Here is a 141,729-nt window from a genome sequence, read left to right as displayed (position 1 = left end):
TATGGGTAGAGGTAAGCATACATGTATAAACATAGACACAAAATGAGTGTATCCTATAAATGGTTACTTACAGAAAAGGATACATGCCTTCACACAATTCCCTCTGCATTAAATATGGAGTATTTATAGCAGCTACTCTATGTTAATTAACTAATATATATCAAGATATACTTAATGAATAACACTAAATAACTGCAAATTTTTCTGCTGCCAGGATGATTTATCTTTTTGACTGTTTCCTGATTCTTTACAAGTAAAAAAATAATGATTAAAAATATGTGCTTTCTTGTATACCACTAACAGTTGTCATCTCTGCTCATGGATGTACTTGTTCAGTCCATGTATCTTAGAGTGGTCCAGCCCTATCCCATTGCATTCCATGCTTCATCCCCTGGGTTTTGTGTAGTAGACATAACTATGGGCTATAGCTAAGACGTTAAAGAATTCCCCCTCTGGAGCTATTCTACATATGTGTATGTGTACACACATATATGCATGTATAAACACACACGTGCTCTCCATCTGTGTAGGGGGAATCAACCTAATTTTTAAATTTTTGAAACAGAAGAGAAGTGGAAATCTACAAGGCCTTCTGGTTTTCATTATAAGCTCTTAAAACTAATTAAACAAAAAAAAATTGACCTTATTTTTATTCCTTTCTTTAAATTAGTGCACATGCAATGGTGAAAGTACATCCCTGCTTGAAGATTTTGGGGAGAATCTCAAGCAGTAAAAGGTATAAAACTCATCCTGTTCCTCTGACATCACTGACATATCTCTCTATACTAACAAGAACTCGTGCCTCTAGAGGAAGCCCCCTTTGATTTTCCCTGCTGATTATGAAATGTTGTTGCCCTTGATGCCATCCCATTCCTTAAGTCTGCTCAGAAGATGCTACTGAAATTGTTGCTAAGTAGCTGTGGTCTAAAACCCATGAGGTTTTCCAGGCTTATTCCTGGAAGGTAAGTGAATAATTAAAAAACCAAATCACTGCATCTTCTGGGCTGGGGGGAGTACACAACTATCAACTCAGGGCTAGGTGCAAATCACAGGGCATAGCCTCAAAGCATGATACCAATGTACTATGCAAGTACACAGGAAGGCCCTCAGCAGCCTGCCTGGCGATCTCTCCTGTTTTACAGGGTTGCACATGGGAATTGTGAGTCCTTGTTCCTTTTTGTTTGTTCTCTTCTGTTTGGACCATGTGAAGCCTTCTAGCCATGGAAAGAATATGCAACATAAAGCTTACACTTAAAAAATTAAAGGACTCAGATATAGGAAGTTTAGTCTCCGATGAAATGGTTTAGTCAAGAACACGGTACGAGAAATAATGTCCTGGGTATAATGCCTTGCTGAAAGCAGAGAGGTTTAGTAATGCCAGGATACTTAGAAGAAGAGGTTAGCAGATGTCTTGGTTGAAGCTTTTCTAGACAGACTCGTTAGTAAGCAGACAGGCCCAGTGTACCTGGGGCAGACAACATCTGCGCTGCTCTTGGGGAAAAATATAATGATATCCACTTCTATTTCTAGATTTGCTGGTTGCGTATGAGACAGTTGTTATGGAAGAAATGAGCATGGGTGGTTATTTGAACTGCGGAGAGGTAAGAACTCAAAGGGGTTTTTATTTGAAAGCTTCCATACAGAAGCAGGGAAAGAAGAGGGCTGATTTTGTTGATCAAGGAATAGTAGAGCTCTCAGTTTTTTCCTCCCTCAGTGGTTATTGGGTGGAGGGTCCAAGGAATGCCTGTTGGGTGAATCTGCTTGCAAATTCGTAGCTGCAAGGGAGCCAGAAGTCAATAAGACATCAGAACCCTCTTAGACTGGTTTCTACTGGTTTGAAATGCGAGGCAGGTTTATAGTGCTGCTCCGCCTCGCTATCCTTTTCAACTGCATCAAGCTGATTTCAGCTCATTTCAAACCTGACATAAGCTGATACTATTCTTATAGCCCATTACACTGATTGCACGTGTCTTTAGTAACTCAGGAAAAAAAACTTGACAGACAACTCTGGAAACTATGCAGCAAACAGCATCAGTCATGCAAACTTCTCCTCCAGAAGGGCTCTTTTTAGCCTGGCAGGAAGGGAAGATTTCAGGATGGCTGCTCCCAGTGCAGAGCAGTCTCTTCTGTCCCAGGACTGAAGCACTAGTTCAGGGCTTAGGCAATCACATCCAGAAGCACCCTCCCCCCCGCCCAACTTGCTTCCAGTTTGCCAGCTACAGCACTGGACAGTGTTGCACTGTAGAAAAACAGGCACACTTACAGTGCTGTCTGGCTGCATGTGCATCTGGAGTAAGTCTCCATTTTTTTTGTCAAACAAGTGACGTCTCCTCAACGATAACTCTGTAGCTCGCTTTACCCATGTGCTGTGAAAATTGGTAAACCTTTCCCTTTCACACCTTTCCTTCTAACCCTCCTGTAACACTCCTCTGCTACCCTCTTCTTCATGCCCAGTTCTTAAGCATGGAAAGAGCAAGACCGGGATGTGGGTAGCGAATCTCACAGCTGTGCCACTGAACCGGGTCCTGTGAGAGCAGATTTCATTTCTCAGCTTTGCTGCAGTTCCCTGGGCCATCTTGAGCACATCAGGGATTTTCCTGGGTCTTAGCTGACCATCTCTAGACTGGGAGTGGGATACTATAGCTTATGAACACTCCTATATTTCTCCCACAGTATTTTTTCTTCTGAGTTACTTGAGCTGGAACTCAGTGTAAGTACAAGAGCATGACATGAGAGAGCCTGACAGGTTCAAAAGAGCTCTGGACAATGTATTTAAAGAAAAAATGAACCAGTTTGGGTATTTTCTCTCTCTTTTTTTTTTTTTTTTAATTTTTCATTTGATATTTCCTACATTTCTGTCCCCAAGTGAAAAGCAGGCATTTTGTCTAGATTTCTAGTTTCTCAGTGTCCCTGTTGCTCTTCCTAAGTTTTATTTGAGCTGGCTGCAATTTCTCTTAAAGAAGGGGGTCATTGTTTCAGGAATTGCTCCCTTTTGGACCAGCAAAATCCAAGTTTTGCAGACTGAGTAACCTGCTAGACCTGTTTTTTCATAGACATCTATTTCAAAGATGATTTTGCCTAGGAAAGAGAAAGGAGGGAGGAGACAAGGTTTCTAGATTGTTTTAGGTTTTACTGAGTCTTGTCAGTTTTTCCTATTTTACATCTAATGGGGCTGCTTCCATGGGGTACTGCTTGGAAACATGAAATATTGTCTCCAGGCACTATCGTGGTAAAAATGATGCTATAATTGCCTATAGAAATCATAGAACAAGCGACTTCCAGAAGGAGAATTTGAGTGAAAACCCCAGGCATTGGCCACATAGTCAGGGACAGGTAATGGTAATTATATAGTTAAAGCATTTTACATTGTCTTGCAAATGTCCTCTCCAAATTATGGCAGTGTGAGACAATGGGGTTTTTGTCTCTGGGCTCTTCTTTTCTGGCAATTACTGTGGCATTTCACACATACTCCTATATTTACAGTTGGTCTTAAAGTGGATTGGATTTATCAGTCCCAATTGGAGTCTGGAGAAAATCAGACCTGAATAAAATTTCTATCCATCTCTTAAAATGAATGTCAGCCAATTAGTCCTTTTTGCAAGTTCAGCAAAATGTTTTAAAATCTTTTTGTTATTTTAGTGCAATTTCCTACTTTCAACTAGATCTAGTAGTGGCAGCTCCACTATAACGATTGAATCTGTCGATAGTTTAGTATCTCAAGAGCTACCTTGTTCTTATGATATTTGAGTCCCTGTTTACTTTGCTTATTTAAAAATATACCTAATTGCTGGGATGGAGTTCACAGCTACACTGGATACACAGCAATTGGTCTCCTGAGAGTGAAAGGAAAGATCAGTTAAGGGGAGGGATCAGCCTGGCGTTAGGAGGAAAACAGGCTGGTTTTCATATTATTTCCTGTCTTTATTTATATATATTTTTTAAAGCAAGATCACACACAAACATTTGCCAGGAAAAATCACAACTTGTCCTGCCCCTGGAAAAAAGACACACAAGTTTGGTTGGTTGGTTTTGGGGATGTTTGCTGTTTAGTTTGTCACATTAACGCTCATTCTGTGCAGGCTGGGTCTCCTCTCTGACTAGGCTTCCTCCCTGCAGTGGTTTTCATGCCTGTCCAGCTGTGCCAATGGTGTCTCTCCTCTCCATCAGCCAGTATTTCAACAGCGTCACGGCTGTGCTCTGTCTGGGCTGCACAGACCTCCTTCAGTGTGACTTTGCTTGTAGAGCAAAGTCAGTTCTTTCTCGGGCACTGGATTTGTGCCTTTGCTTGTGGCCTGAGGTTTCTTCCTCAGACTGATCCTCTTCCAGCATCCCCCCAGCATAGGGTTTTACTCACCTGACAGTCTGGGGCTGAACCAGTTGCATTTGCCATCAGGATGAGGTATGTCCAACAAGTCTGGACTAAACTCCCACAAGTTGTTCGAGATTTGCAATTCAGTGTGAATCCTGAGGCAGGTATGCCCTACAGAAGATCTCTGTCCTTCAGTCCTTGTACCTTCTGTCAGTTCTGCTTGAGAGTGAAGTTTCCCTCAGACTTTGTTTGCTCAGTTTCCAGAGTCACAGCAAACATAATTTAAAGGAACAGCTTTCCCTTTACCCAGATAAGTTAGTACAAACATGCCCTGAATGTCCTTTGCACTGCTTGTGCCAAAGACTTAATGACAGAGCATTGTTAAACCTCTTGTATAAATCTTTAACAACTGGGTGAAACTTTGGGCCAAATCTGCAAACTCAAAGAAGTGGAAATAGTAAATGGTATTTGCTTACCACTTTTAAGGCCCGCTGGCTGAGAAACTGCTCTTGCTTACATTATTTACAGCCATTTGAGATGAAAAGACCTAAATGTTTATGAGTAGGTTTTTAGGTTGCCATTTTTTAATTTCAGGGGTGTTCACATACCTGGGCGCTGGGATGGATATAGCACAGACAACCTGGTTTTATTTTAAGGCTTTTTGTATCTGTTCCTCCAAATGCTGGTTATAATTTTCACCCTTGAAATACTTCGATTTCTTATTCAGGTTGTGCTTACATTTACCGTTCTCTCCGCTGGGCTTGCTTGCTATTATTTGAATGTCCCTTTTCTGCAGGCAGCTTAGGGCCCAATGCTTGAAAGGAAGACAAATAAGCCTGTAACTCCTGTAGGTACCTATGCACTGCTATACTTAGGAGAGAAGTTTTCCCTCATCCTTGGATAACTCACTTGGTATTTTTAAGCCTGTAATTTGAATGACTCTTGTAAAAAGCATCATATCGCCTGCTGAAGTTGATGCTAGTTTTTCCCTTGATTTTTTTCTTTTTGAAGTTTGCTGAACTTGCCAAGTGCCTTGTTCATCTCAAAATATTTTAATTGGCCACAACATTACCCTATTCCTTTTAAAATGCAGCTGTATGCCCAGCCTACTCTATGGAAGGCCAAATGTTCTTTGAGTAAAACTGGTTAATATGAGGTCGGTCATCATAGCTTCCTGGCTGCCAGCGTCAGTGTCTCTCTACATCAGCTGAGGGCCTGGCCTGGGCATAAAGAGCTGTCAGCAATTAATCCTGTAATGATTAATCAAGGTCACCATCAGACCTGTGCGCTCCTGGTCTGTGGGCTAGCAGGACACAGGAATGAGGGATGTACTGGAATTTGGGCTCCTCTATGTCACAAGAGTGGCTCCAAGGGTGAATCTAGCTAGCCTTGTGCTTCACTTTCATATCTGAGTGTCCCAGCACTGGCAGAGTACGTGAAGCAAGGGACTCTGGTTTTATTCCATTTTCCAGTCATTAAATTGCTCCAGTGACTCCTTCCTACTGTTGCTATTTTGAGGGCTAAATAAATCCTGCTTCTACAGTCCCCTTTTTGTATGTAAATCTCACCACCTCTCTTCCTTTACTTCCCATAGGTTGTGCCATTCATTTTGTTACAAAAATAAAGTATATTTATTTTTTTCTGTTCCAAATGGGCAAAGTAAATGGAAAAATGGTGTAATGTGTATCATAGGTAGGCTGCTTATTGGACGTTGTCTCTCTCAGAGTAAGGAAGCTTCCCTGTGACAAACCCACAACTCAGCGTGGAGTGTCAGAAGGCTTACAGGTCCATTATGGGGTGATGTTGTTGCCCTTTGGGTCAAGGGAGTATTTTTTGGATTTTGCTCAATTCTTTCCATGAGGAAAGGAAATAAGTTGTAAAAGGCTATTATTTACTGGGAAAGAAACACTGGCAGCACAATTCTTTGCTTACTCCTCCTGATGGAAATCAAAAGTAACGTAACTGGAGTCAATGGGCTGTGAAATGGTACAAACCCAAAGAGTACCTGCTCCTCATACCTCTTGCTCTTACAGCTGATAAGGATAATGAGGTGCTGTTTTCAAATCTGCACAAAGGCTCATTTCCTTAACCAGAACTGGAATTAAAAGAAACCAGCAGGTATTTCCTTGTCCAGTGACCCCTGTTTCCCAAAGAGCTCTGCCATTAGCATTTGCATGTCACTTTCATTATTACTATTACTTTGGCTTTTTCTTGTTAGTTCCCCTCCCCTTCCCCGACAGAGCAGACTTTCAGTCAGACCCCAGGTCTATAGGATTTATGTTCTGCACAAACGATACCATATTCCCTAATGTCTGGAGAGCAGCCCATAGTGTTTTAACTGAAAATTTGCAAAATGGTGTAGTTGCTCTCTCGCATGGCCTGACTCCATAGAAGACCTCCTGATTTTAACTATAGCTGCCTGATGACAACTGCTGCACTGTATAGCATAGCAAAATTACTGAATTACCTGAGCCGGGCTTGCCTTTCTAATAATGTAAGGAATTAATGGATTCATGTTTGAACATTTTGCGAAGGAAATATGCATTGATAATTTTTAATGGACTGGGTATCACTCATTAAATGTAACGCCTCTTGTTTTCCTACTGATTTCTTTTCACATATGCTCACAAGCATTATCTTCTGAATTCTTTTTCTTAGCCTTCATTTCCAGCTATTTGCTATATCTTTCCTAAGAGGTGGCACCCGAAATTGAACATGGTCCTCCAAATGCAAATGTTCCATTGTTCAGTATTCTGTCATTATATTATCTTCTGCATTATTTTTATATCCTCTTATTAATGCACCCACACACCCCATTTGCATTTTTTAACCTTTTTAAAAACGTTTTCATTACAACAATCAGATAGAAGGGCAATGAAGTAAGCGTGGAACAATAGAAGTGAAGAGCTTGATTCTCCTCAGACCTGTACCCATTTTAGACTTCACCGGTGACACCGATTCTGATTTACACCAAAATGAAAGAGGGGGGATCACACCTAGGATGTCTACACTGAGACATCCATTTTTTATAGTTAGCAAGGAATGGTTTTGTAAAATAGTTGCAGCACACAACATGTTGTTTGGAGAAAGCACTTTTTCTTTTATCAGGAAGGAGGCTTTTTTGCAGATAGAGGACTGCGGTATGGGCTAGCGTCTGAAGAGCAGTGCTGGAGGCCTGGATGCTGGCAATGCTTGGCAGTGGCCGTGCAGGGGAAGCACAGCAGGGTGCCCATGTGTTGACTGCGTGGCTGTCCCGCACAGGCACTGGGATTCACCCAGGTTAACCTCACAACAGGACTAGGCAGTGCGTTCTTCATTTTGGGAGTGTTTTAGCCATTCTAGGCTGTTACCCTCTGCACAGCCGTGTCTGATCCCTGTTCTGGAGTGGGCTGAAGGCAGGGCAACCTAGCTGGCTGTGGAGGAAGGTGGGAGCTTTGCTTGGGGAGGAAGAGATGATAAGGGGAGATGGGAGGTGACCAGAGGCATGGCCACTCTGCCATGTGCGTGCTGCCAACATAGAGCAGGGAACCATTCCTATGACAGCACACTGCATTTGGGACTTCCCACTCTTAAGAGATGGACAACCAGTTCTAAGCTGCAGCTGGGCAAGGTGATTTCTATTAAACAAATGAGCATTTATGGGTTGTCTGGCTGCAGAAGCAAAGTGAGTGACTCAGAACACCACCTGAGTAACACTGCTGTTAGCCAGGGAGCAGAAAAAAGGTAAAAAAATCCACAAAGCAATCGTTCATGTCTGGCTTTCTGGCAGACTGTGCCTTAGCAGCCTCTTCAGTGTCTCTCTTCCTTTCTTAATAGCTTCTGTTTTACTTGACTTTGGATTTTCTCCAGGAGTCACTGTTAAAAGTTATCATCTGGTGGATATCAATGCTATTGTCTCTGGAGGGACTTTTCCTCACATTGACTATTGTTTGATTCCAGGTAAAGCAGTGAGATACAAATGCCCTCAGGTTTCTCTTGTGTGTCTCAGTTAAGGCAATACTTTACTTGCCCACTTAGGCAAGGTAGGTAAAAATGGGGTGTGGTTTTACCATACAGGTAATCTGATCTAATGGCTAGCTGCCAGCCAGGCAAGTGAGTCTGCTCCTCCTGTCAACAGCTTCATGCTCCTACTCCCTCTCCTGCTGCTTGTCTGACTTCTGCTGACGCTGTCCAGGACTTTGACCTAGCAGAAAACTGTTCACTTTTTTTTTTTTCCCTGGATTAGTTTTCTGCCAGACTGGCATCCTCTGATAGCTTGCCAAGGTAAGATGAGCATCAGTGCTGGCACAAGAAGGCATACAGGGTTGCTCAAGAGAGAGGAAAGATAGTAATAAGAAGCATTACATTAATTTGGTTGGTTGGTTGTATAGTCACGCCTTTGCAACTCCTAATTTGGCTTGCACAGATCAACCACAACTGCTATCAAATGAGGACGCTTTTCTTCCTCCTTTTTCATTACTAGCAAGATCTGATTGCAGGGTTGTTACTTTCATTTTTTCAGATCACTTCAAAGACAAGAAGCATTAATGGCAGCAATGGAAACACAGTAGAGAAGAGGGGAAAGCAAGAGAAGCAGCAAGGAATGGGATAGGAGCGGTCATCTCTGACAGCAGCAGCACAATATTAGATCACTAGCACAAGATAGTCATGAAATTATTTGCTTGGGTACTCCCAGCAGCTGCAGGTGCTGCCTCTAAGCCAGCCAGGGCACAGCTGAGAGAAGGGGTGATGCCATCCTCTTCTTCCTCAGCTGGGACCCTAGGCTCATACTCTCCCCTCTGTTCCTCTGCCTGACTCCCTATTAGTTCCTTGACTGCAGCCGCTGGGATGGTTTGGCCCTTGTAACACCTCCACAGAGGCTGCTGGGAGCTGCATCTGCATGCACCAGCACGTCATTCCTCCGCCACTGCCTGGGGACTCCTGTGCTAACCCATTTCTTCACCCAGAAACAGCACACTGATGGATGGGAGGTGGGTGGAGCCAGCAGACAAATATGTCAGATTATCACAGCACCGTCACCTGCTGGTTATAACTATTTTCTGGGTTCTTTTGGCAAACTTTCCCAGAGCTCAGGAGCACTCTGAGAGGAAGTGCTGGGAGTCCATGTGCTGGGACCAGAGGAACTTTCCCCTCTTCAGCACAAGGGGACAAGAGGACCAAGAAATAGGACAGCATGCTGACCTGTATAGCCATTAGCAACAACAGCTGTTCCACAGTGCTGTCAATCCATGCAGGTAAAAATATGCTGTTTAATTACTATGATAATGTAAAAGTCTTTCCCTAGTGCTTGTCCAGCTCATGTGGAACCGCCCCTTATATGCAAAACAGGTTTGCTATTTAAATGTCAGCTTGTGTATACATGCCAGCTGCTAGCTTTTCTTGGGGATCCAAGACATCTGACATTGCTGCCAATATAAATAATTTTGTAAGTTGGAGACTAGTTGGTAAGAGTGTGGTGAGCCTCCCTTTTACCTAATCCAATAGGAGTGCTTTTTGGTTTGTTGGGTTTTTTTTTTCCCTTTGACGTGACTTCCAGGAGACACAGAGTGAAAAGAGGTATTTATTTTTCCTTTTTTTTTCTTCTTTTTTTTTTTTTAAAAAAAAAAAACTTTTTCATAACAGTGGACATTGCTAGGAACTAAAAAGGTAAATACAACATTTTGTAGGTTCAAGTAGGAGTGCAGTTTGTGTATTCTTCTACCAAACATATACGAAGAATAATACTGCTGCTTCATGTAATTCCTCTCTAGTGCTAAGACAACCTGCACTTTAAGGCATGGGAGCTACTGCCAGGCTGAGCCACAACATTTTAAAAGCAGAACTTGATTGATTGTTTAGGAAAGCATGTACTGGGGAGGCTGAAAATCCCCTTGTAAGTGTGGTATGAAGTTTTTACCACAAGAAAAACTTTCTGTTTCTAGTGTCATTAAAAATTCTAATCCAATTGGCTGCTGGATTAAAGTAATTCCAGTTTTGTGCCTTTTCAGTTTTGAATTCTGAATGGTTTAGTTTGTTTAAAGTTTGTTGTTTGACAGGTCTTGCTGATAACTCTCCTTTCTGACTTTACATTGAGGATGATATATTGGACTAAATAAATGTGTGCTGTCTGGCTTGTTAAGAAATCCCATAGCCTAGATTTATTGTAGGAACTCATCTAGGGGCATAGGAAGGCTGGAGATGGAGAGCTCTGATGCTGGGCTTTGGCAGAAATAGGCACAGTCACGCTGTTTACCTAGGAAGAAGGGCTTGCACACAGGAATATGCTGTGTAGCAAGTATTCTGTAAGCAAACTGGGTCTCCTATTTCTTAGCCTGGAACGTGGCTATTCCTGGCCCCCCTCTATGCAGTATCCCAATGGAAGTGTCTTCTTAAGTGAAACAAGAAATGTATTTCAGCATAGCGCTTAGCTGACCTTTCTAAGTTTGGAAAGCACTGTAAGTCCAGGTCTGATGTTGAGTAGAGAATGACTGGACCTGGATTCTTGTGCTTGCCTTGAAAAGCAGAATTTTAGTTGGGTTTTGCGTGTGACTCTCTTGAGTTTTTTTGTTTGTTTTTTCCCTCCAAAACCTCCCTGAATGAGTTAGATCCCAAACAATCAATCAATCTGAATTCCTTCAAGAACAAGCTGCCTCCTGCACAGAGTGCAAGGCACTCTGATGGGGACCAAGGGATAGAGTTCAGCGTATTACCTAATTTCTGCTGGTTTGTTTTTGAAGACATACTGGCATTTCAGCTTGGATCTGAACATGTTAAGGATAGGTTTTTACAGAAGCTGAGGCCAGTGGAAATGTTACCCTTTTTAGTCACTTTTTTGGAGAGGGTTAAAGCAAATAAACATGCAAGTGCTCATCCTGCTCTACAGACAAGTCCATGTGAGCTGCCTGGAAAGACAGAAGTGGAAGGAACAAGTACCCTATCCTGGTGTCTACCAGCACCGATCCCTGACTGCAACTTGGGGTCCTTCCAGGCATCAGATCCATCATAGATTTGTTTGTTGAAAACTGTTATTTCTTTTGACTCTTCTGGTGTGCTGGAAACAGTCTCTGCTTTGGAAATCATTACAGCTGTATATTGCAAACTATGAGTAATGGTTTCCTCCAATTTAACTCGCCCCTTCTCTTATGTGTTTTCACTGTGCCTGTCTTTATTCCTGTCCAGCCAGTTCTGTCTGGAGGTGAGGTACTGGATCTCAGTGCAGCAGCTTCCCTGGTGCCTCAGAGAGGAATTGCAGGTAAATGTCAGTCTCCCTGAACAGGACACTTCTTAAGAATAAGCCTGGGAAATAAATTCAAAACTCCAGTAAATACCAAAATGCAGAAGGGAATACTGGCTTAATGGCTACATGATAAATTTCCCTTCTCCTCACTAGCGTCTCTGTCATCTGGAAAGAGGTTACCAGCTACCTCTTTTTCTCCTAGGAAGAAATTACCATATCAACTCCGCTTCCCCTTTCTCACCCCTTTACCTCACAAAACTACAGCTAACTTTTCTCTCCAGGGTGACGGAATTGAGAGAGGTCTGAGCAATTGTTGTCGGTTTGACTGCTCTCCAGTCTCCTGCTTGTATTTCAGGCCTTTGTGTTCCCAGAAGTTTGTCTTTTTTCCCAGTTATAGTTCTTGGTCTTTCAAAACATATTGCCATGGTCTACAAACTTTGTCTTGCCAATGTCCTTAGATCATGCTGGCTGCAACATTGCCACCTTCTTCCTTGCAGGCCAGCCAGAGCTATTTCAGTAGGGTGTAGGAACAAAGTAGCATCATGGACGCATGCATCCTTTGGCAATTTAAACTCAGAGGGACTGGCGTGTATGATTTTAATTTCTGCAGCGCCAGAGTATGAGCTTTTGAACACTCTTTACGTGGCTGTCCTGTTGATCATTTGCTGTCCTGTCAATGATTTACTAATTATACTTCTCTTTTATTCAGGCGAGTGTAGCTAATGGTTTTGCCTTTGAAAATGAGTAGAGGCCAGGAGAAAAATTAATTCCTTGCAATTGGCTGGAGAAGTAACTAAAGCAGCGCTATTTTTTATTTTTATATACATACATATATATATATATAAAGAACTTCAAGCTTATTTAAAGAATCTGCATTTTCAATTCTGTGTGAAACTCAAACTGTTGTGACTCAGTCTCTGCTTGAGCATCCACTAGGGAGAAGGTAGAAGCAACTGAATACTGACTTCAAGTGTGTTTAAAAAAAGGATGGAAGAGTTTCTCCGCAGATGGATACATAGTGTGTACGTGTGTATATATATGCATACAGACATAATACCCACACTGTGTGTAGGGAGTATATATACAAATGTGTGTGTATGTGTATACACACACACTCACACATATCCCTGTTTAGTCTCTGAATAGATGGAAGAGTCACTTGGTTCTAGTATTTTCCTTGATTATAGTTCCAGGTGCTGTGTCCAGGACCCTCAGGCTTGTTTCTATGGCAGCTATTCCCAGCCTTTTAACATCCCACCTTCCCTCAATCCCCATGTGGCAATAAGAGGAAAAGAAGAGTGTTGTGACACCCACACTGAGCATCTCATGGAGGGGCCAAGAGCATGGGTAAAGATGTCTGCAGATGACAGGCTCAAACAGGAGGGACTTGGGTACAGTAGGCTAGAGCATGGCCTCCTGTGGCACTGGTCTCTTGGCTTTGCATTGGGGACTTTGTGAGGTAGCCCAGGTCTCTCTCTCTTCCCCCCCCCCCCCTCCCCCGCCTTTTTTTTTTTTTGGGCATCCTTCTTGCCCTGCCCTGAAGCAGGATTGCAATATCAGAATGGCATCATGAGCAGGAATGCTAGGGAACCTGTGCTGCACTAGACAGGCTGACTAATCTCCCTTTAAATAATCTCGCTTTAAATAGTCTGGAAGCACTCTAGTGAGCTTCTGTTCAGGAGCCATGAGAACACAGCCACGACTGTGGTCTATATAAATAGCCAGATCCATGCTGGTAAGTAGTGAACAGCACAGTTATTTGTTCTGGGAAGGTCTTCCTATTTTCTTCATGTTGTTGCATGCATAGCTGTGATCAAATTCTGGTAACATTTCTGCAGAGTAGCAGTGCTGCTGCCTTTTCTCAGACTGCCATATCATTAGTGACAGTGAGGAGCAAGCAGCTACCCCTTGGAGATAGACTTCTATCTCCAGTGGCTTTGCATCTGAGTGGAAATGGGGCTGTGGCTTGCTGGGGTCTGTACAGCTAGCTTTAGCTATAAAACAGTGCAGTTCAGACCCTTTTGATCAGTGCTGTGAGTTAAAAAATCTCACTGATAGCATCTTATAGCATCTGCAAGGTGAAAGCAAGGAATATTTGAATACTCACTGCCTAGCTATGGATCTGGATAGAGCATAATGTGATGGTCCTGTCTGAGGAGGATGAACTTAGCTTATCTGTGCCGTCCTAACTTAGTAATCAGCACTGTTTAAAAAAAAAAAAAAAAGAGTTAACCAAGTCTATGCTAGTTATGCTGGCTAATATAATCTTTTCTCTTGTAATATGGAAGAGTGGAAACTATTTTCCAGGTAGGTACATGCAGCAGCATAAGCAATCTTCAGTTTGCCTCCATCTGGTCCTAAGTTATCAAGACAGCCTTCAAAAAACATGAGGATCTGATACATGGCCAATAGCCACTCTAGTGCGTTCCAAGATTTAGGTAAATAGGAGAATCCTCAACGAAGAGCGCAGCAAGTCTTGTCTCAGCTGAGGTAGGAGGCATTTGAATTTCTTACTCATAGTGTATTGTCATCTTCTCCCTGTCATCCTACCCACTCGATGTGTCAGAGATCTAAGCCTTGATTTTTCTTTTTTTCTTTTTAAATCCTCCCCCCCCAGCAGAGGATATTCAGGCCTTCAATTTCTGGTGCATCATGTCAGAGATCACTCCCCGCCCCGCTCAGTCATAATTCCCGTGAGCCAGTGGGTTTTTACCTGGGTAAACGAGTTCACAGGAGAGACTTGGTGCAAGAGCACAGAGGGCTGAGTGGGTCTGAGGAAGAGAGACTATGTGGGGGCATAGCACAAACCAGTTACATAGAGGCAGCTTCCCTAAGTGCCCCCTCATGTTTGCCTTGCTAATGTTGCTTTTAAGTCATTGTACAGATGACAAGATTTTTGCCCAGCCAGAAGTCCTACCCAAAGCAGTGGGACACCATTCAGACTGTTCTTTAATCTTACAGGGGGAGGGATGTTCCCTTTCTTTCTCTTTTCACACTCAGTGCTTACCATCCTCAAACAGGGACACAGCTGGCATCAGGGATTGCCTCAATGTGTCGTTTATATAGGATTTTAAGCTCATATTTGGCAAAGCAGAAGTTCTGCACTGGGTTTTGGAAACACCATCAACAAAGACAGTAATGGTCTTCTGAGGGAAAACACTGTAATATTTGATTACCAACAGTCTTCTGAATTACAAAGCAAACCCACAAAAATCCCAGCCTGTGACTTTAATTAAAAAGAAAAAACAAACCACAGACAGCTTTTTCATTAACTGTATTTAGTGTACTCACCTTGCGTCACTCCAGTAAGATCAACCAGGGTTGATCCTGGGGTAAGTCTGGTCTGTGTTGCCAGCTACTACGCAACACGTGGGTTCTCTCTGGAAAAGCACATGAAGAAGACAAAGCTGAAAGTAACAGAAATGATGTTTCAATGCAGGACAGGTTCCACTGAGCAGGAAGGGCAAAAAGAAGTGGAATCTGCCCTGCCACCTTTTGCAGGGCTAAGGGTGGGTCAAAATGCAATATGTTTTGTCATCTTCCCCCTAGCACGATGGCTTCATTTCCTGTCTTGAAGCAAGAGACGTTGTTCCAGAACAGTACCTGGAGCTATCGAATTCCAGCCCTGCTCTACCTGCCGCGTTTCAGCATCATCCTGGCGTTTGCTGAGGAACGAGAGGATGTGGTGGATGAACATGCCAAGCTAATAGCAATGCGCAGAGGCGTGTATGACCCCTCCACGCACCATGTTCAGGTACTAGTGTGGGGAGAAAATGAGGGAGACTGCCCACCTGTACCGCTCCCCTGTCCCCAAATGAGTTGAATGTTTTTGCCCCCTTGCTGCAGGGAGAGGGCTGCTTCTCCTTATCTCCAGTTATAGGAGACAAATCTGCTTATAAGTAACGCATGTGCCATTATAACTGCTGGGATTCAACCCCATGACTGGGCAGCTGTCGGGGGACTAAAGCAGGCAGGTGCAGCAGATTTTCTGGGGATGGCTTTGACCCATCATCACAGAGCTGGGGAAGCAGATGGAGAGATGGGGCAGAAGTCCTGTTGTGACAGCAAAGATGTGGAGGAGAGGCAGAAATGGGGAGTGCCGCAGAGACAGGGAGGAGTGAATTAGCAATCGGTGACTATTTTTTTTAATTCATCGTCTTAGGACTAATTTCTGGTTTTAAAAAACAATTGAGAACAGCTAGTCTCCCCACGCAAAAGAGTGTCGTCTGGTTTGTCTGTGCCAGCAAATTGGCTACCTTATTAATCTACCAGTTATTATTAATAGTTATCTTGCTGGGTGACTGGGGGTGGTGGATACTCTATTTATAATAATTTTTTGCATTTGCATTAATGTCTTGGGGAAACAAAAAGTCATTATATTTTTCTATTCCAATGCTTAATTGGTGACTGGTTGTCTTAGATTATGGACTCTTAAGAGCTGGAGTCTGCCTAGCAGAAGCAGCCTCTGAGTGCCCCTGCAGTGTCATACCATTCAGGTAACATCTTGTGTAACCCCCTGTAGTTCAGTTAAGTAGGGCTCAGTTGGTCATAAACTTATTAATTTGTGTTCACATGCTAGAGTTTCTTAAAATGGAAGTCTTAAATATTCAAAAAAAGCTAATACTGGTTGAATAGACAAAGATAAGACATGATCAAAAAGGGTAATCAGCAAGTCAGGGTAAAAAAGCTAATTAGTATAATCTTACTGGAGAATACTGCTGCTTTTACCAAGCCAATAACACTATGTAGGAATAATTTTCTAATCGCAATGTTAGTGTATAGAAATGTGATTGTGCTATGTGCTATTCATTTACAGAAAGACAGGGCTTGGAGGGCAGTTATACCTGCTCTGTGACCTGTTCTCTGTGTCAGACAACTCAAGTTCCAAATTTCCACACCAGAGTGTGTAAAGCAATGCAATTAGCTCTAGCAAGGTGCCTCAGTGCAGGCTGGGATGCCCATTCACACACGGATCAAAATGGAGAAGTAGGAGTCTGAATGGAAAGGAATTTGTCAGCATCCAGCATACTTGAAAAGGCCTCAGCTATCTAGCTGACTTCCTAAGAAACACTGACACAGCACAGTGTCTGTACCAGCATGCTTTGACCACTGGACATGTCTGTGTGTCATATATACATATTTTTGTGAGAATTTCTGAAAATTCAGCTACTGTAGTTTTTTAAATGATGTCATCAGATACTAGCTGCATTGAGATACAGAGTTTTCAGCTTCTCGGTGAGTAGTAATTAAAAAGGACATAATCCACCATTTGGTGAAGTGCATGTGCATTGTGTCATCCAAATAATTTTCACTTATGTTTGGTGATGCCAGTATATTGTCTTCCCGTTTCTTGCTCTATCCACTAACTTGCTTCTCTTCTGTTCTTCTCATGCTCTTCTGTAACTTTTATCCAGGCATCCTTACACTGTAACGTGGATCTATTTGTAATGGTGTGTTTCATTCTTGTCTCTTTCACACGGGCCCGGGCAGTGGAATAGCATAGAGACCATTGTCAGTGCACAGCTGAAAAACCACCGATCTATGAACCCCTGTCCTGTTTACGATGAGGTTTCAGGGAAACTGATCCTGTTCTTCATAGCTGTCCCAGGAAAGGTCTCTGAGCAGCATCAGCTCAGGACAAAGATCAACCTGGTACGTCTCTGCTACGTCACTAGCATGGACCAAGGATACACCTGGAGCGCTGCCCAGGATGTCACCAATGGCACCATTAGTACTGAGTACAAGAACTGGGCCACTTTTGCAGTGGGGCCGGGTCATGGATTACAGTTGCTCAACGAGGCCCGGAGCCTTGTGATTCCTGCCTATGCCTATCGTATCTTGGACCCTAAGCAACACCCCACCCCTCATGCCTTCTGCTTCATCAGCTCTGACCATGGGACAACGTGGGAGATGGGGAACTTCATGGGGGAGGAGAGCGCGGTGGAGTGTCAGGTAGCGGAGGTGCACACCTGTGGCAGGAAGGTCCTCTACTGCAATGCAAGGAGCAGCAGGGGAGCCAGAATCCAGGCTGTCAGCTACAACCATGGGGTGGACTTTGAGGGAAGCCAGAGGGTTGAAATGCTAGTAGAACCTCCCTCTGGATGTCATGGAAGCATTACTGCCTTCCCACCTCCCCCTGATGCCAGATGCCAAGATAGTTGGTTGCTCTATGCTCATCCTACAGACCCAAAGGGTCGAAGAGATTTAGGAATTTACCTCAACAAAAGCCCTTTAAATCCAGCACACTGGACGAAACCAAGCATCCTCTTCAAGGGCCTGTGTGCTTATTCGGATCTGCAGTACATGGGGGTTGGGCCAGATGGCTCACCCTTGTTCTCGTGCCTTTTTGAATATGGGACCCACCAACAATGTGAAGAGATAATCTTTGTAATGTTCACTTTGAAGCAAGCCTTTCCCTCAGAGCTCTGAGTCTCGAGCCTTTCCATCAGCATGCCTCTGAAAAAATCTTTGCTGATACTTCTTTTCACTGTCACTTCTCATCTTTCAGCAAAAGACTTTTTTGTAATACTCCTGCGCCCTTAGTTTGGTGTTGACTTGTGGCGTCTGTAGATTATGAAGTCTATTAAACACACTAAAAATGAACATGTGTTTGGTTTTGCTTTCTGTTGCCTGTTCTCCCTTCTTGCCTTTCTCTTCGGCTGCCATCTTAAACATCACGTGCTCAAAACAAGCATGACCTTTGCATAGGGCCTCTCACCTTGAGGCCTCTGATAGACTTGATTAGGGATGAGCACGCTGACAGTGTAGGGACTGTGTGGGAACAGAGGCCAGCGATTTTATGCTGAGCTGTATTTAGTAAGTTGTGGAGGAAGTGCTAGAGGGGACACTGGGCTTACTGCCCTATATCTGCAGTTACCTTCGTCAGAAAACTGCTTTGGCTTTGGTTAGGTGTGCTGCTTCTTGCAGTCAGCGTAGGACTTCCTGGCAACTCGAGCTTTCAGGGCTTGCTGTCTTCTCATTTCAGCAAGGACATGGGATGCCTTGCTCTTGGGATATTTCTTGCCCACTTCTGCAGTGGATTTGGGGTTGCCTTGCTGAGTTCCCAGGCCCCCCAGGGGCTTCAACTTAGCCGCCACCTTACTTCCCATGCTGTATATTATTTGCCCTTTTGCTTACACTGCCCTGAGAAGCTGCAGTTTCTCACGTGTACGAAAACTGCAGCCTCATGTGCTCCAGCTGTTCCCTCTCCCTTGGCAGTGACAGCAGGACCCATGCAGGACACCAAGACGCCCCCATGTTTGGGGACATGGCAAGTGGCAGAAATGGCATTTTGTCTGTATGGAAATTGCAGGATCGGGACAGGTCTGCAGAGGGAGCTCCCAATTTATAGTCAGGAGGGGAAATACTTGCTGGTCTTTCTAACACAAGTGCTAAGCTATGATCCATGCAGCAACTGCGCTTATTGCTGACAACCCAATGTCTTGCAAGCATGGCTGTTGTTATTACAGAATATTATTGGCATATGAGGCAGTGTGTCAAACAAATAACATTGCCCCACTTCCAGCAAATTGCAAAGGCACAGGTGTCAGGGGAAGGGGACCTGACCGAGCCCAGAGCAGCCTGAGAGTGCTCAAGCTGGAAGGCTTTCCAACATAGAAAGATTTTCAGCAGGTTTCTGAAGGAAACAGCTCCTGTTTTGGTGAGAGAGAGAATATTCTGAGGCTACGGTGTGATTTGAAAGGAGACATTATGCAGCGAGTAGACAAGGGGAGTGACCAGAAATGAATGGGTGCAAGGGAGAGACGTCAGAGCAGATGGAGCTAGGAAAGCTTTACCCATGCCTCTGGACAAAATTCTGCTTTATGAACCAGTCTGTGCTTGTGTGCTGTATTCTGTGTGTGTGTACGTGTGGAATGGCTCCAAGGAAAATATGGTTGGTTGCTTTATTGGTGAAGAAAAATACCTGCTTTCCAGAGCGTGCTCCGAATGCATCCCCTTTAGGGAATGCTAGCAGGTCCTATAGGATACTTTGCACTGTCACTGCTCAGGTGTGTGAGTCTCTGTTTGGTCAGTGTCCACACCCTTGCCTTTTATTGTTGATAGCTTTCAGGGGTAGTAGGAGAAGGGATCCTGATTTTTCTCACTATATAGGTTTGTTTCAGGGCACCTGGAGGCTGCAGGTACCAAGGGATCTCATGGCCTTCACAAATACACCTGTAATTCGCCGAGCCTTTCCCAAGCAGCAGGTCAGTAACATGCTGGGCTGGAGTAGCACAGAGTGGTTCAGCTAACCAGTACTTTGGGTATTACTCATGTGCTCTTTAGATGTAGGCCAGAGTCTAAATACACGTTTGTGGCCAATAGCCTGTTACTGATGCCTAATGAGGGAATGTTATATTTAGACTTCAGCAAAGCCAACTGCTGTCCTATAGACTTAATCTCCTTTGTTAGGCATACTATGAAATGCTTTTGTTTCATGACATGAAAATGCGTATTTGAGAACTTTTCATCTGACCAAGCCTGGCAGTGCCCGTGCTGATACAGTCCACAGGCTGGATATATGTGGGGGTTTTGGGTGACCACTGTGCATCTTAAATGATGCTGGACAGTATTTATCCACCGGTTCTGGACAGGCTGGTAAGTTCACAGCCAGCTGGTACAATACTACCTGGACATCTGTAGCAAACCCAGTTTAGATAAAGTGTTTATTGCGATGTCTGAGAGACAGCTTGGAATAATATCATAACATGGGGAAAAATAACGCTTCCTTTGTCCATAGACTGCCAGGGCTGCAATTTTTGATTATCCAACATGAAAATGTGTCCCAGTTCTTTGTCTGTGGCCTCATTCTCTCAAGTAAGTTTAAATGAAATGCTGCTGCTGCAGTTATCTAAAAGCTTCTGCTGAGTCTGGGTTGGATTTGTCTGACAGATGTACCCATTATTGTTTTACAAGGGTAGCTCTTAAACGGTGCTTTGTCCCGACTGTGGGATGACAGTGTAGACTATTCAAAGCACATCCTATTTCTTGTGGGAACCTTAGGGCTGTGCTGGCTACATTTGTAGTATCACCTGGCATGTAACTGGTGCAAGCTGATCGCTGCATTCCCCCTCTATGTCAAACACTCTAGCTCCCTTCTAGATAACTTCTCTAATCTCTTCTTCCTCAGATCTGCTCACTAGCCTTCTCTGACACAGTCATGAATGGAAAGAAAATGAATGGTTTAAGTATCTCCTGCAGAACAGCCTCTTGTCTCTGTGCAGGACAGAAGAAATTACCGGTGTCCTTTGGGAATCAGGTAGTTCAGGATATGCACACACTTGTGTGCTGACCACACAGGGATCGGTCTTTCTCCAGCACTGCAGAGTTCACATGCCAGTGCCATGAGAAGTAAAACAGACGCCATTTCCTCTTCAGGCAGTGCTGCGAATGAGCTGTTAGGGATCACAAAGCTGTTTATGTTAGGGGATTGGGATTCCCCTTTCGAGCAGCTGGAGCTGTACTGTGCTTTCTTTTAGGACCAAGAAATACTCACAGAAACCAGCCTGCTCATCTTACTGCCACAATCATCACTTGTGTTTGGATCCCATCCCCTTGTTTATGTCTCCAAGTCAAGGAGTTGTGTGTAGTTGGACAGGGGATTCACATATTTGAAGGAAATAGCAGCAGCTTGCTAAAAACTGAAGTTGGTGATGGGATGGATAGGAGTTAAGTGTTAAGTATACAGCTAATCAGTCTCAGATGTCTAACCAGGGCTTGTACCTCTCTGTTACCTTGTGTTAACTTGCAGTAGATCAGGAGAAGCTCTCCAAACACAGTGTCATTCCAGCAAAACTCATGTTGTGCAGCAGCTCTGTCTGCTCTGCATCCACATATGGGTCCGTTGCATGGAAAGCACTGTGAGGTCAAGCAGTGGTTTGACATGGAGAGCTGTTCTGCTGCAGCTATGCTCTGGAGAAGCTACTGTAAGTATCAGACGTCCCAAGGAGCTGGTACAGGTGAGGCTAGCAGCACGCTGTGGTCAGGCAGGACTGTCAAAGGAGGTGCACAGTCCCTTTGCCACATGCAGATGTTCCTCTGCATGTGCAGACACTGGGGAGAATAGGGTTTGTAACCACTCTGTAGCTTACAAGAGCTTACGGCTACTGTCCATGCAGAGCCACTTCATGGCATTCAGCATCTGACTCCATTTAGGCACCTGAATCCACGGGAGTTTGGCTCACAAAGCCCTATGTGGATTTGAGTGAAGCTGAAGGGCAGGTCCAGCTGAGCTAATTTTGGTCTGTAGACAGTGCTTGCTCAGTGTGGACAGGAAGCCCTGCACATTGCAGTTCTGCCCATTTAGCAGGGTCCTGTGCTGGCCACACAATTTTGAATTGCTGGTGCCCGCAGTTTAATCTCAATGGCAGAGATTAAGCTGGGCACTGCAGAGCAGATGTCCGGATAACTGAAAGCACCAGGAAGGCTGCCAGGAATGAATGCTGGGCTGTACTGGTTCGCTGTCCCTCTCCATACCCACAAATTCTAGTCTCTCCCAATTTGGTGATAGGCTGCTCTCTCCTGCCTTGCTGTCCATGCTGTGTACAGGGGCAGCACTCTGGTACCCTGTACATGATCAAGGTATTGTGGCCCCGGCACTTCTCCTGGCTCTGGGAGGTGAGTGTTGCATAGGGCTAGCAGTGTCTGTGCCTTTCCTGAGAACTCTCCCTCTGTACTCTGAGTCCCAGGCAGAGTCCCAGCTCAGCTGCTGCTTTTAGGTATAGCTCAAACATGGTTGTGCAGAAGTGCTGCCTTCAAAAGCAGAGTGGTTGGAGGTACAGGATAGGCAGCCAAATTTGCTATGCAGGCAGTGTCCCTGTAGCAATGTCCTTGCTTGCTGCAAAAGTGCCCCTCGTTGCTTTGCCTTGGAGATGCAGCACTGAGCATACCACAAAGCACAGACAAGGGGCAGATGCACAAAGAAAAGGGAAGTGAAAGCTCCAGTTCTCCCCTCTCTGATGCAGGTTGCCAGACATGGCTTTGCTCCATCCCACCTTTGGGTGTTTAGAGTAGGAAAGATCTTTGAATCCATCTCACAGTAGCTGACAGTGAGCTTTGGTCACAAATCCCTAGAGCAAATCAGCCTCTAAGTCTGCTTCTGTGCATGGAAATGTGCAGGGTTTTGGTTTTTTGGGGTTTGGTTTTTTTTTTTTTTTTTCAGTTCTTTGAAGTCCCCTCCTCACACCTAGCTACATGTGAGAACTATACAAGGCAGGAATGGGGCAGTCAGTGCTAAGTATCCTGATGCACAGTATGTTTCTGATCAGTCTGAGATTTATTTATTCCCCATGGAGACCTGTAGTGGGTAGGACAGACAGACAGGAAAAAGATGGAAACTCAAAGGGTTTGGCAAGAGATCGTAAATGGGACAGCAGGCCGCCAAAGCCTGGGGGACTGAATTGCTGGGGGAGCAGAAAAGATCCTCAGCTGGGACTTTTTGATACGGAGTATTAGGACATTGAAGGGGGAAGGAAAGGCAGGGAACATGGGCTTGCTAGTCGCTTCAGCTGCAGCATGAAGAGGGAGAGCGGGGGCTGCAGGAACATGTCACGCTCACTCTCTGAGCTGTTTGAGTTGAGGAAGTTGTCCGCGGCTGAGTTTCCTTTCCCTCTCTGTACTATTGAAACAGGAAGCTGGTGAGCTGAAGCTGCCTGATTGTTACACACAGACACACAGGCAGCTCTGGCAGCTCCTGCATTGGCATTCAGGTTTCCTCCAGCTCCAGCGATGGATCAGTGCTGGTACCACGGCAACATCACTCGCTCCAGAGCCGAAGACCTGCTCTCCAAAATAGGCAAGGATGGCAGCTTCCTTGTGCGGGCCAGTGAGTCAATTGCTTCGGCATATGCGCTCTGCGTGCTGTAAGTACAGCTTTCAACCTCGCGCTTCACGCAGACACTTTTGTCCCCGTTTGTGCAGGGTGTTACCCCCTGCACCCTCTCCAGCAGAGAGGCAAGCAGCCACTGTACCCACTGGGAAGGTGCAGCCCACATCAGAGCGTGGCTGGTTTCACCTGACTGGGCCACAGAGTAGGGCAGGGTTGGGAGCAGGGCCAGGCTGAACAAACCCCATATTCTTTTACTGCTGTACTGCTCACGCTACTCTTGCCCCTGATTCAAAAGGAGAGAATAATCAAAGATACTGCGGCTGTTCTCTGAGAGAAAATAACCCCTTGACCTCTTTGAGCCCGTTAACAACTTGGGTCAGGTATTTACATTTAACAACTCAAGTACTGAGCTTGGTACCCTCCCAGGTACTTTTCTTGCTCTGGTTCAGTGTGTCTTTGACCCACCTGCTTGTGCAATGCTGTGTCCCATTCAGCAAAAGGCTTGAAATAGTTCCTGGAGCTGTGCATGATACACCTGGCAGAGTGGTGATTCTACCTGCATTGTTGATGTGGCTCGTGTGGTAAATATTTCATGTGGGATATAGGGAGAGGAGAGAAGTGCTGGCAGCCCTGACCCTCCTGTTCTGGGTTGGGGCTGGGGACAAGAGAGCAAGGCCTCCTGCCCTGGGTTTGTGAGGGGCAGGTGTTATTCCTGGAGGCAGGAGTGCAGGGGCAAGAGGAGATTGAAGTCAGTAGGTGAAGTCTGAGGCATTTGACTTCATTATAGAGAGATAAGACAGTCACTCTCTGCTTAGGAGAGGTCAGGAGAGCCTCTGTGGGACCCTGTTCTGCCTGTCAGATCCTCTTTGCTGCCATTGTGCAGCAAATTAATAAAACTTATTTCATCCTTACCCCACATTAAATTACAAACAGGTTTCTCGGTGTAGTTTCTTTCTGAAAGTATATTTCTGGCATTGGTAAAGGTGATGCTGCTGTTTGTAATTCTGGTCTAACTGCTCATCTCTGAGGTCAGACTTCTGGTGACAGCACAGTCTGCTGCAGAGGATTCATCTGCAGAAAAGCGTGGGGCTGGGTGACTGCCCTATAAGCGTAGGTGTTGGACTGTCAGAGATCGGTGGCTGGGTAATGGGGGTGTTCACAAAGTGCAGAGAGCCTCTGTGCCTGCCTGTTAAGATGTTTGTAATAACATGGGGAAGAGTTTTGTCTTTCTAGAGGGAGCAGAGAAAGACGGGTGGCTGCAGATGAATAGCCAGGACAAGCAGGAGGAAGGAGGGGCAATCATGTAGCATAGGCTGAGGGCCCAAGTTGCAAGTCAGGGAACATTTTACTAGAAGACTGTTGCTTCCATTGAGTGTTTTTAGTATGACCCCTTTGATTTGCCTTGTAACCAGTATGTACACAAAATATTTTTACAGAGTGATGGTGGGGATTATAGAAAGGGAAGGTGCTGTAAAAATGTCTACTAACATGCATTTGCATAAGTTTTTCCATTGTAAATGTTTATGCAGCCAACTTTGAAAGCCTTTTGTGACTTGAGAGACATGGGATCAGGAAATAGAAACAATATCATGACCAGGTTTTTCTGAACCGGGAGCCAAAAGTTATGTTCTTAAATCCATTCTGAGATGGCTAACATGAATGGCTTGATTAAAGAAATGGGGAGCACCCAGCCTTGTCAGCCAAGAGCAGCCGGATCTGTGGTGCAAAGGGCTGGCTTAATTGCAGTCTGAAAAATGTCACACAAACTTTTGTCAAAGTATCTAACAAGCTTTCAGCTTATGCTGGTTTGCAGTTAGTTTGTGAAGAGAAACGGTTAAAGGTGGTGAACAAGTCTTTCCCTCTGAATGTCATCTTGACAAAATGGGCAGCTTTGCTGAAGGTGAAGACTTCCTCAGAGATGTATCAGTGTCAGCTGTGTTATTCACTGGAAGGTGTTTGAAGTTTGAGCTCTTCAGTTACTTCTTTTTAAAAACTAGAGAGGCTGGAGACAAAGAATGAGAGAGGGGAATTGAAAGCCTGACTGCAAAAGGTTTTCACAAAAAGAGAATTATGTTGAAAGGGAGAAAGTGTCAACTGTGTATAGATAAGGAAAACAAAACACCGTGAAATTTGCTCTGAAAAAGAAGTGTCATATTCTACAAAGCTCTAATATTTATTGGGCAGATCAGTCAAAATCCAGCAAAAGCACTTATTATTATATCATAGAATGAAATAGTGATTTTCTTGAAGAGCTGCTTTAGGAAAATAAGGTTTGTATAAATACAGACAAGTAAGGGAGGTGTATTTGCAGGGCCTTTTAAGAGTGCCTCCACCCCTTTTCTGAAACTTAGAGCAGCAGCATTTAACTTAGCAGAGAGCTGAAACAGTCAGCAAATGCAGAGGGAACGCTCCTCCCCCTGCACTGCTGTCCTCTGCTCTACTGGTCCCACTGCCCCATAAAAGGCAAGAAGCAAAACCATTTTCCTCCTCCTTTCTCTGTGCCTGGATCATTTGATCTGCCAGTTTATTGACAAGAAATGGGCTCTTTAACTTAGCTGGAGGGGAATGCCTGGATCCTGGGGTCAAAAAGAGCCTGCTTAGCATTCACAGCGTGCTGCACCTGAACTGGTATTCCTCCAGGGGATCTTCTGTTGATGGTTCATGTGTGAATTGCTGCAGGATTAACAACACTTCTAGAAATGACCCTCAAAGGCTAGCTGGAGCTTTGGGATCCCTCTCGGAGGACACTGCCTGTGAGATGCCATTTCCAACCCTCTGGGGGGATGGCCTCTCTCATGGTGCAGTTAGCACCATGCCTAGCATGGCAGCCCTGTTTAGGATTTCCAGGCGCTCCCAATATGCACATCACCACCTGTGCATAAAAACGTGTGCAGAACAGCAGGACAGAAAACAGAAAATACAAGCCTTGTCCCCTTTCCTCCTCTGGTTGGTTGAGAGGGCAGAGAGATGACAAAGTACTTGGAGACCGGTTTAAGCTGAGGTTGATGTTATATTTACCCCACACACAGACAGCCTGAACAGTGGTTGGGCAATTCTGAACTCAACCCAGTTTTTAGAGAGGACCTGGAATGTGACAGTAATTGGGACCACGTAACTTGACAGTCAGGATGCTGAGGAGAGGAAGCCTAAGGGTAGAAATGGAGTAAGTCTTCTCCATCCACATGCACTAAATTAGGGGACTACTAAAGAGGATTCCTGCTTTTGATCCTAGGAAGTGCTCCTCCCTGCTCCTGTCTCATCCAACAGCCCTTCTTTCCTTGCTCTTCCACTGATCTTACCTGTCCTCAGCTTAAACCTCTTTGTAAGTATTATGACAGCAGCCTCGTAAGGCCTGTGTGATGGGGCACTTGTTACCTCCTTGGTCACAAGGAGGGTCGTCTTGTGACGCAAGAGCCATTGAGATGGTTTCTTTATCAGTTTCATAATCTCCACACGCACAAATTTTCTCTCATCAGCTGCATGAGCAGTTCTGCTTAGCCCTGTTTGCATATCAGCAGGAGGAAATGGTGTAAGAGAACTGCATTGACAGATAAAACCCATACCCTTCCTTGGGGCATATCCTCATCTGGCGTTGATTGCCCTGGGCTTGGTGAAATTAGCAGTGTTGTGGCAATCCAGAGCAGTTGGGGATCATGTCTGTGACTTCCAGCTCTGTACCAGATCCTCAGATGTGTGAATGAATAGGTGCCTGTGAAATGGTCTTACATTGCTTAGTGAAGTGGTACTGAGCTCTGGGAGCAGTTCTGATTCTTCTGTGTCCTTTGCATTAATGCCATCAAAAGATACAGGTTCATGTGGATACATGATAAAATCCTCCAAATGCCCTGGAAAAACTCAGCTATGATTTATGAGTAATTTCTTTTAATTTCCAATTGCTCTTTGTGACTCCTTCTATAAGGCTGCCTAAAATCCTGGGGATCGATCTCTCCTGCATGGAGTGGTGCTGAATAGACTCACAGCATAATTGTAAACGAGATGAGGATGTTTTATTGATCTGCCTGATCTCCCCAGCTGGGTAAGCTGGGGGGCTTACCTCAGCCCAGATTTCATGATGATTGCACAGGTAATGCAGTGTTTCTGTTACAGCCACTCTGATAGTGGATTCCATTTTTTCCTCTGAGAGGAAGGGGTTGAAACCAGCATTGTTTGCTGGCTTAAAGCCATATTGTATATTTTAACAGAGTGCTTTGCAGGTGACTTAAAAGATTTGAGCAATCTGTTGTTCACCTGGAAGAAATGTAAAAATACAGTTTTTTAGTCAACAGTTCTTGGGCAAGCTCCACAAAGCTCAGCAGCTGCTGAGGAAGGTCATGCTTGCCATGTTACAGCACTGTTCAGGCTTCCCTTGGGCTTTTGTGCATTAATGTGGCCCTCCGCTGGGCAAAAGACTCCTCCATCCCCCCTTAAATAAGAATCTAATTGAATTTAGCTGGGACAAAATGTTCGTTATGGCTGATCTACAGATGCACACGTACAGTGTGCATCCACACCAGGATAGCGAGATGGGTTTTCATTTAGGCTGTTATTTAGGATTTGTGCATGAAAGTGTGCCTAGCAATCAGCTGTTTACTGTGATTTAGCTGAAATCTGTTATTTGTTTTTTCCAATACAAGTCAATGCACATACTAGCCTTTCAATTTACTCATTCATGGATGATTTTGGCCCTGTGTCTTTTGGATTTCTGCTTTTTCATTCCTTCCTGAGACGCCCACTCTACTGACAGCTAGAGCCATTTGGTGTTTTCTTTCTTTCCGGCCAGAAGAAGAGTTGAACAACTCACTCCGAGGCTGATGCTGATATCACTTTCTGCAGTGACATCTGCAAACATGTCTCAGTGACCAGGAACACTTCAGGTTTGTGTTAGTTCACAGACTCCAGGGAAAGAAATAAAGAGAAATGTTTAAAACCCTTGTGCATGAAGCCATCTATGTGTCTTAGGATCTCCCAGTACCTTTTCTCACAGGGAAGGGTGCCACAGTGTGATTCCCTTCTGGAGGTGGTCTAACTATATCTCCTCTGATCTCTTCCAGGTTTCGGAATTGTGTTTATACATACCGAATTCTGCCCGATAAAGAAAATAAGCTAATTGTCCAGGTAAGCCATGCTGTGTACCATTTGGTCCCACAAAGATGCACCTAAGACTGCTCACTGCTTTTTTTCAAAGTAGTTGAGAAAAAGGATATAAGGAGTTAAACTAATGCCCCCAGCCAGCACAGTGCTAGTCTCCCGTCCACTGCTATAGAATCATAGAATCGTTTAGGTTGGAAAAGACCTTTAAGATCATCCACTCCAACCATTAACCTAACACTACCAAGTCCACCACTAAACCAATTAAGGGTAGAGTAGCAATTTCATGTTTCCTGGCTTGGTGGCTGGATTATTTTTAATGAAAGTAAAAACTAGGAATCATTAAGATTGGAAAGGACCTCTAAGATCATCATTCCAATCATTAACCCAACACCACCGTGCCCACTAAACCATGTCCCAAAGTGCCACGTCTACCTGTTTTTTGAACACTTCCAGGGATGGTGACACCTCTCTGGGCAGCCTGTTCCAATGCTTGACTACCCCTTCCGTGAAGAAATTTCTCCTAATATCTAATCTAAACCTCCCCTGGTACACCTTGAGCCCATTTCCTCTTGTCCTATTGCTAGCTACTTGGGAGATTTTAGTCTCCAGTCCACTGTGATGGCTGTTGGCACACTTTAACATGTGTGCCTTCAATTCAGTGGCACTGCCATGTTTTATATAACTGAGAACCTCAGCCTGTGGAATACCTTTTTCTCTGAAGCCAGCTTCTTATCAATACATCGTGGATCTTTTCAATCCAACATTGCAGCACAATTTACCTATACCCAGAGAATGAAAATTGAGTTGTGGTCTCAGGATCCAGAAAGCACCAGGATTGAGGGCATTAGTTTCAGACTTTCTGTTTATTCCTATTCTGCTTTAGGATCCTGAACAAGCCACTTCCCCTTCCTGTACCACCTCTCAGCCCTTGTTTTCTCAGTCATGAAACGTGGAGTGGGGAGGGAGGCATGGTCTGTTACAGCCCCAAGAAGTGGGCATGGGTTTACTAGGAGGCAGTGAGGGCTGTAGCCTACCCATACTCTTAGCACAGCCAGTGCTGCATGGGCATTCCCTGTAAAATGAGATGGAAATGCCCATGCTACCCATGTGCCCCAGTGTGCCCTGCTATTCAGAGTGGGTCTACATTCATTCCTTCCAGTCTCAGATGACAATGAGCTTCCCACACTAGAAATACAGATTTCTACAAATTCCATGTGCAGCTCACATGCACATACTTACATATTTTAGTCTCCAGTACTTACATATTTCCTGATGTGCTTCAGGGGCATCAGTTTTTTCCTTTGAGATCTGCGCCAAAGAGGCAGCATATCTGAAACGAGAGTGATCAGGTTAGTGAGAACAGTTGAGTGCTGGCACCCTTCTTTCAGCTGTGGGCTGTTGATAAGAACTGTGGATTGTGTGTCCTGGGTGCATGCACCCAGCCTGGCTCCTTTAAGAGCCACTTTTGGGTGGCTCATGCTCGGGCTGTTCTTAGGAGCCCCACTCAGATGCAGCTCTGCACAAACGCAGCTGTATTGCCACCAAGGCCAATTCCAGGCTCTTGGCGCTGTGCTCCAGAGGACTGTGTGCCCAGGGCCAGCCACCAGCATCAGCACGGTGTCCCAGTTGGCCTCGCTGGCTACAGCTGGTTTCCCCAGAGCCGTTGAGATACCTCTCCCTCCCTTGCCACAGCACTCCTCCCTTGCCACAAACTCCTGTTTCTCAGGAGGAAATGGCTGCGGGACATTATGCCAGACTTGACCTGGGTCTGTATGCATTACTGTGGTGTGTCCCCAAAGCGAATCCATCTTCACAGAGCACTGGGCAATACCGTGCAGGGGAACCTGTGCAGGCTCTGCAGGCTGCTAGTGTGGGGCCAGCAGGCAGCTGGGATGAATAACCTGTCATTCTGATCTGGCTCCACACAGGGTGCTGCAGGCTGTTCGTAGTAATACTCAATTTTTCCCCATCATCTAATATATCTCAGCCTTATTGTCCTAACTAGTGTGTTTTGGTATATTGTGCTGGTGTGATGATGTGTTGTGACGGTAAGATAGGTGCCCAGAAGGTGATACGGTGTTTATCATTATTTACGGTACCTAGAGCAGCTGCAGAGATCAGGATCTCATTGTGCCAGATAGCTCACAAGTGAAGCCCCCCAGGCTGGGGAGACCTGAGGCCCAGCCAATGGGTACAACTATCCAAGTCCCACAGAAGCTCTGTGGCAGAGCCAGGATGCGAGCCTGGTGCTGCTAATGATGTCCTTGCTCTTTGCGCTGGCACCGTGATGAGGAAGGGAACCTGTGGAACCCTAACTCTGAATGGGTTTGGGGTATGAGTTTGGCAGCTGCTTTGTCTTTTAGAAAACAAGCACAGAAATGATCATATGTTGGCTTTTCACCTGAGGGAGAGGAAGAAAGAAAGGCCAGAGGTTACCTGCAAAGACAGCTGCGCAACCTGATGCTGTGCCCTTCCATGCCCTGGGTGGGCCTTGGCATCCTGGGCAAGCCCTGGCCCCCTCCTCGTACCCCAGCTGCCCTGCTGGCATGTCATGTGAGTGATGCTGAACATGCAGCCTGGCCTGCAGCCTTTTCTAGAAGAGCATGGATGCCACAAGCGGGTTTGAAATCTGAGTTCAGAGCAACGTGCTTGTGTGCAGGCAGCTCTCCAGAGAGTGCTGGGCTGCAGGCTGCTCCCAGGACCCACCACCTAAGGTATGGTGCAGACTTGGCATGTAGTTCTGTACACTACAACCTGGGAAGATGCAAGTTATGTTTCCCAGTTTGCACTGGATCTGTAATTTTTTCTGCCATGACAAATGGCCTGTTTTCATGTACAGCTATTCATTTGTCCACAGATCAGAGCACTGCAGCTGTAAGAAATCAGTATTTCCCTCTGCTGTAGCAATGGGCAGCTCTTGTGCTGGATCAAGCTTTATGAACAAGCAGAAGGTGTGACCGATGTCCGTCAGCTCAGGCTTTCCCCACCACACACACCTTCACTTCCTCACCTTGTAGTTCTCCGTAGAGAATTCTGCAGGGTATTATTTACAAATAAATATGTCCTCATCCTCTCTGGGGAGGGATTATTGGAGTCCTGCTGGATCCAGACAGTGTTATTAGGACCCATGGGGATCTTTCTGAATGAAACCTTTTGAAATCTACTAGATCTGTTAAGGAAATATGATCTACTAGAAGTACACCTGAACCACTTCGTAAGATTCTCTTGGGATCTGTTTTGTGATTGTGAGGGATTTCTCTTGTTTATATGTTGTGGGATGCAGGACTGTGATGGAATACCTTTGTATGCTGGGTTGCCAGGAGCTGTAGGTTGAATAGCAGGAGTAGGCTAAATAAAGCGTGTTGTTAACTCACGTTTTGAAGACGCAACACCTCCTGTTTTGTGCTGCTTTATTCCCGTTCTGTGGGAGAGGCAGAAGACGGGGGCTGGCTGCTTCTGGCAAGGGAGAGACACAGTGAGAGTTGCAATTGAAGCTCAGAGCAAAACAGTCTCATGCTGTTGGCTGCTGTTCTTGGTACATTGTTCCAGCTGGGCCAGACATTTTTGGTGCTTGTCTGTTGAGTTTTGGATAAAATGACAACTACTTCATGTGTATTAAAAGATCAGATTTTTGAACAGAATAGTTCTCCTGTGCAAGGACGCAAAAGCTGTTGAATAGGAAGGAGTTTTGACATTTAAAAAAGCCCATTAAAAAGGAAAGATTCTACTAATGCTATGGAATTAGATCAGGTGTTAAATTAATACAGCAATCAGTAGATGCTTCTCATTTCTGGGTTTATAAAAATAAAAAAGACATTGGAAAGATTCAATACTAAATCCCGAGATTAGCCTGTATTAGTTACAAATATGGGCCCTGATTGTGCCATGTGACCTTTTTTGCCTGCACAGTGCTCCTTCCGGAAGCTAACAAAGTTGTCTTCCGGCCCAGATCTGGGCTGTTGTCTGTCAGGCATTTTTCATGATGACAGCAGGTTCAGAAGATGTGTAATACCACAGCTACGTACACAGCACTTGTGACATGACAGCTCTCCCTCTGCCACCCTGTGGAGTTTTTTCAGCTTTAAAGCTGCAAGTTGCTTCACATTTTTTTGAGTCTTGGAGAGTAGATTTCATTCTTCTTTTTTTATTTAGAGCCTGGTCTGGCAGTAGTGGAATGATACTCAGCATCATTTTTTGTATGGTTAAATTAATTGTTCAAGTACAGGTGGCAGAAAGCGAGTGCATATTTTTGCATTCTGAGGTGCACATTTTTGCATTCACGCTGAAGAAAAAAATATTTGCATATGTCCTTCCAGCATTTTGTGGCATGCTACGTAATCTGCCATTGGGTTTCTGCATCTGCAGCAGCTCTACAGCAGTTAGCATAGTCAGGAACCCCCTTTTTTTTTTTTTTGCCTCTCTATCTGGAATCAAACTGGTATGCCCCCGAAACATACCAGGCCATAGTGGTGACAGTCATAGTCATTTTTTCTTTAAACACAAATATCTCTTCTTTCCCTTATTTTTTCTGGGACTGCTGAATTTTCTCCTTCCTTTACTTGAAACTTCAAAATATAGGCAAAGAAATTAATGTCTTGGATGAATCAAACTCGCATCCTGCTGATGAAAACATATTTAAGGAAGGAGGGGAGGAGTAACAAAACCCCTTTGAAACACAGGATCTGTAACAGAAAGTAGAGATCTTTGTCCTTAGGCTGAGAACAATTAGTCATTAAGATATCTCTTTTAGCCTGCAGGCTCTCACTGTAGTAAAACACTGAGAACTGAGAAGCTGAGACAGGAAGAGAGCAAAAAATGTACAGTTACAGAGAGATCCAGGAGCAGGGGCACGAGGCTGGAAATCAACTGCCCTCGAGTTAGCGTAGCTGCTGCCTGCCTGTCAGGCAAGTCACAGCTTCAACTTTCTTCTCTGTAAAAACAAATATGATTTTCCCTTGCTCAGATGGGGAGGCATAATTAATGCAGCGTTGTTGAAAGTTTGGGGACTAGCTGAGTGTAATCATGTTTGTGCAAAGAGGGTCAGAGCAGCAAAGGAGTCCTTGGGAATCACAAGATCAAACTAAACTCTAAAGACTCTAGAACTGTCTTTTTAAGCCAGGCATCTGTGCTCAGTTCTTGCCATCCAGATTGATAGAAGGTAAAACTTTCCTATGCTGTCACTTAACGTGTCTCATTTATACAACTAGCTGAGGTGTCAATATGACCCTCATCACTGCACAATCTGAATTCCTTGTGATCTTAGCATCTCCTCAATGATGGGAAGAGCTCTTGTTCCATTTTACAAATGGGGAACTCAGTCCCAGTCTGTTAAGGAGGATTGGGTTACCAAAAGTAATTTTAAATAGCTGTCCCTTCCTGACTTGCACAGGATCAGAAGATGTGTGTGGTATATCAGTATTCATCCCCCTTCACTTTAGATGTGCAGTCAAAGTTGTCACGTAGTCAAAGCTGAGTTGTATCTCTGTAGTCAGCGGGGAAGAAACAGGTTTCTGACCTGGGTGGGCTAAATTGACCATGGTAGGTCCCGTCTCTCTCTGTTGCCTAAAGAGCCCAGAGAACCCCTTTAGACTGCCAGACTTGGCAGGGTGAAGCCAGGTAAGGAGATTCCCATCGCAGCTGACTCTTGTTCAGCATGAGAAGATGCTGAGGTCAAAAGCTGCTGCTAAAAACCTGTGGTATGCCTTTGCCTAATGCTTTACCCTGTATTGCCTTGATATACTGCAATTTTAAAAGCTCACTGTCAAGAGTATAACCTGCTTCCTGAGTGAGGATGCTTGAAAGAGGTGGTGAGAAGGAAGAAGACACTGGAGCTGGCTGGTCAGTAAATACAGATTGGTATAGGGTAGTGTGGTAGCATCTCTAAAACCCTGTGGAGTTTGATCTCTCTAGATTTCTGGTTCATCTCAAATAGGAGTTCACAGCTTGTGTTATCTGATGGCTCTTCAGCAGTCTAGCTGCTGTGCAATCAGTCGTTTCTTAGTGGCAGCTAGATTGCATCTTAGTTTATGCTCATAGTCTATCAGATAACACTTCATAGGTCGTCTGCAGGATCAAACACTTACCTCATGCCACTCTGCGTGAAGGCTGGGGGGAGATATCCTGATGGACAGATGTCAACATTGCACAAATGGGGCTGTCATCAAAGATGCCTTTGCTAAAGCCACTTGAGACAGAGTCAACCTAGTAATTCTGGGAACAGCTTTAGCTTGTTGCTAAAGGTGGAGTTCCTTAAGAAACTGGGGCATCTGCAGAGCAGGATTTTGGTAGTTCAGTGCCATGGACAGATTTTATAATCGTGTGCTGTATCCTCCTGTGCTGTTGTGGTGGGTTGACCCTGGCTTGGATGCCAAGTGCCCACCGAAGCTGCTCTATCACTCCCCTTCTCAACTGGACAGGGGAGAGAAAATACAACAAAAAAGCTCGTGGGTCGAGATAAGGACAGGGAGATCACTCAGCAATTACCATCACGGGCAAAACAGACTCGACTGGGGGAAAATCAGTTTAATTTATTGCCAATCAAAACTGAGTAGGGTAACGAGAAATAAAACCAAATCTTAAAACATCTTCCCCCCACCCCTCCCTTCTTCCCAGGTTCAACTTCACTCCCACTTTTCTCTACCTCCTCCCCCCGAGCAGCGCAGGGGGACAGGGAATGGGGGTTGCGGTCAGTTCATCACGCGTTGCCTCTGCTGCTCCTTCCTCCTCAGGGGAGGACTCCTCATGCTCTTCCCCTGCTCCAGCGTGGGGTCCCTCCCACGGGAGACAGTCCTCCATGAACTTCAACATCAGTCCTTCCCAGGGGCTACAGTTCTTCACAAACTGCTCCAGCGTGGGTCCCTTCCACAGGGTGCAGTCCTTCAGGAGCAGACTGCTCCAGCGTGGGTCCCCCGCGGGGTCACAAGTCCTGCCAGCAAACCTGCTCCAGCGTGGGCTCCTCTCTCCATGGATCCACAGGTCCTGCCAGGAGCCTGCTCCAGCACGGGCTCTCCACAGGGTCACAGCCCCCTTTGGGTACATCCCCCTGCTCCGGCGTGGGGTCCTCCATGGGCTGCAGGTGGATATCTGCTCCACCATGGACCTCCATGGGCTGCAGGGGCACAGCTGCCTCACCATGGGCTGCACCAGGGGCTGCAGGGGAATCTCTGCTCTGGGGCCTGGAGCACCTCCGCCCCCTCCTTCTTCACTGACCTTGGTGTCTGCAGAGTTGTTCCTCTCACATATTCTCACTCCTCTCTCCAGCTGCAGTTTGTGTCCCTGTGGTTTTTTGTTCACCCCACCTCCCTTAACTACGTTATCCCAGAGGTGCTACCACTGTCGCTGACTGGCTCGGCCTTGGCCAGCAGTGGGTCTGTCTTGGAGCCGGCTGGCATTGGCTCCATCGGACATAGGGGAAGCTTCCAGCAGCTTCTCACAGAAGCCACCCCTGTAGCACCCCCACTCCCAAAACCTTGCCACGCAAACCCAGTACAGCTGTGCAGCACAGTCTGGCCTCTGAGTTTGAGGAAGGCGCAGCGTCCCAGGGCTTTCCCATGGGCATGACCTGATGCTTTAGCTCACTCATGCTAACATTCCCATTCTGCAACCCAGAACTTGAACCAGACGCATTTGTCCGCCACCTCAGGACTCAGGCCTAGCCTGACCACTGCTGCTTCCTTCTGGCAAGGGTGCGCTTTCCTTCTTCTTGCTAACCTGGGGTTTTTGCCTTGTGTTGCCCTTAAGTCTGCTCTCCTACTCGTGCCACTAGCTGAGCTCTTGCTTCAAGTTGTGTACCTGCCTTGGAATGTTGCAGGCTGCAACAAAGACTGAGGCTCCAGCCACCCACAATGCCTTGAATGGTGTTTGTATCTTTTGGCTGCCCCGCAGGAGAGGGCAGAAATAGAGCTTGGCTTGAGCAGGAGGGGGAACCACTTTACATTTTCAAGCGAACTGGAAAATTTGAAAAAATGCATCCAGGTGAAATGTTTCATTTTGATTTTGAGGTTTTCAGAAGTTATCATAGTGTTGCCAGGATGTTGAAGAAAAATGTTATTTCCGATGGAAAAACTGGATCATCCTTTTGAAAAAGTCCAGATAAGCAATTCTGAACTTTTCACACACACTTTTTTTTTTTTTAAATTAATGGGGGAAAAGGGGTTGAATGAGGACCATGCCTTGCATAGCACATGCTCCAACCCCCTTTGTGTTTTTAATAAACTTTTTTTTTTTTGCTTTGAGCAAAACTGTTTGACCAGCTCCAGAGTTTGACAATTTCTGTGGATTACCTTTGTTGTGAGAAGGAATTGTGAAAAGCCGTCTTCTTGTCATGCTGTGTAAGAGACTGTATTACAGTATGGAAAACATTAGCATTTTTAAAGTTACTGCCTGTCTTTTTCTTTCCACTTCACCTTCCTAGGCTCTCCTAGCTGCCCGGCTCCTTAGCAGAAAGCAGTGGTGCGCGTGCATCTTCCTGCATCCTGTTCCGTGGGTAAATGTGGGAGACATTCATTTTGCAGTTCTAGTGCCAGATCATAATTTCTGTGAGCATGAGCTTGCATTCATGCTGAAATTCACCATTGCTGCAAGGGCTTTTTAAAGATGACTTATATACTTACTACTTGCTGCAAAGGGAGGGCCTGACCCTATTTACTTGTTGGTTTTGCTGACTTCAGTGAAAATTATAGATGCCCTGGCAGCACTGTTTTACATTGAGTGATCATTTAGCTTTTTCTTTTTTTCCCTGGTAATTTTTTCTAGACTGATACGAGGCTGTGTGCAACAGGAAACAAATGGTGCTATGAGAGCAGTTAGAAAGCAGGCCGGCAGCTGTGACTCACTGCATGAACTGACACTGAAGCTGTAGGTTACCAGGTACTTGCAGCACTGGTTCCCAGAAGGTAGGAGAGCTGATAAATACTGTGTATAGGGTTCCTTGCTGAAACCCTCCCTCTCCAGCTCACTTCTAGAAACACATTTTGGGGGAAACACCTAGATTTGTACTCTGTCTCCATATGGCTTGGCTAAATATGCCAGAAAGACCAAAATCTTCTGTCCTGGGACAGGCAAGACATACAATGAGAGAGCTGCCCGTTGGCGTCAAGCTGGTTGGCAGGATTGTCCCTGCTTCTAGGCAGAATTTGTTCTGGCTTCTGTTTATGAGTCCTCCAGGGTGGAGTTCGGCGTAAAAGCTTCATCCGGCGTGCTAACCTGCTCTCAGAGCACAGACATAGGGCTGCCCATCCTGCCAGCATGATCTGATAAGAGCATGAGTTTAGGTCAGTTCCTGCATTCCTGCTGTCACTGCTGTTGCCACCAACATCAGAGGCAGTCTATGGCTGTGGCACGTGCAGTACCAAGTCCTTTGTGAGCCCTTTGCAGAGAGATGCAAAGATTTTGTCCTTCTCTTTGATACTGCACTGTAATCCCTATTTGCTGTGCTGCTCTGACACGTGTGGCCAAGAAAAGGTTTTCTGCAGTAAGGATTTTGTGATTTGCCTTGGATCTATCCATTTCTGATCAAAACTTTTCTACTAGGAAAATTGCACTTGAGCTGGTTTCAGTGGGAGATAATGCAAAACAAAATCGTGTGGGTGATGTTTACCCATTCACAACTTTGCAGCCACTTACAGCTTCTGTCAGACAGCTGTGTAAGGATTTTGTACTTGCTCAAATTGATGTCAAAACTACATGGTTTCCAGCGAGGACAGGGCAGGCACAGACCTGCCCAAAATATCACTTGCAAGCTGCGTGGAGACCGTAAGTCATCCATGGTCTGCTTGCAGCCAAGAGGCATCAGGCACTGTTGGCCTCCCTCTGCATTGAAAGGGAGGAGGAGACCAAGTGTCCCACTAAGGAGGATGCTTGGTGGGCTGGGAACACGCTGGACAGCCACCCCCTCCAGGTGGGCGTACGCCAGTGGGCAGGGGTGCATGTATTTGGGCTGGTGTACTGCCAAGGTGACAGGCGTGCCAGCACCACACAGTGCATGCCAGTGTCCCTGGGAGTTAGAGGGGGACAATCGGCCCCTGCATTGCTGCAAGGGAGGGGAAGGGACAGCAGTGTTGCCTGAGGGACAGAGGGGCACAGGGGGCTTGGAGGGAATATTTCAGGATTTCAGCAGAGAGGGGTCACCAAGGGGAAGGAAGAGAGCCAGGAGGTGCAGTCCAGTCTTGAGGTGAAACTGAGTGGCCCCAGCAAAGCTTTGGAGTTGGGGACCCCACTGAAGAGTTCATTGGTGTGCAGAGCCACAGAGCCTCTATGGAAAAGTGGGATTTTATGCATAACAGTAAATTTCAAGAATAGTCGATGCCAAGGGTGGAATTGATTTCACCCAAGTTAGTTATTACTACAGAAAACTTGCCATGTTTGTGGTACTCCGTTGGCACTGAAGAGCTGAGGTATAATTAGGGTGATTACTTTTCTTGGATAGAAACAAGGGCCAAGTGGACCACCAGATAATAATTAGGAGCAATGCTTCAAAACATGGTTAGCGATAAACATTTCTAGTATGCCTAAATACATAATTTAATTATTTTAAGCTTCATTTTATTACTGAAAATGGTAGATATCCCAATCTGAATATTTTACAATTTAATGTTGATTTAAATCAGTTTGTAAAACTCTTTACAGTCTTTACATGTAGGACTGAAAATAATTTGCAGTCAGGGCTTTGCAAAATCTGTGTGTTTTGTGTTTCTGTAAACTATCCAAATCTGTTTATACAAGAAAAATGTTTTTTTCCACTCTTGCATCTGAGGTAGGACTAAACATAATGCATTTCACAGGTTTTGAAAAACTGAAAGAAGCAGCATTTAGTAAGAGAACTAGGTTATTTCCTGAAACATGCACATTCCTGCTACTGAATCTCTTAGTATACAATTTTTTTTCATACAAACAAACCATATCCAGCTTTTGTCTAGTTTGAACCCTTCCAGAATGTTTCCAGTTTCCTGCAAATGTATAAAAAACCCCATTCAGACAAGATGGCTTAAGTCAGGTTAAAGTGATATTATTATTTTGTTTTTCAAGCTTCAAAAAATGAAATCAGATATTTGAAAGCTAATGCATGCCATGAAGTGAAATCCCTTTTCCTTTTATCTGGATGTGCTTTCAGATAAAATTTCACTCCAAAGAGTGAAATGCCAAAGAATGTCATCAATTTCTCTTACAGTTTGCCCTCCAATAAACGTGTTACATCATAAAGCCTTCATCATGCTTAAACAATTGAAAATTGCAAATAAGCAATCCTCACTGAATGTACAAAAGCAACTTCCAGGCGCTGCAAAATACTTTAAGATTCAGAAGATAAAGATTAGGGCTGTTAAACAGTAAACAGTTTAACAATTATTGTTTTAGAAGAATAATTTTTTCACCGTATTATCTTTTCAAAAGGCTTTGACCACCCACAACCACATACCGAGCAGCTCTTTCCTACTCTGCTGGATCTTTCAGTTCCCGCTATGAGAACTCGGGTGCACAAACAATTGAGTTTGCTCTTGGCACAAAAGTGGGGCAGAGACTTTGGCTGGGGGATGGGAACGGGCGGCTGGGAGGTAGTGGTTGCCAACGGCACAGAAACTTTCTCCAGCAGCAAATATACTTTAGGAAGTTCTTGCTCTCCCCTCACCCCCCCTGCAGACATTTCCATCCCAAATAAATTGTTTCTGCGGGCACGTTTTAAGGGTGTAGTAACCTCTGCTCGTGGACCAAGAGCTGTAAGAAGGGGTTTTTTTAAAATACACTTTTCAAATTAGCTACAGTCCATGCTTGAGAGGCCAAATGTATAATCCTAATTGAGATGAGCACCTTGGGGACACATACTTCAACATCTCCAAGCGGAGCAAAATGAAAATTTTCCTGAAATTCTAAACCTCTTCTGGATAATGAGGAAAAATAATTGAAAACTTACACAACCAACATTATCAACAAAAAAAATTCTCATTTTTCAGTAATTTGATGGATGTTAGCTTTAATATTATCAGTCACGTAGCATTTAAACCATTTGATTGTCTTATCCTTTTTATATTTTATATTTCCAAAAACTTCTGATGAAACTTCATAACTGAATTTAAAGTATTCAGGAGACAGCAGATTATTCCCCTTTCAGCAGTGTGGTAATGAAGCACTGTTTTATTGCTTCTGTGCTTTGAGGCATGATGGGTCACAGAGAAAAGTACTCATTTTCAGGCAAGTCTTGAATTGTTTTCTCAAAGAAAGAGAAGCTAATATATTGTCGGTAGTATATGAGGCTTTTTGTCCTGATCGTTTAAGATGGGAATGAGTCTTAGAAAAACATTGCGATTGAATTTGTTTACAATGAGTCTTATGGCAAATATCGCCATCTGTACAAAATTGTTTCTGCACTTGATACTGACAGGGTGATGCCCTTTCTTCTTTAGAGATCTATCTTGGTTTGCTGATGAGATGCATCATCGCAGGCTGCGTCCCCCATACAGAGATGTAACTCACCCAGCAGGTCACAAGTAGTACTTAGGCTCCAGTTAGATCTTGCCCACTCAATCTGTTCTGCAGCCTTAGGAAGTGGGACCAATAGACCCTACATGCACTGCAGCTTATTACTGATATAAAATATAAAGATACATTCACCTTTAAATAACAACATGCTCAGTTTAAAGTATTGTCCTGGTTGCACTTGTTTTAGGTAAGCAAGGTCTGCTCCACCAATACTTTTCAAATATTATCTTTTGGTGGTTGAATCTATTGCTGTTTAAAGTTTTAAAAGAAATGTAGAATCCTTTAGTTTTAAGATTTCTGCATAAATGCAAAGCACACAGGACTTGATTTCAAACGACAAAATGGTTTAGGGAAATGAAACAGACTTTAGCAAAGATAGCTCAGATTCAGTCATTTCAGAGTCCATCTGAGAGAATGAAGTCACAACACAGCTTTCGGTCATTCCCGGGCCTTTGCCCCGCTATCTGACTTCTTTTGTCTTCAATTTATAACTTTTGATAGAGTTTTCCATCTTGGTTCTCCTCTGAAAGTCTAAGTCGGTTCCCTTCTATTACATCTCAGGCCTCTAAAGCTCTACTTTTCCAGTATTTTAAAAGATAACACACAGCACAGCTGGGTTCAGCAAACCCCATGGCTGCAGCGTAGCAAAGCTCTCTGTGGGCTGGGGTTGCTCTGTGTTAGCAGGCTGTTAAGTCTGAATTAAAATTACCAGATAACTGTGGATTAGACCTCATTCCCTGAAACTTGACAGGAATGTAATGACCTGTGTTGTTTAAAAGTCTTAGTATAAAGTATTCTTTGTGATCAAACACAGCAGAACCAACATGCAGCAAGCACTGGTTGTTCACAGAGGTGCTAGGTAGCTTTTCCAGAAGTTTGTCTTCATTGTGTGCCACAACCCTGCACGTGCAAAACCAGACACCTTAGGTTGGGTCCAGTTTTAGGGGGCAAAGTTTAATAAAAAATTTCTAACACCACATCCGCTATTTTTATTCCAGAAGCGCAGTTCAGGGAAGAACGTAGGAGAGGTTTTGAAGGATGTTTTTTTGTTTGGTTTTAGTTTTGTGGTTAGTTTTGTTAAATGACAGTGCTTCTTCAGGCTGGATTCTGTATCTGTTCAATTAGCAGGTATGGCTCAGTGCTTACTTCTAAATCGAGTAAGGGTTTGTCTTACTCATGCAGTAAATGAATGAAATAAGGGACAATCGCTTGAAAGACAGGAGAGTAGTCACCCTTAGTGTCACAAAAATAGAAAACAGTTGCTGCAGCTTAAAGCCTGAGAAATTTTTCAGGCTGAAGACAGGAAATTGTAACACTAAGGTGCTCACCCTTATCTGTGCATTGCTTATGGTTTTTAATTACGCAATCCCAGAAGGTTATGCAGTATAATGTGGTGAATGCAGCTGTTTTACATGCACCTTCTGCCTGCATTGCTTTGCTTCAGCAGCGTATCTTCAATACGAATAACTTCTTTAATCTTACACTTTCTCTTTTCCACTGGATATTTTATGTAATTAATGCATATTTAGTGCTTGGTGTCTGTTGAAACTGGGATTCATTCAGCACAGAAGACAATAGGGAAAGCAGAGAGCTGATACGGATCCTCCACTGTCTGCCTGCACAGGTTAGAGAAATCCCCAGAAATGTAGTGTAGGACTGATCTGAGCTGAGGGGTCCTGCCCTGCTGTGCAGGCAGAGCCAGTGTAGGCACGCCTTCACCTGTCTCAGGGAAAAGTTCTTTCTCATAGGACTTCAAATCCCTCACACTGTTGCGTGGGGATGTCTTCATTGCCTTCTACAGAGCGAAAAGCTGAAGGGTGCTTGGGAATTTCCACCAAGAAGCAAGTATCAGTGACCTGCAATAGTTTCCCCAGCTCGCTCACTGTCAGCAGTGAGTGCTGACAAAATCAGAACAATGACCTCCACAAACTGCCTTCAGAAATGATGACTATGTTACATTTGCTGCCTTGGTTGCCTTGCTAGTTCTTGAGGACCTGTATTTTCAAGCTTGTCTTGGTAATCACTAGAGCTGAATACTTGATGAAGAAATGAAAATGGAAATTTTCATTTGACTTCAAGTGCTGAAGCTTTTCAGTGGAAAACCAAAAAGCACAAAGCTTGTGATAAAATTACAAAAGTTGTTGGAAGTAGTGTACTCCAAAACTTTTACTTAAATTCTGCCCACTCACTACAGAAGTGCTAAAAAAACCTGCATCAGATCCCCGTGGATCTGCAGTCGTTGCTCATTCATCACCAACTCATCTGACTTGCACCCTGTAGCTAAATTTAACACCAGTCCCTCATGTTCTGTCATGGAACCGTACTGTTGTTTGCTTGTTGTTGATGTAAATCTTATTTATCATAACACAGAGAAATGCTAAAAGGGTCAGTTGCTCAGGAGGTTTCTCTTGGGGCTATGAGTTGAATCATAATGTGCTTTGTTGCTAAAATCTTTTTTGATGGCTAGAGTTTGAATGCTTTATTGAGCGTGAAGGACTACATCAAGTACAGGGTGTTGATGCTTCCTACAATTGCTTGGTGTTCTTACTAGCTTGTATTTAACTGTATTAGTTAGATATTTGGCAATTAACACACTTTTTGTATGAATTGTGGAATGCCGGAGCAGAGTAGAATGGGGTCCTTAAGTAGGATCTGAGTGCATTATTTTTATGACCTATGTCTTTATCTTGTGGGAGAATGCCAGTTCAAAAGACTTCTACAGGTCCTTTACCTTCCAGAACTTCTAATATGTTTTTCTTTAGGATGTAGAATTTTAACAAGGAACTTGAGATAAGAATTTGGCAGCCAGCTGTACTCTACTGAAAACTCCTTTCAATTTTCCTTCACTTCAACAGACTCTCTTAATTTGCAAGTGTCACAGTTCTGCCATGGGAGCACTTCCTACCTGTGAACACGACCAATCTTCGGGCTGCCAGAATGAAGCCTGAGTGGGATCATGTAGAGGAAAACTCTTGCAGGGCCAGAAGAGATCAGAAGTGGCAGATATGACAGTCAGGATCTTTTTAAGATTAACTCAAACTGGGCTCACATTCCTCGCATAGAACATGTTAAGCATTTGAAATTGGGTGTGAGCAAAATGCATTGTGCTTCCCAAGTCTTTTCTGTGACATTGCAGATAGGAAAAAGTGAGATGACCATTTTGACCAAAATTGGATCAGGAGGGAGTTCAGGTTTTAATCTAGATTTGCACTGTACCAGACAATTTGGAAGTGAAGTCATGATGTGCCCTCCTGCCCACTTAGCAATGGAGGCAAGAATGCTTATTTGCACCTGGTTGACTTGTTCCCAGCTAACAGCAATGGGATTGATATTTCATGCACATATTGCAAGCAAGCAAGGAAGTAGGTGCTGAACTTTAACAAATGTTCTGTGCACACTAGTGTGAGAGTGAAAATCGTTTAGCATTCCCATTTTTTTATATGTATAATAAGAAAGGAATTGTGATGCAGTGACAGTAATTCATATACAGTGTCTCTTAAGTCAGTATTATGCTTAAAGAAATGGAGCTTGTGGTAGAGGCAGTATGTAATGGTATCCTTCAGTTGCATTTGAGGAACAGAGGGAATTTTATAGGACTGACAACACAGTAATTCTCTTTATTTTTGTTTTCCTCTTTGAACTTAGATTTTTTTTGTTTGGATGCCTGATTTTCAGCCAGGAACAAAAGCTAGAAGTAATACATACTTAGTCGTTACTAAACTGCAATTCCCTTGTTTCCTTCTGTGAATAATCTCTTTCAGAAATTCTGAAGCCCTCTTTCCCAGAAGTCTCTGATTTCCATGATTTTCACCCAAAGTCTTAAATGTGAAAGGCCACTGTAGCAAAAGCGACATGAATAAGCAAACTTGAGCATCAGGACCAAACTGTATGCAGAATGGGACAAGAAAGCCTTCATCATCTCTCATCTCAGAAGAGACAGGGACTATTGAACTTCCATTCTCTCAAATGTTATTCAAATTACATAATTTACAGCTGCGCTCACACTGTGCCATTCTCCCAAAAATTCATATGATTTTTTTCCAGGTGAGGAGGCGCTGCTCCGGCCACCTGCTGGCATCCTCTGCCTGGGTTCCCTGGATTCCTCCCCTTGCCTCTTCTCTCATGTTCAGTTCCCCTGCCAGAGACCCTCTCGCTGAGCTTTATCCAGCATCCAGACTTCCCTGCCAGCTCACAGGTTCCCACCACTTACTAAAGTCCATTCCTTCACCAGCCCTCCATCCGTCACAGGATCCCCCTTTTCCTCAGCCACGCACTTGCTTCTCTCCCTTCATACTCCCTAGTCAGCCCCATTTCTTCCCAGCCCTGGGTGTTGCATTCAAAACAGAGTGCGTTTCTGGGTGGCTTGTATTTTGAGAAGTAGCTGTTTCTCTCAGCTGTGATTCCTGTCTATGATCCCATTCCTGTGAAATGCTCCTGAAATTTCTTAGCATGATCTAAAAATAAGAAATGTTTTCTAACAAAACAAAACTGAAACACAACCAGGTTGCTTTAAAATGCTTTAAAAATACTTTACCAGGAGTCTCTTAGCTCTTAGATTCAGCTCTTTAGTGAAATATAAAAGCTTGCCTACATGAGAGCCAAAAGGAAATTTAAAAATGCCACCTAGACTTCCTAGCTAACAGTCTTGAAGACAACTTTTTTCCAACCCAGGAAGCCTAAGAAATTTTTTTTTCAAATCTAAAAGGAAAAAAGTTCCTGCCAGCCTTTCGCACCAAAGTAGAAGTGACCTGATTTTCAGCTTCCATTTGAGTTGGTGGGTATTGCAAGAATTTTATAACTTTGAAAACTTATTGACTGCTACTGAAATGCCTATATAGGGGCTTATATACCTGTTTTAAGGCACTCTGGTTAGAAAAGATTGGCTTTAAGCAATATAACCAGAAAACCAGTTTCCTAGTTCCTCCTTGTGCCTTGGCTCAGGAAAGGAAAACACTTCCTCTTCCTTCTGAGGGCCCCAGACTTCCTGTGCCATCTATTTATACGATTGTTGTAATGAACCCCAAGTTAACCACTTCCTTGCCTGGTTTAGCGCAGGCTTTACATCTTTTAAATCTCTTTTCACTTTTGTCTGTATACTCCACTTGCAACTTCTCTTAAAGGTACGTTCAGAGCTGCTTTTCAGCAAACCCATATTTGGAGTATCTTAGTCAAGGTGTTCTGTTGACTAGATGGCATTACTTGGAGATAATGAAGAAGAGACTTAGGTTGGGCCCTGCTGGTCTCCAGATATAAAGGAAGATTAGATGATCTCAGCCATACAAAAACCTGTTGAAAAGTTTAGGTGGATGAATTTGGAAAGGGGATCGCAAGATTTAACCAAACACCACTGATTACAGGCTTTAGTCATACCTGTTTTCATGAAATGAAGAACCCAGAAACCTATTCAGGATGAAGGCAGGAACAAGTTGTAGCTAGTTGTGTTAAACCATTGTGCAGTGAGTGTACAGAAGATGGAAGGGAAATTGATAACTGGAAGGACCTGCAGAATTGAGGGCAATTTTTGCAGGACAGGAGACACCAGGACATGCTGTGGGAAAGGAGGTTTCCAGCCAAAAGGGCTGGAGTCAGAAGGACATGTAGAAGACCTGAGAGCCTGTGGTTTGGGATGCAGCTGAAATGGCTGGGCTGGCCATGACAAGCATGGGCGTGTTCAGTTTTACCAGTGTCTGTCAAGGATATAGTAGGATCTGGACAAAGAGGCAGCAGGCAGATTTGCACAGGGCTTCCTACAGTTGCAGAGTTAGGGGCGGCAGGAGGCCTTGTGAGGTCTCCGAGCCCAGCGTTTGCCCTGTTTTCAGGGTGAAGCAGGATTGGGTGCTCACTAGCCAGCTGTGAGGAATGCCTGGGTACTCTGCCTTGTGATGCTTCCAGAGACACGGACACACACTCTCCCTCTGTAGCCTGACTTCACTGTCTCTGCCTGGTGAGGTTCCCTGAGATCTAATCTAAACCTCCTCTGCTGCAAAGCAAGCCACCCACATCTGCTATCCTTGGGGGACTTGCAGCACAGCCGGTTGCCATCTTCTTTATAAGAGGATTTAAAACTTGTAAGACTGCTGCTGTGGTGTCTCCAGGCTGTCCCTTTGTCAGACTGTACCGGTCCCTTTCTTCTGAGCTTTCCTTCTAAGTCACATTTTCCAACTCTTCAGCTGTCCTTGTAATTTTTCCTTGGGACTCTCTCTGGTATTTTTACATGTTCCTTAAAAAGCAGTGCCCCAAGCTGGACACAGCAGTCTAGCTAAGGCCTTACTGCACCAAGTACGGTGGAATAGTTTCTTCCTGCATCTCATGTAACACCCCCATTAATAGATCTTAGAAAGACATAGGCTTTTTCTGATGCAGTTTCCCACTGTAAAATTGCTTTGCAGTCTCTGATTCACTGTTATCCAGATTCCTTTGTGCAATTCTGCTATTTTTCAGGCTGTTGTCTGTATTGCATGTGTTCACTCAGTGTTTCCTTTCTGTTACGTTACGGCTGTCGTCAGCACAAAGCTGAGGTACTGGCGGTGATGCTGGAGGAATTGCTGTGGAAGCAGAGCCTGCCCTCGGCGCTGCTCCCGCGTCCTGTGAGCTGTGCGAGCACGTTTCTGGGGATGTGGTGTGTTGCCGTGGAGATGACACTTGCCATCCACGTTTCTAATGACTTGAAACAATTCGCCTCGCAATTAAAACAAGATCTATCCTGTGATAACCCCGAGGAAATAGTTACTTACTAAATGAAGGCGGGGCCGGGGGGGGAGGTGCGGGAAGTGGATTTCATTGTTGCGCTTTGCTCGGGTGGCTCCAGCTTGCCCTGCGCTGCCCCGTCCTGCTCGGTTTTGTTTGCAGTGCCCTGTTCTGCATCTGCTCCCTGTCTCAAAAAACAGAGCAAGTTCGCATAAATTTTGGGCTCTGTTTTGCCTCGCTCATGTCATCCAGTGTGGTTGTCTCAAGGACATTTATTCAGAGTGCACCATCAGTCCAGTTTTTGCTACTGTGCTCTGCAGCCAGATGCGGACCAACTCAATGCCGGTATTTTATAATCCACCACTGCTTTTCCTTCCCAACCTATAAACCTTTGCCACAAGTTCAAGTGTGAAGAAAGCATATGTCCCAGCTGTGTGCTGCTTTCCTTGCTCACTGGCAGTGAAAATTGTTTGATCAGCCTTCAGGTAGGCCCATCTAGCAACCTGAGCACTAGCTGCAACATTACTGGACCAGGTTTTCTGCGTTAAACTACGCAGGCGTCATCCCCGCAGTCCTGGGCGCTGCTGGGCTGGGACCATGCCACAGCCTGGGGGATGGTCCTATTGCCCTGTGGCTGGTAGCAAAGTTACGGGCTGTTGGATTTGGAGGGGCCCACATGGCACTCATCACTGGTGGTATCCAAGCGCCTTGCAGTTGTGTGTCGAACAACATGACTAATGTCTGTCACGCAGGCTTTGTTCTCATCCTTTCCCCAAGGGGAGAAGCAAGTGCAGCAAGGTCTTGCTTGTACTGTTCTCTCTCCTAACTCAAACAACATACAGGTTTTGCTGTGCCTCTGTGTAGAGGGAGGCAGCGCAAAGCAGCGTGCCCTGCTCTCTTGGGGGAGTGGGGAAATTTGGGGGGTGCCCTGAAAGGAGAGGAGCTCATTTCATAGTGCAGGCAAAGAGGCAGAGAGGGTTGTTGGGCAGTGCTTTGTGCTGGAGGGGCACAACCCTTCCCTCATGCTTCCTCTGTTGAGGTCCTTGCAAATAAAAACAATTATAATACAAAAGAGAATGAGTGAGAATAATCCAGCGATGTTTGCTTTCAGGCTCTTGTGATGGCAAAGCTGATGTATAGCGAAGCAGTGCCACTGCTGTGGCTTTCGTGGTGTGGGGGAGGGCCTTTGAGCTCCCCCGCTGCGAGCGGGCGCTGAGCAGGTTTGAGGCTCCCCCATCCTTCCCTTTGCGTTTGGCCACGGCTTGTCAGAGCTCCCGGTCCCATGGATTCCCTGATTCCTTATTGCAGCTCCTACTGTCAACAGTGCAGCTGCTGAGGAGACATGTTCAGCTCCCTGCTGAATTCTGTCTTAAAATATGAAAGCGCCATCCTTTATTTTTACTGTGTGCTGTGGGAGTTTGGCCCTTTTTTATCCTGAATGGGCTTGGGGAAGGTGGGCTGCCAGAGGAGCTGGCACTGCTGGGATGGAGACTGCCTCTCTTTGGGAATGAGTGTCTGGATTTGGATGCGTGCAAAGCCCAGCTCCTCCACATGGCCACAAAACAGTTATTCTTGAGAGAGTTGATGGTGGGGTTCACTGAGAAAGGTGGCTGGAGGTGGTGGGCTGGCTGCCTGACCAGCCAGCCGAGTAACCAGGGTAGACGGGGTGTGTGATGGTGGGGCCTCTCTGCGCATGCATTCCGCTGGCCTGCATGTGAGCCAGGGCTTATGGCCGCTCTGGGGAACTTGAGCTGGACCACAGGCTTCAGTCCACTCTTGAAACGCAGTGCAATGAGTTAGAGGAAGGAGGCCTGTTACAAAATGCTCTTTCTGGTTACCACAGAGACCAGCACGGTTTCAGAGACTGAACTATACTTGGCAGCAAAAAGTGCTAATTCAGCCTTTCCTCCCACTTACATCAAGGCTCCATTTGGCCTGAAAAGAGCTGTGCAGGGCAATCCATCTTCTTGCAGGTACCCTGGGAGAGCAGGAGCTGAGAGGCAAAACAAGGCTGAGAAGACAGTGTTTGGGCACTGGGGATGGGAGGGATGCTGTGGGGGGGGCAGGATGGAGGACTGCGGGGACAGTCATCAGTCAGGGAAGATCTGGGGAAGTGGGCAGACACAAAAGGTCTTTGGAAAGTGAAGTAGGAGTGGTGAAGATGAGTTTGGAAAGAGGAGGAGCAGGGTAGGCTGCAGTAAGTCAAGAGATGGGAGAGAGCACTGATGGCAAAGCTTTCCTCTTGCAAAGATGCAGATGGCAAACCCTGACCCTCCTGTTTACCCTTGAGGGTCTGAGTGTATGCTCTGATGGGGCTGACACCTTTTTTGAGGCACCCTTTGGGGTAGCTCCAGGCCATCTAGAGGTGGTGGGCAGAAGGCAGCCCAGGCAGGTTAAATCCAGAGGGTGAAGTGTGGGTAACACTGCCCCATCCTGAGCAGGGCAGTGGGCTGGGTGTGAAGGCTGAGTATGCTGCCATCCTGCAGTCTGTGCTGCTAACGGTGTGCTCTGAGCTGCCAGGGATGCTGCTGGGCACAACTGCATAAATAATCACAAAAACAGGGATTTCAGAGCAGAGGAAGGTACTGCAGGGAAGGTGGAGAGAGAAACATGGAAGCAACTGGCTGAACTATTCCAGGTCTGTCCTAATGCAGCACCGTGACTTCAGGATCCTTTCATATGATGGAATAGAGCTAAGTGCTCCTTTTCCTTGATGTTTTTCCCTGATTCCCAGCCTTCACAGTTGGCATCAAGAAGCAGAAGTCTGGGAGGGCCAAGACACTATTTGCATTAATCAGTGAAAATCAGAACTCATTCTGATTATGCTGAGTTTGTGCTGCTCTAGCAGAGCAGGATCTGGCCTATGCTGTTATGGTCCTGTGAAGTTTTAACCAGCGATTTGTTTCAACGCCTCTGGCCTCACAAGAATATAATCCAGTGTTTGCCCAAGCACTGCTTTCATGCTGAATGCAACGTTTTCCCGTGTATGAGAATAATAAATCTTGATAAATGCAGGAACACCTGCAAGACAGAACAGGAGGCCGTACAGGCAGAGCTCTCAGAAACATCATATGTATTTGTTATGAAAATGTGTCTTGCTGTGCCTTTAAAGACATGCAGGTGTAGTTAAAAATGAAAGGTATTTTTGATGGCAGGCCTGAGGGCACTGAAGGCTTCAAAGGTGGTTGAGTATTGAAAGCACTGTCCTAATTTCTGGCCTGAGATTTTATTCTTTAGGAAAATTAAAAATAAATCTTGTTGCTGCTAGGACTCACTGAAGACAGTTTTCTGTGTTTTGCTCACTGTGGTTTATGCTAGCATTTCTCCTGTTTAATCTCTTGGGTTTGCTACATTTGCCTTTTAAACAAAAAAGTTCACAGATAATAAGAAACCAGGCAAACAGAAATGGCAGGTAAATAAGCTTGTTCAAACTTGTATTAAAAATTTGTGTGTGTTAATTTTGACAGCCAATATTTGCAATCCAAAAAGAAATTAAAACGTCCTGCCTGTTAGTCAGAGGCAGAATGTCTAAAGTGTGGCTGTGTAACAAGTTATTTCAAATTGGAGGCAAAGCTTTAATTCGTTATTAACTAACCATGTTTCCTATGCAAAATCTAGCTTTATGCATGTAACACAGTGTAAGTCAAGCCTGCCATTAGGGTGATCAGGTCTTCCTTTTGATTTCCCACTGCTGCTGTATCTCCAGATGTGAACAGTTCCCAGTGTTGCTCTTACAAGTCAAGAACAACAGTCTTGTGGGGCTGGAAAACATCTACTCTGCACCGTTTTGCCCTTGCTCCTTGAGGTTTTTCTGCATGTGTAGACTGGGCCTTCTTGGGTTGGTTTCTCTGGGAAAACCTCTCGTCCAGAAAGAGAGCACCCTGCCAGGAAGAGCACCCCTTGGGAAGAGTGATCAGAGCTTCTGTTACATGTTGCTGTTGCCTTGGGTTTGGATGGTACATAAGCGCAGTTCTGGAGGTAATGCAGAGCTCTTTCTTTTGGTCAGGAGGTCTGTGCCGAGCCATGACAAATCATTTCTCTGTCCTTGGTAGGGCCCTTGGTTGAAGCAACAGGGCAGAGCTGCAGGGGTGGCAGCTGTTCCTGCCTGGTGAATCCGGCAGATTTACTGTTCATGCTGATGAGTAGATGTAATTGCTCTGAAGACCTCTAAAACCTTATCCCTGTGTTTGCCCCCTGCAAGTATCCATTTCCTGAGATTACTGACCAGGGCTGTGCTAGAAACAGGTTTAGTCACAGTTAAAATTCAGCTGGCAAGCTCGTTGTCATGCCTGATGCATTCACAGTCCTATCTGTGTCCTAACCCTCAGCTTTCTGAATCTTCATCTGAGCCTTTTTTTGCATGACAGTACCTTGCTAGCTTGTTTCATTTGAACCTAGTTCTGAGCCTTTGAGTCCTGGAAGGGAAGGGATGCTAACGTCTAGATTTAGACATGTTTATCTTGCAATTTCACAGAAAAATTCTTCCTGGATACCACAAAAATACAACATAGTCCAGGGGTTTTGTGCTCAGTCACAGAGGGAATGCAAAAATTAATCTGGGAGAATTCTTTGTTTTTAAAGTCTTCATTTCCTTTGAAGCCAAGCACACTGAATCAAATGAGAGAGCTCTTCCATTTGGCTTCAGTGAATCTTTGAGGTTGCCATTTTTGCTGACACTGGCTGGAACGTGTGTGCATATCTGTTTCTGTTTGTACTGCAGGAGTCGTTCTGCACAGAGCCTGTGGTCAGATGGGCAGTGAGAGCTGGGCTGGCTGTCTCTGGACAGCAGTAGTGGGTTTTTCTCTCTCTATGACTTTGTTTTTCCTTCTGTGAGGAGCACTGTTTCTGTGGTAGGAAATCCCAGACCATGACAGCCTCTGTGTTTTGTTTCAGGCATCAGAGGGTGTTACTGTGAAATATTTCGAGAACTTGGAGGAACTGATAGAATTTTACAAGAAGGAGAACATGGGTCTGGTATGGCACCTCAAATATCCAGTGCCACGGGAAGAGGAGGAGGCTGCAGATGAACCAGAGGAGGATGCTGGTAAGAAATCCATGATGGGACTTGGTGATGCAGACCCTTGACACTTACTCTGGACTGGAGATATGCAGTGCAGGCAGGGGGATTAGAGCATGTCATGCAATAAAATGGAGCAGGGTATAGAGAGACCTGAGCTGGCAAGACCTTGAGGCAGTAAGTCCTCATAGCTCTGCGGTGGTACTGCATCTGGAGCATCAGTTTATCTCATCTGAGGGAATACATTAAGACTCTCTGCAGAAGTATATTGTATCATATGCAGGACTGACTAATCTGTTGTCCTTCATCTGGACTCAAGCTGGTTTATGTCCAGCCATCTCGCATGTCTCTGCCACCCCTCTTCCTGTGCTGCATCTGTAGGGCCACTGTCTCAGCAGCAGAGATGTTCCCGTAGAGGCTTGGAGCACATCTCTCTGCAGTACCACACACCTGCAGCTGCTGTGGGTCTTGGGTCATCTGAAACTCAGGCCCCCTTATCTGCTCTGATCTAGAGGACGTTTCTAACAGTCATAACCAGAGGGCACAGATCTTGCAGTGGCAGACAGTCTAACTCTGTGCATAGAGGCAGATGTATGATGAAAAGGTGTGATTGGCATAATCTCAACTATTTTATATGAAATGTCACTCTGGGTTTCTGACACTCACTGGTCTTGGATCGTTCCTTGGATTTTTCCTGGATCATCCCTTGGATCTGTCATTGTTCTCCTGAATTCCAGGGGAAGGTCATGCCCACAGAGCCATCCTTCCTGTCTTTTATGACATCTGTCCGGAAATGATGAGCATTACCATAAAACTTGTCTGAAGGACATAGTCCTGTAACAGACAGGCAGGCATGTGCACTAAAGCAGATTTATGTGCCTGTGTACGTTTATGCAATCCAATGGATCTCTAATAGGAGCTGGAAGATTTTGGTATGCAATTCTCATGAAGAAACAGAACAAAAATTTTGCAAAGCTGCTCAGGAAAGATGTTCCTGTTTTTTGGCCAGCTGCACTGAGTCTCCAGTTCTCAGGGCGGGGGAGGGAACTACAGCAAAAATAATACACAGAGAGGCAAGCAGCAGGGAATGAAGTTCTAGCCAAGACTAAGAGCCTTTAGATGAAGAAGTATTAGCACTGGGGCTGGGCTGTTTTTAATTTCGTTAAGGCACTTTGGTGCCATTGTACTGGAGCCATGTAGGGCCTATAGATATCTGGCCATCGTACATGTAGAATTGCAGAGGTGGAAGATGAGCATCCAGATACCCTGCAGATGCACCACCCAGCTGTGCCATTGCTCAGTGCTGCGGTGGCTCTGTGAATCACAGCTTCTGCCCAGGAGCAATGGATGAGTTTTGGGTATCTTTTTGTAATGAAAATTCCACTATTAGGAAATAACCAAACAAAACCTCACAATTCAACCAGCTACATATGACAGGTGTCATATGACGTATGAAAAGGATTGGAGCAATTGGTATGAAAAGAAAGGCAACCATGGTTGGGATAAATGGAGATGAACCCACTCTTCTCCCAGGAGAGGGAAGTATGCTAAGCAGCAGGATGACAGAGCAGGAAAACCCTCTGTGCTTCCAACTTGATGCCCACAAGACAAGGCAGGATACTCAGACCCTCTGTACTGGATTTTCTCCATCTGTGTTTGCTTACTTTAGCTGTTCATTTTTTCCATTAGCAGCTTCTGGTGCTCTTTCCGTCATGCCCCTCCATCCATTCTGCCCCAGTAGCAGATCTCCATGATAAGGGTAGTGATATGGATAAGGTACAGCTATGTTCTCTAAGCGATATATTCAAAGTAACAAATTAACCTTCATAGCTGCTGCGCAGATGGGACAGTCAAACTGACTCAGATGAGGTTACACTGCCAGGCAGAGGCATACACTGCCGGCATATGAGGTCCAAGCCTGGCAGCTCAGCCCGCTGGTCTCATACCACTGACATCCCTGAGAACAGGGCTGGGCCAGTATCGAGCCCTGAGCTTTCCAGCTCTGAAATCAGAGGCCCTTCAGAAGGGGTGAATGATTTCTGCAGTGACTGCCACTGCGGTTCAGACTCTGCCCTGCCTGTGGGTGAGGGGGAGGGGGTCAAACTGCGATGCTGGGATGACTGTGCCGTTCCCTTCCTCCTTGCCAGACCTGGTACCAACGCCTCCTATCCTGCCCCCACGCAACATCCTCATGGCATTGCCGAGCAACGAGACAAAGGAGGTATCTTCTCTCCCTGAAAACTCCAGGGTGGCAGATGTTAATAAACTGTCCCTTTCTGAGACACTACTCCAGCGACTGCAGTACCAGGATACAAGCAGGTGAGGATGGCAAGTGACAGGGCTGCAGAATCAGCCTTCAGCCCAGCTCTGCGCTTTCTGGGCCTCTCTGTTTGGGACAGCTGAGGACCTATTTGATTCAGCGAAACTGCTCCTCATTTATACTACCAAATGAAGAACAGAGTCAGGTCTACAGTGCATTGGCTACTCTTTACAGTCCAGCTGTCATCTAGAAAAAAATACTTTTCTGCAGTATTAAAATCACCACTAGACTTTCACCACTGAGGTATAGTTTTGAGCTGTAAAGGATGGTAACATCTCAGGGAACTTGGTGTATTAGCTGTGTGCCTAAACTACATATTGTATCAGAAAGCACCAGCCAGTCTTCAAAAAGAATAAACTTGTGTGTGGATTTCCAGGTACTCATACTTACTGATTTACTCCAGCTATAGGTGTGACTCACATTGTCCCACGTACTAGCTGTGTCAAATCTGGACATGCACTGAACCCTTAGAGGAAGCTGCATGACATTTAAAGACCAGATCTGCAAAGTTTAAAAATAAAATAAAAATAAAATCAGAAGGCCTGCCTTTTGGCAGGGCAGTGGGAGGCTGTGAGCCAACAGTGGTCATGTGTGGCAGCACAGGTCCTGTTGTGGTGGCCCAATAGCAGCTGGCTGACTGGGAGAAACCCAGTTTTGTTCAGCTGCCTGCACCATTTCATCTGCTAAGTGGCCACCTGGGACTTTCTGCATTTGCCAGGGCACAAGACAGCACATACAGTCTGCTGGGTTCACCCTTCCTTGTGGTGCTGGATTCCAGGCACCACAGAGACAGGGAGGAGGGGAGCATCCCATACAGCTCCATGGTCTCAGCCCCCCTAAGACTGTTTTGGATTGTTTGGAATAAAACCTTTGAAGTGGGATTTGGTGAGGTGAAAGGGAATCTTCATCTCCCCAGACCCCCTGAGCTGCTATTAGTGACCGCAGAGCAGCCTGGCTTTACCTGCCAAGCCTAATGATCCCACCTCGGCTTTGGCAAAGACAGGCACCGCAAGACGTCCCCTGGCACAGTCACTCAGCAGTCATGGAGGAGAGGATTTGGGGTGGGGAAGGAGGAAGATGAGAAAGTGTCAGCAGTGTGGTGGGGGATCCACGGTCCAATTCTGAGAACTGCATATTTACATTGAAATCCAAGGCAAACTGCCCCCCATCTGTCTGTGTTGGCAGTGGAAATTTCAGAAAAATAATAAAGCTGTCTGATATTTGGGAGCAGAAAGAAGAGCTGGCTTTTGACCTCTCTGTTTCTTGCACAGTGTCTCCGATGAGCATCTTAAACTCATCCAGGATTACCTGCGAGTTCACATCATCAGTGACTTTGAAATGGTGCAGACTGGCTCAAGCAATCTTCCTCAACTGAAGAAACTACTTACACTTCTTTGCAAAGGACTCTTCAGGTAACTAGAGGCTTTCAGAGATCAGAGTATAATGCTGTAACACTGTAGTCTAATGTAGGTTCCACATGCATGCATTCAGAACCTGCATTTCTGGCATAGGAAATCAGCTTACCCTCACAAACATTATATTTAGGTCTCATGGCCTGTGATTCTGGTCCAAAGATGTGAAATCTATATAAAAGACATAACTCTGACAGTGAAGTATCCCTGTAGGCTGTTTCAGTCAGTGGAGTATTATTTTTTATGCTTTGTTTAGAAAGAAAACAAAAAAATGCATTAACCGATTAACTGCATAATTTGGAAATGCATAAATGACACCCACAGAATTGTCAAGCACAAGTTGTTTATGGAAACAAGCACATATTGGTGTATAGCTATGTTTTAAACACTGATTTTCCTTCCCATTAATGCACTGTGGACCTGGAGTGATTCTACTGATGTCAGTGACTTCCAGCTCAAAGGAAAAGAGAAACAAGCCTAGACTCTACAAATTTTACCTTTCCTATTTATAGACCTTCCAGGTCCCAAATAGGAAAACTCCGACAGGGAACTAAAACCTTGCAGAGCTCCCTCTTTCTCTGGTGGAAGGATGTGATTTCCCCCCTTGCTGCTTGTAAGCAAACGAGGAGATTAGTCCACACTTCTGCAGAGATCTTAGAGCAGTCTATGGCAGATGGCACATACTTCCATGCTTGTATCTGTGGCTTGCAATACCCTTCTCTCCAGTGTATTTAGAAGTGAGGCTGGTAGTGCTACTGGCCTGATCTTGTTTCCCTAGAGCTCACCAAGGCTTGAAGAAAGGGCTAAAATGAGGGTGGATACTGCTGATTTGCTTGGCTCTAACCCATGGAAGGAAGGCAGGGAGTGAGTGAGGTGCTCAGCTGCTTGGGACCACGATTACTCCCCTGAAGCGGTGGGCACCGTGCACATTTTACCAGGCACAGGGGGAGGAATATGCAGCCCTGCTCCTTCTGCCAGAAGCCAACTGCCCACAGGCAAGCCCCTGGCAGGACTGAGTATGGGTTGTGCAAAGAGCTGCCCTTCTGCGCCCTGCTTGAGGGTTTTGCTTCTCTACGCCCACAGAGGGGGAGACCCAGGTGGCTAGCTAAGAATAAACCTGAACAATGGAAACTAAAATCTAATGAAATCACAAGTGAGAGTTTTGTGTTACTAAAATACCTCCAGTACTGCTGTTCTGACGATGGCTGGCTTTTTCCATTTCCAACTTCTTATTCTTCTTCACCTTATCTGGGCTTCACAACCGTATTCCTCATAAATGTACCTGGGATGGCAAGAAGGAGATGCAACAGGTCCACAATCCTCTCAAGTGCCAGCACACCTTTTACATTTCCAGATTTTCTGTAAGTTTTTTTTGGTGACTGGACTTTGCAAAGCATCATCCTAGAACAGAGCTGGGTGAGTTCTTCTGCTGGTGGAAGCTTGCTGAGCACAGGGGCACTGCACCACTGCAAACACAGCAAAGGGCAAGCTGGCTTCCCTCTGTCCTTCTGGTGGCTGCATGTAGCTATGGAAGTGTATGTCCTCATACAGTTCTTCCCCCCCTTCCCCAGCATTTTCTCCCCATACCTGCATTATTTCAGTTAATGGAGCTGCCTTCTTGATTTTTTCATGAAGGTCCAAAACTGCAGGCTGTTTTCAGTCCCAGTCAGATCTCTGTGAGGAACCTCTCCCCCTCTATTTGGATTGTCCCATGACTCTCTACCGTCCAACCAAACTATTTGCTTAGCTTCATCTGGATAATAGTCAGATGCTTGGGTATCTTATTGTTTTCTGCAGTCTTAATCTCTGAGGTTGTCTGGGGTTGTAGCTTACTTCCCTTATTAGACTTCTGAACTCAGATTTGATCAGTGGCATTACCTAATTTTAGTTTCTATTTACCTCGGCTTTCTTCAGCTGCACAGGGATTCCAGCTGAATATACAGGTAAATCCTAGGCTGCTTCTCAGTGGCTGTGTCATATTTTTCTTAATAATGTTCAATTTAATTATTTTCACAATATTTGATAAGAGGTTAAAAACCCAAACGAACAACAAGAAGAAATATTAATTGGCACAGCTTGAGCTCTTCCACTGGAGTTGAAGCGCCTTTGAATTTCCTGGCACTGCCAAGGGTTAAGAGTGTGCCGGCAGATGCTTACTGTGGCTGAGCTGACCCCGGCTGTTTGCGAGCCACACTGATTTGCTGTGAATCTGAGGTTTTTGCAATGCTGTATTCTGGCTTCTTCCAACCTCCCAGAGCCCAGCTGTGCCATCTTTCAGGGTCACTCTCAGACACGCTGCTGTCACTGTGAAAAATGAGCATCCTGATGCCCTTTGGCTGACTCTCTTCTGTGTTTTGATACTGTGCTGTGGGTAAGCACTGACTACCAATGTTAGCAAGGTAGAGGGGATACATACTGGAGCTGCTCAGTGATTAGGAGAAGAAAAGAGCTTATAGTGAACCATGGGGCTGGAGAGGAGTTGGGCCAACTGTTTGTGAACAGTCTGTGCCTTTTGCTATTCATGTATTATCCATGGACAGGTGCACAACCCATATCTGACCAAGGAGCTCAAGCACAGCTGGGCCACAGCAGACCAGGAGTGCAGAGTTTCTGATCTCTTCCCCTCACCCTCCTCACCACGGGTCCCTGATTAATTCAGCAAGGACCAGACCCCAATGTGCATTAGAGACATTGAAAGCTGGTTTTAGCAGGACAGCCATGGCACATCTTATCAGAGCCGAGGGGGCAACCACTTTTGGGAGACTCTGTTCACTCTGGCAGCTCATATTCTAAAAATGAAACAAAACAGACTTGTAAGGCTGATGGGCACTTTTGTGAAGCATTCAGTGCTAAAAGAAATTGGCAAACAAGGGTTTCCTTAGTCAGGGGAATCGTCCAGGGGCTGGAAAGCTGACTCATGGAGAGCTTGGTGCCAATGCAGCAAAGAGCAGGGACTACCCATGCAAGTGGACTTTGTTCAGAGTTTCCTACCAGCTTTAAGTGAAAAAACACTAACAGTGGCCTATTCAGTCTGCTACTGTCTGAAGCTGTCGTTTGGTCATCAGTCACTCCTCTGCACGCTCCTGTTTATTCTCCCTCACTGGATAATTTGCACATAGAGCTTTTAAGACAGCTTTTCAAGCACTTGTGATACCAGCACTTGTGCAATCGTATGTGGACACACAGGCTTCTGACACTTCAATGAAGATCACTACATACATTCCCGTTACACTATCAAGGAAAGAAAACAAAAGGAGTTATAAGTCCAATTAAAACCACTTTGTGGTTTTGCTGAGTTTGAATGCCTGCAGATGCTCTTTCCCTGTCCTCACATGCATGCTACACGTTGCACCATACAATAAACAGAGGGCAGTTTTCCCATGAGAAATCATTTCTGAACTGCTTCAAGCAGCTGCTGCTTTGTGTTTTCGAGAGATGGCCTACACATCTTGCACTCTTGGTCACAGTAAATATCCTTTCATTCTTTTCAAACTGAACTTCACCCAATGCTCCTGTAACTGCCTGCAGCCTCCTGGGGCCTGGCTCCATGGCTGCAGAAATCAATGGGAGTCTTGGGTTTGGGGCCAGAGCTATTTGCAGTGACACTGGCCCTAGGTGATCCAAAGCTGAATAGTGGTGTTGGAAGACTAAATTTAGCAGATCCAGATTCCTACAAGTGTCTTGTACTTCTGTGTGCCCCATGGCAAGTCTTTCAGACTGAAATTTCACACGAGTGCTTAATTTAGACAATCAGTCATCCATGGTTCAGCACCTAGACAAATATCTAATCTTCAGACAGGCATACTTTCACTTTGGAGCACTTTACCCAACAAACAGGGAGTAAAATCTGGTCCATTCAGACTTAGGAAAGTAGGGGAAATCATTAATATCCACTGTTGACTAGGCGCAATGTAAGCATCCTAGCACTGCTCCTCACCATCACCTTCCTTTTGACCTGCACTCCCTGGCTGCTCTTTCCATGATAAGTCTTGTCATTATCAGAGCACAGCTTCTGTGCCAAATTCATACAACAGCGTTTTGACAAATGAGCATCCTGTGGAATCTAATTGGGAAATGCTGAAGGAATCTCATTGTAACCCACAAATGGTTCCCATTCAAGAGATTAAAGGCTGGCTCTTCCACCCCCTTACTGTGCCTGGCCCCTCTTGTCATGTGAGCTGAAAAATCTAAAAATTAGTTTCCTTTTTGCCCAGTGTCCCCAGCATCCTGCATCAGCCTCAGCAGCTGTGCGTGGACTGTGCAAAACCAAGCTGCTCATGCTGCTGGGGCATTCACAGGCACCTATGAATTGGCATAGCTGGGTTGATACACAGTGTTCTCTGGTTTGGCCCAGACTGGGACATCTTTCTAGGGAGATTTAAGAAGTTACCACCTCCAAAGCAAAACCCAAGGAACAGCCAGTATGCCCATGCCTCAGCCATTGCAAGGCAAAGTCAGCTGCCTAACTCTAAGATGCCTTCGTTGGCAGCGTCACTAAGGCAGCTGAGAAATGACCCACCCCACCAACTCAGAGGGCAGTAAGCAGCAGAGGACAAGAGCGTGACCCATGGCTAGAGCATGAATGTGTGCCCATAGTCCCTGCTGCGTGGCTTTCTCTAAAGAGACCAAGTGCTAACCTACCCAGGGACCCAACCGCAGCCTTAGACCTCTGCTGTGTCTCTGTTCCCAGTGAAGCCTCTAGGACTCTCCCATCTCTGGAATCCATCCAGAAGGTGTTTGAGCAGCAGCTGCACCCTGGTATCCATCAGCGCTCACAAGTAAGTCAGCTGGAAGGTGGGCAAAGGAGAAGAGAGAGGAGTGTGGGTGGCTGTCAGCATGGGGGCGGGGGGAGGCAGAGGGGAAGAGTTCTGGTTGCACAGCAATGACCGGTGGGATTCAGGTGATCAGTTACCACTTCTGTTCTCTCTAGCCTCTTTCTGGCTGCAGTGCAGAGGGCACACAGTGAGTTATATCCCCGCAGTTTCACTTATCCCATAGTCCCCTCTGCCTGCTCTCCCTTCCTGCCCCAGAGGAAAGTGCACTGAACTGCCTGAGGACTTCCATCTCCCCATCCTCCCTGAGCCTGTGGGCTAGGACTGCACATTTCTCACATTTCTCTTTCCATAAACTTCACTTCAGGATGTTTCACTGCCAAATCCTTCCTTCCCCCAGCCCATTTAAGTCCCATGACCTTCTTCTCCCTGCCAGTAGCCCAGAAAACCGAAAGTCCAGGACTTCTGTATGTTGAGCCCTGGACCTGGTCATGCAAACCTGTCCCCCAGCAGCAAGCTGACTCCCTTGCATGCCCAGCTGCCTCTAACCTCTGGACAAGGTTTGCAAATTTGTCCTTCCACCCTCCCATACTTCTGCATGTTTAGCCAAACTCTGTGCTCTTGTGCTGCCTGTTACAGATCAGAGTGGCAGAGGCACAAGTGCTGCTCCTTGCTCTGTGTGTGAGGTCTTCCTGGGGTGAGACTGCTGTGCTTCCAGGCCATGCTCTGTGGGTTTGGTAATTACGCATCTCTCTCTCTCTTTTTGCTTCTGTGTTGCGGTTATTAGATGCTCGGTGAAGCTAGCCCGGTCAATATTGTATGGAAACTCAATCAGCTGATTTCCTTCCTGTCTTCCATTGAAGAAAAGGTAGAGTTTTAAAGCTATTTTATATTACCTTCTCGTCATCTTTTGCCTCTAGTTATGCTTCTTGCTCATCATCAGTGCAGTCCTCTGCTACAGTAAGATTTCTTTGCTCTGACTTCATTACTCTCAATGTAGTGCAGAATCACCAAATTCAATTTGGTACACATAAATTCTTTTACAGGTGAAAACACTGTTGATTGAAGGTCCTGATTCAACACACCGGCGCTCCCTTATTCCCCCTGTCACTTTTGAGGTAAATGTACTTGTTTAACAATGCTGATCACAATGTGGAAGGACGGTAATGCAGAATTATGCTGGTATCTCAGTTCCTGGGAACTTTGCTGTGCTGCCACAGAGATAATAGCTATTCCTGGATGCTTTTTAGCACCATGCAAATGCTTAAGAGATGTCTAGTGAGATTGGCATAATGACAATATGTGTCCATGAATTTAGGCAAGTGTTGCATTTGTAATACATGTGACTGAACTGTAGAAGATCGCTTATGAAAAATCTCTTCTGTTTTCCAATAGGTGAAAGCTGACTCCCTAGGAATTTTCTCAAAAATACATCTCAAAGTTGATGTGGAAATGGGAAAACTGATTATCAAGAGAGCTAAGGATGGTCCAGAAGACAAGTTTTATACCCACAAGAAAAGTATGATGCTTAAGGTCACAAATTCTGGACTAGACTCTCGGTCCCTTGGATGATGGGGAGGGGTTTCCTTTGGCCCCATGGAGGCCAAGGTTTGGCCCAGAGTACAGATATTTCTGCTAGGTCCTGGGTGTTGTGCAAGGCTCTAGTCAGTCTAGACCACCTATCCCCAAAGTGGCCTGCAGAGAGCAGGGAGACATTACTGGGGTAACCAACTTTCACAGACTGTTTTAGACCTGGCCTCCTGGTCTAAATAAAGACAGTGGGAGCAGGACTGCAAGGGAGCAGGTTTTGATAGAAGATTCCCTGTAGAGCTGGTTGCAATAGACACATTTTCTACTGAAAAGCAATGTCACTGAAAAAAAAAAAACATTCTGCAGGAACGAATTGACTTCTGTGATGATTTTTGATGGTAAAAAAGCCAGACACTCATTTTCAGTAACATTTTTCAGTGAATTTCCCCTTGATTTTTTTTTTTTTTTTTTTTTTTTTCCTTTTTGTATGTGAATCAGTATGTCTACTGATGAGCAATGCCAGTTTGGTCTGTGAAGGCCCAATTCAAACAACTTGCCTTTTCTTCTGTTGTGTTTCTGGACAGGCAGCTCACTGAGATTGAGCCAAGCAGGGTAGGATTTATCAGAGAGTAAACGATGCCCTTGGGCTCTCTCCTGCTAGAAAATCAACCTGTTGCTGACAGTGATTGAAAAGATTAGCTTTCCTGTATGGCTTTCTCCAGCTGGTGTTCATAATTACTTAGCTGCTATTTTAGATTGCAAGGAATCACCTTTACCACCAAATGAGGTTTTACCTCCTCTTTCACAGATGGGGAAGGAATATATGTAGGCTGGCTCAGGATACAGAGAGGTTGCCTGGAGGAAGCCAAGGCTTCACTTCAGACTGCAGGGTTTGGTATGGACAAGAGCTCCAGGCAGAATGAGTTTTCAGGGTCCTCTTCACTTCAGAGTCCAGATCTACTCCTATAGGGAACAGGATTAAGCAACATTAAAATGTACTTATGTGGGGCAAAGTGAGCCTCAGACATGAAAGACCATGTAAGTCCTGACCCTGTGAGTAGGGTCCTGTTAGTTTTGGTGGGATTCTAGTTTCAGTGACTGCAGCTCATGACACCCCGTCTCTGTTTAGTCCTGCAGCTTATCAAGTCCCAGAAGGTCCCTTACAAATTGGTGATTGTGCTGGAAACAGAAAAAGAAAAAACGCAGCGGAAGGAATATGTTTTTTCTGATTCCAAGGTACATACACAATGTTTCCTTCCTGCCAGCCCGGAGCAGGTACCTGGGGGGGAGTGGTACAAGGGGCATTCCCTGGTAGAAAGAGGAACTGTTGAAGGATGGTGGTTGGCTTTGCAAAAATGAAATTTCTCCTTTGTTCTGGAAACATCCAGAAAATGAACAAGTGTACTGTGTAAAGGTTGATACTGGAGAGGGCAAATATATGTAGGTGCTGTAACTGAGGCAGGAGAACAGTGTCAGCAAGCAATGAGAAGAGGCAAGGAGTCGTTTGAGGCTAGCTGCAAAAAGGTTCCTATAGATAAACAAAAGGGAAGTGTAGGCTTTCTTCTCACCAGCTCAGCACTTGTTAAAGTAATGCACAAGCTAAGTGCCTGAGAAAATACCACAGGAAAGACAGCCTCTTTGAAGGTTTCAGCATAGTGGAGAGCTAATCTGCCCTTCAAGTGTGCTGGGAATTTCCTGGTTCATCTAGTTTTTTCAAGAGGTGGTGGAGGAGTTAAGCATCTCGTTAATTGTCTCTGCTCCTCCCTGTCTAGAAGAGAGAAGGGTTCTGCCAACTTCTGCAGCAGATGAAGAATAAACACTCAGAGCAACCAGAGCCTGATATGATCACCATCTTCATTGGGACCTGGAATATGGGTATGGGCTCCGTTCTGACATGGGTGTTCCTTCAGACACTTGCCAAAATATGTGCTCACCTGCCATGATGAACTCCAGACACTGTGTTTGTTCTGTAGCAGATCTGTACACATCAGGGTTGTCTTCCACTAGGACAGGGGGAAGAGCTGATCTCAAGGCTTATTCTTGCATGAGGTTTGACACTTTTCATGGTTCCAGTCAAAGGACCATAAAGTTGGCCCTGATGGGTACTGAAGGATTCCCCCCAATGACAGGGAATTGTGTCTGGCACAAAGCTGGTGCAGCAGTGCATGCTATCCTCCACTTTGCCGAAAGGGCAGGAGCAATTCCACTAACTGCATGTCGGCTGCTTCTGAACCTGATTAGGGTTATTTTTCCCATTTTGGGAGAAAAGCCTGGTTCAATTGCTGTAAGCTGAGCTGTCTGTTCTCAGTCATACTTAATGGGTGAGGTAAAGGCAGTGGCAGGCCAGGAGTACAGCTCCCTATATTTACACTTGGCTAGCCTTGGCCTTGGTAAGCAGAGTCACTCCTTCATCAGTGAGTCAGGTGGGGTTAACATCTTTGTCATCCTAGAATAGTGTGCCCTGTATGAAACTCATACAGGACAGAGTGAATATGAAGTCTATTATTTCTGTCCCTATGGGTTGTCTGTATCCTGGGTTTGACAGAACATACTCTGACTTACTTTGGTGTTTGATTTGTTAATAAAAGGTGCTGCACCTCCCCCAAAGAAGATCACCTCCTGGTTTCTTTCCAAGGGGCAGGGGAAGACCCGTGATGACACAGCTGACTACATTCCTCATGACATCTATGTGATTGGCACCCAGGAGGATCCCCAAGGGGAGAAGGAATGGCTGGAGACCCTGAGGCAATCCCTGCAGGAAATCACCAGTATCACCTTCAAAGTGGTGAGGGGATATTCCAGCTATTGCACGTAACTTGGGCATATGAGGAGAGTACATGTTGTGCAAATAAAAGAGACAGAGGAATAAGTGGCATTTTGCCTACACCTCCTCCCTTTCCCTCTCTTATTGTCGTTGCATTTGGATGAGGGGGAGTGAATGTCTGCAGACTCCATGAGATCCTCCCCTGGAGCTGGCTAGATGGGTATATTACTATAGACAGTGCCCCCCACCACCAGTGCCAAAGCAGGGACCCTGCCATGAAGCTCCTCGGCCTGCCAGCCTGGGAGCAAAGGACAGATGCTAAGCTCCTGAATCAAGTGGTGGTGATATTTTGACCTTCATAAAGGAGGAGACTGTAAAACTTTCTGAGCCAGCTGTAGCCTAGATCTCACCCTAGGCTATTGTACTTTCAAAATGGGATGTAACAGCACACAGGCACAATCATAAAAGAAACTGGACCTTATTAAGGCCAAGTTTGGACATTCCTGACTTTCAGTGATGTCAGGAAACAAATCTAAGCATATCTGGAAGGCCACAGGAGAGCAGGACTTAACGACTCTCATGGTGATTGGGAAACTGTTTTGTGCAAGCAAGGCAATCCAATGATTAACTAGAAAATAGAACTAGATAATAGCTAGGTCCTTCCTCCCACTGAAAGCAGATCCTGAGCACAGGAAGAAAATTTGTGTAGGAGAAGTAGTACAGAAGGAGTCAGGAAGGCTGCAGCTACAGCGCAGCTTGCAGGTATGTGCAGAAATATAACCTCTAACCTCCCCATTCCTGCAGATAGCGATCCATACCCTCTGGAACATCAGGATTGTTGTACTGGCCAAGCCAGAACATGAGAACCGGATCAGCCACATCTGCACAGACAATGTGAAGACAGGCATCGCAAACACACTAGGTGAGGAACAGACCTGGTCTTGTCCAAAGGACTGAGATCTGTTCAGTCTGTGCCAATACTGTCCTTGAAATGGAATAGCTCTTTCTCCACAAGACTCCTTTGACTACATTTATGTGACACTAGTGTTACTAAAGTTATATCCCACTAGCACTGATTATATCTTACCCTTTAAGAGAGGAAATCTATTTGTGTGTATACTTAGCGCATATGTATATATATATATATTCCCAGCAAACACCTTTGACCGGCTATTGGATTACTCTTCCTGGGGTTTCACAAGGAAATTGTACTTCTTTCCCTTCAACTAATTTTTTTTAGCATCTTAGAAAATTTATTACCACAATCTGTGCTGTATGTACTAGTTTTTTCTGTGCTGATTAAGTCAACTTATTTCTCTTCTCCATCCTCCACTTCACTTAAGATGTGCTAGGTGGTTTATTATCTTTGCTAGACTCAGCCTGGAGGGGGATTGATTTCTTGATGGTTTTGGCTTATCTTTTCTAGGTAATAAAGGAGCTGTGGGGGTGTCATTCATGTTTAATGGAACCTCCTTTGGGTTTGTTAACAGCCATTTGACTTCAGGAAGTGAAAAGAAACACAGGTAAGATATATCTTCCCCTCTCAGAAATGGATGTTGACCCAGGGTGAAATTCTCTGGGCCACGCTTGGAAGGAAGGCCCACCAGACAGTCACAAGCATGGTCTCCTGACCATAAAAATTTATTAAATGTCTTTTGGGAGGGCACCCTGTGCTAAAGACCCTACCCACTGTGTCACCATTCAAATGAGGAACTTCTGCTATATGGCCATACCACATAGGTGCAGGTGAAATGGACAGCAAAATTATTTCAGAGCCAAGTGTAAAAGGTCTTGCACAACACTTGTGCAACCTCTCATGCAAGCCCAATACATGAGGAAAACAGTTCCCTGATCTCCAGTGTTTTGGAGAGATGTGGGAAGGTTTTTCCCATCCCAGAATAATGTGCTGAAGGGGACTGTATGCCTCCTCACTGTAGGCAGTGCTGTGAGCACGGGAGCTGTGGTGCACCCTGGGGCACAGTTGAGAAAGATCCTGCTAGGCAGAACATGCTGTCAGAAATACTAAGAGGGAGGTGTGTAGCACAGAAATATCTCCATGGTGGCTAATTCTGTATACCCAGCTGTGAAATGAGTTTCCATGATCTAGGCAGGTTCTGTGCAGCACAGGACTAGAGGCAAAGATCCCAGCATCGATGGGAGATCTGTGCCCACGCCAGGAGGAGCTGGAGCAGTTGGAAGGAGTGGTTTTGAAAGCAAAGAGGACTTGAAATTAAGAGGTTGGCTTTGACATCTTTCCCAGTCCAGGACCCAGAAAACAGGTGGTGTGGGATTTCTGCACAGGGTCTTTGCCCCTTACAGAGTTAACTTCTATGGAAGGGTTCCCCAGGGCCTGGAATAGCTGCCAAAATCTAGTTATGTGTTTGCTGCTGAAAGCTGAAGGCAACAATCTGATGCTGGGTTTCTAGAACATGCAGCTCAGAAAAGCACAACCCCAGGAGGCAACCAAAGAACAACCACAACTTTCCAGCCTTTCAGTTCAGGTAGAAATAGTCTGACACCCAAGGTAGAGCATCCAAGAGCTGCTGTAAATGCCACCGCCCCCTCCTCACAGCAGGCTGTCCTCCTGCCCCCCAGCTCCCCAGGCCACGCACAATGCAAGCTGCAGCATGAGAGCTGTGCTGCGTTACTGGTTGCATGAAGTAGGTTGGCTCACTGGGAGACACTGAGCACATTAGCTGGGCCTGTCTGCTGAGGTGCAGTGCGAGGCAGGGGTGGCAAGTTCTCAGATTCTGACCTGCTCTTCTCTAGATGTTGAGCCAGATCGCTTCCTGCCTGGTAAAGCAGCAGTCTCTGCCAGCATTTAGAAATTGCATGGCAATTTAGTATGTCAGGCAGATGTTTCTTGTCTTGACAGACGCAACCAGAACTACACGAACATCCTGCGCTTCCTGACACTGGGAGATAAGAAACTGAGTCCGTTTAACATCACTCACCGCTTTACTCATCTTTTCTGGCTGGGAGACTTGAACTACCGCGTGGAGCAGCCCCCAACGGTTAGGGACTCTGTGTGAACCCCTGGAGAGAAAAAATACCATGTTGCTATAGAAGTGCTATCTTTTTCCAATCTAGGGCAAGATGGCAGAAAGAGGGAAGGCAGAAGGGATCCCCAGGGCACAAGTGTGACACCAGTTGAGGGAGAGTAAGGAAATCCCCTTTGCCCTCTCCAAGGATTAATGGGCCCAGGGCACGCCAGGAATGCTGTCTGGCACGCTTTCCTGCTCCAAGCAGCATCGATTCCCCAAACCTCCCAACTCTCCTTCCCGCTGTGAGCAAGCATCTGTCCCTGAACAGTTTGATCCAGAGACTGCCTTTCTGCCCTATTTGGTTAGTTTTTAATGGCTCAGAACAGGCCTTCAGAAACAGGCAAGCTGTAATAAATACTGGATAGGTTTCAGTAGGCGGGAGACAACAGCAAGCATGGTGTTGATGTGTATCTGGTTGTGTGTGTGTGCGTGTGCGTATGGTTGTGTAGGGGATGTGTGGGCATTTTGATGCTGGTTTTGATAGACAAATGCTCAGCCACACAGCAAAGACTGGGGCCTTTCAGTGAAGGGAAAGGTGGGGAAGTGACAGGGGGTACAACTCTGTGAAACAGTTCAGAAGCACTTGCTGGCTCACCAGTGAAGGGAGTATTTATAAGAAGGTTTTGCATCATCTGCAGCTCTGCTGTTTTCCTGTTGGCAGGAAGCAGAGAATATTATCCAGAAGATCAGGCAGCAGCAGTATCCGGAGCTGCTGGCTTTCGACCAGCTTCTCATAGAGAGAAAGGACCAAAAGGTGTTTCTGCAGTTTGGTAAGATTCTGAGTTTGTTGGCAGGTTCCTCTCCCATTTCCAGCAACTTTCGCTGCCAGACTTGCTGTGGGGCAGGTCGTACAGAGCAGCAGCTGTCTTGCCCAGATGAGGGTTCTCAATGGGCCAAACTGTAACAGAGCTATCTCTCTGTTTTAGAGGAAGAAGAGATTACTTTTGCTCCAACCTACCGTTTTGAAAGAGGTACTCGGGAGAAGTATGCTTACACCAAGCAAAAAGCTACAGGGGTAGGTGAAAACTGATTTCCCTTCAGAAGTATATGGTAGAGCAGGGAAAGTAACTCCTACAGAAGTGACCTAGACCAGTCTCTCCATTTTCTGCCCCTGTAGTTTTGAAAGGAGTCAATACAATCAAAAAGATTTGATACAAACATACAGTGCTTGGGCAAGTGAATTTCCTGTTCTTCTGTGAACTGGTCCTTTCCCTTCTTCTTGACATCACTTCTCCTTTGGTTTGCAGATGAAGTACAATTTGCCATCCTGGTGTGATCGAGTGCTTTGGAAATCGTATCCTATGGTGCACGTTGTGTGTCAGTCCTATGGTGGGTAGATAACAGATTGTAGATAGCAAAGCAATCAGTCTGAAACGGAAATGATTCAGAGCAGAGTCTGTAGGATCTCCCTGCACTGCCAGGCACTCAGCATAGAGGGACCTGATGTTATTAAACCAGGCAGAGTGGAGCCAAATGTCTCTGCCTGTAACCTTACAAGACTGGGAATTAATTCTGTTATTCTTTTATATGCAGAATACCACTCGGACAGCTGCAGCTGTCCAGCTTTAGGCCACGCTGTAGGATCACTTTACGCCAGTTATTTCTTGGCAACAACAACCGCTTTTCCTGTGTAGTTACCACCAGGAGCTCCTTGCTTGATGGTGCCAGCAGGGCAGACCCTGTGTACACAGTCCAGTCTGCAGAGGCTGGAGCTGCAAACATCTCTCTTCTATCAAATCACATTCCAGAAGAACTGTGTGGTACCAAGAGCCTGTTCCCTTTCTTGCTGAGAAGTGTCACAAAAGTGCAGTGCAGGGAAGAGAGGAAGCCCACAAGACCTGTTTAAAAGAAGACTCTGATAGTAGCTCCCAAAATTTCATTGACTATATAGGACCAAGCATTTGAGTATGATATTGATGGTTTCCTACGCATGGGATTGAGAAGAGGGCTGTAGAAGTCTCTTGGGGGATGAGGTGGACTGATCTGATCACAGAGCCTATGATAATGAGGTGTGTGGTCAAATAAGCACCTCTAGAAAGTCTGGCATCTGCTTTTGTACACTATTCCGTTCAATGGACGAGGCTTGCTGGAACTCTCTGTGCACTTAGGTCAAGTCAAGACCTTCCTCACTCACTGTTAATCTTGGGCCACGAGTTGCTCTGTAGCACTAAACTAGCACCAGTGTATTCTTGTGTGATTTCCTGCTATATTAGAGCTTTAATTATCTGTGCATGTTGCAGAGGCAACCAGGAAGCCTGCAAGTGCTTTTTGTACTGGGTGAATCTAACACTGACAGTCACTTGCAAAACGATATGGTAAAGTTGTGTCCGTTAACCAAATTTTTACGTATTTTGACAAAAGACATTCCTATACAACAACATGAGATTATGTAGAAACACCTCTGACTAGAGACAGTTACCACAGCGACAGTTATGTTTTCTGGAAAACTAGCAAATAATATTTCTATCACAGCAATCTCACTGGCGCAGGGCAGTAACTATCCTCCCTTTCTCGTTGGCAGGCTGCACCACTGACATCATGACAAGTGACCACAGTCCTGTCTTTGCCACCTTTGAAGTGGGAGTAACCTCACAGTTCGTTTCAAAGAATGGTTAGTCAGGCTGGGTGCAAGTGTGCTGTCTTCACCTTTGGATATAAAATGCAGTGCTTTGTATATGTTGAAAGAAAAAGCTGATTCTTAAAGAGTCCACTAAAAAATGTCCTCTCTTTATCTCCTACTGAAAATGCCATTATCTTCCCATCCTCTTTCCTAGACTCCAAGTACACGGATTCCCAAGGGGAGATAGAGTTCCTGCACTGCTATGCTACTCTGAAGACCAAGTCCCAGACCAAGTTCTACATCGAGTTTCACTCTAGCTGTTTAGAAAGTATGGTTTTGCCCATCTTTATTCTTTCTGTCAAAGTTTCCTGCTTGTTTGGATTAGTTCCTCTTCCTCTTGCTTTGATCTAAATAAACAGCTCTGTAGATCACTTGTTCCAGTGCAAAAAAGGGATGTCCTAGAGATTTGTTGTAGTTTACAAGTCATCCTGTACTGTCAGCAATACAATCCAAAACCTACAGCCTTCTAGCTGTAATCCATGCTCAGACATGTAGCCTTCCACCATTTCTTCCATCTTGTTTGGCAATCTGATCACCTCTTTCTTGAAGAGAAACATGTGTTGTTCTTGCTTATCACACAGAAAACCTCTACTTAGCAAACACTGGATTGATTAAACTTCTAATTGTGCCTGCTACAAATGATCAGATGCTTTCAAAATAAAGCATCTGCATTATGCTAATAAAAATAATTTAATTATCCTGGTTTGAAAAGAATAAGTCAGAGGATCAACTTAAAGTGAAAGGAAAGATAGCGATTTGATTCTGTAAATGGGACTGTGTACCCACCAGTGCTGCAGATTTTACTCCCTGTCCCTGTGCTGCAGGGCTGAGTCTCAGCTGTTTATGTAATGTGAGCCTACATGTCCTTGCTGTGGTTTTTTTTAAGCGATTCCCCATCACAGGACTGCTCCTGTAAGTGGGACAGCATGCCTTTGGTGTATGCTTCATCACATTATCGCATGTCAGAGCGCTGTGTCAAAGACAGTTCCATAAAAGATTATTTTTTGGCTGTATCAAAATTTGCATAAATTTCTATGGAAACAGTGTATTACGAATCTTAAATTAGAATTTCAAAAGTGTGCTATCTTGAGTGGCGTAGGAAGAGCTGTCATGTTCTTATCCTCCAGTCCACGTATGCACTGAGCTTTTCAGTGCCAAGTTTAACTGTAAAATAAAACCATTTAACAATGCTCCAGTAAAATCACTTGTAAGTTTACTGTGTAAACATTCACCCAAAGCTCAGACTTTAAGCTTCTTAATACTTTTAAAACTTGTGTCCAAGTGGGAAAATAATTGTAGGCCTTTTGGAGATCAAGCATCTGAAAAGGATTTGTAGCCAAGTTCTTGCTGTCTCCTCTCTGGTGAACTCCTTTCTCATCACTTTGCAGGTTTTGTGAAGAGCCAGGAAGGAGAAAATGAGGACGGAAATGAAGGGGAGCTTGTGGTAAAGTTCGTTGATGCTCTTCCAAAGGTAAACTGGGACTATGTTTCCATATCCATATAGAAGAGAAGCCTTCCACTTGGATCCCATAAGCAACATTACATCTTTTGCTTATATAAACATTACTTTCAGGAACATGTTTGTGGTCTTGTTTACACTTAAAAGGGACTGTAAGAATGCAGGATGGGCTTAAGCTAAACAGAGTATGTTATAAGCAGGAAAGGACTTTCCTGCCGGTTTACTTTCATCTGTATCAGGAATTTTTTCTGGCCTGATCATGTCACTCAGGAGCATGGCTTTTTTTCTCACCTTTTAGTGAACATAACCATGCTGACAAGTCTTTTAAGCAGGCCCATTGTTTTTTAGTTTTAGACGGAAGATAAACCAGCGTGCTGGAGTTTCTTTGCCCTGTGAAACAAAGGTCTTTTTCTTGGTATTTTTGAGAAAAGTTGACTAAGTATTTTTTACCCATGTTAAAAACATGGCCAGAAGTAGTGTACTGCTTGTCAGTATCAAAGACAAGTCCTATTCTTGAGATCGGAGCTGTTCTCCATTTCCTGGCATGGTGGGAGCTGGAAGAACTATCAGAGCTCTTGGATTTGGAGCAAATATGCATGTCAGTACCCTTCTGAATAGCCCAAAAGAAGAACTGCTGACTTTGGAAAGAGTGCCTTACACTGAGAGATTGGGGAAAGACTCTACAATATGCGATTGTAACAACAGCCAAACAGATTTTTGGGAACAGACTGTAATCAGAGTCCAGATCACTTCCTCCTAGAGCAATTTTCAGTCTGCACTGCAGGAAAAAACTGCAGCTCAGCTCAATGTGAGTGATTTGTAGCATTCTGTTTGCTGTGCTGGGAGCGAGAGTGCGCGGACTCTAGAAGTGTGTAGCCTTCTACCAAACATCATCAAAGAGGCTGATCCTGTGAGTGACATGATACCCTCATGGGTCTGTCCAGCTGAGTTTTGCTCATTTGAAACTGAGGCATAGGGAGAACTGTGTTCATGTAGACCACCTACTGTATTGACCCACATTAATTTGTCTTTGCAGCTGACTCCAATTATTTCAGACCCAGAATACCTATTGGATCAACACATCCTGATCAGCATTAAGTCATCAGACAGTGATGAATCTTATGGTAAGAGCTTAGCTCTAAAGTTGTGTATGAGTCAAAATCTACTTAGATTTTTCCAAACCGCTGAAAGAGTGGGAGAGAACAGAAGTAACTCTTACAGACTGAACATCTATGATGCTCTGACTTCTGATTTAGAACTCAATACATACAAAAATACATGTGGGCCATATTTTGTGAGGTAATGATGATTAGAGGAATATGAACTAGAAGCATCAATCTGTGTGAGCTTTACCAGCCCTAAAAGACCAGTGGCTTAAAAAGAAAGTACTTTACAGGAATTAAATCAGGAGTCAGTCTGTTTAAATGGGTTTATTCAGAACATAAAAATCCTGTTTCACTTGCACTTACTTGATGCATTTCTCCTGGCTACAGAAAAGTCATTGTCAGTGCTGCTTGCTTCCAAATTCTAACCAGCCAGAGACTGCAGTCCTTGTCCACACAAGGCTCTTTGCTGAAATCCCATTAACTGAAATGGCTGTCACAGGCTCATGCTTTCCTTACCACTAATGGAAGCTCAGAATCCTGTAGTCACCTGCAGGTGTCTCCAATGCCCAAGTCCTTCACACATATGTGAAGAAGTGATTTCTCAAGAGATATTACACTCCTTACTGTGACCCAAAGCAGACTCTCTCCAGTAATCTCAGCCCTGTCAGTATAGTGATAGTAGATGACTGACACAAGAAAGAGATTTAAATGTTCTTTTTCTCAGTCCCAGGCTCATTGTGTTCTTGTCATCCTGTAGGGGAAGGCTGCATTGCCCTGCGAATAGAAGCAACAGAATCCTTAGTTCCTATCCATACTGTGCTGACACACCATGGTGAGAAAACAGGGGTCTTCCAAGGTGAAATCAAGTTACAAACATCACAAGGAAAACAGAGAGAGAAACTGTATGGTAAGGAATGAGATCATCTCTGCAATGCTTGCTCTAGAGAATATCCATCTCAAAAGATTTCTGATCACTGTCAAGGAATTGAAAATTATCCTTGCAGTGCTTTTAGTCCCAAAGAGACAAGAGCTTTTGATGCTGACTGCAAGGAGATGGTGAGTATCGTTAGTTCTCAGGAGTATACCTGTACTCTTTCAGAAAGACACAGCAGTTCCATTTGGGTTTTTCTTTTTCATCATTCAAGTAAATTTGGCAGACTGAGAGAGCCCTCTGTCTGTCACTGATACTGATTTTATTGAATGGTGATACCTTATTTCCACTTGCACTGGCTATATGACAAGGTGCCGAAGCTCTCCCTGCTCCAGTCACGCTGGGGAACATCTGCAAAGAGCATGTGAGGCTCTCAAGGAGCAGTTCCTCAGCTAAAAGATCAAAAGCTTTCCTTATTTTCACCTTGCTACCTGTTGTTCTATTTCAGAGTCCAAAAGCAGCCTCACAACATTTACTATTATTGTCAATGGTAAAATGACCTGTATATGACTGTTTGGGTGATCAGGACCCTTGTATTTCAAGATACACACTTTTTCCTATGTCAACAAAACATGATATGTATTAGTGGGCAGTTGAAAACAACAACAGCAGTTGAAACAACAGTTGAAAAAAACAACAGCAACAACTGTTTAAAACTGTCTCACTGTCATTCTGATAGACAAAGAGAGATGCTGTAATACAAGCAGTAACAGAAAACTTAGGGAATCAGACTCTGAAGCTGCCAAAACACTCTTTTATGCCTTTTCTTCAGATTTTGTCAAGATTGAACGTGATGAAATCGCTGGGCAGAAACCAAAGAACATCAGCAACTTGGAGCCTAGCAAAGACTGGGATCAGACTAACAGGTAAAGGGCAACTGGCTAAGTCAGTTACAGAAAACTAGTTGGCTCAATAAATGCAAAGCTGGGCTTGCTGTGGGAGCAGTATTAATAGGCATGGTGAGCACTGGAAAGCTGCCTTTGTGGCTCTCTGGTCAGGGCTGGTAAATGCTTCTGTGCCCAAAACTTTAAAAGCTGAGAATGCATTAGTCAAACTGGGTCCCTGCACCCCACTTAAAAAGGGCCCTTTTATTTCCAACAGAAAGCCAAAATCTACTCATCTGATGGCCAGAGAGGCAGCAGCCATTGCTCGCTATTGGGGGAGTGCTTCCTCTTCTCCAGACAACCCGGGAAAGGAGGATATGTTTCGGTAATCTTGCTGCTTTACCTCTGCCAGCTTGGGGTGGGAAGCTATGCTCAAACTGCCTGTCTTCCTTTCCAAGAATCATAGGATGCTTCTGAGTAAGGCTGTCCTTCCACTCCAGTTTCACAGGTGCATTTCTTTGCAGGCAGCTTCCTGCCTTCTTCCTGCTAGTCTATACGGGTACACTTCAAAAGGCCAAATGTCTCTCCTGTTGTTCCAGCGGCATATTCCTATGCTGTGCAATGCTGCTGCCCAGTGCTGCGATTTGCCTCTTGCTTGGAGCTGTCCTGCTGCAGCTGCCCAGCTGAACCGCTGGGCCCAGAAACCTGTAAAAGCCCCTATAAGTGGCTGCAGAAGCTGAGTGCTCTCTTGCAGCCTGGAAACGGAAGTGTCTGCCACAGCCAGAGGAACTATTTGGGGCTGGGGGAGATGGCCTTGACCCAGCTGCTTCCTGTCCAGTGACCCAGGGGAGGGAGGCGCTAACAGGACTCCCGCTTACTCTCCGATTCTGAGGCAAGAGTGACCCAAAAAAAAAGAAAAAAAAAAAGTGGTATTAAACCTAAGCAGTCAGTGGACACTAACTCCTTTGTAGCTGGCAGGGAGACAAAAAATTAAATGTATTTGTGCATGTATCTTCCTAACAATATTTCTTCTCTTCAGCAGCAACACTCCCACAGACATCAGCAACCCCAACTACCTGGGGATGGCTGCTTTCTCTCAGCAACCCTCTGCAACCAGCCAGCTTAAGCAGATACCTTCACCAGACCAGCCACCTTCTCTCTGGAGCTATGAGCAGCAGCCCAAAGAGACTACATCTGTAATGGGACAGAGTCAGTCATCCTCCACATCACCCTCCTTGTCGCCTCTATCTCCAAAACCATCCCTCCAGCCTACAGTAAACAGAAGCATTTGTAGTCGGAGTCAAGAGTACCTGTGAGTCTTTGAGTTTTGCACTGGGGCTAGTCCCCTCTCTCCTGTCATTTTGCACAGTCACTATTTCATTATCTGTATGGAGAGCTCAAGGTGCAGCATATTCTTTCAGTCTTTTACCTCTAGAATTAGAAAAAGATAAGTGAAGGTGACAAATGCAGACATCATATACTCAAAGAAAACTAGTGTTCCTCAGACTTTTGTGAAAGGAAAGCCAAAAATATATTTATAAGTTTCATTTCCTACCAAGAGAAGAGAAGGAGAAGACTACAGAGTTGACTGTAGTAATAAAGAAGAAAAGGGAAGAGTGTGGCATAGATATTTCCACTGGATGGGAAGGAGAGCTCCTTCGCATGTCATATGTGAAGTACTTTAACTGAATTTCTACTTAAGCTACTATACAAATGTCCAGCTTTCTATAGAAGTTAGCATCCATGTGCTGCATCTATCACAAGTCTTGATGCAGAATTTCCATCCAGCAGTTGAAAATATGCCGTCCCTACCCAACTTAGTAAAGTGATGAGGCTACTTCACCCTAGTGCAGGTATACAATTCAGTGTCCTTGTTCCAGGCCTCTTTTTCATACTTTCTGAGTCTGGGCTAGAGTTCACTGGTAAATGTATGTGGCAGTCTATAAGCCAGAACTTGCAGAAGTCAGAGCTGCAAGCACTGCCTTAATCTGTTATGTACCTGACGATGCTTCATCATGCTCTCAGCAGTTTGTTCCTGCATGTACTGACTTCCAGAAAATAACTTGAAGCAGGGAACACAACTCATTTGAAGACACCTAAAGAACATGTGCCACTCATCCCTATTCCACTGGGCTCAGTGATATTATGGTTGATCTTTTAAGTATCGTGGCAGTTCTCCAGATGAATGCCTTGCCAAATCAAGTTGAGTCATACAAAAGCCATGAAACCTCCCTTGTCCCATTGTACAGCTGTTCTGTCATTCCAGTCTGAGCCTCAATTCAAAGGGCTTGGCTGTGAATGCACAATGATTGTCTCACCCTACAGTATATAGCTATTACTTATATATTGCGCATTTGGGTGCATTAAGGAGTTCTGTCCCTTCCCTAGGAATACCGTGTGGCATTGGTAGCAAGAGGAGATTGACCTAGTTGTAAAATGCAACAGTGTGATGTGAGCTCTTACATTAACTGTCCAGACAGCCATTTCAATCCTCTCTGCCAGATCTGAGGATTCTTATTAATATTTAAATTCAGATTTGTGCATGTCTCAGAGCCATCCAAGCATTTGGCACAGTTTGGCTCAGTAGCTTATCTCTTCTTAAAGAGAAGCCAAGTATCACTCTGACAAGACTGTAGGCCAGTAGGGAGTTTATACAGTACCATGCATATCTGCTCTCAGCTGTCTTGTTAATAATGGTTAAACAAAGTAAAAACAATACACAATTCTGTTCTCTTCCTCCGAGTTTGTTATCCTGTTACCCCTTTGCACAGTCAGTTTAATTTTATCATGCTCATTTCCTATTCATTTTCTCTTCAAATCAGTCAGTATCTCTTGCCTGCTCTTTACAAGTCTCCTTTTTATACCACTTTGATGACTGTAGGCCACCTGAACTGGGGAAAACCACAGCAGAGCCTTTGCTTCAGGAGGAGGGACAGCAAAAGCCAGAGATGTTTGAGAACCCACTGTATGGCTCTATGGGCTCTAAGGGCAAGGTGGCATCAAAGAAAGAGCAGGACTACCCCAAGGCCTTGCGAAAAGAGCAGCTGCCACTGCCTGATCAGAGCTTTCATCTCACAAAGTCACAGGAGCCTGAGAGCAGCAAGACCTGTGGCAAACAACCATCACCACCTTTCCTGGTCCCCACACAGCGATTTCGGTCCTATACCTGCTCAGGCCAATCTGAAGAAAAGAATACAGGTGAAAAGACTCAAGGCAAGCCAAAGATGACTACATCATCAGAAAACTCAGCACCGCTCAAAAAATTAGTCAAGCCATCGAGGTCTGAAGTCAGCCCAAGCATCCAGGGACAGCACAACAAGCCGCCCCTTCCCTCGAAGAGCCGGGCAGTGCTGGACATGCAGAACTCCAAGGGCCGAGATTATCGGGACAGTTCAGAGCTGCCGCACTCCGGGAAACATCGGACAGAAGAGGGACCAGTCGGCAGGACAACTACACCGGTGTGTTACTTGTGGGAATAAGGCAGGGTGGAAGTTTTATTAGACTGTGGTGTCACAGCAGAATACTACTAGAGTAGTACTGGCTTAATTGCTGTGCCATCGCTCTGTATTTCCTAACCAAGCTCAGAGCACTGTCCCACAAACCTTGGGCTTGCAGAGCAGGGGATTCAAGGGAGCATCTTTAATATCGCTGCAGAAGATGTCATGCTGTGAAACCATGGCCTTAGTTTTGCATGAAGTTTTAACAACTTCTGGACTGTTTAAGCTTGATGGCCAGAAGAGGAATGCAGATAGTCAGATACTTTGTTATTGCTCGTTTGGTGCATACTGCATTGTTTCTGAGAATGTCCAAACTTGGCCTGACAGCACAAATCTACAGTATTGGCTAATAGATTTGCTTTGCCGTAATTAATAAAAAGATTATTAAAAGTAGTTATCTATGGGAAACATTTATCAACTTAGAACAGTGGTGTCCAAAAACATTACTGAACCCTCTACAGAAATAACCACACAGCTACTTTTCTGGGCTAGTGGTTTTTTTGTTGCTTCCCCCTCACCCCAGAATGTCATGAGCCGGTTGAGGAGGAGTAGAAGAGGTCTTAGTAAATGGGTTTGGGACAAAAAGAGAGCCCACTTGAGCAAGCTGTAGGATTTTTTTTTTCTTCTCCATCAAAACTTTTAGAATTGGCAATAGGCAAGCTGATGTCTTCTCTTGTCTCTACAGTGAAAACGACATGGCAGATGGCACCCTAGGAGGAATCCTGATGGGAAGAAAGATGGAGATGACTGCTTTGTTCACACTCATATCCTCTGGTCTGGTTCTAAAAAGACTGGGGATTTTTATTTTTGAGGATGTATCCCTCTCTGTGATTATGAAAGTGTTCTAGCTGAGAAGTTTATCCTATGTGGCTCAGACCAAGAGGAGCCAGGACCACAATACCAAATGCAAGTTAGCCTTTTGTTGTGTCACTTTGGTACTTCTATTAAGAGGCAGGTGGTTAAGTATATGCATTAGTAAATGTTTTGAAAAAGAGGAAGGTACGGTATAAGGACTAGGAGATGGAAGGGGTGTATTTAAAGAACACCCTTTCTAGAAAAGCAAAATTTTTATTTTACAGAATTCCTATTAAAGAGTGATATGTAAAAGAAAGCATTTTGAAAGCGGTACAGCTCCAAAAGCGTGTCCTATCCATGGAGCAAGGAGTTAGGGGAGGGTGGGAAAAGAGTTTGAATAGCAGATACTGATGAATGTCACACACTGTCAACGGAGCCAGCTTTGCCTCTAGTGTGAGCTCCCAGGCTGCATACACGCATTATTCATGCAGAGTGTGAGGGCTGGCCCTTGGCACTGTAGCAATTTTTTTTCTAGCAGGTAGTGCTTTTGTACCCCTAACAAAAAAAGGGAAATATCAGAACTACTTGCAGAAATGGGAGAATAGGCAGGGTCCATAGGCAGCCTAGGAGTATAGCTGCCTGAAGGGACGGACAGCAGTCATTCCAGCCTGTCTTACAGCAAGGACTCTGCTTTTGAAGGACACTGGCCGGCTGGTTTTGCAGTTTTCTTAATAGATTAATGCTGACTTTACTGTACACTTTTGTTCATTGACTGAGAATGAATAATGTTAAAATACTTGTAATTTCTGTTATATTCATGTTAAGTATTAATGCCGTGGTTACAATTAGGCTATGCCAGTTTGTGACTTAATTGTTGCTGTTGTTTCCATGTTGATTACTTAAAAATAATAAAATAGTCACCTTTCTGATCATTCTTTCCTGAAAATTCAGAACCGCCTGCCACATGATTTAGCTTTAGTTGCTCGGTGACAGTAGTCCCTGCCCAGAAGAAACACCAAAGGCACCGAGGAGTGCAGGGAAGATACGACAATGCCACTGTGATATTGCGACTGAGGATGCGTTTGTCTGTGTGCACAGACCCTTTGTGGATACAGCTGGTTTAAAAATTCTAGCACCTGTTACAGGTACAGTTACTAATTGTATGAGTATAGAATATGTACAGTAATTTTACTGGAGCAGAAGAGGCCAAGCATAGGCTTGTGAGAATGGGTGGAGGAGGACAATCTGTAAGGTAGAAATCTTCTAAAAAGAGAGGTTTTTCTGCCATGCAGGTTGGAATTTCAAGGCACCATTACTGAAACTGAAACACCTGGCTCTCTAACCTACAAGTCATCAAGACAGGCCATGAGCTTACATTCCTCCTCTTGCTTTATTCAACAGAATCCTCCCTGCGTAATCCTCATAATTCAATAGCTGTGATATTTCCCTGGCCCTGGGGAGAATTTCACTTTTCTATTCCAGATTGCAGAAGAACTTGTATGGCAACAGAGTAAAACATTACTGGAGCAGGTGAGCTTTCTGTCCAATATGGGAAGTTAGATCAGTTCCTACTAATTCTGTGGTGTGTTCTTGTATATTTGGAGTTGGAAATGTGACAGGATTTCTACAAAAACATTTTAACTTCTCAACAATGAGACCGGCTCAGATTTTCTGTTTATCCACTGACTTCCTAAGCTGTCAAAAAGAAAGTCTATTCCCCAAAGTTTGCAAAATAAAAGCTTGATGTGAAGCAAGGATAGCTTCTTGCAAAAATATTCTTCTAATTGGGAATACTGCTTAAATTTGGCACAGATTTGCAGATGAGCAGGGTTTGAGAACACTGGACTTACTAAGGCATAATATAACATCCAGGTACTTGATTTGGCCTGTCCTTTAGAAAGGCATATTGCTGGGGGAGAAGAGAAGCTCTCTGCCAAGTTTTCAGCAGAAAAAAATGCATTACTATTCCCATGCTAAAAATGCATTACTTACCCATCTTGAGAACTGGGTAAGAATTATTACTTGTGGCTCCAAAGAGAGTCTGAGTTATTCTCTACAACTGGAATGATGGCAAATGCCACCACACTTTTTGCAAGTGGAAAATGTTCAAAAGAAGGCTCTGTAAAGAGCTTTCTGAGGCCTCTGCAGAAGAGAAAGTTCTCAGGAGAGCAGCTTAGACATAGAGTGGTAGAGATGGAATGGGGCAAAAAAAGTAGTGGGACACTCTCACAATACTTGTCTTTATGGTAAGACTAGCTGTACCTTGAGATGGCAGAGTTTGATAATGCCAATGGTGGGAGCTTGCCAGATGTGAATATTAGAAAACCAAATTTAAAAAGTAAGTCTTATGCTTATGTTTGTTTTATTTTGTTTTTACTGTCTGTCATAAAGCCTTTAAGATGATATCTATTGGTTTTACTGCCCATGTCCTGAAACAGATGAAACCAGAACTGAACACAAGCTGCTTCTTTCTCTTATGTCCCTGGACCTATGACTCTCTTGCCAAACCAGGCACATTTTTCTGCAATCTCTGTTATTGTCCAATTAAGTTGCCACAGGCAGTACGAGTAGAAGACATGAAGTGAAGGGTATGAATTGTCCAAAAATTACTGATTTCCCCCAGATGTAGTACCTATCCATAACCTTCTGGCATCCTTTATTTTAAGTTCTTAAAATAGCTGCAGTCTTAGTGTACTTATTTCCATGGAGACCCAGCTGTCAAAAATGCTTTAAATTCCCAGCTGTGTTGTAGAACGCAGTAACTTTTTAAAACCCTGCTTCCTGCCTGCACCTGATGCATCTAATGCAAGCTTACTTGTCCTCTTGCTGTAAAGCTATCACAGGGTGCTGTTAAAGCTTTTCCTAAAGTGTTGTAGTGGGCTACATATTTCCTTCTTGGTAAAGGTAGGGTCTTACAGAAAACGGCTCAAGGAGGAGGGAAAATAGAAGGAAAAAAACAAATGAAGATGAGTTAGTCACTCCAAAACAGCAAGGGGATAGTTTTGATGTTGTTAGAAATGATGTTGCTTAGGCCTCTACTCTGCTGGGGCCAAGCATTCTCTTTCTGTACAGCTTAAAACTAATCATTTAGTCACTACCCTCCTATTAATTTCTAAAATGAAAGTTTTTCTAAAATTTTTTACCACATTTTTCTGTTGTCCTTGTGATACTACAATTAAATTAGTCCATGTGATTGAAGGGATGTATTGTCCAAACAATAATTGATTCCCCCCAGACAAAGCTCCTAATTTTTATAACATTTTGAAGGCTCAGATATTTGTGTATGATTAAACTGTGGGTGTCAGGACTAGCTAACTGACCAAGGTGACCCAGGGCAATTCCCAGAGATCTCCTAACCAATGGCCCCAGATTGCAACAGATTGGCTGGAAATGCACAATATCCAAATACTTTTTTATTTCCCTAATCTCTGCCTGAGAGCTATCCACACTTTCCCCTCTAGGACATTTGCTAAAGAGACTCCATCCCTACCTTCATTTGTTATATCCCTTGATGATAATAAATCAGAGATGCAGTAAGTGGACTGTGCATTAGGAAAGTTTAGGTGATGGTGAAGGCTTCTCTTGATCGGCAGTAACAATCAACAGTTTGGTGCTGTAACATACGTCAGCTGTATCTGCGTGGTGCTTGTTTTGTTGAGGCCAAAGTATTTAATGAAGGAGTCGATGACTTTCCCTATTTTCTGTGCACAGCTGAAGCAAGAGCCAAGTACAGCTGGAACTGTCTCACATAGCTGCTCACAGCTGCCACCTAAGAGGTGCTGCAGTCACCAGTGCATTCCTGCAAGCACCTATGGAGGGGGCTCATTATGCAAGTGCTAAAGAATCCAAATAGTCATTTCAACATGCCAAATTTCCCTAGTGTAGAAAAGGTGTTAGCTGTAGAGGTACAAGATGTTCTTTCTATATATATAAGCAAACATCAGGTTATTATTCACATGAATATAAAAAAGATCTCATTTCTAATTCCAGTGTGCACATGGTGTTGTTTCAAATGTGGCTCTTAATAAGAAGTATTTTAGGATTGCATTTGTGTTAAAACTTCTGAAGTCTCTCAGAAATTCTTTCACAGTTGAATCCCAAGTTAACAGAAGAGAGAGATTTCTTTTTACCTACTGTAATTTGCTGTATTTTTCCTGATGCATAATGAGATAATGCTTTATCTCATTATGAATCACCAAATTTCTCTCAACTTCTCAGTTCATTACCATTATCCTGTTTTATTAATTTTATTTACAGATCATCTTTGTACTAGCTCCCAAGTCAGCTAAACAAAAGGTACATTAGACATGCAGAGATTAATTCAGCTCTGCAGAACTATCCACTGTTCACAATGTCATGTGTATGAATCCAGTCTTTATTGTAGCCATGGTTTATTTTTGTCACAATTCTGCTTTATTTGACTTCAGCTTCTAAAGACGAATAAAAGTTTTGCCCGAAAAGACTCAGTTGCTACAAACATGTGGAAGGGCTTTAGCATATCCTTTTAGATCAAAAATAACTGACATTCTTCTGTAGCATTCAGAGAACTGTAATTAAAACTGTATTCTCAAAAACCCAGTATTGCAGGAGACATCACAAAGACTAGCCATGAGTCTTTGCTGAGATTTGGGGGTTGGACTAGACGATCTCCAGAGGCCCATCCAGCCTCGAACTATTCTGTGCTTCTGTGATTATATTTAAATGAAACCATTCTGTGCCAGGGATGGTAATCTGCTACATATTATGGTTATTATAATCACTTTATTGCATTTTTTTCCGAGGTCTGGTCTAGATTACATACAGAATAAATTAATCTCTCATATCGTAAAGCATTAGATTATATCACAACTAATAGAGATAAAGATGGCACACAACAGGGTAGTAAATGCTGGGCTCAGGAAAGAATGAATGAATGGGAATGGATGAAGGAGACAGGGTCCAGCAACAAGCAGAAAGGTTGCAGAAAAGCAACCAACAAAGTAGAGACTTCGTGGAGTGTGAGAGAATCCAGCAGAAGGGAGGTGGGTAAAAGCTGTCTCCAATAGAAACAGGTCAACCCAGAGAAGGGAAGAAGGAAAGACAGGAAAGAAATTTGAAAAGAAATGAGACCTTTGCAACCGAAAGGATGAAGAGTTAGCATGCAAATTATGTCTGCTCCATACTTTACAGCAATTTGCATCTTCACAATTATAGCTTGTAAGCACAAAGAAAATGACCAAATGTGGAAAATGTTCCCTCTTTTCAAATGTAAACTCAAAGATCCAAAACAAAGCCTAATTTGAAAATGGAGCTTTAAATTTAACTTAGGCTTTGGGAAGGAAACTGGTGATCAGCGTCTTCCCAGAAAATGAACATTTCTGGTTCTAAGTCAGAAAGCGGTAAAGGAAGTAACTGAATCCGATCACCAAGCTTCAGTCCGACCTCGCAGCAGGTCTAAAGGGAAACATCACATCAGAAACTCTTCCACTCACCTTTGAGCAAGGATCCATTTCATCACTTGAGTGTCAATCACAACACGGCCATCTCAGCACAGAATCTCCGAAAAATTAGACTGGAAGGGACCCTGAAGGGACCCATGCAATCCATTCACCATACCAGCAGAGGGTAAGCTACAAAATTATTCAGAGAGGAATGTTTTTAACTGGCCTTATATATCTCCAGCGTGGGAGTTTCTCATCTTCCTCAAGCAGCCTGTTTCAGAGCTTCACGAGCCTTACCAGCCCTTCCTCATCTCTCGTGGGAATTTTTTGGTGGACATTAAGCCTTTTTAGACTAGTCTTGTCCCCCATGAACAAGCAGATCAGGTTATTGTCTTAATTTTCTGACACATCATATTTACATACTGCTCTCATGCTTCCCATCAGCCTTCTCCTCTTTAGAGTAAACAATCCCAACTGCCCAAATCTTTCTTCTGGGTCAATGCTTCTATATATTTTGGCCATTCCTACCAGGCTACTTTGACACTCTCAATTTTTCTTGAAATGTGCTGGCTAAAGCTGGACACGTCTCCACCAGAAACCTTGCTCTTGCCAACTAAAGCGGAAGGATCTTTTCATGTCTCTTGCAGATGACAGTCTTGTTTATCTCTGAGATAAAGGTTTGCCTTTTTCATTATAGTATGCTGTTGCTGACTCATGTTCAGCTGGTGAACCAATACAAACACTAGGTCCTTTCCTACAGATCTTTCTGCATTCACATGCTCAGTTCCTCCTGCCTGAGGTAGTACCTTGGCATGTATCACTGCTGAACAGCGCCCTATTTGTCAACAGAATTTTGAACTGGAAACCTGCTCTCTGGCATACTTGCAGTCTTCCGTCTACAGTGTCTGCATGGGAAACTGCAGCTGCTGCAGGTGTTACAAGTGGAGCTTGCCATCAGAAACAGAAATGGATTCAGAAGCACAACAGAGATCCTACAAAATGGACAGCACCTTCCAGGAGTGCCGAAGTCACACAAAGGGTAGGCACAAAGACTCTGAGTGAAATCCTTTTTAAACATGGACTGTAGCATAAAGCTTTTGTCTTCAGTAGCACTTCCTGGCTGACAACGCAGTGTTGGACTACCTTTAGATATTGCTGCTTCTCCACCTCCCTGTTCATTTTTAATTGTGGTGGGTTGACCTTGTCTGGATGCCAGATGCCACCAAGCTGCTCTATCCCTCCCCTCCTCAGCAGGATGGGGGGCAGAAAATGAGATAGGAAAAAACCCCTCGTGGGTCAAGATAAAGGCAGTTTAAAAAAAGCAAAGGCTGCACGTGGAAGCAGAAGGAAAACAAAGATTTTATTCTCTACTTCCCATCAGCAGGCAATGTCCAGCCACTTCCCTGGAAGCAGGGCTTCAGTACGTGTAGCGATTGCTCCAGAAGACAAATGTTGTAAATAAATAGCCTTCCTCCTCCTTTCTCTTAGCTTTTATTGCTGAGCGGATGTCATATGGTATGGAATATCCCTTTGGTCAGCTTGGGTCAGCTGTTTTGGCTATGTCCCCTCCCAAAATCTTGCCCACCCCCAGGTGAGGGGGGGAAATGTTGGAGAGACAGCCTCGATGCTGTGCGAGCACTGCTCAGCAGTAGCCAAAACACTGCTGTGTTATCAACACCTTTCTAGCTACCAATACAAAGCACAGCACTATGAGGGCTGCTGTGGGGAAAATTAACTCCATCTCAGCCAGACCCAATACAGTAATTAAATACAAAATGTTGTAATCTGGGGGTAAGATTATACCTCTAGAAGGGCACTATGCCCCATGTGGTGGGGGGTTTAACCTCACAGCTAGGATGCACAGACTGCACCAGCTTGTGTGCTAGGAAAGCTGGTGAAGATGTGGCATGGCCCCACATACAGGCACACCTGGGTGCAGAAAGAAGCTGTCCCAGAGTTTTTTCTTTTTATCCCGGAGTCTGTGGCCAGTACAGTGCACATCTGACTGTTCTGCCTGGCTCCACTATGAACCTCTCCAACAGGTACTTAATGTCTGGCCCATCACCTGGTAAAGAACTGGCCCTCATGGCAAGGTAGATCATAAAATATTTTGATACTAGCCTTTTTTGTGTCTCTATGCAATCTTGCATGCTTGGTGCAAGTATCTCTTCCTGCGCAACTGCTAACATCTGAAATTGCCTCCCTGTGTTTCCCTCTACTTGTATCTGCTGAAGAGGTTTTTTTTCTCCTTTGCCTTTTTTCCCCTGGATGCACAGCTACCAAACCCACAGTAAGCTTTCTATGGGAAGCAAAGTTTCAACCTCTATGGATGTAGAATACAATATACTCTCATTGGAGGTATAGATTTTACTTTTTCACTGCGGTATGAGTTTTCTGAAAGTCATTACATTTGTTAGTTGTCTTAAATTTTTATTCCTGAATTAGACTGTTGAACAAATTGGCAGATTTTAATGATGGTGGTAGCAGAAAGGCGCTTCAAATGGAGAAAGAAGCCACTTTCAGTCTGAATGAGCTATTTTATTACATGTGTTCTTGTAACTCTTGTAACTCTTATTGATATAAAAGGAGAGCAAGATGCCAGATGATGACATGGAGCAGGCATATGTCACTGGAAAGACTGCCAGAAGCTTAAGCTGAATTTAAGAAGAAAGAGGAAATTTGTATTGGAGGGGAAAAAGCATCGCTAGCAGGTATTGTAAAAAAAAAAAAAATCAGGATGTCCTGATTATTATATATATATATTATGATTTCCATTATGGAAATCATAGATTACAGAAAGGTGGACATCTTTAACATAGTGTGATTTGTCCAAGATTCAAACATATACAGACGACAATTAATTGAAATCCTTCCCTTGAAACAGTCTAGCAGTTATTGCAAACAGTAAAATATATACAGTGTTCCCAGTAATTTATCCAATGTTTGAGGACACACCTTTTTTTCATGCCATTTCTGCTCACACTGATTCTTTTTCCTGCCGTGCTGAAAGAAATAATGGATAATTATTTTCTCTCCCATTTTTAGTGAGAAAAGCCTCTTCTCAAAAATGAGCCAAAGGATTTTTGTTGGAGAGGCTGAAGGAAAGCAGGTGGTTGGTAATTCAAAGGTAGTGAGAGACTTTGGGGCTGATTAGATATTAAGGCCAAGGTAAAAGCCTCAGGAGAGGAGTAACTGAGTCTGAACCTATTTCTGTATTTTTGTCTTCTCCCTTTTTCTCATGCTTCATGTTTGGTTTCCTCTTTTTCTGCAGAGGATTAAGATGTAGAGAAGATCTGAAAGGATTAATTTGTCTCAGCACTGCCCTTCAGGAGTTCAGTAACTATATCCATAGAATTAGGACTTACGCTTACAGTTACAAGTAATTTTACATTTTTGAACATCTAATTTGATTTTATGATGTATAAGCAGAAAAAGTAGGCTGTGTGTTTACACTTGGCCAAATTAGTTTTGTAGAGAATATGCATAACCGTGTGTATTGTGTATTTGATAAGACACAGCTGTGCTTGAACTGTTACTAACTCAGCCAGAAGTGTGCTCTCCTCCCAGTGTAATAATCTAGTGATCTATTTTATTTTGATACAATTTAATAATTGCATCTTCATTCATTTACTCAAAAGAAAAAACAGTTTAGGTAGTCCAAGACAAAAAGCTTTATGAATCCTTCCCAGTTTCAAATTAAATTACAATAATATGGTTACCTAACACATTAGCAGTTAAAAGTAAAGCAATGAAGCAAGCTGTTATGGATTTTTACATTTGCCAGAGAATGCGTGGTTTCTTCGTGACACTGGATAGGATGTGCTAGTGCAGTGAAGGCTCACCTTGTAGTTTATGCTGTGTTCCAAATAATTTTTTAAAGTAATCCTATCTAAAAACCCCAAAACCGCACTTCATTTCACCACCACCCTCCTTGAACAGCTGCATAAGTCAGTAAAGATTCATAGAATCATAGAATGCTTTGGGTTGGAAGGGACCTTTAGAGGTCATCTAGCCCAACCCCCCTGCAGTGAGCAGGGACAGCTTTAACCAGATCAGGTTGCTCACAGCCCCATCCAACCTGACCTTCAATGTTTCTAGGGATGGGGCCTCCACTACCTCTCTGGGCAACCTGTTCCAGTGCTTCACCACCCTCATGGTAAAAAATTTCTTCCTTATGTCTAGTCTAAATCTACTCTTCTTCAGTTTAAATCCATTATTCCTTGTCCTGTCACAACAGGCCTTGCTAAAAAGATTGCCCCCATCTTTCCTGTAGGCCCCCTTTAAGTACTGAAAGGCCGCAATAAGGTCTCCTTGCAGCCTTCTCTTCTGCAGGCTGAACAACCCCAACTCTCTCAGCCTGTCCTCGTAGGAGAGGTGCTCCAGCCCTCGGATCGTTTTTGTGGCCCTCCTCTGGACCCGCTCCAACAGGTCCATGTCCTTCTTGTGCTGAGGGCTCCAGAGCCGGATGCAGTGAGGTCTCACCAGAGCAGAGCAGAGGGGCAGAATCACCTCCCTCGACCTGCTGGCCACGCTTCTTTTGATGCAGCCCATAATTTGCTTTGGCCTTCTGGGCTGCAAGCGCACATTGTTGGCTCATGTCCAGCTTTTCATCCACCAGTACCCCCTAGTCCTTCTCCGCAGGGCTGCTCTCCATCCCTTCATCCCCCAGCCTGTATTGATATTGGGGGTTGCCCATCCCAGGTGCAGGACCTTGCACTTGGCCTTGTTGAACCTCATGAGGTTCACACAGGCCCACCTCTCCAGCTTGTCCAGGTCCCTTTGGATGACATCTCATCCTTCTGGTGTGTCAACCACACCACTCAGCTTGGTGTCATCTGCAAACTTGCTGAGGGTGCACTCAATCCCACTGTCCCAGTACGGACCCCTGAGGGACTCCACTTGTCACCGGTCTCCATGTGGTCTTCGAGCTGTTGACCACGACCCTCTGGATGTGACCATCCAACCAATTCCTTATTCACCAAACAGTCCACCCATCAAACCCATATCTCCCCAATTTAGAGAGAAGGACATTGTGGGGGACTGTATCGAAGGCTTTACAGACATCCAGATAGATGACATCCATTGCTTTTCCCTTGTCCACTGATGCAGTCACTCCTTCATAGAAAGCCACTAGGTTGGTCAGGCAGGACTTGCTCTTGGTGAATCCGTGCTGGCTGTCTCAAATCACCTCCCTGTCTTCCATGTGCTTGAGCATAGCTTCTAGGAGGATCTGTTCCATGATCTTCCCAGGCACAGAGGTGAGGCTGACAGGTCGGTAGTTTCCAGGGTCATCCTTTCTTCCCTTTTTAAAAATGGGCACAACATTCCTGTTTTTCCAGTCACCAGGGACTTCACCTGACTGACATGACTTTTCCAATGTCATGGAGAGTGGTTTGACAACTACATCAGCCAATTTCCTCAGGACTCTGGGATGCATCTCGTCAGGTCCCATAGACTTGTGTACATTCAGGTTCCTCAAATAACTGATGCTCTGTATGCCCTGCTGGAACTGGAGGTTGTCTTGTGGTGATTTGTGGAAAAGACTACAAAAACCACCCAACAAATAGTATTGCAGGTCTCTCTATTTTGGGTGATGTGGTACATCACCCTTCTGGTAGTTGTATAGCTTTTAGTAGCTATTTAATGTTCATTCACAGTAATAATCTTACTTTAAAAATAAAAGGCAAAGGCACGAACATTAGACTCATGGCTGGTAAGCCAGCACATGCCCTCAGTGCTACACGTGCACCAGTCATTTAGTTCACCAAAGCCCCATCAATGTGTCACGTACTTCTTGGCTCTGCTAGGTGACATAATAGCAAAAGCTTTTGTTATTCTTTTAGGGAAGCTATTTATGTATATTACGAGTCATGCTTTCTGAAACAGTGTCCTTTCATCCCCTCTTTTAAAAATTAGAAATATCAGGAGATCCTAGTGAACCCGTGGCACTTTCTGCACTCCATTGGAAAAGGTAAGTGGTATTAATCACATCAACTTCTTTGAGTCGATTTGAATTCCCCATTTCATCCCATCGGATGCTCAGCGGAGGAAGGGAAGCTATGCAGGCTTCAAAGAGCAAGCCAGGATTTTTTTCCTGATGGGTGACCTCAGTTAGGGCTGCGCTTTTGGGGCACCAGGCATTCAACTCCTTTTCGTTTAGCTTAACTGGGGCTGAACTCGGGGACTGAGTGTTCAATGCCTAAACCGACCCACACCTGGCCCCTGCCCAAAGCCACAAGCAGCCTTGTCGGCGGCGGGAGCGGGCGGGCCGGCAAAGGGGTTTGGTTTCTCCCCAGACCAGGCGCTGCCGGCCGCCGGGCGGGGCGCCAGCGGGGCAGCCCCAGGCGCCGGCAGGACGCTGGTGCCCTCCTTGCTAACCGCAGCGGTCGGTACTTAATTCGGGCGGCACGGCAGGTGCCGTGCTCCCCTGCTGGACAGCCCGAGGCCAGCGAAGCCCCTCCCACCCCCTACCCCGGCGGCCACTCCCGACAGCGACCGCCGCCGCCTGAGGGGTGACGGGATAAGCGCATGCGCCTCTGAAGGGGGTGGGTAGAGCCCTCTTAAGATGGCGGCACGGGCTGGATGGCGAAGCTCGCCGCTCTCAAGATGGCGGCAGCGCGCTGACGTCCTTCCGGGAGGGGGCACAAAATGGCGCGGCGCGAGGCCCCCTCTCCTCAGAAGAGTGTCCGCCCGCCTGGCGGTGCAGGCTGACCCTGCGCCTGCAGTGCGATCTCGCCGCGGCGCTGTCCGCCGCGGGGGCAAGGGTGGTGGCGGGAGCGGCGCCGGGGGCGGGCGGGAGGGCGGCGCCAGGCAGTGGCGGGGCAGCCGCTGTCGCCGTTGCGGTGCGCCGCTGAGGGGCGAGGGCCCCTGACAGAGCGCGGCCGCAGCGCCATGGCGGGCGTGGGGCGGCGGCTGCGGGCCGCGCCGGCCGAGCCCCGGCTCTGAGAGGGCGCTTCTCGCCGCTGTGCTCGCCCCGCCGCGGGCCGGGCACCGGCCTCCCGGCGTTCCTGCACGCCTCCCCCTCCCTTCGGCCGCCCTTCGCGGGCCGCGGCCCGGGCGGCGCTCGCCCCCGCTGCCCGTTCCCGCCACGCCGCGGAGATGGCGTCGGGGCTGCGCGCCGCCGGTTTCCCCCCCTGGAAGCGGCACATCGCGGCGGAGCTGCGGCGGCGGGACCGGCTGCAGCGGCAGGCCTTCGAGGAGATCATCGGGCAGTGTAAGTGGGCCGCGGCGGCGCGGCTCCTCCCGGCGGGGTCGAGGCCAAGAGCTGCTTTTCTTGCTCCTCTCCTCCTCGGAAAGTGGGAAAAACGCGGCGTTAAAGGGTCCCCGAGGCTTTGCGTGTGTCATTTTCAGAGACTGGTTGGGAGATGTTTGTTACAATTGAGAAAAGTTGGGGTTTCTACGTTATTGAGGAAAATAAGTAGTTGCTTCTCTCAGTTCCCTCACAGGCTAAACCAAGTTTGCGCTGTGGACAGCGATTGAATGTCTAACTTGTCTACACAATTCCCACTCAGATGTTTGTAGAATTGAGAACAGTAGTGCTATTGACTATGTTCACGATGTTTTGTAAAACTTGGAGCTATTCAGGAGCCAGTGCTTTCTATCCAGCGCTGACTTGCCCATCCTTCTCCTGCCTCAGCTGTGACAGGAGCAAATGCGAGTAGGGGGGTCAGCTAACCCTGCTGGCTCACCCACTGAGGTGCTGTATGTTATGGGGAAGAGCAAGCAAACCTCGGCAGGGCTGTGTGCAGTGTTGGATGTTACCTGTTCTCTGGCAGGTCTGTTTTCCTTGTTGCTATCGGTTGATGGGCTGTAAAGGGTTTGAACTTTGAACTCCTTCTGTTTTAGCAGGTAGCAATACACTTGAGCAGCCTCCCTCTTGAACTTTCATAAGACCAGTCCAACACAGTATCTTGATTAATGAGGAATTCTTAGAGTTGTAGCTGAATACTGCCTTGCCTGCTGACATCAAAGAGGAGCGCATGCTAATGCGATGGAGGCTTGCATAATGTTTGGTTGTGTCAGAATAATTAAAGGTACTAATCTTAGCTGGTAGAAGAAGAGGGTAGGAATCTGGTTTTGCTTTTTAGCTATCTTCTTAATTGCACTTTTTGCCCTTTCAGATAACAAGCTACTAGAGAAGTCGGACCTTCATGCGGTACTGGCTGATAAGCTTCAAGCAGAAAAATATGACATGCAGAGCAGACATGAGATCAGGTATTTAAAATTCCTTTTCTGTCAGTCAGCTGTCATGTACACTGTAACCTAAACCATTGTTTGATGCATTACATAAACAACTTCTAGGTTACTACAGTAACTTGGAATGAAACAAATTGGGAAATCTGTTGAACTAAAAATAAATTATAACAGACTCTGAATATGTGATAAAGTTACAGTATGTTTACAGTATACAGTGCAGAAAGATCTGACCACGTTTTGGACAAATTAATTTATCACAAACTCAAGGAATGGAGGTGGACCAGAATGAGTGTCTGCTTCTGATCTGTTTGCCTTGTAATGCTTATAATGTTTGCCTAGTGTTAGTTCCTAATGATTATGATCTGACTCTTGAAATCTTCTGATCTTATAAGCATTGCAGGGAGAAACTGATGTCTTAGTTGCTTCCTCTGTTGAAGTTCCTTTTGCTATATAATGCAAAACTGTTTATGCATGTCTAATTAGGATTCAAAACAAATAAATACAGTTACGGCTATTGTGTACTATTACTAGTAAGGAAAGAAGAAGAACTGATTTTTACAGGAATTGCAGGCAAAGCGTCGGCATTTGGCCAGCATGCTGACGCTTTGCCTGCAATTCCTGTAAAAATCAGGAGTGTGACAGTTCTCAAAAGCTTTCTGATGACTGCAGTTGTCTTGAACCATCTTTAGTGTATGAGAATCTGATTCTGGTTCAACACCTACTCTTAAGAGATGAGGCTGGAATAGACAAGTGTGAGAAGGGCACAGTAACAACATCTTCAAAGTAAATACTAAGCTGAACTCTGATACTGTCCTCAGTATGTGACAGTTTTTTGAAACAGAATGAATTCCGTAATCCTAGATAGCTGAGGAAAAATGCTTTTAATTACCTTAAGGCCAAGGAGGAATATCTAATTGTGGCTATAGAGGTGTGCATGGCCAGAGTTATAGGACATATTGAATATTACCACAGCACTTGGCTTCCTATCTGTTTGGACACAGTTTTTTTGAAATGCGGTGTCTTCTAGTACAGCATTAGTTCAGTGAGGTGTGTGTTTGTTGTTTGGTTTTTTTGAGAAGAACATTAAGTTACTGATACCACTGTGAGACTTTGCAGCTTCTGAATGCATGATCTGTTTCCCATTGGACTGTTACAACAGAGGATGACTGCAGAAACAGATGCTTGTTCTGTTTGTCTGGTATAACAGTGATGAACTTAAAATTACTATTTTTAAAAGCTGTAATTTATAATATAGCTGTGAACTTGCTCAAAGTCTGTGTGTGCAATATGTATATGTGTGTGTATGCTTTTAAAAAGCTGACTTCTGTTCCTGCCTCTGTGCTTTCAAAGGCATGAGTGGTAAATGTTACAATCATAGTTGTTTGGAGGGTGATATGTGTGTTCTGGTGTGTAGAAATTCCAGATTATGTCACGGTACCACTGTGTTGTAAAACACAATTGAAGAACACCCCAAAGTCTTTACACGGTAAGGCTAGAACGTAATTGGGACAATGGAGAAGTGACTTATGACACCTGGAACTCTAAACCCAAAGGCCTGGGAATATACCCTTGGTTCTTTGGCTTTTGGTTCTGTGCCCTGTATTATGCTGTCTCCAGATGTGTAGCATCTTCAAGGTCCACTAGCTCCCTCCAAAACAAATTTGAGGTGGTAAAATGTGTGTAATTCTTCCAGAATTTGGAGAGTGTACTTCTAAGACGCAACTGTCTTCATGCAAATTTAAGCAAAGGCTAGTTATCTTTCATTTGCGTTTGAATTCTGTTTTAGAAACGTAGAAAAAAGGTGAATTGAGTCCTCAGTAAATTTAATTTGCCAATACTATGTAATGGCATTTTGGTTGTTGAGAAATGTGTTGTGGGGGAGCTAGCTGTGGTCTAGTTTGTTATGAATGAGCTGTATCTCTGATGTATAGAAAATCCAAGGGAGTTTGTGCTGAGACTAACTAGTCAAAGGCACAGGAGCGATTGGATTCTAGTTTGTGACATCTTTTCTTCCTCTGTCTCAAACTCCAGTCCAGGACATGATGGCACATGGAATGATGCTCAGTTGCAGGAACTGGCACAGCTGAAGATAAAGCATCAAGAGGAGCTGACAGAGCTGCATAAGAAACGTGGCGAGGTTAGAAAGTCCTCTTGTGTTCTGTATGGTCCATACGTGCCCCTTTGAACGTGACCTTAACTTTACCAAGCTTATTCATCATAATTTTTTCCTCATTTCACGTACAGCCTTTTTAAGCTCCCCATGTTGATGATTAAAATAAACCAAAGATGGCTGTCTTCCTGACAGCCAGGAGATAAGAGCTTACATTGTCAGCAGAGCATGATTTTTAAGTGCTTGCTTTTGTGTTTCATGAATTGGTTTTTAACTCTATTAGAGGAGGAAGAAACTGATCCGGCTTACAGAGCTGCGTGTGACCACTAGCTCTACATTGACAAGACTTTGAATGAGTGAGAGAATAGGTGGCTGTGTGTGGTTTCGTTTGTCTCGCTTTGCAGGACCACTGTTATAAAAGAGTGGACAAAATAAACACAAGCAAAGGTGGAAAGTGCCATGGTGTCAGACTGAAAAGGGAGTACTGGTTCTGCCATGAAGATGCAGTAGGGAGCCCAAGAGTCCTGTAAGCTATGAAACTTGGGCCTGGAGGAGAGCTAGAGGAGAGGAAAAGCTATCTTTTTTTTTTTTTTGACAGGAAGATGTGGAGGCTTCATCAGCAGAATTGGGTTTTTAAAAACCACAGCAGTGGATTGAATGAGTCCAGGAGCTAGTACCTGAATGGTACTGCAGACTTTTATAGGGAGAAGGTGGGAGTGACCTGGAAAATGTTATTGTGCTCCTTTGATCAAACCTCACTGTAGTTGTGGAGAAGCTCCAGTGTCAGTAATTCTGAGCTTTTCAAAGAGGAGACAGCTTTCTACAGGAGGTGTGTACTGACTAGTCAAAGCAGCGAAAATTCCATCTTTCCCCCCAGCCTGGTATCCTAAACCACCTACCCAGGCAAGCACTCTTCTTGAAACTCAGTCTTCCTTTTCCCTGGGCAGCCAAGGCTCTGCACGCTGTGGGTCTTGCTGTTGCTCACTGACTGGGTAGCTGTGAGCTGGCAGCAGCAGCTTATTGGTGTTGGCCTCTGCCCCTTTATTTTCTGTGCACTGCAGAGACTCCACCAGCAACTAACTTTGTGGGAAAACTCTTCATGAAACCTGTGTTTACAATATGTGAGCTACATGTCTCCTGTAATGGCTGTCCTGGCTGTAACAGGAAGATTTGTTGCTCGGTTGTTAGTACTCATGTGTTGGTTTACTTTACTTGGCAATTTTTAGTTTATGTATTGATTTTTCCACGACTTTAAAATTTCTTCCTAATATGCATTCTGATTGATGTGACTTTAGTAAAGAAACTTTTTGAGGGAAGGGAGTGAGATATCAAAGGACAATAACTTTTTGATAATTCACATTTGAAAGTAGATTGCCTGATTTAATGACCATGTGATAGGGGAAGTAAATAGATTTGTATAGAAAGCTGTGAAAGATGACCTGAAAGGTATGCTTCCTGCTTGTGATGTTAGATTGGTCTGTACTCTTGCTGGTTGCTGCCCAGTGTTTGTTATCCAGCTGGCATCACTGCATCTTGTAATGTAACTTTCTCCTCTCCCTAGCTGGCCCAGTCTGTAATTGATCTGAATAACCAAATGCAGCAGAAGGACAAAGAGATGCAGATGAATGAAGCAAAGTGAGTAGGAACTGTTTCATCTGTGTGGTTGGTATGAGACCCAGACTTCTGGTTGAGTTATTTATTAGTGTTATAATATTCTCTAGGAGCCCTAGCCATGGGCTAAAAAATTCCTTTGTTAGGCATTGTACAAATAGCATGATGGTGGATGGTATAGGTCCCAAAGGAGATCCTCATTGTTTTGTTTATTTTGTTGCTGTTCCAGGATTGCAGAGTATTTGCAAAAGATCTCTGAACTGGAAACGGAGTGCCAGGAATTGCGTAGCAAACTGCAAGATCTTGAGCGAGCTAATCAGACGCTAAAAGATGAATATGATGCTCTCCAGATCACCTTCAATGCCTTGGAGGAGAAACTGAGGAAAACTACTGAAGACAACCAGGAGCTGGTCTCGCGTTGGATGGCAGAGAAAGCACAAGAAGCCAATCGTTTAAATGCAGAAAATGAAAAGGATTCAAGGTGAGATTGATGACTTCTATTTGACAAACCACTTCCCAATATATTTTTGAATACTGTGAGTGCATAGGATAAAACCGGATTTAGTTTTGATCTCTATTCTTGCACAACACAATGAGAGTCCAGAACTTTGTGTTCCTTCTTTTGGCCAACACAGATGCTTTGTGAAAACATTCCTGTCTCTTAAATGAATAAAACATGTTGGTTTTTTTGTTGAGCAACATTTAACTACTGCCTAAAGATCATAAATCAGACAAACTTTTTTCTGGTATTGGATTTGGACTTTTCTTGTTCATATTGCATCTTGATACTACTCCTAGTTATCTCCTTTTTTTGACTTAACCAATTTAAGTGTATTTTGCATTCTGATAAAAGGAGAAGCTGCCATGAGACTGAACTATGTATAACTTGTAAAAATAAGTTTGTACTTCTTTTTCCTTGCAAAATAATAATTTTTATTATTCTTCTGAATTGCTTCAGGTTACTTGCCAACTAACAATACTTGGGAGGCTAAGAGCTATAAGACAAGTCTCATAGTACTTGGCAGTTTTGTATTATCTTTACTAACATAATCATTATTTTTGCAAGTTCTTGCACTCCAAGCAAAACCTCATTCATATGGATCATAAAGGGCTGTAGGTACACTTTGCTTTATTGCCTCACTCAATTGATCTTGTCCTTCACTATTCACAATAAGAACACTGTCTCTCCTGCACTGAGTATGAAAAGTGAGATAAAATTAGGGCAGTGGTCTGGGTGTGGCTGTTTTTTTTTTAAATAGTCTTGTTTTACTTTTAGGAGAAGACAAGCCAGGCTGCAGAAGGAGCTAGCAGAAGCTGCCAAAGAACCCCTGCCTGTTGAACCGTAAGCAGTCTTGATTTACAGAGTCTCCTTCATCACTTCATGCTTAGTTTTATGCAGATGCATGATAAATGGTATCTTTGTTATTTCTGAATTTGGCGATGAAGAGGAGTGTTTAAACTTTGGTGTAAAGTCAGAAATGTACAGTAACTCTCCCTACTTGAACTTCCAGAAGAAGGAGCTCTGTTATGACTAAAAATAGATGCTTGGACTGAAAGTCTTAGGAATGGTTCATATGGTGAATATATGTTCTTATTTCAGCATAAAAACATTTGTTATGTGGTGCCTTTAGTCTTTAAAATAGTTCTTTAATTGTGGAGCAGTAAACTTCTGAGATGCCTACATTTTTAAGTGTTAGACTACAAATAGGATCAAGGATTTCCTGCAGGAGCAGGTACTGAGTGCGTTAAGGTGGGTGAAAGTATATTGATCACTTCCATACTGGGAGAGACTTATTCTGTAGGAAAAAAATATAGATGTGGAGTTACTTTTCCTGGCAAGCCAGAGAGAAATATCTCTAGTCTCTTGTTTTTTTCAGCAGCAGCACATGGATATTTGCTGCTATGTTTACTCCTGGGTGGTATTTAATCAGCTGACTGAAGTGGGTAGTTGATGGTATGGGTGCTTTGCACCAGGTTGATAAGGTTATTGGCACTTGTGTTAGCCAAATCCAGCAAAACTACACCTGCTGCATTGTTACTGGAAACAGCCAAGACAGTCCTCAGAGCATAGTGCCAGAGCAGTGTACAGGCTTTTTCTTGATATCTGATATCTTTGTATTAGCATCATGTAATCATCTCTGTGCTGCGTGTCCTTGCACATGATAGGAGCAATGTATCTGCTCTGGAAGAGGGTCCATGCAAAAGTCTGGGGTAGGTAGGAAGAGCATGTGTAAGGGGAGTATGAGAGAGCTTGTAACATTTCAAAGGAAAATTGAAACTGCAGTTAACAATACAACTAGTTAGCACAATTTGCTTTGCTTTTTTAAAATAAATGTTTAATGCTCCCATTCTCTTAGCTTATTGAGGTGTGACTCTCCATGACAAAGGTTACTGCTGACCTCTGTGTCACAGGCCAGTGGACAGCCCCAAACCAGAGGACAGTCTTCCCAGCTCATAAGAATAGTGATATCCCTTTTGTCCATGTTGTTTGATGTAAACACACATGGAATATCTTAGAATATTAAACTCTTTAATAAATAATGTTGCACCAAGAGGGGAAACACACATGTAATGTCTGTGACCTCTTTCCCGTTAAGCTTCTTCCTCTCCCGTTACCCAAAGTGAGACCTTTCTATCTTAAAACTGAGCTCAGAGGTAGCTGTAGCACAACGGCTTGAATATTTTACTTCCTGTTGTAGTGGGGTTGATGGTTTCAGTGTTTCATAAATAATTTTCATAAATGATATGAGACATTGAGAAGTTAAAAAGAAGCCTATTTAAAAAACAAATCTAGATGCTTCTGTAAATTACTCAAACTCTGCTTCACAGATGTTTTTGATTCCTTCTTTCATAATTTAGAGGGTTTGTATTGTATAAATGTGCTGCTTACTGAAGGGGGAAGTTGTAGCATTTCAAGGAGTATGCCCTGGTGTTTATAGTCACTTCAAAAATAAATTAAGCTAACATGGGAGGTTTTTTTTTTTCTGCTACGTACAATTTGAATAGCTCAAACTTCAGATTTTAAAAAAGAAGTATCAGTGGAACTTGGTAGTGTTTTATTGAAATATCAACCTGATATTTTCAATCAGAGTATATATCTTCCATAGCCTTTTCATATATACTGTCTTCCAAAATCTTAGAACTTAAAGTGCAGCTGTATTCTGAAATGAGAGATTAAAAATGGTCCCATCCTCTTCAATTCTTTGGCAGCTGAGTGTTATCTGATGGCAGGAATTGGTTTATTCTTACTTAAATGCTGAATTTAAACTTCCTGTTCAGTCAAATGACATCAGGTTGATAGTGTGTTTAAAAATAGTTTGTCCTGCAAAATCAGCAGTGGAGGAAAAATCATCATTGAAGGAAAAAATACTAGACTGTCAGAGCCCATGATGACTAATGAGGAAGAACCTTTTAGCATTAGTCGAGTACTTCAGCTGGATTAATTTATGGTATATGTATTGGAACCTCATACTTCTGTTCAGTTTTACACCAACACTTTAATGAAGTAGACCAAAACATCCCTCATACTTAATGGAGCAGCACCTGAAGTACAATAGTATAGAAAGTATCCATATGTCTTTGGTGTGGATGAAGAAGGAAAATTCCAACTCTTGTGCTTTTTTTTAATACTTCCTTGTTTTGGAACAGCAAAAAAGGTGCTGTGAAAATAGGATATCACCTATATTTGGGGTTGCAAAAACTCATGGTTTTGCTGTTCTGTAACTGTTCCAGCAAATATAATTCACTCTGTAGCAAAGTCTTGCTCAGATGTGATAGGTCCTTATAATGGTGTATGTAGTGCTGCAAGCTGAAATATAATGCCTGTAGTAAAGGGAATCTGGAAAGGATGCCTGTCAACATAAATACAGGGAGCCAGGAATCCCAGACCTGTTGTCAGTGAAGAGTGTAATTGGCAGCTGGAAAGAAAAAACTGAAATTTAGGTGCTGCATGTACTTGTTCTCAGACATTGTATGTTGAATGTAGTATCTCTGGCAGTGACAGCTAGATCTGTGTTTGTGTTGTCTGGATCTACCTCCATGTTACTACAGCTAAGTAAACCTAGATGCAGGTTGAAGCAGACACTGACAGACCCTTGGAACAGTGTTGTCCATTCAGTTCATATACATCAGTGGGTGGTTTCCATAGGAAGCTCTGGCTGATTGAAAATGAGGTGTTCTCTCTTACTTCAGCAGGGATGATGATATTGAAGTACTTGCAGATGAAACCTCTGACACAGCTGAGGAGACATCTCCAGTGCGAGCTGTCAGCCGAACTTCCAGGTTTGTAGACCGAGATTTTTTTGTATCATGTCGGGAATGTTACTTACAGTTTTTACTTGCCTTTAGCTGGAACACAGTTTAGTACTTCCACCAGAGCAGTATGAAACTCATGTGCTGTGTTCTCCATTACCATGCTCTAGAAATGCTCTGTTTTTCCTATGTTATAAATAAATTAAACTGGTGTCTGAAAAATCTGTGTCTAATCTTAAAAACAAAGGTTTAAAAGCAAAATAGACAATAAAATGGGTATTGCAGTGCCTGTTGTGTTATATCTTACTATACAAGAGATCAATGTGACTTCACAAATAGCTGTGTGTTTTGATTTAGCTGCAATGCTGAGAATACCTTCACCTAGATTAAATGCAGCTTTTTCTTCCTCCAAAATGGCAGTGAGTGGAAAGTAAGAAGTAGTTACATGAGAACATGGATTAGTTTGGGTGAAACTTCAGACTTGGCAGACTGTTATATCTAAACCCAGTAATTCACAGGGTGGAGGTTGAGGGAAATTGAAGAAACTTCACTCACAAATTAAGTTCTGAGTTGTAGTTACTGGTGACTTTTGAACTGATGTCTGCCTTTGGTGTTTTCTGTCTTCGGACTGGGTCTGCAGGGGAGGGAGTCTTTCTGGAGACTTGTTGCTATGAAATGTGTTTGTATTGATCTTTATGTGGAGAAGCTATTCACAAGGTTTAAACCTGTCCTCCCCTCCTTCAGTAAGCGACTCTCCCAGCCAGCTGGAGGCCTTCTGGACTCTATCACTAATATCTTTGGGTAGGTTAGAACACTTTCACCTCTTTGTTTTGTATATTGGTTTCAATGTATACAAAAATCTTGGTGATGCAGGGAATACAAACAAATAATTTCAGCCTTTCTTCTAGCTTCTGCTTTTTTTTTCTTTTTTTGTTCTCCTCAACTTCCTGTTTCTTCCATCTTGCCGTGTGCTGACCTCTGACCTTTCCCTCCAGTCTGTCTGAGTCTCCCCTTTTGGGACATCAATCTTCTGATGCTGCCAGGTGAAAACATTATCCGCTCTTAGTCCAGCATGTGAATGTATTCCATTGAAGTAACACGGAACCCAGCTGCATTATCCTGATTAGATTTCAAATGTTGATAACACTGGCTAGAAACTCTCTACAGCTAGAGAGGCAATGAACTCCTCTTTGTGGAGAGAATACATGGGGTTTGCTCTTACTTTCCACTGCACTTTGCTCCTTCAATAGGGTTGTTTAAAATAAGTCGTTGGGTTCTGTGCTTAGTATTCAGTGGAGCTAGGCCTTCTAAATCAAGCTCTGCATTAGGTGGACAGTCTTTGCTTGACTGGTGCAGCCTGAGCTTTTGAATGGAGCGTTTTGCTGCTTGGGATGTAGTGTTGCAATGGTGTTGAGTTTCCCTAGACATAATGATGGAGTTGCAGTCTCTCCAGCTGAACTCAGCTGCAGTTATTCCCATGTTTCTCTTTCCTATTAAGAAAAATGACTGCTCCAAAATGAGGTCAGTAATCAGTTCAGGTAACTTATCTGGTGTACTATGAAATATCTAAAGCCACAAGTGGACGTAGTGTTATATGACAAATGTAGTTTTTGAAAGATGGGATAAAAGAAACTTTAAAAACTCCTTCCCCCATTTTTTTTAATCACTGTACAGTGTAGCTGAGTAACAGATACAGATCTGGATGAACTCAAAGAAACATCATTCACTCCTCGTTTTAAAATATTTCTACTTTTCTTCATCTCAGGAGGCGTTCTTTGTCCTCGTTCCCTGCTCCCCAGGACAATGTAGAGCCACATCCAGGTGCCAGTAAAGAAGTGAGAGTGCCCACTACTGCCATATGCGTCTTTGTAAGTATAGAAGGAATTCTCAAATTTTACCATTCCTTTTACTGTCTTTGGAGGAAGTGAATCCTGCCTGTGTGGGAACTGGTTGCCTGAAACTCTTTCTATTAACATTGCCAAACAAGAAGGAATTCTTGATTTGGTAGCATAGTTCATCCCATTAAATTCCTAGCCCAAATGCTTCTTGGAGCCAGTGTGCTTGATGTCTGTCTTACTGAGGTCAATGATGACTAGTAAAAGGTCTGAGGGCACAGGGGAGTTACACGCCATTACCCTCTTGGCTCCCAGCAGTCCCTGTTCTGTCATGCCATAGTAGAGCTATGATTGAGGAAGAGATTGCTGACAGTTTGGGATTAATTCAGTTCCAGTTCTCCACAGTGAAGGGAGTTGTGGCACTGAATGTCATCCAACAGAACTGGTTAAGAGGAGCTTGTGGTAGTGGGGTGTCTTCATTTGTTGTGTGTGATCTAAAGTTTTCAAGCTGAGACCTCCTTTATGTGTTGTTTTGGCCTCACAAGGCCAAACTTAAATTTCTGTGAAGGGCATTACCTTCTGAATGAAAGATACTGTGGCAAATTGTCTTGTAACGCAGCTACTTGTTTCAACATTCCTCTTGAGCTTTCTCAGGCACTCCAATGCTGGACGTGGATATTTCATGGATATGAAATTACTTCTTTCATCCAGAGTGACAAGAGTGTCTCACTGCAGCATGGAGGCTTGTGTATTCCTAGCCTGCCCTGCTACCATCTTCTCTAGTGGAGGTCATGGGGTGGAGGGAATAGCAATGTTACCTTAAGTGAGAATAGGGTCATATCTTAAGTGACAGCTTGAAGCTGGCTTGAATAGGGAGCATCAGAGGAGGTGTTCATAGCTGCAGTATGTGCTGCAACCTCTCTCCTCCTCTGGTTATATACAGCAAACACAGTTGATCAACAGATATAATCCTGGCTAATTTCGTCATAAAAAGTATTGCAAAGCTATGTATGTGAGGTTTTCAAGAACCATGTGAGAAGTTACGTTGTTTTCACCTTTCTCTTGATCTTTTGTAATATTATCTGAACTTCCAAGAGCAGCACAGCCTGTCTTCCCAATATGGAGGTGCAAACCACAGCAGCCTGTGCTGACCCCTAGTCTTGGCAATGTGGAGAATGCTGCCCCACTCCAATTCCCCATCTTGCAGTAGGAGTAGGGACAGCTGCAGTAGTAAGCCTGTCAGACTGTGGCAGTATGGAGTCAATGTGTGGTTAGCACTGCAATATTAGAAGGAAGAAGTCCCGACTCATTTCATGGGAATCCATATGTTCCTTCTGGAGATGATCTGTGTTGTTTTAACTCCTGTGTTTGAGCCCAGGTGGAGTGTGAGGACATGTCTAGGTCCAGCAGAGCATTCCGTGGCACTTTGGGACATGGTTTAGTCTAGTCTACCCTTAATTGGTTTAGTGTGGACTTGGTAATGTTAGGTTAATGGTTGGACTGGATGATCTTAAAGGTCTTTTCCAACCTAAATGATTCTATGATTCCAGGAGTGAATACAAGGACTCCGTGCCAGAGGTTTGGCAGCTACAGGGAGCAGGCAGGGCTCACTTCTGGAGAGATGAGTAGAACAGGCTTGGGAAGGTGGAGAAGGTAGTCACTTCGGCCATCATTCTCAGACGCAGTTTCTAGGCAAGACCTTTGACCAGTTTTGTTCTGAATGACTCTTCTGCACTTGTAGAAAGATCAAATTTGAAGTGTGATGACCCCTAAATAGGAGCTGGCAGACCAAGTTCAAGCAACAATTCCAGAAAAATACAAGTTTCCAGAAAAACTGATTTTGAAAGAGCAGTTACTGGAAATACTTGAAAAGGAATGCAGCAAATGAATTAAGAATGTGGTACTAGTACTGTGTGGGTAAGTAGTATAAAGCTGTGAAATTAACAGGTGAAAAAAGGAAGGAATCTTAAAATTCTCATAGGTTTTAAAATATTAAGAATTGCTGTTAAGTGGCCAACTCAAGCTTCAAAACATTAAGCTGTGAGAAAGCAGGGGTGCAGGGGTGTCACTGCAGCTGCAGATAGGAACCACAGCTTAAGCCCAAGTTCTTTGTGAGAGAAGGTGCTGTCACAACTGTGCTGGTACTGCTTGATCACCAATATAAAGTAGCATTATCACCAATACACTAAGTGAATGCAGTTAATCTGTTATGCTGTTTTCTAGCAGACTTTCCTAACTCAAGCCTGACTTGTGTTCTGTGGTTGTATGAACTGATTGGATCATGTTCCATGGCTGGCTCTAGTTGGAGAAATGAAAAGTTAGTTTTCTGCTACAGCATATCACCTATTACTGTTTTCTCTCCTGTCCTTTCCTTAATTTTTTTCTGGTGTAACTTAAAAGCCTTACCATATAAAGCCTAAACCTACAAAGCGTTGTAAGGCTTCTGGCAGTTTATCAGTGTTGAGTTCTTGCTAGTGGTGTTCTTTACATGCTTTTGTTTTGTTTCTTTAGATAAGGATCAGCCTTTTTGCTCTGTTTGTACACCATCAACCATAGTAGAGTTTCCGTCTGTGGCTTTGTTTCCTATATACTGCTGAAAGATCTACAGCTGTGGTTCTGTATAACCTTTAAGTTCTATAGCTTTCTAATCTGTGGTTTTCTTGGGTCTATGCTAATTCTGTTTTGGGTGGCTGTTCTGTTCTTCCCACTCCTCAGGATGCACATGATGGGGAGGTGAATGCGGTGCAGTTCAGTCCTGGCTCCCGGTTACTAGCAACAGGAGGCATGGACCGGAGGGTTAAGCTTTGGGAAGTCTTGGGAGGTAAACTTTTTTGCTTTGGGGTATGGTGGGATGCTAAACAAACTTATATTATAGTTCACTTTGTGTCAGCTTCTGTTCTAACCCATTGCTTAAGTTTTTATTCGTCTTTCTCTGTGCAGATAGGTGTGAGCCCAAGGGTTCCCTCTCTGGTAGTAATGCTGGGATTACAAGCATAGAATTTGATAGTGCTGTGAGTATCTGTGCAATATCCACTGTTTGTGATTGGGAATAAATCAATTGAATTATATTGTCCTCTGCTATCAATTTCCATTCTAACACTTTGAAAAGCTACCTAAGAAATGAGTTAAAATACTTATGAGAGTAACTACAAATAGTTAAAAATTGTAGAAAAGATCTTTATTTGATATGCTGCAGTCTGTAATCATCATCTTTGCTTTACAATTCAGAAGATGATATGCAGCTCAGACATTGGCTGTTATGGACTATTATGATAAAATTACAATAAAATACACTAGCCTTTGTCTAAAGTAAGAAATTAGTCTTCAGCTTCCTACTAACGCTGGCATAACAGTACAAAAGAAGCAAATACACTGAGACTTTATTTCTGTGAAGTTTGTTTCCATAAGTGCTCTGCTGAGGTCTGTGATGAATAGTAAAAGGGCTGATTATCCTAAGACTTGCACTTCCATGACCTTTTCTCCCAGCAGTTTCTCACCAGTCATGGCACAGTAATGGTGTGGCTGGCAGAGTGTTTGCTGACAGCTTGTGATGTGTTCAGTTCATGTTAACCTGAAGTATTGGAGACATGACTGGTATCAGCATCCAACAGTCTTACTTGAAGGAGTTTGGGGTCTTGGATTGTTATAACTGGACATGTGATATGACTTTTCTGCTGAGGCCTCTCCCATAATACAATGCTTTACTGCATAGACAGTAGACGAAAGCTGACATCATTTGTTCCATTTGGTGATTCTGTGTGCTAAACTTTATTGATACGTACCCAAAAGGATCCTTCCTTTGAACACTGACTAGCTCATTAGAGATTTGCTGGCACTGTTAATCTGCAGAATAAACTAGTTCTGATTTTCACAAGCTGCTTGAACACATTTGAGGTGAGAACTGCCTGAGGTGAGATGCTAATGGGCTTTAAGGATTCAGGAAAGTCTTTTGAGATGGACAGGGGTGCAAGCATGAATCTTGTGGTGTCCATTCTCTATCATGGATGACTTGGAAGAGCCCTAAGCCTAAAGCCATGAACAAGTCAATTTATCTCTCCTTGGACAGATTTAGTTTTTGGAATCTTAGTTTAAAACGTTAGAATTGTAATGAAAATTGCAAGAATTGGGCTAATGCCACTCTGAGGCCTATGTAGGCAGTGGGGGTAGATGATGTAGGGCTTTTTCCCTGTGAAAAATCAAAAAGGAAAAAAACCCACAATAGATAAGGGTAAACTAGAACCCATTTCCTCACTGCAGCAGAAGGGAAAGGAGAATGTCCTTTCTGGTCTGGTTATTGTTACTCATTTTATCTGTAGTCAGGATTCTACAAATCACTGTCACATTTTGAGAACTAAAAGCCATAACCTTTTTGAAGGTTGTAACACTAGCTTTCCTTACTGGTATATGCTACTGTGGTTTTAGTTTTGTTCCTTTTTTCCCTTGACAATATAGCACTAACATGGTTTTAACAATTTATTGGAAATACTTTTGAGTTTAATTTGCATATTGACTTACAGAAGTAGTTTTAAATTAATCTTGTGTTCACAGGGTTCTTACCTCTTAGCAGCTTCAAATGACTTTGCCAGCAGAATCTGGACAGTTGATGACAATCGATTACGGGTGAGTCTCTTGAAGGCAAAGCAGTGCTCAGGCTGTTTGTCTTGTATTTCCAGTTTTGTCCAAAGGGGACATGGCAGTTTTGGAAGTTGGGCGTTTACAGACACTTTCAATAATTCTTTTTGTTAATGGGATCTTTATTTCTTTTAAGGGTCTTCACAGCAAGACCAAAAATACAGTATTGGTCTCTGCACAGCCTTGCAGGAAACTTGTTACTGCATATTTTCACAATATAGCCCCCTGCTAGCAAAACCTTATCACATAAACCCAATACACTTTTGCATCACCCTCTGTAGAAATTTAAATGCTTCTTATGGTTTATGGAGAACCACTTCAATGTTTTAGCCTCAAATCCAAGGAGAGGACTGCTGAAGAAGTGTTTGCAGAAGACAGAGGGATTTTTTTTGTTTTAGGTCAGGAGCAGCATTCTTGAAAAGGAGTCCTTTGCCTAGCTGTTAAAGGCAGCAAAGCCTAGAACTGCTTGACTTTATTCTCAATGTCTTTTGAAAGATTCCTCCTCTCCTCCCAGCTCCTTTGTACTCATGTTCTTCTCCAGCACTTAGCTCTAGTTTAAAGAAGGATTCACCTTTGACCAAAAGAAGAGTTTCTTTTCAGTTTTCTAAGAGTTTTGTCATTCCTATGTACACTTTTCCTCAACTTTTTATTTTTAGGAAGATGCTACTTTGTCCTGAATCTTCTGACATTTCACATGTCAGTTATAACGTACAGTTGCATTGTAATTCATTGGGTAGTTCTCAGTGTGGAGATGTCAGATCTCATTTAGGCAAGCGAAGAATATCAGTTCTTTTGCAACTTCTGTTTGGCTGCAAAACCTACTATTGGATGTGAATTATAGTGAATAAAAGTTTAGCAGACCATAGATTACTCACTATAAAAAGTTAGTTATCCCTGCAAACATCCTGGGTTCACAGTATCTTCCTGTCATTTTTTGGTGTCCTTGGTGACTACCAGCTTTTGGTGAGTGCATTCACTGTTCGCTGAGATAAAATAGTGCATTCTTTGTTTCGAGTGTGTGTGGTATGGATTTGTCATGGCTTGCACATGAACAGGAGGCAGTGAAGCTGAAATAATGGTAAATTTTGCCACAAACTGCCTACTTAAATGCAAATATCTGTACGTACTGACTGTGCAGCAAGAGCAGAAGAGAAATGTAGAGTGAAAATTTAGATCCTTACTTTATGGCGTTTGTGTCCCTTAAGACAGTGAGCTTTATGGAGTGACTCATTATTTCAGAGTTTGTGCTGTGTATCAGGTTCGCTTTTTACCCAAACTTTGCTCCCATTCCTTTCCATTCTTAAGAGTTTTTCTTTTGTATTTCCCAAGCCTAGACTGCTTTGTGTAATTTGATAGTCCTTTTGAGTATTTTTAAAAAAATCTAACTATATACCAAAGACTTCTCTCTTGTTTTGCACAATTCTTACTTCAGTCAGTCATTATCTGGTTTGTGATTTAGTATGTAAATATTCAGCAGTTTGAAGTGAATGTGGTTCATGTTCTTCTCAGCCCCAAAGAGCCTCCCCCTGCAGTTACCGAAACTGCTGCAGGGAGTTTTTCTGAAATCTCTGGTTGTCTCAGCTTTCAGGCTTGAAGATGTAACAGCAGTCAAGACTAGATACCCTGTTGTATCCTTGAGAGATGCTCATTATAAAAAACCTGAAGGCACAATTTCCATTTTCAGCATGCTTTAACCCTTCTCCTCATTGCTCCTGCAAGGCTGTGTTACAGTTGCCATCTGTCCATGAAACGTAGGTGTATAGAGTGTTGAGGAAGAGAGCTTGCAGGTTCCCCAAGTAGCTAGAGAAACTGCAGCCAAAGGTGACCTGTCTCCCAGCTTCAGGCTGAACTCTGTGGTACTTAACACTCCTACTCAGTGTTAATCTCTGTATTTAACTACAATAGATTTTTTTTCCCCTCCAAGCAATGCAGTAGACATGCAAATTATGAATTAAGATTGTCTTTGAGTTGTTAAATAGCAGAACTAGTAAGCTACGAGGAAAGGGAACAAGTGGAACTGTACAATTTTACCATGTAAACCTGTCATCCTCAGCACACCCTGACAGGTCACAGCGGTAAAGTTCTGTCAGCCAAGTTCTTGCTGGACAATGCACGCATTGTTTCGGGAAGTCACGACCGGACCCTCAAGCTCTGGGACCTCCGCAGCAAAGTTTGTAAGGAAACCTGTCTTTCATCCATGTTCTGTACTTCTGCTGAATGTAAATGGAAGTCTGACATCAGCAAGATTATTTCATCTTCTTGCTAGTCTAAAAAAGCAAAAACTAGCAGCCATGCCATCTTCTGTTGTTATTCAAGTAATCAGATTCTTTTTGCCTGTTACCTGGAATAAGAAATCATGTGTATGCAGGAAGCACTGTTAAAGCTACTACATTAACAGCAGCTGTGTTCTGTGAGTGTTCTTTGTTTACCAGTCTGGGGGTGGGTGTTTTAGTCTTCCACTAAAACTCTGAGCTAGGTCAGAGTTCTTAACCCTGAGGTGGATCGAAATGTCTCTTGGAAATGTACCAAAAATTTCAACATCTCAAATGAAGGAAATGCTAGGATCCAGATTTTTCTTTGGGAGAAACACCTTATTTCCTTGTTTTTTCTCCTATTGATGGCTCTTAAACCTGTTTGGACTGAAAGAGAAATTGAGATTCAAGGTTACCTTGATACCTGGACTGCAAAAATAGGTCAAGGAGACAGCTTCATGTTGTTTAACAGTAGCAAATTATAGCTGTCTAAATATGAAGTGGAAGTAAAGCAGCTGTCATGGGAGCATTTAAAGGGATATTAGCAACAGCAAAGGAGATTGAGAAGGACAGAGAAGTCATTGAAGTCTTAAGTCAGGATTATTCTGAGAGGGAGTTTGTGTGCCCTGTGGTTCTCCTTGGACGCTGCTCTGTGTGGCCACTGTGTGTGTGTGATATAGTGATTATTTTTCATCTCTGTTTTTGTCAGTTTGTACAGTATAAATTTCAGTGTGTCACCATTGGTTTATCCTTTTTAGGTATAAAAACAGTGTTTGCAGGATCTAGTTGCAATGACATCGTATGTACTGAGCAATGTGTAATGAGTGGACATTTTGATAAGAAAATTCGTTTCTGGGACATCAGGTAAAACTATTGTAAGAAAGCTTATAGTGTAGGAATGGTTATGGGATTGCTGTCCAAGTATAATCTGAACTAGGGAACTCTTCTTCCTGAGCTTGGAAGCTAATGAGACTGTTATAAGAGTTGCAGAAGGCCATTGAATGAGACTTTTGTAACTACTTTAATACTACTTGGTGTTTTGTTTGGGATTTGGGGGGGGGGGGGGGGGGGGGGGGGGCGGGGAGGGGATGCCAATTCTTTTCTGAAAAGGCAGTCTGCTTTCTTGTAAATATTTTTCATTGGTCAGTACTTGCCATTCTAGATGTTATTTACTTTTTCAGAGGGTGGGATTGTGAAGAAAGTAGTATCTAACTGTTGGCTGGAAATATCCACAGTGAGATCTAGCTTTGGAAAGAATCAAAATGTGAGAATAAACCAGTAATCCCTTCTCTCCTCTTCAAGTCAGAGTTTTGATGTAGTGGTTAGGCTACTGGACCCTGGTTTACTCTTTCTTTTTTCTTTCTCTCCTTTTTTTTCTTTCTGTCTTTAGGACTGAAAGCATAGTGAAAGAACTGGAGCTGCTTGGAAGAATCACAGCTCTAGACCTGAACTCAGAGCGAACAGAGCTTTTGACCTGTTCCCGTGATGATCTACTAAAGATCATTGATCTGCGGGTTAGTGCTGTCAAGCAGACGTTCAGGTGAGTGTGTTCTCCATAAGAATACTATGAATTTCAGAACTTTGGATTGCAGATTGCCTTCAGCGTTGGAGTGTTTTTCAGTATCTCCATGGAGAGACCAGTCTCCTAACTTTTTTTTCCTACATGGGTGGCAAAGTTCTCTAGAGTCTAACAGCAAAGATCTGCTCTGGTGGATCTTTTCATTTACCTCTATAAAGAAGATAGCTTGGCTTAGAAGCCTTTGGCCTAAAGGAAAGAATTTCTTCAGATGCGATTGAGGAGGGTGTATGAGAAATGCAAATTGTGATAAAGGGATACTGGATCTTAATCCAAACCATGTAGAAATCCTTACCATGCTCTTTAGTGAGAACCTGGAAGTCCATCTTCTTATAAATGAATTTACAATTATCTGATTCTAACTTTTCAGTGCCCAGGGATTCAAATGTGGCTCTGACTGGACGAGAGTTGTATTCAGGTAAGGACAGATATAAGCAAGATAGCTGATAAATCTTTCCCCAACAAAAGCGAGTGACTCCTGATGCTTGGCTGCATTGTCCCCATTTACAACTAGAAAAACTGGGGAAGAGTTTGTGATTTGTCCAAGGTTGCCTCTTGGTCAAGACAGTATATCTGTAGATGTTCATCCAATGTCTTGGAAACTCCGATTTCAAAGTGCTTTCACCTCTTTAGTGTTAGCAGCTGCTAACACTAACTCTTATAAGACTATTTAATGCAAAGTTGCTTGCTTAGGAAGTTGCAGGTGGAGTGATGGTGTGTGCTGATAAATTGCTGACTTGAAAATTGTTCTCTGCCTTCTGCACCTTCTCTGATCTCATAGTCCTGATGGCAACTATGTGGCTGCTGGTTCAGCTGATGGGGCCCTCTACATTTGGAATGTGCTCACAGGGAAATTGGAGAGGACGCTTGCAAAGCATCACAGGTGAGGGGAAGCTGGCCATATAATCTAAAGCAGGGGTCTGGGTTGTGAATCTTGCTGGGCTATGAAGGAATTGTAGTTGTACAGCTTTGCAACTTACATTGGTGTGTGAGAATTTTTAATATGCACGTTCTTTGTGGATTCATGGCAGTATTCTCTAGATTGAATTAAGGTTAGATTTGTTATTGTTCAACTTCTTAAACTGAGATATGATTCTAATAAAGTACATCTAATATATTATAAAGAAACTATCTCTCTTAGGCTTATTAAAAGCCCAAGTCTCTTGAGAGCCGAGAAAGTGCTTTTTCTTTGATAGTCAAAGTACTATAATGTTTCATTCCAGTGTTAAATGCTGTTGTGGAATTCAGCTTTTTTGTAAACTTATGCCTGGCTTCCGTTTCAGTTCTTCTATCAATGCAGTCGCATGGTCACCAGCAGGTGCCCATGTGGTCAGTGTGGACAAAGGAAACAAGGCTGTCCTGTGGTCTGAATTTTGACTGGATGGAGGGTGAAAGGCAGAGCATCCAGCGCCTCTGTGTATGGTGGTGCTGGTCCGTGGCTGAACAGAATGGAGACCTGAGCCCAGATCCATCCTGAGTTGGGATATTAACAATCGCATGGGCTTCACTTTCCAGAGGAAAGTTCTAAAGCAATGGAAAAGGAGCCTGAAGCAGAGACTTCTGATGGCTGTAACTGCACTGTGGCACTCGGACTCAGCAAGGGATTAGCTGTTCTGGATGGACAATGCTACTTAGTCATGCCTTTACATGCAGTATCTATGCACCAAGTGGAGCTGAAGATACTAGTGGGATTCCTCACCAGACAGCTGTGCCAAATACCCTGTCACACAAATGTATCTGCAGCACTTCTTGAGTTGGAAATGTTGGAAAGAAGTTACTGTGTATGCTGACTTAATACATGTCCTGTCTCCTGTGTTCTGTTCTTGTGGCCTAGTTCAGGCATGGGGTGAGAAGATCCTGAAACATGGACAGGTCCTAGGCAGTCTGAAGTGTTGGAACAGCTTCTAAAGAGAGTCTCCCGTGGCTCTGGCAGCTCTGTCTTTTTGAGTTATCAGCTCAACTCAGATCTGCTCTGATACTGACATAGGTTCTCCAGCACTGTCATGTGAACTCTTTGTATCAGTTTCACCGGTTCTTAAGGCAATGGTCCATTCTTCAGGACTTGGGCACCCTTTTGTTAAAATGCCCTTCAACAGCTTGGATATCACAAAATAGGAGATTTTTAATCTTTTTATTCAACAGGCAGTTTGGTTACTGGGTGTGAGGAGAGGGAAGTTCAACTTCTGTTGTGCTGCTGTGATAAGGAATGTAGTCATACTGTGACTTCAGTACCAGAATATAGACATTTGGTCCCTTTTTCTGTTCATCTGTCCTGTCCTGGAGGCTGTCAGTAGAACACGGGGAGCAGTGGGGTTAAATCCCAAATCCATTGTTTTGGTGCTGGCAATTCCAGGCCACTTGCCCCCTTCTTGAGCACATGTGCAATATTCCTGTTAGCGCTGGAGCCCTCTGTGCTACGGAGCAGTGTCTTGGCTCTGTCCCTGTTCAAGCATCAAAACCATGATGTGGCTGGGTGTGAGCTACCTGGCATAACTTTATCCAGCCAAACCTTTCCACATCATCTGGGCAAGACAAGCCACCAGCGTTTTATTGCCTTTTTATTTGCACTTTATTTTCTTCTTTCCTGATAGTGTTTTACTAAGGAAGTGTGTTCTTTGAAGGGGCTTGATTAGGGGGCAGCTGCTATAACAGGTATCTCTCTAGCCTAGCCTTTTGTTCAGACACTTTCTGCAGAGGGGAATTAGAGTACATGGGGCAAAGTTTTTATTTATTCAGCTGCCAATAAGAACTTGATTGTAAATAAACCTGTGTTCTGCTTTTAAAACCCCACAATGCTCTGATTCATTTATTTGTGTGTCTGTGTGTGAGACCTTGTTCTGAATGAGTGAAGAGGGGAACCTGAAATGTTTTTCTCTGCTATATTTTCCTGATGAGTTATGGATTTGTGGTCAGCTGCATTGTAGGATTTGCTGTAGAGGGGGAAAGAGGATAACACTCTTAGCTTGAAGCTGGTCATCCTGCAGATACAACCTGGTCTTGCCCTGTCTCAGGAATACTGCCTTGAGACTGAAGGAAGTCTTACCACTCTGAACAAGTGCCTCTGTCCTTGAAAGGTTGATGTATTCCTGGATGTTTTGGATAAATTACTCAGTCGAGGAAATCAGTATCTGTATTTCAGGCACTGCTGAAAATAGAAGGCTTTTTCTGCTGTGATACTTTGACTGCTACCTTGTTAAGTTTTTAAGCCAGTAATAGGAGTTGCATGTTTCTTTAAAAACACAAAAACCCTTGTTGAAGATAATGCTCTGGTTCCTACTTCAGAGTAATGAAGTGAAGCCTTCAGCTGTTTAATGTATAAATTTCATACATAACTAAGAGCCATCACTGACCACCCTCCTGTTTTTATAAGAAAAGCCTTCTGTCCAGCTCTTGGAAGTGAGAACTGTAGCAAAAATGAAAAGATTCACATTGGCATTCTGAAGCATTTCTAAAGATGATATTTTTTCTTCTGCCTGTTGCTGTGGCAGAAGGTCCTTCTTGAAAAGGCACCTACCAAGAGTCCAGGTGACCTTGATTACTGCAGAAAAGCAGATCACTAAATGACAAGTCAGCATGATGAAGGATTATTGGGAGATTAATGTAATAAAAACTCTGCAGGCTCTGCTGAGGAGGATCAGAATGGGTTTAGGATGTTTATAATTTAGGCTGCTGTACTTGTGTTTTTCTACAACATGGACACAGATCTTACACAAAGGGCTTTGTTTTGTCTGTTGATGCTGTTATGAAGTAGGTTAATAATACTTGAGGATAATTGCTAGCTAGCTAAGACCTTAAGTATTTTAGATTAAAATTCCTTAGGACCAAGGTATGTAGGAAATTCTAGTGACCAATTTTAGCTTTTTTTGCTATAGTTTGTTTATTTACTTCTGTTGTCCCCTTTTCTGCTTCAACCTGCAGAGGGAAGAAGAGAAAACAAAGGTACCTGCTGTGCAGAGGTGGCTGTCCTGCTGTTTCTCTGCTAAAGGTGGAGCTGCCCTTCAAATGGTTTTGGGGGGTGGGTATCTTTCTCCAGACATAAGGGTGCATTAGGAAGTAGGTGTTACGGAGAAGCTGCTTCCAGGCTTCCCTGAATATATTTGCAATGGTGCATGTACCCACACCTTCCAGGCCCTCAGAGAAGTAGCAGGTATAGCAGGAATGCTCATTCCTCTCCTGAAAGACTAATAATCCTGCAGTGGCAGCAGCAGCAGAAACTCAACAAAACCAGCTTTGTCCTTTTTGCTTTTGCACTGTATGACTGAATAGAATGTGTTGATTTTGTGGGTAAATTTCTGGGGTCTCTTCCCTACTTCTTAAAACCAGGATCTGGCTTTCCTTCAGCAGCACAGGCATGTGTGCATTTTTGTGTTTTAGGGCTGGCTGGTTTGTGTTTGGCAGAGTTGATTAAACAGTAGTGATTAAGCTCTCCAAATAATCCACCTCCAGTTAATAAAATGTTGCTGGAATTTGGAAAATACTGAAAGAGCTGAGAAACACTGGTTCTGTGTTCATTTTTTTTGAATAATTTGTGTACCCAGGCCACTATATTCAGGCAAATGTTGGTGATTGTTTGCAAAAAGCAAGCTTGATTTGTGACTGCAAGATTGCCTGAGATGGAGGGTGCTGTTCAGGCTGGCAAGTGGAGAGGATATCATGTGTTCTTTCTAATCAAACTAACAGATGCAGCCCAGAGGAAAGCTACAGCTGTTTATGCAGCTTGCAAGCCAAAAATTACACATTGTTGTACATAATATCAAGACCAAATTCTTGGGGGGGGGGGGGAAGCTATTCTTGGGACATTCATGAACAGAAAAGCTAAATTGATTGAAACCTCTGTTCATGTGTCTTACATCTTGGATGTGGAGCCTCACTCCTATAAGTAAACTAAGGAGGGGAGGTGTACTAGCTAGCAACATACTGTTTTGCATCAGCATGCCAATGGGATGTTGGTGGAGCAGTAATAGATAAACTGCTTAGTGATTCTCAGAATAATATGTTGTTCTCAATGTTTGGTAGTTCTTCATAATGGCATCTATTTATATAGAGACTTGGCTTGGTGTTTTATAAACTCCCTTTTTCATAAATGGCTCTTGTCTGTTCAGCTGCTTATCAGGCTGGATGGGCTTGCAAACCAAGGAAGGAGAAGATAGAGAACGCTTTATTCTAAAGCTGCTTTCACTACCCATCCTGTTCTATGTAAGTCTATGGTCTCTACAAACCATGCGAGTATGACATTGTGGACCTTTTCATTGACAATCTGAGCTTCCTTAGGTTAATGCTTTATGTTGCTGACTTAACCACTTTCCAGTTGAATCTTAGCCCAGGTACAATATTTGCTCTTGGAGGGGGATTAATTCTTGAAATCCTGGATGGACGCAACTAGAGACGTGCTTCCAAATCCCCTACAAATTGTCTTCCTTGTTTGCTAAGAGGTTAGTGATTCCCTTTGGCAGATGCGAAGAAGCATAAGACGCAGCTGCATGAAAAATTCATCTTCAGTAGTTTAGCAGTTCACATCTTTGTCCTGTGGCAGCTCCTGTGGCGGCATTTGGAACACAGCAAGGTATTTGATGTTATTTGCTGGTTTGTTTATTTGGGTCTACAGCATGAGTAGGGTGTCTGTTCAGCAACAAATACTGTTCTGGACTTGGAAAACCCACCTATACTTCATAAGAATAGAACTTCTTAATTGCGTAAAGTCTGTCTAATCTCTATCTTACATTTTTTCCAGCTTTATAAGAAAGGAAGTATTTCCTTTTTGTACAGTGTGTTGTGTGCAAATAGAAACTGTTTCTACTCTTGAAACAGCTTTGAAATGGGAAAGCAAGCAGAATAGAATGGAAGCAAACTGTGAGGACAATCATATGCTGTCAGACCAATGGTTTGTCTAACACAGTATATTCATTCACACCAGTCCAACAGGGAGAAGCATAAGAATAGGGCATATGTAGCATTGTCCTTTCCTGATGCTGCTCCTCAGTTTCAGTGTCTTACGGGGTTGCACCTGGGTCATACTGTCCAACACCTGCCAAAAGCCTTCTCCCTGTGAACACATCTAATCATGTGAATCAATTCATATTGATGGTTTCCAGAACCTTCTGCAGCAACACACTGCACTCTTGAATTTTGTGTTATGTGGGGAAATGCTTCACTTTATTTTGAATTTGCTGTCTGATCACTGAACTGGATGCTGCTATTTTATGACTTACAACAAAATGAAAAACTAATCCTGCTCCGCTTTGTACCATCCAGGTTTTCTAGACCTCTCTGGATATTTCTGTATCCTTTTGTCTGTGTTGTCCCCCCTGCCCCCAAAGGATCTTATTCCATCTGTCTTTTCCTTGGGTACAAGCTATTTCCTACCCCTGATTATATGTGTTACCTTTCCGGGCAGGTAGCTGGACTGTTGTATTCTTAAGGTACATTCTGTTTTGAGTACAGTGATACCCTGCAAGTAATGAGTTGCATTTGGTTCTGATTTAGGAAAATGCAGTAGGGCAGATGAGTACTCATTTTGGGCTTGGTCTGACTCCTTACCAATACATACCACCTTTCTAGGTCTTAGACTGAGCATACCATATCCAAGATGTGGATATGTAAGGGGTTCTGAAATGGTATAAATGGCATGCTCTGTTGTGTTCTTATTTCCTAATAACTTCTCTGCTTATGTCAAGACACTGTTCATAAGTGATACCAAGTATAACTACGTGTCAGACTATATTTATTTTCTTTGAGTGCAATACTTTTCACTTACTGTTACAGAATATACTGTATCTCATTACCTATCCAGTCTGCATCATGAAGCACTCCTCCAGCTTAACATAGACAGCTTTATTTTTGGGAATCCAGAATAGCTTTGTGCCTGTGGGCAGGCTATTCACTCCTTATCTAGGCTTCTTTCCGTTCATTCAAGGATATGCTCAATAGCGAATGTCCCAGGACAGATGACGCTGTGCTGTCGTATGCTTGCAATGGTAAAAAAAAAAAACCAAAACCAAACAAACCCTGCCAAAACAATCCAAACACTGAAAGTAGCCAAAACCCATATGTATTGATACTCTTTATTTCCCATATTTCATCCTGTTATTGAGTGAAATTATCTTCCTTCTTATCTCATGACAATTTAGAGCCTCTGATGACAAAACTTGAGGTACCTTTTGAAAATTGAAGTACCTTGTGTTGATCAGATTGCCTTTATCTGTACTCTTACAGATTTCTTCACAAAATTACTCTCTACAAACCTCTCTGCAAAGGCCAAGTTTATCCCTTCCACTCCAGATTTTTCTATTAGTCTACTGATTTTTTAATATTAATTAAAAAGAGTTCTTGCTCTTTTGTACTGTTTCTGAAGAGCTGTTTTTAAATAGATGGTTTTATGTTTTGTTTTTTTTTTTTCATGAGGAACTGCTAAAATGAAAAGAAAATCACCTTCTGTGCTGTGCCTGACTAACTGTTGAAATACAGTCTTTGGTAAACTATACATGGGACTGGAGTGCTTTACCCACCAAGTATAATTCCACTTTTCTCACCCACCTGTTTTTTTCTGACATCTCTCCCAGGACCTTTTGGGGCAGAAAAACTTCATTCACGCAGAGTCACATACCCATCTTTCACCATGAGCTGCCCTGAGTCTCAAAAGATGGGGACAAGTGGAAAGAATGCTAGTTCTCCTCATAAACAAGTTATCTTCAAAAAAAGCACCCGTGACAAAGCTGTAAGTACCATAATAATGGGCTTATATAGGTATGAGTTTTACTCGTAGTCAGACTGGAGACTACTTAGAAAGCTCTTTCCTGTCCCCTTAATTTTTTTTTTTCTGAAGGACCATGATCTGTATTTAGTGCTAAGTTTGAGGAGATGATGTAAACAGAGTTTATAGGGCAAGCTTCTCATATTATTAACACAAGAGGAAGGCAACTTGCCTCTCACTCCTGCTGGTAAATGTTTAAAACAAAGCTGCTTCATTGTTCTTCCAACCTGATGGCACCAAAAATCTTTAAACCTATAGTTCTTTGTCCTATGCACAAGTATTTATGTTGTATGTTTGGGAGTTGGTCTACATCAGGTCTTCAGTTCTGATGTCCTGAAGCATGTGAATAATCCTCTTGAGTCTGGTGGGGATTGCATGTTTGCTGGAAAAAAAAATATTCCATTTAAAATGGAATTGTTCTGATCTCTACAAGATTTATAACTCTCCGCTGTGTCGTCCATCCCCTGTCCTGTCCCCCCACCCCCAACACACAACCACACAACTGTCAACACTTTGTAGTTCAACCATGGTGGTCATCTCCCTACAGCTGACCATCTACCTGGGAAAGCGGGACTTCATTGACAACATAGGGAACGTGGAACCTGTAGGTAAGTCCACAAGGATATGTGCTGCCCTTCCTGCTCTCTTAGCCCTGATTATCCTCTGTTAATCTCTTTTTTTTTTCCCCGTAATTTCAGATGGTGTTGTATTGGTGGATCCTGCAATTATCAAGGGGAAAAAAGGTTTGAGGTTTTATGCAACGTATGTTTGAGATAGAACCTTTTTTGTTGTTTTAAGGCTACAAATGTAACTCTATTCCCCAGTGAATGAGCTTCTTACTCAATGTACTGTATGTTCTTACATATGGTATGAATACTTACTGGGTTATACAACAGCATTGAGATAGTTTCCCTGACTCTATAGTGTAGGAGAATTTTACATCCCACCCTGGCTGCATTGTTAGCCTGCTGCATACTTTACCCACCATATGCTTCTTTCCAGTGTACGTGTCCCTGACTTGTGCTTTCCGGTATGGCCAGGAAGACATTGATGTTATTGGCCTCACTTTCCGACGGGACCTGTTCTTCTCTAGGGTCCAAGTGTACCCACCTGCTGACAAGCCAGAGTCTCTCTCCCACTTGCAGGAATCTCTGTTAAAGAAGCTGGGGAAAAATGCTTATCCCTTTTTCTTTACAGTAAGTATCTCATAAGAGCCTCTGACCCTCTTCTTGTCTGTTATTACCAGGCTGCTGAGACCCGGTGATGGACTGAAGACAGGGATTAATAGTGAATTCATGTTATGCAAAGTTCTAACTTTGAGTGACAGGCAATGTATCAATTTTTTTTTTCTTACCATCCTAAGTGGTAAAGTGCAAAAGATCTGAACTGCATGTGAAAAGTGCTTTCCTTGGAAAGGCAAGGAAACATGCAATGGCTTTATGCTAGCAACAGCCCCATATATCTCTGTTTTCCCCATTTCTGAGGGGCTGGAATACTTTGCCCCAGTGCTCACGGAGGAAGTGCCAAATCCTTTCTCTTTAAAAATTTTAGGGATCAAACAAGCAGATGAAGAGCTCTTTACCAGATGTTGTCAACAAATAACAGCTCATTGCCAAATTCTGATTCTGACAGGATATGCTTCCAGTACTGTCAGTGACGTGTCTGCCTTAGCATTCCCTAGGATGATCAAGTTTTGAAAACCACATGCTCTGATATAGCAACAAATAAGTCTTTGAATGATTCTGCTAAATGGGTTGGTAGCTGTTGTAATGTTATTAACCACTCACATACAGTCTAGTGATCTTCAAACTGCTGGGGTCTCTAATGAGTTCTTAGCACTCAGTCTCCATGAGCTACTGTGCAGCCTTCACAGTTGATGTCTGGAGTTGCTGGCCCTGCCAGGCCAGGAGCACATGGCCACTGGCTGGCAGCTGGCTGGTCTTCATGGCCTTAGTTGTGTTTCTGACAGATGCTTTGCTCAAGCTTCAAGCCCATGTGAACACTGAGTAGCACTGCTGTGAGCCATGTTGATTATCTTGGATGGGGAGACAGATGTTCCAGCTTCTACTCTAAGCTGTTCCTCTAGGGCTCTGTTTGATTATTTTTTTTAGACCAAGTGCTTCACGTGCCTGGACTTGTTTTACTTTTTCTTTTTCCCCTCCCCCCTGCTGGCTATTAAAGTATTTTTGGAATAGAGGGACTTGTTCATACAAGGCAAGTATTAAGGCCCCTATTTTAGCCAGATAGCCAGAACTTCAAAGGGTTACTACATTACAGTGAGCAACCTGTTGTCTTCAGTATTGCTTTGTACCTTTTGTGAGCAGTATGTTCACTAGAGTATCACAGAGTTGGATGTCTTTGTAATATTGCTTCGGGGTATATTTCTCTTCTTCCTCCCACAGTTTCCAGATTACCTACCTTGTTCAGTCTGTCTGCAGCCTGCACCTCATGATGTTGATAAGGTGAGACCAATGGGACACTTGTGCTTATCATGGTTGAGGAAAGTCATATGGAAAAAGTCATGTGAATTTATTTGGCTAGCATGAGAGTAGAATAAGGTGATACTGGGGTTTATTGTGCTATGCCACAAATGTCAGGAACCTGACTTAAGAGCTACAAGTATGTGCCACAGACTTGGAATTTAAGCCCTCAGAATAAGAAAGGGAATCTAGTCAAATAGCAGCAAGACTACTAAATCTGCAGTGCTTGTAGTTTCCTTAAGGGTACCACATGATTTGTGGGTTGGCTGCACATAAAATGATTGTAGCTGTCAGGATACATGAGAGAAAAGGACAGAATGCCTAGAATCTCATTGATCGTTATAAATAGTGTATTAAGACCTGCTTCTGAATTAAAACAAATGCAGAGAAGGGCTGGCTTGCATATGTGTGTAAACAAAACAAAAACCCTGGAGTAGAAGTCACCAGATAATGAGATGCTCTGCAAGGTTTCTGACACGATTTAAAATATTACTTTTATACTTCACTGGACACTTTTCTGAACAGCTGAGCTAGACTAACAACCAGGCAAGGTGGGATGTAGGTTGTAGAATCTGATGCCACAGGATAAGCTGTGTTTTTTGCCAAGGAATGATACTCTAGCAAAAATTCCAATATTGCTCTGTAGAGAGTTATCTGGGACTCAGATGTCCTATGGCAGTATAAATCCATTAAAATCAAAGGTCAGCTTGGCCTGATCAGCCCTTAGACATTGGGAAGTAAGAAGGTTGATCCTAAGTCAGGTATTGACATTACAAAACCATTCAGAAATTCAGTTCAGAAACCCAAGATGGATTGGAGAGCCTTGCAGGCTGATCAGTCTTAAAACCTGTAGCATGCTGTGACCTCTATGGCACTGCTCTCACAGAAGGCCTTTCAGGAGTAGGGATGTCATCTGTCTAAGGCTGGGAACTAAGCCTGATTTATCAGAAGCAGCATGGAACATGTGGATTCTGCCACACCAGTTGGCAGGGATCTCTATTATAATGGTAGGAGGCCAGAAGAATTTACAGCTGGCAGGAATCTGCCAATTTCTGGTGTATAGAAAGATATTTAAACAACTGCAGATGTTACTGGCTTCTGACACGGGTTTCACAGCTGTCTTCTCTCTCTCTCTGGCAGAGCTGTGGGGTGGACTTTGAAGTGAAAGCTTTCTCAACAGAGAATGTGGAAGAGAGAATTCATAAGAGGTAACAGAACGTGTGTGTCTGTCTTCAGCTTTGCCCTTCTTAAAGGGTGTGTGTAGTTCAGTAATGCACCTTGGTTGATTGTTCAGATTTGCCCTGCTTGTCATTGGGCTTCTTGGGTGTAAGCACATGTGAATGCAGAACTCCTGCCTCTGCCAAGCACAAAGTACCACCATGTTGTCCTCTGCTGCTTCCCAGGAACTCTGCACGTCTGCTGATCCGTAAGGTGCAATATGCTCCAGAAAAGCCAGGACCCCAACCTTGTGCGGAGACCACTTGGCAGTTCTTCATGTCCAACAAGCCGTTACACTTGAAAGCTTGCCTCAGTAAAGAGGTGAGGAGTGTGCCCCGGAGCTGTGGACATCATAGTATTGGTATGCCAATATGCATTTTGCTGCTCAAAAGCAGCTACTTCATGTGTTACTCAGGTGGTCTCAGCTGAGACTGACTTGGCCCAGCACTCAAGGGCTCTAATGTAATTTCTGTCTGTAGCTACAGTTAGGGGAGGCTGAGGCCCCATTACAAGATGCATTTGAGGCTAAATAAGTCATTGAAGGAAGGGTCATGAATCACTGAGAAGGGTCATCTTGCCTTATCTGGCCTCTGTGAGGAGATTTAATCTAGGGGAGCTTAGGGCTTGGGAGAAGCCTCCTGGCTGGATTTCTGAGCATCATATCCCTTCTAGGTGTACTACCATGGCGAGCCCATTCCAGTCACTATCACTGTCAACAACAGCACAGAGAAAACAGTGAAGAAGATCAAAGTCCAGGGTATGTTTTTACTGTTGCTTGGGATTCTTTGAGGGCTAGAAGACTGAATGGTGGGAGGGCTGAAAAAGAGCCAGAATTTAGTGCTTGCAACAGCTTAAGCAGGCAGCGTGGGACAAGTCAGGAATTTGTCCCTCCACCATGTCTTCTGTTTCTTTGCTGTTCATCAACTGAAACACTGCATCTTTTTCCTGACTCCCATGGTTACTTGTGTGGCTTAATTTCAGGCACCAGTATGTCCCCTGTAGTAAACAGAAAGGGTTTGGCACCTGTGGTGGGCAAGGCAGATGCTGTGGGGAAAAATCCACCTCTTTTGGGAGGCCGGAGGAAGGGCTCCCCCATCAATGTGATGCTCCTGCTAACTGTGAATGTGCCTAGGTTGCATACAATTTTGCCTGGGGTTTCAGAAACATCTGGCAATGTGAGAAACAGCTGCTCTGCCAGAGATGGTGTAATTTCTCCTGAGGAAGCTGAGGGCAGGGGCTGAGTGTCAGAGGAGTTTCAGTACTGTGCCTGTATTTCGTTTAGTGGCACTGTGTGTTTTCATCCCACAAGCCCCATTGCACTTGGATCTGTGGAAGGCAGTCTGAGAGACGAAGGGTGAGAAAGAAGGGAAGGCAAGGAGGGAATGAAGTTGCTGAGGTTTTTAGAAAACTCTATCTTGGAGAAAGCCAATTCAGTGCTGGTCTTGGATGCACTGTCTAGTGATTCCCAAATATTTTTAGGCTGACATGCCTCTGTCAGTCTTAAAAAGATCTTGTTGATCCCCAGATTCTCTCCTCATCAGTCAGAATTACCCTGTGGGTTTTTTGGTGTTTGACTGGAGAATATAAGCCATTTATTATCACAGGCTCTTGACTGCAGTTTGGTATCCAGTCTGCTTGATGATGGTGTCATCTGAGTGCAAATGCATTGGCTATAGATATACAAGAGATACCAGTGACCAAAGTGGACACGCTTAGAGAAGAAGAGGGAGATCTTTATAATGGAAAGAGCAGACTCCCAGGGGAAACCGTGGGTTATTGACTTTTTGTCATCTGCAAATCAAGGCTGGATGCCTTTCAGAGAAGATAGTCTTTGGCCATTTGCATGCTGTTGGTCTCTATCCAGGTCAGGCTGTCTGACCTGGTGGTCCCTTCAGGCTCTAAATGGATGGGTTTTCCTGTCCTCATCATGTCTTCCATTCCTGAGACGGGGGGTGGGGAGCTGCAGCTATGTTGTTTCTGATGTGTATGCACAACTGATTGTCTGCTTTCTTCTTTCTCACTCAGTGGAGCAGGTTGCCAATGTGGTTTTGTATTCCAGTGACTACTATACAAAAGTGGTAGCTACTGAGGAAGCACAGTGAGTGACTGCTCTGCTTATCCCTTCTTGCTCCTTCACACCCTTTTAATTACCCTCCTCCTCAGTAATGGGAGGTACTCATAGCCATAGTCTTGCAGTTGCCTCCTGTTACAGTGCTGTCTCTTCTCCTCTCACCTCGTGTGTATGTCCCATACCACCTATACTCTCTGGATGCAGCTGGTCTCCTTTTCTCATAGCCAGCAGGTACCCTGCACCTTTTTTCAGAGAACAAGGGAGGTTGCAGAAGAGAGGTTTTGTTTGAAGAGTAATTACCTACTAGAAAAACATAGCAGGGGCTGTGGAAGGCTCCTCACTGCTTGAAATCTTTAAATAGAGATGCAACATTCTTCTAAAAGGTGCTGCTGCTTGAGTGGAAGTCATGGATGCTCTAGCTTGAGGTCAGTCTTTTTCACACCATTTCATTTGGTTTCTTCTGGCCTTGGAAAGCCCATGAAAACCTTGAGCCTATTGACAGTGTGGAAAACGACTCGCTCTTTTGTATTGCACTGCACTGGCAGTGCAGCGTTGAACTCTGCTTTGTGAAGAGGGTTGGACACACGCAGACATCTTATATTTTTCTGGTTTTTTGCTCTGTAGCTTAGGGACATGTTTTCCTTTGAGTACTGGTCTTCCAAAGTAGGACTTATTTTGCCCAAATTTAGAGGTTTGCAGCATAGTTTGACCTACTTTAGAAGTCTGCCTTCATGTGAAATGAATAATTTTCTGCAAGTGCTTGTTCCTTTCTGCTAATTATAAAGGGAATTTTTCTGACTAGTTTAGATGTAGACATCTGCATTTTAGACAACTAAATTTGTATAGATAAATTCCACACCTTTTGGATGGCTTTGTAATGAGTTTTGAAATTCTGTTGGTTGGGTGTGTAATGCACATCAGAGTGTATCACTTTCCTTCTCTCACCTGCTGCTTATTTTCAGGGAAAAGGTGCAGCCAAACAGCAGCCTGACCAAGACACTGACACTTTTGCCCTTGCTAGCAAATAACCGGGAGACCCGGGAAATAGCTCTGGATGGAAAACTAAAGGATGAGGACACCAACTTGGCTTCTAGTACCATGTGAGTAGAGTTTTAAATGGTCTTAGCTAGTGGAGGTTATAAAGAAGAGGGGAGGATGGAGGAGACACTCATATCAGGAGTTCGGACCTGTAAATGTGTGTCCAGATAGGTAGATTGAAGTTCCATGACTTAGCCTATCGTATTCCTTCAGGGTGAATAGTGATCACAGATCTGGAGAGATATTGGCTGTCCGTGAGACCTGTCTGCTCTGTCACTTTCAGGAGAATATGATGTGCATGTAGTTCTTGCTACAGCCATATATTGTTACTCTGTTGCTATGCTGCCTAACACTACTGTTTCTTTTCTCTGGTAGTATTAAGGATGGAATAGACAAGACAGTGATGGGGATCCTGGTTTCCTACAAGGTCAAAGTGAAGCTCACTGTTCCAGGGTAAGAATAACAGGCTTTTTGCTACATCCTCATAGAGTTAAGAGAGGGGAGTGTGTGTACTTCATTGACAAGTGGGGAGAAGGCAGGACAGTCCACCCTAAGAGAAAGGGCACATGTTGTAGGACATAAGGCTTCCTCTAAAGCATAAACTGCCTGGAAATAAGTCTTGGCCTATCCAAAGAATTTGTCCTGAGCCAGAGGGGTTGGATTATGTTCCTTAGATACCATATGACTTTATGGCTGAGGTATGAACCTCTGGTTTGCATTGCAGTTTTTTGTTTCAAAGCCGTAACTTATTTTGTGAGAACTGAAGTGAACCTTTTGTGTGAGCCTTTATGTTGGCATTCTTGGTCTCCCAAAGCAGAAGTAAGAGACATCTGCTTGAGAGTAATAAATACTGTAGCTCAGGTTCTATACTGAGCCAGCTTTCTGGATGAAGATGATGTTATCAACATGAGCTGGTTCCCAGTGTACAGTGCAAAAAATGGCAAGGATAACTCTGGTGATAGTCACTGTTTACATTTGTATTTCATTCATCTATCCTTCTTTCTAGTATAAAAATGAGTCAATGATTTGTCTAAAGTGTGATAAAATGACTGCTGCCTTCTGTGGTCCTCCGGTTGCCCATGTCCTTTGGCTCTCAGTAAAGGAGCCATGCCCAACACTTGGTCAGGAGTTCAAAAACTTAGAGTCTTTCTCCATGGGAGGGACGTGAAAAATGAAAATTACCTTTTTTTAAAAGCAAGTTTATTTGGATGTTATGCTTTTATGGCAAGTAGAGAAGAGTATATGAGGAAGGTGATTTCAATAGTCCAGCAATAAAACAGCATTTGGTAGAGCACTGGAATGGAAAGGCACTAAATATGCTTGTGTTTTTCTCCTTGTTTTCTTCTGTAGCATGCTGGGAGACCTCACCTCCAGGTAAATGTCATCTTCCTTTTCAGACCATGCAGTCATAGTTGTTAATTTGCCTTTTTACCCTCTTTCCTATTCCCTTTCCCACCCTCACCCCCCAAAAAAAACCCAAAACCAACTGTCCCTTAAGCTGATAGAAATAAGAAATCTGTGCATTCAGTTGTGAGAATGAAGCAGTTACAAAAATATCTCTGATTTTATGTACATATGAGTACATTCAGCATATAATAAACCCAGTTGTTTGAAGTGGATATGCCTGGGATATTTGTGGAGAAATCAGAGTCTAACTCTTCTTGAGGGGAAGATTATGATTAGAAAAAGATGAAAGAATGAGTGAAGCTGGAGTTCAGGGCTTGGGCTGGCCTGAGGTGGGAAGGGGACTGAACCAGGCATGAACATAGCTGTGGATCTGATGCATTCTCTCTTCTCCCCAAAGTGAAGTGGGCACAGAGCTGCCATTTCGTCTCATGCACCCCAAACCTGAGGAAAAGAACCCGGCAGGTCAGTTATGCCTGTTTTTTGCCTGCCTTTGTTAACAGACTCACATGAAATCTTACCGTTGCAAGGCTTACAGTGATTTGTTCTACAGAAAGCCTTTAGAGTCTGCAAGACTCCAGTATGGGGGCTGCTCTGTGTGTGTGTGTGTATATGTATATGCATGTCTGTATATGTATCTCAACCTCAAGGCACAACATAACAGGGAGAAGAAGGGTTGCTAAGATGGGAGAAGGTGGAAATGGGTCATGTTCCCTTTTTGTCTTTCATCTATGAAATCACAACTCAAAGCACAAGGGCTTGAGGAAGCACTGCAACAGTAAAATTTCATGACTGCTGTGCAAAATGTCCTGAATGAAGCTGTCAACAGTTACTAGCCAGATTCCAATATAGCAAACAAGAATCTATCACAGAAAATACCGAAGACACGTGAGCATTGTAAAAAAGCAAAATACTTTTAAGCAAGGGTAAGAGGTGATAAAACTGTTCATGATTTTAGAGTCCCTGTTATCTTGATGTGCATTGGCCGCAGTGTCTATGATGTGACCTTCATGCTCAGTATCTGAGAGGAATGTCTTTTCAGAGTCAGGTCAGTAATGGAAGTGTGGGAACTTTAAAGTAGTGTGAGGAGCTAGCCTTCCCCAGGCATAGAATCATAGAATCGTTTAGGTTGGAAAAGACCTTTAAGATCATCCAGTCCAACCATTAACCTAACATTACCAAGTCCACCACTAAACCAATTAAGGGTAGAGTAGCAATTTCATGTTTCCTGGCTTGGTGGCTGGATTATTTATAATGAAAGTAAAAACTAGGAATCATTAATATTGGAAAGGATCTCTAAGATCATCAGTCCAATCATCAACTCAACGCCACCATGCCTACTAAACCATGTCCCCAAGTGCCACATCTGCCCGTTTTTTTGAACACTTCCAGGGATGGTGACTCCACCATCTACCCTTTCTGTGAAGAAATTTTTCCTAATAGCCAATCTAAGCCTCCCCTGGCGCAGCTTGAGCCCATTTCCTCTCGTCCTGTCGCTAACTACTTGGGAGAAGAGACCAACACCCACCTCACCACAACCTCCTTTCAGGTAGCTGTAGAGAGTGGTAAGGTCTACTCTCAGCCTTCTTTTCTCCAGGCTAAACAACCCCAAGCATGTCGAGGCTTGGGATCAGATACCAAAACTGCAGGCTGTCTTTAGCATCTGTGTTCTCCTCCCACTTCCTCAGGCCCTGGCTGGCTGTCCTCTAATGGTGAACTTACAGGAACTGTAAGGTGCTTGCACTAAATCAGAAGCTCCTGCACAGCATCTGAAGCAGCTACTGAACACAAAACACTATGCCAACTTTTGATGTTGGAGTTGTTATAAATGAGTCCTCTTGTCCTACCCTCTGTATTTAAACAAAGTTGCAAGGGCTTCAAACAAAAACCCACGGCGGCTTCTGCACTGCTTTTTTTTTTTTTTTTTCTTTTGGACCCAAACTTAACTAAAGCTGCTATATCTAAGAATATGACCACTGGAAGAAGATGGAGAAGGCTATGAAAGGAGTTATCCAAGATAGATGCTATGTTCTAAACTGGAAGCATTAGAGAGGAGTGACTTCAGTCCTTACTGTGTGAAACTGTTGGAGGAATCAAATGTGAGTGATGAGAAGAGAGGCTGGTGATCTTCTCCACACTCGGTTACTCTGGTTGGGAATCAGTATTTGCTAATTATGGATGTGCTGGAGTAGGCAAAGGTAGGTTTCTTCACTCCTATTTGAGAATTGCACCATAGGAAACTCATTTCCACTGGGAGAACCCCTGCTGTGGAGCAGTGCCAGCAGGGCCTCTCAGCACAGACACAGAACATGCTTATAGGAGAAGTTTTTTGTGTGTTAGACCCCCATCAGAGTAGTGCAGTGAGTCTAGGAAGCACCTTCAGGACAAATCCACAAGGCCTGTTCCCCTCTCACCCCCTTTCTGCTGCAGCTGCACAGGAGACAGCCACACCACCAAGGAGTAGCACAGGACACCCCACAGTAGCATGCAGCCCAAAGCTGCCTCCAGCTGGCCTGTGAGGTGGAAACTGGGTCCTCATCGTTGGTCTATAGGACTAATAAGGTTGGATTGCCTTGGAGAAGCTGCTGTGAAGCAAATGCTTTTGTTGGCATACCTGTGCCCATGCTGCGGGTTTCCCTTTCATGCTGCACGCCAGCAAAGTTCTGCCAGCAAAACACTGACATTGCTTCACACTTGATCACGATCTCAAATGGGTGACTCATTGTGGGAGGCCGCTTTGGCAAGGGTCTTCTGTCTCTTCTAGTAGCTTGTACATACTGAAGCATTTCCCTTAGACTTTCCTGCAGCAATCCCCCTGCCCAGGAACTTGGTGAGGGGCTGGGAGTGGCACTAGTGGCCCCAGGAGCAGTGGCTGGTGGGGGCCATCTAGTGTCCGTGGGGAGCCTCGCAGGGCAGAGGTGCTGGTGGGGCAGCTCAGGGCTGCAAAATCTGGAGCTTTCATGGATACAGAGAAAAGCTTGAAAACCTTAAACAAGGATCATCCAAAGGCTTAGGCAACTGTAAAGAATTTTACATTTTTAGAACGGCATGAATTTTTTTACATGACATTTTTTGATGTTAACAATGCTGCAACCCCTTTTTATTACTTATGCTTCAGGCAGATAATTCTGGCAGAAGCATTTGTAATATGAGGAAAAATGGAAGTCAGTTCTCCCTGCTAAGATCATTTCAAAGGACAGCTGATATACTCCTTTATATAGTATGCTCAAAAGGATGTGGGCAGAAGACTTTAAAAGGGAAATGGAGAACTGCAATATTTCTCAGATCACTTCCCCCAACGCATCCTCTTACCAAAGGCACAGCCCACATATTGTTTGCTACATCAAAGTCTTCTAGGAGCTTGCTGTCAGAAGGCAGCTATGGTTCAGATGGATGGTACAGATGGAAATTGTGAGTTTCTTACAAATTGGAAAAAAAAAAAATACAGGTAGTTTCAGGAGCTTATCCCATGGGAAAGCCCTACAAATGGTTAACTCGAGAAATAAATGCTTTCTTTTAAAAAAAGATACTGTAACACAACAGAAAATTCCTCTGAAGCCCGCATAGCTGACTTGAAAACTGTGCTGGAATGTGGTGTCTGAGCTCATTACAGTTTGCTCCCTTGTTAAACTTGCACAAAAGGGCTGCTTTCAAGAAACCTATAAAGGCTTTGTCCCTTTAATATTAAAGCTATACCTGCCTGAAGGTGAAGTAGTGCATCTTTGAATGCAGTCTTACATCTGAGGTATATGATAAGCGTTACTCTAGTGCCACACTATCTATGTATTGATTCATTACAGGGAATAAAACAGCGTTCCATATGAAGCTGGTAAACTAAAACTCTTTCTGGTTTTATTGGCTGGTAGTTTTTCATGCCCTGTGCCTCATCACTCTTCCCAATTTTGAGTTCATGCTTTTAAAAATTTTATTTTAGCACCTTAGTTCATAAACTGAGAAATAGGATGTGTTTCATTAGTGAAATAACATCTAATTTGGAATCAAGCGAATCAAGACTTAATTGCAGAGATGGAGCTTCAACAAACAGTGTTTAGACTCTCAAAGGCCCCACAAGATTGAATTTTTCTTTGTTGGCTTGTTTGGCAGCCTCTGCAGTGGGTGTAGGAAGGGGTGCATGCACAGGGTATTTTGAGATGGCTCCTTATCTGCTTTTTCTGTTCCCTTTTGTTTTTACTGATGAGTCAGTAGTAACCAGTTCGCCTATTGCACCTCCCTGCTTACTTGACTGTCACTTCATCTTAAGACACAGCTGGGAGAAAGGAAAGAAGTCAAAGCAACCATTTTATAGAGTCAAAGCTGAAGTGGGATTAAAAAATGCCACATATTATGATTTACTACTTGCAGTGCAGTAATATCCTTCTCCCTTCTCTAGCCAAGGTGATTTATGGCAAAAGTAAATAAAACATGTAGCATCAGTATGTTTAATCATGCAGGGCTGATTTGAGTGTAGAGAACCTCAGAAAGATAAGCTTCTCAAGAACATTGTTTAATTTTTTTTTAGGGCCAAACTGGGGCAAGTCTGATCAGCTGCTGTGTGCTTTATTTCACAGTGGATTGCTTTGCCCTTTTTATTTGTCTGTGAGTGAGCTCTGAAGCATTCATCACTCAGTAAAAAGCAGGTGTGTCAGAGTGCATGGCTATTGCACATTGCTCTGTCTTTTCTGTGCCTGGAGGAGACAGAAAAGGAATGGTTTGCTACCTTTCGTTTCCCATGTTTATTTATAGCTTCCTTGTCTTGGACTTCTTGTAGGCCAGCATTTGCATGTTTCGTGTGTGCTGGTTTTGCAACTGTTTTTGGACCCATGTGGTTCACAGGTGGTTATTTTTAGGCAAAGCAGCTCCTGTCACATTGGCAGTCTGTCTTTTCCATCTGTTGACAAAAATGGATAGAGATCTCTTTCTGTTAAAGATGGATTAAAACTGGGCTTTGTCTCTTCATGCTTTGAAGACCTTTGCCAGTCAGCAGTTAACCTAGAAGCTCCTGCTGGGTTTTTCCTAAGGCTGTGGTCTCAGCGTGAGTTCTTTGGTCTGGGGTTTTCCTGCCCTTCTCCTGATGTTTTACATTTTGTGGGCCTATGTCTTGGACACTGGCCTTTGTTTTGGCTGTTGTTCAACAAATGGTCATCCATCTGCTCCCTTGTTAAACTTGCACAAAAGGGCTGCTTTCAAGAAACCCATAAATTCATTGTCCCTTTAATATTAAAGCTATACCTGCCCTGTATTGGTATTGTGACTTTCATAAATTAGTGAATTTTTTTAAGCACTTTAATGTCTTGAAAAATAACACAGCCTACTCCCTTTTTTTCCCCCCATAAAGTTAAGAGAGGTTAAAAGCAAGCTTATAATGAAAATTACCATATGCCACAACTTTAATTATATGGACTCATTTCTGTGGCTGCATAATAAAAGCTTACAGAAAACCCTCTGCAGAGAGTATGATGACATTTTGGAGCCTTGTTGATCCTTGAACAGAGCCCCCTCCCATCCCAACCCTCAGAGCAATTGCTGGGATGCCAGTTAAAAAAAGAAAAAGTTAATCCATTTTCAGGTTCCTGAGCATTTTTCAATGTTATGTTAAATAAGCCAGAAGGCAATGAGATAACTATGTAGAGTGGACCTAACTCCTGCTAGGGTGCTAATGTAGCCATTTAACAAGCTACATGTTAATATAGCAGCCTGAAGATAAAGTAGTGCATTTTTGAATGTAATCTTACATCTGAGGTATATAAGCATTACTCCACTGCCACACTATGTATGTATTGATTCAAAAAGCATTTATCTGACAGTAAAGTATATGCCCAGCTGAAACAATGCCTATTTTTCCCCCTCAACCCATTTTGTAAATTTGACTTCAAACCGCATTGGTGGGTATCACTCAGCTTCACCCACATTGTTGATGTCACTGTTCCCATAGTAATGAATGTACTTCAAAGAAGGGAAAGAGAGCAGACTATTTAAAGAATAAAAATTGGAGGAAAAATGAAATGAGAACCGTACTTTATATGCTGGAAAATTTTAAAGTTCTAAATATTTAATGTTAAGTCCATTTCAATCAAGCATGCATGCCCTGAGACTTTCCAGACTTCCTCTTTACTTCTGTGAGTAGAGGAAACCATTCTTTCTGAGTCTGGATAGACACCATCATGACTGTCTTTACATGATCCATTCTTTGAGGCATTTTGGTTAGTGACCCCATTTGGCACACTTCTAATGCTGACTTTTCCAGCAGTGCTAGCTGCCACTTGTTGCCCTTGATTTCAGTGTGTGTTGTGGGTGGGAATTCTCTAGGTAGCAAGTTATCCAGTTACTGAAGCATCCCAGATCCCTGATGACTTCTGTAGAACAATGGCCTCGGTGTGCTTTGCTCCCTGACTAAATTCATGAGAAGTAAACCAGTGAAGCAACTGTTACTTGCTAAAGCTAAAGTAACTGTGAAAAGAAAAAAATCCCTGCCCCCTTTTCATCACTGCAGTCTGTTCTGCTTATTTTAGGCTGTGCTGAAGCACCTTCCAAGGAATCCTGCTAGCAAGCAGGATTCATTACAGTGTGGTTAAAAAAGATCCCATTAAAGAAACACAAGTGCCAAAGGTCTTGGGATTATATCTAGGCAAGGATGAAATCAAGAGTTATTGCCTCAAGTGCATAAACTGTCTAACCAGAGACCACCTAGGCCTTTCTGTATTCTGACCTCATTTGATTTTAATACCTTCATGTTTATTGAACAAGAACATCATCTTCTCATCAGCTGACTACTATTGCATTGACAGACCAATTAAGACTAACATCATGTCATGCAAGCACTGTCATCTCTGAGTAGAAGTGTGTGCACAGATGTCTCTCACAGCTGTGACTGCTAGCAAGCATAAATGGGAAAATCTGTCTTTGTTTCTCAGCCCTTCTGATGTCTTGGGCAGCATTGCTACAGTGCTTTTCCATTTCGGAAATCAAGCTTTGCTTCATCAGGTGCATGTACACACATTTTGAGACTATGGAATTCTCCTTGCATTGCTGCAAATCCTACTGCTTGTCACTGTTTTGTCTTGTCCGTTTATAAATTTTTGGTGGTTTTAGCATCCACTGTTCTAACTACTTGGTGTGTCTTTTCCTCCTTTACTGCATGCTGATGACTTCAGGGAAGGATGAGTAAGTTTCTTTCAATGATACTTCACATTCTAGCTGTAGTTGAGCATTGACTCTTTGAAAACTCAGAATTGTACAAAAATCCACAGGGTACGAGCTTAAATGCAAAGTGAGTAAGTTACTGTGGCTTGACAAATTACTGCTATCAGTTGAACAGCAATGTCTGACCATGTGAAACTAGCTTAAAAGAATGTGTTTTGCCTCACAGTTGGAGGGAGGGATATGTTGTCAGCTGATGCTCTGCAGCTCTAAGTTTCAGGAAATCAATAGGTTTGACCATGTGCTCCTATTTTAGTACAGAAGGAATAAGGATGAAAGGTTTCACATTTTATTTCTAGACAAAGACCCTTTCAGGCTGCAGGCTATTTAGCTAGCTGATAAATATTTAGCTGGAATGGACATGATTCAGTACAGATTAAAACCTCTTCAGTTTGTGTCCTGACTTGCTCAATCAACTGCTTCTTATACTAGCTAGACCACCACCAGTGAAGATGGTGCCTGTGGGAATGTGATCAAAATCTCTTTGAAGACAAAGGAAACATTACCAGAGTCTGCTCCGAGACTTTCTTCTTCCTTCTATATGTTGCCTTTTAGTCTGCTGGTATATAAAAAAAAAAAAAAATTGCTAACATAATTTTGAAAGTCCTGTGTTTCTTCCATTTCAGTGAAGCAGAGCTGGTATTTGAGGAGTTTGCTCGTCAACAGCTAAAAGATATGCTTGATGATGAAGACAAGAATATGTCCTCAACTGATGAGTGACTAAAAGAAACAAGCTGCCAGAGAAGCTATGTAGTCTGGCATCAATTAGAAATTTAGGACCTAGGTTTCTAGTAAACTGCATGTTCTCAGTGCATGCATGGTTTTCCAGGGATCAACCCTGAGATCAGTGGACATAAAATCATGAATCTCTCTTGCTTATTAAAAGTTTCAGCTCTAGAAGAATGTAGCAAACTCAAAATCTGATGCTTACTTGCGCTACCAGAGGAGGACAGGAAGGCTGCCATGCCATGACTTCTGATTTCAGGGCTACCTAATAAAAAGGTTGGTTGCTTTCACCACTGATGGGAGCTTAAATGATGGTTTGTGCAGCCTGCCTAGACTTACTCGATGTCAGTCTCTGACTTTGAAATGCTAGTGAACCAAGTCCTAGTCTGAAAGGCTGGCTTGCAGGCTTTGGTGATTCATTGAAGTTTCTCAGCGGACTGTACAAAACTGATTTTATTACCTTTTGGTTGCTCTTGTGTTTAAGCTTTACCAAACTCACCTAGTGAATATTCTCAGTGCTTGCACTGTCCCGCTGTGTAGCTTACATCCACTTTCTGTACCATTAAATGTCTTGCAAGTCATCTTCTACAGCAGCTACAATGCTGAGATACAATGTTAGCTTTCTAGCAATATTCTTAACCACCACATTATTAAAGATGAGAGAAATGTGCACTGTCCATGAATTTCTTAAAAAAGCTCCCTATATACAACCCCAAACAGAGAACTGCTAGTCCAGACTGATCCTATATTTAATCTAGTTTTCTGTATGCAACAATGCTTCAAAAGAGGGTGCAGTAAAATTAAGGAGGAAGTTATAGGGCAGCCTGCCCTGAGGAGCCTTTTCCAACATCCATCTGCCAGAGGTCGGTTTATGCTCTAAGAAATGAGATTGTATTCTGCAAACTTTGTTCTCTCTTGTTGATCTGCATCTTCTCATTACCCATGTAAATGTCTAATCCTTTCCTGAATCTCACTTATATTTTGGCTGAAGTGAGTTGCATCAGCTAATTACATTTTGCATGTAAAATGACCGGTGTTTTCTTTTTCTCATTTTTGCCCTAAATCTACTTTTCAATGTCTCTGGTTAAAGTTCTCCTGGAAAGTCTGAATACAGGGCCTACATTTATTAATATAAACTTATGTTTCCCACTCTATGCACTGCAAAATGGAATTAAGAGTTTCCCACTTCTATCTTAGTTAACAATGATGTGCTTTTAACAGAGAAGAAAATGAGGGAGACATTTTTGAGATGTCCGTTTCCTTCCAGCAGGAGTGGGACTCCTGGTGAAAGCCTGCTGTAAGCACATTGCACTTCCATTCTGCTTCAGGCTGCAGGGGGTGTGCAAACTGAGCTTGCCCACTCTATGGCTTAGGTTACTATTGATAATTGTAACAAGCCAAAACAGCTTTCTTTGGAGAAAAGCGTGGGCTGTGGTCTGGCATTTCTGCAGAATCATTCTACATACAGGCCTTGTTTTTGAGGAGAGGCTTGCTTGTTTGTTTTTTTCTTATTGACACCATCATGGTTACAAGCCCTACTTTTACAGATGGACCAAAGGCTTTGACCAAAGAGCTTTAGACATGGCCTCTAACACTTACAAATAGGCTGGATTAAAAGAAAGCCTTCTCCTGTTTTGCTTCTGTAGACTGGTCTTAAGATGCTGAAAGCAGTGAATTAAGACCACAGCTGATTTCACAGTTCCATCAGTGCTCTCACCTAATAACACCTGTCAGTGTATCTGGCTCCATTAGTCACAGCTGTCTCACCTTAGATGGAATTGGAAGAGGCAGTATGTTTGCTCTGTTCTTTCTAAGCATTGTGTGCTTTGCTGCTAAAGAAACCCTGTGGCTGTTTTCAGGTGTTTGTGGTCAGTATAATTTCTGTGTGATTTCAGCTTTGGGTTTGGGGGAGCGTTAGGCATTTGCACCTGGATTTCTGGGAAGGCTTTTCTAATGATTGCCCTGGTATTTTTATTACTAATCTTTTGGTGGCTCAGGAAGAACACACTCATATACAGTAAGGTTGAGCAAATTGCTGGTAGCAAATATGCTGGTCTCTGAGAGCTGGTATTCAGGAGATCCTTTAAAGATGCTAAGAGGAGGAGGGAGGGACAGTCTTCCAGTGTTGCTTCAAAGTGTGGCTTCCTCTGCAGAGGTGTTTGCTTCAGTGTTCCTGGCTACTGGACATGTAAGTATGGGACTAGCAAACTTAGAGGCCTGATTCCTTTTTTTTTCTTACATGTCAACCTTGTGGGGTGCCTCTGTCACTGCCTCAAATTTATCTGCGGTGATGACTTCTGTAAGCTGTGCAACAAAATCACAGTGCACAGTGCTGTGCAATGAGGAGGAGTCAAAATGGTTATTAAATACTTTCTTTTGCCTGGGCTTAGGAAAGCACTTTCAGACACTGACTGTTTGTTTAGCCCATGGTGGATGTTTGCTCATTTGCTCAGAATGTGAGCACTTTCTGCTGGTTCCTTCAGCTCCTATTCCTCTGCCCTTCAGGCAGCAGATACTGACCTCTGTCAGCAGAAGAGTTCTGTAGCTGGAACTGTTTGCCTTTTATCTTTCCTTTCTTCTGGTTCTGATGTTACGGTGATTTTCCACCAAGTCAGACCTGTAGCCTGCTAGTCATATTTACAGCTGGGGGAGAGCGATCCAATTTCCTGACCTTGTGCCTTTGATGTGGTGGGACTCCATTTATAGAAAGTCTGCCAGCTCCAGGAGAGGGATGCGCTCTGGTAGCGATAGCATCTCTGAAACTACTGCTTTTTGAACAGAGCCTTTATCAAATACGTGGCCTCTATGTTTTAGCTGTCTGCTGATGGGCCTGGTTTGGTGACAAATGCTTTCCCCTCATACCTCATAAAATCCCAGCTGAAACATTCTGTACTGTCCCATAGCTGCAGTTAATGGGCATTAGAGAAACAAGTGCTTCAGGGCTAATGGAGGCCATGAGGAATGGCGTGGGGAAAGGCTGAGTCAGGAAAGAGTGTTTCTGTACTGAAAAATAAAGTGGTGTTTGGCAGCAGGAGCCTGCTTCGGTGCTGAGGGAGCAGCAAGCCTGTACGATGGAGCAGGTGCAAAGTACCTCTTTGTGCAGGAGGTTGGTACAACAGGTCTTACCTAGGGGGAGGAGGACCCCCAGGCTTTATCTCTGTATTTTATTAAATCCAGTGGAACAGTGGGAGTGCTGGAAACAACCACAAGAATCGGGGCCGAGATTCAAGGGTCTGGGCTCACCTCATCAGAGCAAAATCTTTTCTCTGGCCCCAAAAAGCTGTGGGGGTGCTTGGACGGAGCAGGGGCTAGTGTGAACGATGCTCGGGTGGGAGGGCTCGTGTCCCAACGGGGCGGGGGGGGCCCGTGGGCCGGGCCGCGGAAGGCGCCTCCCCCGCCCCGCCCCGCCCCGCCCCGCCCCGCCCCAGCGTCCCCGCCGACCTGCGCCATCCGGCGCGGGGCGCGGCCGCCGCCAGGGGGCGCCGCAGCAGTGGGGCTGGCGGCTGCAGAGCACGGCGCGCGGCGGGAGGGGGCGCCGGCCGCGCCGCCCCGCACCGTGCAGCATGGCGGCGGCGGGCGCCGCGCAGCCCCAGGCCGGGGTGGTCGCCGCCGCCAGCGCCACGGCGGAGGAATCGTCGGACAGCGAGCCGGAGCAGGAGCCAGGCTCCCCGCAGAAACTCATCCGCAAAGTCTCTACGTCCGGGCAAATCCGCCAGAAGGTGCGTGCGGCGGGCGGGGGCCGCGGGCAGGGCCTCGGGCTCCGGCAGCGCTGCGGCCGGCTCTGCCTCCGCGTCTCCCTCAGCGCCGCCGCCGCTGCCTCCCCCTCCCGCCCGGCACGGCCTGCGCCGCCGCCGCGGGGAGCGCCCACCGGCTACTCCAGCCCGCCTCTCAGGGAGTTGCCTATGATCCCCCCCCCCCGACCTCCCTCGGGGGCCTGCCAGGGACCCCCTCAAGCCAACCCCTTGGGGAGCTGCCGGCGACTGCCCCCAACACATCCTTTGCTCCTCAGGGACTTGCTGGCGACGCCCCCCAACCCCCTCTCAGGGACCTGCTGGCGACCACCTCACACACACCGCTCCTCAGGGACTTGCCGGCGATCCCCCCCCAAACCGCCCCTCCGGGACCTGCCAGCGATCCCCACAACTCGCCCCTCACGGACTTGCTGGCGACGCCCCCAAACCGCTCCTCAGGGACTCGGCGATTTCCGCGTCCCCCATCCCCAAGCCTCTTGGGGACTTGCCGGAGATTCACATCCCGCCCCCCCCAAACCGCCCCTCAGGGACGTGCTGGTGACCCCCAAACTGCCCCTCAGAGACCTGCCAACACACCTCACCCCACCCTCTCCACACAGCTTTTCATGGACTTGCAAACCCCTAAATGCTCTTCAGGGATCCCCATAACAAACTCCCAGCTACCTGTCAACAGCTGCTCCCTAAATGCCCTTCAGGGTCTGCCTAGCAGCTCCTGGAATTGCCCCCAACCACCCAGCAGGAACCATCCCCAAACTGCCTCTCTGAAGCCATGCAGGAGCCTCCCCAATTCACCCTCCCTGGTAGCCTAGTTTAGACCACCTTCTTCCCAGTGCCCAGGTTCAGACCTGCCAGGGAACTTCTCTATCGTATTGGTGATCAGTGCGCCCAGGCTCAGCAGGACCCTATCTTACCTCTTCCATTCCTTACTCTTGCCCCCTGTAATGTTTTCTTGGAGTCCTGGAAGTCGATTTGAGCTGCTGCCCCCCATTATCTGATATTTGAGCTCTAAGGACATCCTGTCCCTCCCCACCCCCTGAAACTGCATCTCCCCTTTTCTCCCCTTTTTTCCCCATATCAGAGTTGCCGGGGGCTCCCTCCTCACCTGCCTGTGCCTTCCCTGAGGGCCCCTGCACAGCCGTATCTCCTGGCCATATCGTGCCATCCCCCATTATCACTTTCCTAAAACCGCTTCCTGTGGCCCTGTTGGACATGGCACAAGTCATTGTCTCGTATTCAGAGCTCTGTGTTCTGAAAGGTGCAGCCCCTGCTGTTATCCCCTACAATCAGTGTGTGCCTCCCTCAGCATCTTGAAAAGGATGAAAAGGATGCTTTTCATGGTTGCTTCCCAATTTTCCCCATCTTGTACTGTGCTATTTTTCCTTTCTGCATCCATACAGGGATGTTTAGCCTCCTGTCTGGTCAAACAGTGATCTTATGGCTGGTTAGTCTTTGTTCCCAGCTTTTTCTGCCCTGCTTTGCCTCTCTGGTCAGGTAGCAATCCTTTCTACCCCGATTCCCTTGGCCCAATCAGATTTTACCCCTCTGTGGCTTGTTCTGGAACAATAATGCCATTTTTAGGGGCAGTAACTGTATTCTGCAACTACAACTGTAGTTCCTCTGTACTGTTACTGTAAGATGCAAAGATTTCCTTCAGCCTTAGGCCAGGAACCACCCATAGGGAGTTGCCCTCTTCTGTACTATTTTTACTATAGCTGCATGATTTTTCTTTGTAGCCGTTAAAGTCCTGTATAGCTCTTGGATTGCTGTGTGATACGTTTCTGCTTAGAAATACCAGGTTAGTTATTCTTCTGCCATCACCTTCCTGTTGCCTCTGAAGCATGGGCAAGCGTAGTTGCTGCTGTGTGGATGCAGGAGGCTTGCTCAGTGCTGATGCTACTAGCTTAGTGTTGCTTATCTTGTATTGATAGCGAAGGAGAGTAAATGTCTGCATGATGTGGTGTCTGAAGTGTTATTCATAGGGATCTTTTTTTCTGCTGGCTAGTTTGCCCTGCTTTCAAACACATATCTATCATCATTCTGCTGCTTGTCATCATTTTGCTACGTTGGTCCCAGTTCTGAAAACCCCCGTGACAAAGTATGTGAGGACCGTGTGCTCACTTCATTATGCATGGCGAGGCTGTTTCCTCCATCTGCGAAGTGCTGCTGACGCTGTCACTCACTTCTTGAGTTAAGGCACTGAGGGTCTGGGCTGCGTGAGTGAGATAGTTCTTTCAACCACAACAGGAAATGGTGAAGCCCTCTAAATGGGCTGATGATTGGTATATCAAGCGGATCTCAGCTGTCCTGTAGCACCAGGTGACCTGATCTAGTCTGTTAATCTGCTGTGAAAAAAATAAGCCTTTTGAGATCTTTTCCTGCACACAGGGTGCTGAATTTCAGAAATTTAGCTTGCTGGAGATTGGATGAACCTTGTGATTTCTTAATACCACTTGTGGCAGGGGTCCCATGTGAGAAGGGAGGAAGGATGAAGTCAGACTTTAATATCTATGTGGTAGTG

At 44.1% G+C, this 141,729-nt stretch overlaps 4 protein-coding genes and 2 non-coding genes across 12 annotated transcripts; all 6 read left to right on the top strand.

Moving 5' to 3' along the window:
* Positions 1-15,078: 15,078 nt before the first annotated feature.
* NEU2 (neuraminidase 2) lies at positions 15,079-17,954 on the top strand. The gene is made up of 2 exons (XM_009480784.2): positions 15,079-15,279; positions 17,016-17,954. The coding sequence occupies exons 1-2, from the start codon at positions 15,079-15,081 to the stop codon at positions 17,952-17,954; spliced, it is 1,140 nt and encodes a 379-aa protein (XP_009479059.2).
* Positions 17,955-23,194: 5,240 nt separating this feature from the next.
* INPP5D (inositol polyphosphate-5-phosphatase D) lies at positions 23,195-79,921 on the top strand. The gene is made up of 27 exons (XM_075716022.1): positions 23,195-23,386; positions 28,404-28,467; positions 52,495-52,645; positions 54,766-54,937; positions 56,210-56,350; positions 61,041-61,128; positions 61,910-61,990; positions 62,169-62,240; positions 62,518-62,641; positions 63,782-63,888; positions 64,425-64,527; positions 65,241-65,437; positions 66,221-66,338; positions 66,843-66,939; positions 68,292-68,430; positions 69,122-69,230; positions 69,387-69,475; positions 69,708-69,789; positions 70,982-71,071; positions 71,235-71,348; positions 72,469-72,551; positions 73,576-73,663; positions 74,403-74,552; positions 75,349-75,442; positions 76,440-76,712; positions 78,282-78,858; positions 79,583-79,921. The coding sequence occupies exons 1-27, from the start codon at positions 23,253-23,255 to the stop codon at positions 79,583-79,585; spliced, it is 3,540 nt and encodes a 1,179-aa protein (XP_075572137.1). The 5' UTR covers positions 23,195-23,252; the 3' UTR covers positions 79,586-79,921.
* Positions 79,922-92,210: 12,289 nt separating this feature from the next.
* ATG16L1 (autophagy related 16 like 1) lies at positions 92,211-114,339 on the top strand. Of its 4 annotated transcripts, XM_075716258.1 has the most exons (19): positions 92,211-92,325; positions 93,233-93,326; positions 95,340-95,445; positions 96,980-97,053; positions 97,259-97,510; positions 98,306-98,371; positions 101,224-101,310; positions 102,025-102,081; positions 102,276-102,323; positions 103,046-103,148; positions 105,831-105,936; positions 106,056-106,126; positions 107,664-107,735; positions 109,801-109,921; positions 110,758-110,863; positions 111,390-111,539; positions 111,946-111,993; positions 112,357-112,458; positions 112,859-114,339. In XM_075716258.1, the coding sequence occupies exons 1-19, from the start codon at positions 92,211-92,213 to the stop codon at positions 112,950-112,952; spliced, it is 1,872 nt and encodes a 623-aa protein (XP_075572373.1). In that variant the 3' UTR covers positions 112,953-114,339. The 4 variants fall into 4 exon arrangements, with proteins under 4 accessions (XP_075572373.1, XP_075572374.1, XP_075572376.1 ...); XM_075716259.1 differs by lacking the exon at positions 102,276-102,323; XM_075716261.1 differs by lacking the exons at positions 102,025-102,081; positions 102,276-102,323.
* On the top strand, positions 103,361-103,631 carry LOC142594380 (small Cajal body-specific RNA 6). The gene has a single exon (XR_012831374.1).
* Positions 106,535-106,797, top strand: LOC142594381 (small Cajal body-specific RNA 6). Its single transcript, XR_012831375.1, has one exon.
* A 4,812-nt stretch (positions 114,340-119,151) lies between the features above and the next one.
* Positions 119,152-135,453, top strand: SAG (S-antigen visual arrestin). 4 transcript variants are annotated; one of them, XM_075716110.1, is made up of 15 exons: positions 119,152-119,289; positions 119,873-119,933; positions 120,024-120,068; positions 120,328-120,521; positions 121,728-121,787; positions 122,946-123,013; positions 123,209-123,344; positions 123,696-123,780; positions 125,049-125,121; positions 126,057-126,194; positions 126,508-126,585; positions 127,483-127,506; positions 127,937-128,001; positions 134,688-134,697; positions 135,360-135,453. In XM_075716110.1, exons 1-15 carry the CDS (start codon positions 119,191-119,193, stop codon positions 135,451-135,453), a joined length of 1,230 nt encoding a protein of 409 aa, XP_075572225.1. In that variant the 5' UTR covers positions 119,152-119,190. The 4 variants fall into 4 exon arrangements, with proteins under 4 accessions (XP_075572225.1, XP_075572224.1, XP_075572226.1 ...); XM_075716109.1 differs by lacking the exon at positions 134,688-134,697 and having other exon boundaries at positions 127,937-128,005; XM_075716111.1 differs by lacking the exon at positions 134,688-134,697 and having other exon boundaries at positions 135,360-135,403.
* The last annotated feature ends 6,276 nt before the right edge of the window (positions 135,454-141,729 follow it).

Source organism: Pelecanus crispus, chromosome 9, assembly GCF_030463565.1.
Source record: "Pelecanus crispus isolate bPelCri1 chromosome 9, bPelCri1.pri, whole genome shotgun sequence".
NCBI classification, from domain to species: domain Eukaryota; kingdom Metazoa; phylum Chordata; class Aves; order Pelecaniformes; family Pelecanidae; genus Pelecanus; species Pelecanus crispus.
This window is presented reverse-complemented; position numbering and strand designations above follow the sequence as displayed.

Excerpts from the sequence above, each read along its gene's own strand:
- INPP5D (XM_075716022.1), top strand. The coding sequence starts at position 23,253 with ATGGATCAGTGCTGGTACCACGGCAACATCACTCGCTCCAGAGCCGAA. Across the intron at positions 66,940-68,291 it reads GGAAGTGAAAAGAAACACAG|ACGCAACCAGAACTACACGA; the intron begins GTAAGATATATC and ends TTGTCTTGACAG. Across the intron at positions 73,664-74,402 it reads AGACAGTGATGAATCTTATG|GGGAAGGCTGCATTGCCCTG; the intron begins GTAAGAGCTTAG and ends GTCATCCTGTAG.
- NEU2 (XM_009480784.2), top strand. The coding sequence starts at position 15,079 with ATGGCTTCATTTCCTGTCTTGAAGCAAGAGACGTTGTTCCAGAACAGT. Across the intron at positions 15,280-17,015 it reads CCTCCACGCACCATGTTCAG|TGGAATAGCATAGAGACCAT; the intron begins GTACTAGTGTGG and ends GGGCCCGGGCAG.
- ATG16L1 (XM_075716258.1), top strand. The coding sequence starts at position 92,211 with ATGGCGTCGGGGCTGCGCGCCGCCGGTTTCCCCCCCTGGAAGCGGCAC. Across the intron at positions 102,324-103,045 it reads CAATCTTCTGATGCTGCCAG|GAGGCGTTCTTTGTCCTCGT; the intron begins GTGAAAACATTA and ends TCTTCATCTCAG. Across the intron at positions 111,994-112,356 it reads TGGACGAGAGTTGTATTCAG|TCCTGATGGCAACTATGTGG; the intron begins GTAAGGACAGAT and ends CTGATCTCATAG.
- SAG (XM_075716110.1), top strand. The coding sequence starts at position 119,191 with ATGAGCTGCCCTGAGTCTCAAAAGATGGGGACAAGTGGAAAGAATGCT. Across the intron at positions 120,069-120,327 it reads AATTATCAAGGGGAAAAAAG|TGTACGTGTCCCTGACTTGT; the intron begins GTTTGAGGTTTT and ends GCTTCTTTCCAG. Across the intron at positions 125,122-126,056 it reads GTAGCTACTGAGGAAGCACA|GGAAAAGGTGCAGCCAAACA; the intron begins GTGAGTGACTGC and ends GCTTATTTTCAG.